This window comes from Poecile atricapillus, chromosome 2 (assembly GCF_030490865.1).
Source record: "Poecile atricapillus isolate bPoeAtr1 chromosome 2, bPoeAtr1.hap1, whole genome shotgun sequence".
In the NCBI taxonomy this organism is placed as follows: domain Eukaryota; kingdom Metazoa; phylum Chordata; class Aves; order Passeriformes; family Paridae; genus Poecile; species Poecile atricapillus.
In genome coordinates, this window is record NC_081250.1 from 73213844 (window position 1) to 73358022 (window position 144179).

A 144179-nucleotide genomic window follows, 5' to 3' on the forward strand; every position below is an offset into this window, starting at 1 on the left:
TCTGAGTTGATTCTCAACTTCTGATGGAAGTGAGGAGAAAGAGGGTGGAACCCTTCACTAAAGGATGATCAGCAAAAAATTCCTTTCCCCATGTTCTGGAGACCAAACCGGTTTATCAGGTACAAGAGATGCTTCCCCTACTCCAAGTCTCCCTGACATGTTGTCCGAAAGAATTAATGTCACCATCATGTTTGTCTTAACACTTTATTGATATTGAATAATGGGAAAGAGTGAGAAGGGTTAGGGTAATTACTAACGTCTGTACTCCATCAGTAGGAGAACTCCAGAAAAGGAGAATTGGGCTAAGCATAGGAGCCCACCTGGCCTAGGTACATGCACCCATGTAACTGGATCTCCATATCTTGCTGTCCCATTAGAGCAGTCATTAAAAAGGTGAGTTATATCCTCCTCTATCACATTCATTCCCAATGATAGCGACTACTTGGCAAAAATTATAACTAATAACTACTAGAAATATTGTTAATATTTCTGCATTCCCCAACATGGAAAATACTACCTATTACTTAAATGAAAGTCAACTATTATTCATATATTAGACACTGAACCAAACTCTAATAGAATAACACAGCAATACCTAGATGTCTCTGGATACACTGGTTTAAGTGGGTGGTTCTTACCCTGCAAGTTCTGCAAACTTCTCAGGAGCCTGTTTCTAAGAAAACTGCACAAAAAATCTGTAGTCCAATTACAAACTGTTTGAAATTTGTCATACAGAATTGCACTTTCCTCATGGAAAACATTTATAGTATCTGGAATCTGTAATAATTGTAAAAAGGAAAAATTTAGAACCATATGTGTCTACTGCATTTTCAACAGATTAGAGGTTTATAAAAAAATGATATGTGGCCTAGTAACCTTGTTTTGGTGAGACCATAGACTGCAAAAAAAGGGAGAGAGTATAAAAGAACAGGGAGTGGAGAATTTTTTATTCATACTTTGTTGGGATATTGATATCACTAAGAAATCCAAAGGACAAGAGGATAATCAGGAAGGCACAGACGTTGTAGTTTTAAAAGGCATTTGAACCTTTCTGGTTTTATTATTAATCTACTAACAAGTTCAAAACCTTGCATGGATATGATCTTGCGTTTTTTAAGTTCAAGTTTTGCCTTTGACTCCGTCTTTGATAAGAGTAACCAAATAATTTTATTTTTGAATTTGAAGTCCTGTTAATTTACAGGTGCAATGTACAACATACAGGGAGAATGTAAACAGTCATATCTTATTGCTCAGAAAAAAATATGCACTGGCTTGAACAACACATTTTTTGATTGAGCTCAGACTAAATACTGAATGTAAATCTTGAAGCAAGAAATACTAGAACATGAGAAAATTATAAAAATAATTATGAGGACATAACATTCATTGCAACAGTATAGTTATTTCTCATGGATCTGAAACAATACAGTTGGTTTATTAGAGACCAGACAAATTAGTATTCCTGTGGCGCCCCTCAGAAATTGCCAATTACCAGTCAGTAATTACAACAAAGTATTTCAAAGTGTTCTATGACAGCAATCAAGTATAAGCTTCAGGTAAACAACAGAAGTGCACACAGTTCTGATGGAAAGCTCATCATGGTCTAGCTGAATATTCCCATGGACACCAGTAACATTTAGATCCAATCTTTATAAAGAGAGGAAATATTGTCACAGTCATTAAAAGGCCAAGCAGAGGACTTGCGAGCTGCAAAGGGATAGAAAGGGCAGAATGCACTGCACATCTGAGCACCAACTTGTTCAGAATGCCTGAGGTTCCTGACCCTCACCAGGCTCCACAAGCTGGGCAATACTCATAGGATGGAAATGGTCAACTGTTGCACAATCAGGACTAATGCTAAGCTATTAAAATTTTTTTCTTTCCAGTCTCTTCACATCCTTCCCCCTGCACAGTGATTGGTGTGTGCACAGATTCCACATTATTTGTATAGTGTCCATGTTCTAAAATGTGAATTGATAGATAACAGTAAATGACAAAGCCAATTAGAATATATTATGTGAACAAAACTATTTGGATCTATTTTTTTTTTTTTAATGTACTCTCTTTTGCGCAGAAGTAATCGGTATTCAAGCAAACAAGTGGAATCAAATCCGTGTTACTTTCAAGGTAAATGTCAGACAAAACAGTATTGCAAAATGCCAACAGATAGTGATTTCTGATACAGCAGAGGATAATGTTAGATGAAAATACAGTTAGTATAAAGAGATTTCTTTCTCCATAGGCTGGGAGGGAAAGGGAAATTATCTTGTTCAGCTACCAAAATCAGATTGAAATATAATTTTACTATAACTTAAAAGGAGATCAGTATAATATTGTGAACATGGTGGTTATAGAAGTAGTAAATTCCTTTATTAAAATAGAATAATAGATTGAAAAAATTGCTATACATGAGTACCACATAACAAGAACAATAGACAAACACAAATTAGACACAGGGCTAAAATTCTTGGTTTAAACATTCAAAATCAAATGTATACATTAGTAATGTGTTGAAGAAGCCATGACTTTAGAAGGTATTAGAATGTATATATTACTGAAAAAAATTCATTAAAAGATAGACTGAGGCAAAGTGGAAAAACTATAGAAATGCAACAGAAACCTAACTGCAAGCCACTGTAGTTGGCAGAATGCTTTTACTGACTTATCTTGGAAAAAAGTTCTGAAATGTCCTGCAAATACTAAATGAGAGAAAAATATGAACAATATTATGGCACGTGGGTAAAGCAAATGCAGTACACGTAGGTAAGAGAGAAAACCATAACACCCTTACAAAGATTAATTGGTTATTGAAATAATGTCCTGTGTAAGTGATGAAGCAACAAAGAATGGAAATAAAGAACATTTGACCACACTTAAACCTTTAAATGCGTACCAAAATAGAGACATACTGAAATAAATATGTTCAAAAATACCGAATTGTCTTTAAGAAAGAGAATGTAAAATTATAATTTTATACATCATAGAAAAATCACTATAAATTGGGAATTCCAATTATCAAGTCACTACCTCAATTCTTATTAAGACCACTTTTAGTGAAGGTGTAGATAAAACCTGCAATAGAATCAGATAATAGTTAAGTAATCTCAGTTCATTGTATGACAGAGGCCTTGTATAATTAAAACAAGAAAATAAGTGGAAAGTATGAATGTTATTGACTTGGTTATGAAATATTAAAAGTAGGTCTGATGATACATAAAAGAACTTCGTTGAACATAATTGGAGTAAACATTAACATATTTTCAAATGCCAACAGGGAAAACAAAAAGTAAAAATATGTCTAGAGTTAGCACTTTTATTTTAATTACACTTGCACTGATCACATCCAAATGAGGAAAATTTCACACAAAATATATTTTTCAATGTATTTTCTTTTATAACTTCAGCACATGCAAGCTGGTTTTAACAAAAGTATTTTCATATGTATTCAAGACAAAAAGGGAAGACATGAATTTCAAGACATGAAATATGTTTAACCTCAAATTCATGATTTCTTTTATGATGACTTAATGGCAGCTAATAATATATATTTTTTATGGTATGAAATTAGCTGCTCTGCAAGATTACTGACTTTCATTATGATACAAGTGGGAGGGGGGTTCAACATGGAAATTAAGATGAAGTATTTAAATTCGTATTAGCTACAATGTATTCAATAATTGAAGTGATTTTATTATTTCATACTAATTACTAAAACATTTCATGTCACAATAGACATGAAAAAGCGGAAAGCTGTTTTCATATTGTGAAGCAATATAGTAAAAGCTCATAAAGTTTCAATAGTAGAACTGAAAAGATTGACTGAGATTTTAAAATATACCAACTAAAGAATTTTCCTTTCATAGGAAATTTGAAAAAAATACTGGTAATGAGAGTAAATTATGGTGAACACTCCTCAACAAATAATAACTTGATAAAGATGAATAAATTCTCATTTTTGTAAGTTTTGAGTTCATGTATGTTGCTGGAGCAAATTACCTGGAGGTCAAGTCACAAGCTATTGCATCAAGGTGCATCATAGGCTGGATTGACTTTTTGTCATAAGAAGATATGAGATAAGTAGAAACTGTCTAATGAATTTCAGAATGGAGAAGAAACTGCCTAGATGATTTGTTCAGCTAAGCTATTTTTAGGTGGAATGTTTATTCCATCATGCGTTATCTAGTCATTTGCTTTTCTTGAGAAAATCTGCAGTCCTACTTGTCTGCTTTGCAGTGAAGTCACTTTTAGAGCTTATCATAACCTCAATAACATAGAAGTTTTCCAAAAACTTACCTATATATTTTATTGCAGGAGAAATTGTTAAGTGACATCAGATACCCCTGTGGTAAATACAAATTTGTGTGAATGATGCTTATTCCCAGACAAATGCTATCTTTAAAGTTTCACAGAAAGTAGCAGAGGCTCTTAAAATACATGGAGAAAGTAGTGATATTATAAATATTTCCAGTAAGAGAAATCCTGTAATAAATGAAACAATAGATCCAGTGTAAAACAGACTGTTTTCAGAATTGCAGAGCATCTATAAAACTAGTTTAGTTTGTGGACCTGCTGATAGTTTGCAGCTCTGAAAGCATCTGATCCATGTTTCTTGAGCTGGGTAACTGGAAAGTGTTTCTAACAGACAGCCACGCTTCATCTGGCAAATAGATACTATGAATGTAATGTTTAACTTCATATACTTCTCTGAAGAACACTTATTCTCCTATCCTGCACCTCTGTTGTTCTCAAGTGTTTGTATCCTCTCTTTTTTCCTCATCTTCTCAGTGCTTTCCTTATCTTCTCGCTTGCTCTTTCCCTTCCCAGTACTCGCCTTCCTCTTTTCTTATTTATTCAGCATTCATTTCACAAAAGACTATAAACCAACCAACCAACCAACAGAAAAGGAACTAAGGGACATAGTGGTTTAAATTACATAACATATTATTCTATGGTGTTTAATTTTACTTAGGAAAAAGGAGAAAAATAGTAGAAAAAAATCACATTCCATACAAGGGGTAACATATTTTTGTATATGTGCTTTCAACCACAGAATTTGTACTTGGACTTCCATCTCCTGAATTTTAACCTGACATGTCTTTTCTCATGGAAAATCGAACTTACACTTTAGTTAAAAAATATTACAAAGGGATGAAACAACTATCAGTACTTCTCTGATGCTGAGAATACCAAAAGTCTTTCCTCACAAAGGATTACAAGGCTGTGCTGGAATTCCAGTGCGGCACGTGGAACTTATGAAAAGAAAATACTGTAAAGAAATTGTGAAAATAAAACACATTATTGATCACTCTGTGCTTTTCCATTCTACTCTTTCAGATATATTCTTGTCCACTGACCTTTCAGATATGAAGGCAATCTAGTCCATGTTTTCCAAAATATCAGCAATGCCTTTATAAGTGCTGTGTTCCTCTAAGCACGTGTTTACTAAGTGGAAGTCTCATCAGTTATTAAAAGTGGTGTTTTGCATTAGTCTCAGTTTTTACAGAGACATGCAATCAAAGTATGTTTAGAAAATACCTTAGGCACATTAATTTTATATTTATATATATTTTCCATTTCAAAAGAAGTGAATTAAATAAAAAGACACTACACTCTTTTCTCAAAATTGATAAAAGTGCATGTAGGTGAAATTAAGAGCAAGAAAACTTTTTCCAACTATTTTTTTTCATGACAGGATATTTGCTAAAGCGTATTTGTCTTTAGTGTAACCATTTCATTCTGATCCGATAAGATAATGTGTATTATCTAGTTCTGGGTTATACTTACTAATAGTAAACAAACAAACAAAAGAAACCTCAGAACAAGCATAATCCTCAAGAAAAAGGAATAAAGGAATTTATGCAGCTTCACTGTCTCAAAAAGTGCAAAGGTATAGTATAATGTTATGGCTCCCTCTTTTGGATAACAGATATCTAGTATTCAGTATTAAGAAAACTCATCATGTCCTTAACATCAAAAAATCTCCACAGAGCACTATTTTTCCTCCAGATCTTGCTTAGAAATGATTAATGAAGTCAATAAAAACAAGCTTTTATAAGCTTATTGCAAAATGCAAATATATGGTGGATGTCCATTTTATAAAATATACATGCATTTCCAAGATAACACTGCAGTTAGAATATTTTTGAAAGGTGTTAAACATTAGTCTATCAAGTACCTAAAAAACTGGATCATGAAACTCTGATGGATTGCTCCTTATTTTAGCAATGTTGTTAATACAAAATAGAGAACAATAAAGAAATGATTGATGAAAGCACTTTATCTAACTTGCCCTCTGAAAAAGTGAGCAGAAAGGAACAAATTTTACTCTTACACTATTATTACTTAATTTATAACTGTGAGTAAAAAATGAAATGAATGGTCACTTGGGTTCTTCTTTTAGAATTTCCATTATAAATGCAACCTAGTTAAAAATCCACAGATTTATATGCATTGGTTTTGGGATATTTTTGAACATACCATTGAAGAAGAAAAAGAAATGTAACATGATTGGAATTAAAAAAAAATCTTGCAAAATATTTTTTATAAAGTGGGAAGGGTAGGAAAGAGTAAAACTTGAAATGCATCAAATACAAAATAGTGATTCCTGACAGAAGTTAAATTTCTGTGGTTTAAGATCTTTCTCTAATGTAAGATTAGTAATCCTTGTTGGCTTTATAGATATTGTTGTATTTAATTCTGGATTTGGATTTTGTTTTCTCAAGTACTGGAAGTATACCACAGTTCGTCTACATTAGTATTTAGTCATAATTCCATAACAGGTTTAATTGTCTTCATGTTTCCTTGTAGACTGCTCTGAGACAACTGGAAATAAGTTTTTTGAAAAAAATGCCTTTGCAAAATTCAGTAGCACTATTCAATAACTTCAGCAGAGCCAGCTAGAAGGCAGTTTATTTCACTCAAAGCCCCTTCCTCTTGCTTTCTTATTGCCTTTATAAAAAATATTGATGTTAGGCAGGCACATATAAATGAATGGATTCACAGGTTTTGTTTAGCACTTTCTATCACTACAAATAGCCATTCCTTAACATTCATTAAGATGTTGAGCTATAAAATTATAAAATTAGCTGGATTTATATCAGCGACTGACTTAGAATTATTATGTCTTGATGTTCATTTTTATTATACCATTGCAGTGTGTTTTCTTTTCTCAGCACCCAGAACTGCAATAGGACAATTGCATTTGATATGCTGGGTCATTATTATTCATTCTATTTATTAGTAACAGTTACTATAAAATGTTTATTTTATAACCAACACTGCAGTAATGAGATTTAGATGAAGGTACATCTTTCCCACGAAGAACTGCCTGTGGATAGTGCATATAATGGCAGTGTTTCAGAGTTAGGAAAAACAAGGCAATTTAACAGGCCTTATTGAAAGTAGAAATTAGGCTGTTACACTAAGTGATGCTGCATACTCCCAGACATACTACTAAAACAAGACAGCAAAATTTGGCTGTAATAAAGACTGAAGAACCAAAAAGGTAAAAAGAAGGAAGAAGTTCACCTGCACCAGGCATAAGTTTGTTTCACGTGAAATATCTATTCCTATTTAAACCAAGAAAAGATTAAAACCAGAGCATGACACATCCTTATGTATAGATTACCTATGCACCTTTTCTCTTGTTATATGCTTGAGTTAATTTGTTTTCTATGAAGTCACATATTTGTGACTTGTCTTAGCCACATGAAGCTCAAAGAAAGATATATCTCCTCATATATCCTTTTCCCTCGATTTTTAGGAATGCGAGAAGGAAGGGAGACAATCACAGGCATTTCAGCATATGAAAAAATGTTTTAAAGCCAGACTATGCACTGCCATTTAAAAGTTAGATCAAAAGTACTATACCAGAAGCCATAAAGCAAATTCTTTGCTGTATCAACTTTTTTCAATCATATTTCTACTCTTTTTTCAGTCTGAAACTGGAACCATATACGTGGTTTCATGCAGTTAGAATATAGCTTTTTACTCACTTTAAGCCTAAAGGACAAGGAAAATACAGGAGGCAATTCTGAAATGCTGTCTGAGAAGTACTCTGTGTGTTTTGAATTAATACAAATAAATCACATGAAAACCTGAATATTCTGGGAATTCTTGCTGAGATATAGATTATTAAGCTCTCAATTCTGGTTCAGGCATTACTAAAGAAAATATGTCACATGCCATTTTAAAGCTGACTTGTATTGTTAGAGACAAACTATTTCCTTCTCTGGTAGCTAGAAACAAAAGAACAAAATAGCAAAACAGTTCTTAAAATAGTGGGTATAAGCAGTAACAACTACATTGTCATCAGAGTACAATTAAATTATTAAAGACATAGCAGGTGACATATTTCTCTACATTTAGATGGAGTTTCAGGTGGGTTTGAAATTTCCTGCCATGGGACTAAGAAATAAATATGCTTATAAACACATAAAAACTTCACTAATTATATAAAATTGAGCAAGGCAAATTCAGGAAATATTACAGGAGATCTTAAAGCCTCATTGGGGAAAACTATAATCAAATTTTCATTATGAAATTGGACATTAAAACCAAACTCTGAGCTACTACTCATTGTTCATAGTGGGCTTCTCTGCAGGACTTTCAAACACCAGAGGGCCCCATCCAAGCTGTTAGCCCTTGGGAGAGAGTATAAATATTAAACCCTTAGGGAGCAAGTTGCAGAACAGGGCTACACTAAAAAAACATATATACCTAATGGTTAGAGCTATGGATCAGTGTGATATCCTTTCTGTCATTTCATCAGAGAATGCGGAAACATTTAAAGAAACTGCTATGACCAAAAACTTCTTTGGGAAGTTCCATGCAACACTTCACCATCAGTGCTGTGCTTGTGGCTACACAGTGCTCTGTGATTCATTTGTCACAGTTTCCAGGAAAAAAAGAGAAGGAGTTATAAACCCTAAAGGAATCAATGCCACAACAGGTTATTTATTTGTTTATTTATTTATTTATTTGACCAGGGACTCAGCAGAGGATCTCATTTCAGTACAGTGGGATTTCAAGCCACTTCACATATACTACTAAGAACCCTAAATATCTCAGTGCTGAAACAGCTGAAATATTCATTATTTTCTCTAACTTTTCAATTGAATTTCCTTGTTGCTTGAGGGTTTCAAGGTATCAAAAGCAATGCTAAGTTTTAAAAAACTGTTCCTGCAACTTGTTCCTGGTAAAACTGAAACCAAAACTGAAACCCAAACTGAAACTGAGGCACAAATGAGTGAAACTGTTAACAGTACTTATACAGAGCACAATAGTTAGACACATGGGGTACTGGGGAAAAGTCAGGGTAGCTCTTCAATAGGGAAGTGCTGCCACACAGACCTATTCAAGTTCTCTGAAAGCAGTTTTGATCTCTTTGATATTTTATAGTTCTGCTTCTAGAAGGCTTTTGACAGGGCAACTCACCATATGATCTTAAGCACCCATGAGCTAGACCTGAAGGTCCCTGAATATATCAGTAATTGATATATAATTATATCAATTACATATATATATATATCATGATATGATATATCAGTAATTTTTATAAAATATAACTATAATTTTAATTAAAGTTATTTAAATTTAACAAATAATAGAATAATAATAAAATAAAGAATTAATTTAATTGATTAAATGACAGAAACTGTCAGGGAGAAGTAAATAATGAGTTTTGATATTGAAGTGTCTTTTTCAGTGTTCCACAGGGATCTGTACTAGAGCCAGTACTGCACATACCCATAAATAAATTGAAAACAGGTTTGAATATAAAGGTGAAAAACGTTGCAAGTGACATTCAGCATGTGCTGGGATAAAGTTAATTTTCTTCATAGTGGCTAGTATGTGGCTGTGTTTTGGATTTGTGGTGGAAACAGCATTGATAATGCAGAAATGTTTTCATTACTGCTGAGCAGGGCTTATACAGGGCCAAGGCCTTTTCTGTTTCTCACAGCACCCCACCAGTGAGCAGGCTGGAGGTGTGCAAGAAGCTGGGAAGGGTCACAGCAGGAACAGCTGACCTCAACTGATCCAAGGGATATTTGAGATCATATGGCATCATGCTCAGGATACAAACCTGGGCAGAGAAAAAGAAAAAAAAGGATCTTCAGTGTAAGGTAGTTTGTCTTCCCAAGTAACCATTAAATGTGATGAGATGGAGATTGTTCTCCTAGAGATGGCTGAGCACCTGCCTGCCCATGGGAAACAGCAAATGGATTCCTTGTTTTTCTTTGATTTTATGTGTAGTTTTGTTTTACCTATTCAACTGTTTTTATCTCAACCCGTGAGTTTTCCCACTTTTGCACTTCTGGATCCCTCCCCTATGCTCTATCATACGGTGAGGGAGTGGCTGTGTGAGGCTTGGTTTCCTCCTGGGGATAAACCACCACGACACAGAATAATAAAGCCAAGTGGGTGCGCAGAGGAATCTTATGACTATGGTCATACTAACACACTTCAACTCTGACAATTTGTGATGTACTTCGCCCATAACTTTTCACTGTAATTACAGACCCTAACATCATTTTAGCTTGTACCAACTGTAACACTCCCAGATAATTCCCATCAGGAAATCTCATAAATAGTATGGACATGGTAGACCCACTTTGGACTGAGGCAGGTGAGAGAAGAAAGTTTAGCCTTAGGGATTTGAGCCTTGCTGTGCCAACCAGTCTCTACTTTGTGGTGGTCTAATAGCTACAGTAGTTTGCCATACCGACATTTGAAGTCTATGCGATACAGTGAGTGGACAGCCAAATGATATATGATGAAATTCTTATCAAACTATGTGAAATCATGCACATGAAAAAACCCAGACTATACACTTAAAATAAATTCTTCCTACTGCTGTTGGGGAATAACACCATAATGTGACAAGAGATTATACAGGAAAACTTTAGCCCGGGGCTGTGCGGTCAATAAAAATATGCTACGCCATATATCATGAGGAAATTAAGCAGAGAAAGCAATTAAGCCGCTGTTTAGAAATGCATGAAGCAACAAATTATGATTGCCAAACTCAAAAGATATATCAAAAAAAAAAGTAAATAGAAGAGATTCAGAGGAGGGCTACAGGTGCAATCAAAAGTCTGGCACAGCTTCCATACAAGAAATGTTTAAGCAGGCAGTCCCAGAGCTTTCCATCTTAAGCTGAGGGAGAAATTGATTTAAGTCCATACATTCATCAGTGGCAAAAAGAGTGGAGAGGGAATAACTGTTTTTCGTGACTTCCAATGTCTGTTCTTATTGTCTAATGAAGATGGCGCTTACAATGTTCAAAAACAAAAAAAAGGATTTGCTCTTTTCACAAAATTGGTAAATATGAGTCCTCTTGCAGAATACTGTTTCTCTGAGACACATGCTTTCAAAGAAAATTTTGAGAAAGTCATGGCAAAGAGAATCTATGGGGGACTGCTGCCTTATATAGAATAAGAAAACATACAGAAGAAAAACTATTATATGCTTTTCCACACTTAAAGGTTATCATGCCTGTCTTCTTGTTGAAGATACCATTATTTGTTCTGTCAGGTTACTGACAAAAACAAGCACTACTTTATTTTGAATTTATTCATGTTTCATTTTGAAATTATTCATGTTTGTCTTTCATTAAAATGACATTAGGGTGAAACATTTCTTGGTTCTTTGTTGGGGGAATGTTTTTAATTTTTAAAAAGAGATTTAGACCTAGAAATAAGAAAAAGAAAAATTTATATTTCTGAGATCTATCTTATTCTTTCAAGTGAGAGAATTATAATTTTTAGGTATTTTAAAGCATTTATTATGGAAATATAGGATGAAACTTCTGCTGCATCCTGAGATAAATTAGTAGCAAAAAAATTATGTTAAGGTTATACATTATTTCTGTTTACAAATTCCTATGCTTTCAAGACTCCTGCTCAACTCTGAGAATAAAAGTTTTCTAGATTTTGTGATCCCATTGGAGACAGCAGAAGGACATAAAGGAGGTTGATCTCTAATGAATGACAGCATTCAGCAGCTGTTCAATTCCATGAGGAAGGAAGCAGCGACAATGGGCTACAATTGCGTTCTGAATTTGCTAACCACCTTTAATTGGTCAGCAACTCAGTTTTTCCAGTCCAGAGAAGCAAATGTATAATCCCTTGTAGGCAGTAATTAAGTACTTCTCTGCAGGAACAAGATTTCTTATGAGTCAGATGTACATGAGCAAAAAAAAAAAGGATGGCAGAGATTTAAGTTTTTAAAAAGACCTTGAGATACTAGCTTGAAGATGTCTTTATTCTGAGAGATTCTGGCTTGTAACAATCTCTTTGGCCATTACACAAGCTGTAGAGTCAGAAAGTTTAGCAAGCTCTCATTGTGGTATATGGCATGCTCAGGAGACATGCAGAGATGGGCGGCACCAGATGTGGAATCTCAGAACGCTTTGTTAGAAGCTTGATGTGTGACCAGAGTAGACTGATACATAATGAAGCAGCAAGAAAAAGAAATTTAGAGAAAGTGTATAGTCCCAGTTATCAGGAGAACTGGTAATTCTGTCATTAACAGTGCTGCCATAGGTGAATCTCATCTGTTTCTTGCAGAGAGAATAATGAAAATCAATATGTCTGGAAAATAGGGGCCTATAACTCCAGATGTGGTTTGGGTTTGTATCTGGCAGATAGAAAGCTATGCTGCTTATGAAAAAAAACCAAAACAACATACAAACAAGCAAACCAAAAAAAACCCCAGCCCCTAAAAACCCAACAAAAATAAGTGCCTTAATTTTGGTACTTGCAGGGTATCAATGCCAAAATACAGATGATCAGGCTATGAGTGACAAAACAATCTTAAAGGGGAGGAAAAGAGAAAAATTGTACTTTGATGATAGCACTTATTTTTCCTCATGTTTCTAAAGGCTATTCTTTAAAACCATGAATGTGATGAATGTGCTGCAATTGTAAATAAGGTGTGGCATAAAAACTTATAATGCAGCTTCATTATATGATAAGAGTGAAATGTGTTCCCTGTGGAGAAAAATCAGTACTAAAGATCAAAGAAATATCTTCAAAGGTCCCGGCTTTAGGGGTTTACAAGTGCTGTATTTCCTTGTATCCCTCATGTTCATGAAAAGGAGATCCTGTAAAAATATTCATTATTGGAGAAAAAAGTTGTGTGTGTTTTTTGTTTTTTTTTTCTCTCTCCCAATGAGAAAATGCACATTTCACGTGTGTAATCCAGTGACCTGCTGTCTCAGAAGCAGATATTTTAAAAGTCTCTTTTAACTTAATTTTATACCATTGCTAAGAATTGAAAGACCCTTTTACATGATGGTTTGGGAGTGCTGCAGGCTTCATTCACTAGCTGATAGAATGATGGTTGGAGGACAAACAGTCTAGAAACTGTTTCATCTGCTCTTCAGAAGATACTTGCTCCAGAGAAGGGAAGATGGTATTTTCACTGCTTTAAACTACAGCTCTACCTCTGCACAATTCTGCCAGTGGGGACTGTCCAAATATGAATCAACACATTCTCTTGCCAGATCCACCCACCCAACGGTTTGAGTTGCTTACTGTGAGTGCTATTGAGAGGGTGACTCAGGCTGTGATGAGGTGAATTTGGACCTATATCTCCAATGTAGATACCCAAGAGTCTGGAAAAACTCTAAAATAAATGCTAACTCTCTCTTGTCACAGCAAGAGAAATGTTTTTCCTAATGCACCTACAAACCATATATTTGTTTGCCTAAAGACATTAACTCAACAGACATTCCAATATACATGACTATTAGTTCAAATTCCCTATTATTTTTATTAGTATGACTCCTGGAGTTATGTAACTAAGGGAACCTGCACTGGTGTCCCAGAAATAAAGAATTGCCTTCAGCTGTTTCCTGGCAAAAATTTTCAAATGAGCTTATCTTCACTGTATGCAGTGCTGAATAGATAAGCAACCCAATAGGCAAAAACCAATTCTGAATATCTATTCTGAAAGGTTTGCAGTGGGAGCTGCTGAGTGGGAAAGTGTTTCTTTAGTGTGGTCCATGTTTCTGTGCCTGAAGAAGTTCTGAGTACTTGGACTCGAAGAATGGGTGTTCATCAGTCAAAAAACCTGTCCCTTAAGCTTTGAGGATCCCTCAAAAATTTCTTGAGCTCTCCTAGAAATAATTTCTCCTAGAAATAATTTGATTACCCCAAGTTTTGTCCATATACATATTGGTTGTTTACTTCTAATATTTTCATCCTTAGCCCAAACCCCATGAGTAGGGAAGAGGGAAATAAAAAAAAAGCTTTCGGGCAGAAGAATACTAAAAATGAATGCTGTTTTTAGGAAGTTGTACATCCAGAGACTTTATTCATGTCTGCAGTATGACTGCACTCAGAGAATATTTGAGTGCTTCAGCCAGAGGGAAGCATGCGTATGCATCCTGGGATACCTTTAATTAGTTGGGGAAGTGATAAAACTGAACCTACAGTGGCGCAGATCCAGCCTCTTCCTAAATCTTGGTATTATGGGTGGCAGTGGGCTGTTTATAGCACAGCCTTTTGTTGCTACAGCTTCACCATTCTTAGTGCTCAGTCTAGGTAGATTAAAGTTGCATTCAGATATTTTGTTCTCAAAAAAAGGCTGACAAAGCCAATGAGACTGATTCCATGCATGCAGGCTACACAAGATTTATATTTGCTATATCCTGTTAAAATACATACTTAGTTATACAGATTGTTTGGATCATCCTGAACATTAGTTACACCTTTCTTATTTAGAGATCAGAGTGTAATATGAAGCACTGTTCCTGCAGTTAACTGCTATTTTTATCTATTTAGCACCAGATCTTCTTTTAGAACACAAATTTTGCCTCACTGTTAACAAATGAAACAGACTAATGTGGTGTACATTATCAAGTTGCCGAAGGTTAGCTTTTCTTCATGTCATGCTTATGAGTGACTGTGCTGCACTAATTAAAAACATTGCCATGGCAATTGCTATAGAAACATTTAAATTGGCATCATCAGTAACAAATCCGTGCTATTGATCCCAGCAAGGCTTATTTCACACTACACCTGAAGAATCTAAATAGAATATTTTGCATTCAAAAGGACTTCAAGAGATAAATTTTTTCCAGTTGTTACTGTGCTCGAGAGAATAATGTTTTTCATACAGAGATTATTCATTTACCTGCAACTGTTGTAGGATTCTGATATCAAATTCCTTACTGCAAGAAGAGACTGCAGTGGTTCTACGCTACCACCACATATCCCTCAAACCATACAAATAAAAAAATACTTATTACCTCCACTCAGATCCACTGATTTGAAAAATGGAGAAAAAAAAGCAGGTTCTCAGAAGTGTTTGGCATTAATATGTTTAACACATGAATTCCCCATCTTAAGAGAAGCTTCCAAGATAACTAGAAAGAAAACCATTTTCTATTGTTTGACAAGAACAAGAAGTTGGCATTTTACTGATTAAATTATGGGAGCAGAAATGGAGTGAAAAGAGATTGCATATAGAATATTTATCGGTTGCCTGGAAAAAATAAATTATTCTCTAAAGATCTTTGCTCCTCTTAGAAGAAAAATCAAATGAGATGTTTGTCATAATGTTCAGCAGACACACTGACCCAGAATAATAAGTCTTTCTTTACACTTAAAAGTTCCAGTTATCGTAAAAATAAAAAGCAGGAAAAAATGAGCTGTAGCTTCATTTTTTGTTTTTTCTTTTTGCTTCATTCTTCTTGACATTAAGGATGCTACCTTTTGACTAGGTAGTAAAGTCTTACTAATTATCAAGAAAATCAGTAGAGGGCAGCGCTGCACAGAAAACCACATGCTTAAAGCAATCTTAGTTTAACTTCTGCCCTGGCTGGGACAAGATGTGGGAAACTAGATTCCTTTGAGAAAAAGACTTCTATGAAAAATTGGTGTTTGCAGAGAGATAATTTCTTCTAGCAGGATCAGAACATTTGTGCACAGTGCACTGAGGTCCTTTGAATCAGAAAAGCTGGTCTTACTTTTCCAGATCATACCAGAATCCTTTGTTTCAGTATTAAACTCCGCCTTCTGAGTCTACAGACTGCAGCTCCTAACCTGCTTGAACAACTGGCTATGAGACAAGATTAATAAGTCAATGACCACCTTGAAGTATTTCTCCGAATACGAAGAAAGAATAGTATGAACCTCTTCTGCATTTAAACTGTTATGGCAAATAGTGTTTGGACAGAAAGGAATGAGGGCAATTTCAAGAAATTAAAAAGGTGCAGTTTGAAATAGTAAAAATTAAGCACTTTTAAAAGAAATTTTATTTGCATTTTAAATCATCACCAAACTGAACATTCAATCATATATCTCTAAAAGGTCAAAAGAAAATATATTGATGTCACCCACTCTTATCTCTCAAAAAAAAGAGTAAAGTCAAAGCAGAATACATCATCTGACTGTTAGATTTGTCTAGGTTTTGAAATAAGGACATTTTGAAGTGAAAATTTTAACTAGTTGGCATTTTTTAATAACTTCTTTTTCACAGCAGTCTTTCAAGGCCTAGAGGTTTTAGATATTAGAGAAGAAATACTTTAAGGATCTTTAGCAGTTTTATAGATTCACTATGCATTAAAATTTTGCCAAATATGCATGTTATTTTTAGGAGTTTTCACTTTGTTTATGGTTTGTTATGTTTTACTGCAGAAAAGACAGTAGGGTCCAAGAAATTAGAGAAATAAATGAGTCACGACTTTAAATATATAAATAAATATATAAAACCACAATATTTTTTAGAATAGTTACATAAAAACACATAATTCATATTAGGCAAAAATAATCAAATCCAAAACTTGATTAATACAAACATTTGAATATTATCATTCAGAGTGTACAGAAGAGAATTCTTAAACTACAGTCCCAATGCAGCCATGATAGAGCACTATTTGAGGACACATCATGCAAGAATATCTCCAGAAGAGATAAGAGACTTGATAAGAGTCACTGAACAAAGTTGATTGTCTGACTTTTCAGTACAGTATTTCTAAAGGTTCCTGTTCCTGCCTACTTTCATTCTGTAATACTTTAAGCAGGATCTAATTTACAAAGCATGAAGAAGCCCTTCAATCTGCCTCAGATGATGCAGTGGAATGGAATTGAAATACAAACACTAATATCTTATGCTCTACATTAATAAATAGCTTTATTCAGTGATAAAACCAAGCAGGTTATTTCAGTCTAATATTATACAAGGAATTCAACTCATCAGACTTAAACATGGATAGAAGTTTGGCTGACTTTAGTTTTTGGGTTTTTTTCTTTTGATCTGCATCCAGTAAATTTCAATCACAAGGCACGATCATCATGTACTAAACATGTTCTCCAGTTAATGTCAAAATTTGCTGATATTAAATTAACCACAGGAGAGTTGCACTTTGCCCCTGTGCCTGCAACATGAACATACTGAGCATTACAACAGAGAAAAACAGAATTCAAAGAAAACAAATTCATGAATGTATGCTAAGATTTATGTACGTTCATGATTTTATGCAAATTAAGTTAATTTACTTAGTGCTTTGATTCTTGAATTAAAATAAAAAGCAAAAGAAAACAAGTTTTCCTGCATGATATACATGATCTTCCACATAAATATGACACCTAATAAGTTGTTTTCTTTGTGTTTTTCAACATGATCTTAGAAAGTGATAAATATTCCAAGCCTTCACTTCTTGCTCAGCTAAAACTCTTTTTGAAGTTACTAAAATGGTTAGACTTTGATCCTCCTTCAGGATTTCTAGTTAAGACATTGAGTCCATACAGAATATCATCATTTTAAGACAATTTCACACAAGGGCACATTTCCGGTAATTTAATCATTAAGGCCTTTAGAGTACAATTTACTAAATGTTTTCCATTAAACAGTCTTGGTTTTCAACTGACTAATAATTTTCACAAAAAACAATCTTATTTCCAAAATGAACTTTTGTGCAGAAAAGACTCCCTTCCCGTCTTCTATAAAAATCCCAAACAAATAAACAACAGAGTGAAAATATCTTTTGGTAATGTCGGGTTGCAGAAGAAAGGGGGATAATTTTGTATGGGTTTTTTTAATTTCAAAATATCTGAGTGTTCTGGCCTCACAGTACTATCACTGCTAATGGATCAGGATAGTAAAAGAAAATGTACTTTTGCTGCTGAATTGTTTTCCTATTATTTTTGTAATATAAAATGACAGCTCAGCTAAAGATATCCTAAAGCAAAAACAGACTTAAAGTGGAAAAGTTTATGGAAAGACCTGTGACATCAGGCACTTCAGTTGTACTGCCAGATAAAGAGTATGAGATTGATTTGGTTTGAATAAGTATCGCTTACAAACTTCCACAGAAAACATCAGAATAATCTTCAGAAAAATGTTAATTACAGTAACATTCTATATCATGAAAATTCCAATTCATTCAGCCATGATTCAGGGAAAAATGAAATACATTCCAGATGGAGAATTCTTTTCCAAACACAGAGTTTTGTTAACCCCAGCAGGATTCTTATGAACCCACAGTTGTCTAACAAGTACTTTTTGTTCTTGTTTAAAGAATCTGTAGAAGGCATCAATAATACTCTACAAATTTCATTTTATTACTTCCTTTCTGCAGAAATAGAAGAAGATCCTCTGGACAATTGGGGGCTAGTAATGGGGAAGAAGGGGATGCATTAATCACAAAGTAAAAGAAAATTCAGATTTGCAGACAGTTCTGAACAGATGCTAAGGGAGGATAGCATCAGGCTGAGCTGGAAGATATTAGGTTGGAAGATTTCTTATTTGGGCTCTCTCCTTGTGTCAGGATGCTGCTGGTAGCTAAAGCTTTCAGAGAGAGTATTTTACTCAGCTTGTGTTTTAAATTAACATCTATATGCCATGTGAGTGAACTAGTATAAGATGAAAAAAGACATTAAAGAACTTGACTTAAAACTCTCTGAGTAATTTTCATGGTTATTTGTCATTCCCATGGCTTATTGTTGTGATCACTTGACGGTGTTCCTGTTTCCTTAGGGAAAAAAAGTTATTTCAACTTACACACTTTTCTCTGTCCCCTAGGTTTTTCTTACAAGAGGAATATAACATTTGAAAAATTTGTTCTGGTGAATTATTAGAGGAGTGGAGGCTAACAGCATCTCTGGAAATGATGAGGACTCACTCCTTTCTGACAGTTTTGCTTTGGAGCTCTGTGTTTTATGTGGTTCATATGACGCCGTCCCAAAAAAGGACTAACAAGCACTCACACAGTGAAAGGATAACAGGATTGTCAGAGAGTGATGGAAAAACACTGCACCGCACCAAGCGTGGTTGGATGTGGAATCAATTTTTCTTGCTGGAGGAGTACACAGGTCCAGATACTCAATACGTGGGCAAGGTAAGCTTTGTGTTTAAAGGATTCTTTAAAGGTGATGCATCTAACACCCTTGGTATTTCCACTCCTTCTCCACAGCTGTTGTGCTTTTTGTACAGCAGTGGTCTCAATTTCTCGTTATGTCAAAGCACACCACAGGCCACCTGTGGTTCCATGTTTGTTCAAAGGTGCGAGAGAAACGAAGTTCAGTGAAAAAAAAAAGAAACTGTTCAGACTAAAATGTTCCAATTTCCTATTACATATGCCCATGCAAGTTTTATCATTTTTTCAACTGTTAAACATAAATATTAGATAAGAGAATAGAAAAGTTATTATTTCATTCATCTACCTTGTGGCATTTGCTGATGTGCTGGGCTGTATACTTTCTGACGTGAAATATGTAATTCTATTAACAATAAAATTACTGTCTCTCCATGATTCCAAGTAGGGCTATAGTGTTTGAGGGGGAAAAGAAACCTGGTTTTTCTGATTTCTGAAATAAACTGAAAATTTTACTTAATTACTTGAAGGGCTTTACATTCTTGGTGATCTATCTACACCAGATGTTGTCAAAAATAGAACCTCTGAATTCCAGTTGTCTCCAGTCCTACCTTTTCTGATAACATGAAACTCAAAAATTTCTGGATATTTAGCCCTCTCTTGTCTCACCATCCACAGATCTGACTTAGTATAACCAAGATATCTTTATTAAGATCTAGAATAACAGAGATCTAGAATACACCCAGAGTGACTTACAATTAAGTAAATGTTAATCTTAATGGCTTAAATTAATAAATGTCCAATTCAGTTTCTATCATTCATCCACAATGCTGTCACTAGCTCTTATTCAAGTAATTCTCTCATTTACAGGTGCCTAGCTACTAAACTGATTTGGATATTTGTAGATTAAAGCTCCAAAATATTTTTGAACATTAGCTAATATCTCTGGTCACATGATCATATGGAAAACATGCAAGTCATCTTCCGATATTAAAAAACAAATGTCAAAGAAGTCAACCCTGATAACTATGAGCTTGATTCTTACCTTGTTCATACCAATACCTGTACAATTCTGTTTTCCACAAAATAAATTCTGACATGAAGAAGCATAAATAAGACAAAGGCAAATAATATTGCTAAGTCTTTTTATCAGTGTGTAAAATAGGAAGGTTTGTTGTAGGCAAAAGAGTTTTCAATAAAGGATGAACTAATTGCATAGAAATATTTCTAAAGACAACAATGTGTTTGCAAGTATTATTTAATATTGAGTACACTTTTCAAGAGAACATACAAAAAGGTTCACAATAATTCAAACTCTATAGCTGTAGAGTTAGCTCTAAACTGACAGAAATACTTATTTTTTTTAATAGAAATCTGTCATAGAGGAGAAGTAAATGTCAAACTTTAGAGCTGTTTCCAATTTCAATCCCACTGAATATAGATGAATGGCTTAAAACCACTTTAACACTCAAATAAATTAAGCTTATGTCAAGACCATCACCACCATCCCTGTTTCACACAAGGAATGCTTACATGTTATATTGCAACAGATGCAAACTTACCAGAGTAAGATAAGATTACCTCTTACTTGTTCCAAACTAATTAAAAACTATTAGACCTTATTACCATAGACTTAAGTCCAGGAAGAAAAACCAGACAGCTGTAGAGTAGTTGGGTCTGAGATGTTTCACTTCCTATAACGCAAATAACATGTTGAGATTTTTACACTTTGCTGCAAAATATTACAGCAAGACCCCTGAGAGAGGTCAGCATTTCTGATTCTCTAAACAGATAGAAATCACCTCAATTATCCTGTGTTCCAAAGAGGAGTTGCATTGAAATGATGAACTCCATGTGTTTTCACTAATTTTATACAGTTTATACCATGATGAAATTATCACAGTTCTGTCCTCAGTGGTATAAAACCATGGTAAATACATTTTGAATTAGTTTAAATTGACTCAGGTACATGTGACATGCAGCACCCAGAGGGAGCTGCTACAATAAGTCAAAGAAGGAATTTTTTTAAAGAAAGAAAAAGCACCCCAACAACTTAATCGAACAACATGATTCTGAGAATGGCTTAAATCTCAGGTTTAGTATTCTCCTCTTCAAAGTGACGGTAATTAGCAAACTAGCATGTGTGAAGTAAGAGCACTTTTATTCTAACCCATGGGAACTAGTTCATAGCAAGCATTCTTATCTATCCCCTCTTTAACATGGATATGCACAGGCAGATGGGCTACTGGGGTAGAATAACAAATGTACTACTAAAATTTAAATAAATTGAATTAAGAAACTTTACCAGAAAATAAACTTCTAGGGGATCATAGCTATAATAGTAAAAAATTAGCTTTCCCACCCTGTTTCTATTCTCATACAATTTTTATCTGCCTGGTCATTATGTTTTGTTACTAATGTTACTTTATTGATGTTTTATTTTGTTATGAGTTCATTCAGTTATTGGCAGTGGGGAAGGATCACTCAGTACAACATAATGAGATAAAAACGGTTTACTAAGAAGGATGAGTTTGCAGGATGGAGAGCAATTCTGTGACATCCCCACACCTCTCATTCTTGCTACTCAGACCCCAGCCCTTTTCGGACCAGCAGAGGACAACTGGACACTTCGACCACTGGACTGCCCAAATCCTGGCTGGCAGTCTGGCCCCTATGAGAGGACTCCTTGTGTTCAGGCTTCACTAAGTTGCACAGGTCCCTGGAGTGGAGTTTCTCCCTCATATCTGAAATGATATTTTAAATAGTAATTTTTATAGTTGGATAGTTGGCAGCCACCCTGTAAGGATGGGGGATATATGCAGTGCTATTATAACTTTGTCCCCATCCCCTCTGTTACCACTGTCCACCCTGCAGTGGGCAGGGAGGCTGGGGAGGTAGTTTTAGCTTGCCAGACAAGGCCCTAAAAATGAGGCTCTTTCCCTTTGCTGAGATGGCAGTTGCAGCTTTATTTCTTGGGATCTTTTGGGGTGAGATGGCAGGAGGGAAAGAGGAAGAGGTATCGATAAGCAGCCCTTTTTCAGGACAGGGGAAGGGGCTGTGGGAGATTTACACAACCAATAAGGGAACCTGGGGAGAACAAGATAAGGGAAAGAACTTACAAGTCTACATTTTCGGGGATACATTCTTTGGGTCATACCATTTTTCCTAACTGCATTACAACAATACAGAACAATTGTCTTGTGACTGTGATGGGAGTCAATGTAAATTCAGACAACTTACAACATGTCTACCTCACATCTTTCTTTCCTTCTGCAAACTCAGAAGATTCATGTCTCAAATACAGGTGAATGCATTAAAGATAAGTGGATAGGAAGTCCTTAAATTTGTTGGGTTTTAGTACTCATACATGTTGTGCTTATGGTATCCTTTGATTTCTTTTCCTTTTAAATTATATTCAGGAAATACTTAGGCCAACCAGTGGATGCATCTTGCTACATGTTGTTTCTAAAATGCATAGGGAGATAAACATTGCTCAGGAGAGTTTACAAATTAAATATTCAGTCAGACATATGTAAGGTAAGCAGTAACAGTCCTGTTTAAAAAATTAGAAAAGAAGAAAAAATAAATTCTAAAAGATAAAAATGGCTACATTCTTTCAAAATGCCTGTTGCCTAGTGAGATGTATATCTCAATCAGATTATCAATGTGAGGACTTTTTAGAGGATGTAGTGAAAAGAACTCTAAAACCTGATTCTGCCTACTAAGAATTTACAGAAAAAGTAGATTACAATATAGCATTAATAGTTAAATTTATGAGATTAAATTCTTCTTAAAGGAAGAAGAACAACCTTTATGAAATAAGAAGGTGTTGAGAAAATAAATGCCTGTGTGTCATATCTGGGATCTCTTTTTCTTTTGCAAGGGAGGGGCCATAGATTCAGCCTCTTTGCTGCTATTAACTTTAATAGCCTTGCAGAACCTGAGAAATTAAAGTTAAAACACTGACCTTCTGTGAGAAAAGTATACCAAATATACTTCCTAACAAACAATCCAAAGAGATAATAATCTAAAAAAAAAAAAAAAATGGACAAGCGATTCAGGAAGTATTAAAACGCTGATGAGGATGATGCTTATTAGTCACAGAAAAAACTTGTAAGAAGGCTCTAAGCAAATAGCCCTCAAGGAAAAAGTAGCTTTGTTTTCCAAAGATAATATTGATTTTATGTGTTTCCATTTCTAAATGACATAACTGATACCCACTGAATACACATCACTTGTGTAAAATGCAAAGTATCTTTAACTACAGCCCTTATGAAACATCCCTAGACAAGAAGAAACAGACCAGATGAAAATCATTAGCCATTTTGGAAAACATGGTCCTTTATGTTTTGCAGCAGTATATTGAAGTGATTTCAAGAGATGAGATTTTCCCTTCTTTGAGTCACTCAATTGCATATTTTACATAGAAGCTCTCCTCTCCCTATACCAAAGAGGCACTTTGATAATAAAAAGCTGCTAATCTTGATGGGCAGATAATGGGTGTAGTACCATGCAGTATATGTCAGACCCTATTATGAACATTACAACAAAACACCTGCCATATCCCAGAATTTTAAAAAGAAGAAACAAACGAGAATAAAACCATTTTTTTCACGCTGCCACAAACTTTCTCATAATAAGGGGGGAAATACAAAATTAAAAAAATAAAAAAAATAAATGTCACTGCTCAAAATTAGGAGTTCATGAATAACCTCATGTTTAATAACGTCCATAAAAATAAATTAACTAGGTTCTGCATGTCATAAGCAGCATTTAAATTGGATGCAAACTGAAGACATATCTCTCTTCTACCACCAGTTAACCAGGAAATTTGTTTCATGACATTTGTTTGTGTGTCTTAACAAGAAGTATAAAGTGAAAAGAAAAATAGCAAGAGGGTTTTTTTTGGAGGGGTGGGGGAAGTGTTTGGTTTGGTTTTTGGAAGGGTGGGGTAAAATATATATTATATATATTTAAAATATATTTTTATATAAATATATATTTAAAAGCAGATATTTTTTTCTTGTAATCTGCATTTATAAATATTCAGACATCTACAAATAAGGTTGTATGCTCCCGCAGTCTGTCATAAGACTTAATTCAACTTCATAAATAATTATTAGCTTAATAACTATTTAACTTAAAAACAATAAAAGAAGTATCACTGAATTGCCAGCCTCACCAGATCTGGTTATTTAAAAAGAATTCACTCAAATGCACCTTTGAACTGAATGGTTTTGAGGTATTTTTTATTATTATTCAATGGATTTGGATAATATTTTCTTGTAAATGTAGACTGTAATGTACTAATGGCTGAAAATATTATTTCACATTACTTGGCTGTCTACCTTTGCCACACCTACCAGTCCAGAGTAGGCTCCCTCTTAATACAAAAAGCAGCAGAGAAGATGGAAACCTGTGAGCACAAAAGCAATTTTTTTATTAGTCATATCCTCATTCATTCATGTCCTCAGAACATGTTTCTGAGGCCCTGGCTATACTCGGTCTCCCCTCTGAGCAGCTTGGGAGAAAGTTTATGGCCCACAGGGATGACCCAAACCAGCTGGCTGTTGGCAACACTGCAGTGCCCAAACCAGCAGTAACCTTAGTTGCTCCATCCTGGAGCATAATGTTCTCTTCCACAGTAGTTTTTATTAATTCCCTAATATTTTCTTTGTGGACTGAATTTTTATCTTGCATTTGTAGCATGAGAGAGAACTTACTTTTTTATGTGTGACCTGAAGCAATTTATGCAATTTTTCCATAGAGATTTCTTTACAGTGTTTGCTATTTTCCCTCTACATTCAGTTTAAGAGAGACCTATAAGGATGAGAGACTATGCAGGTGCACTATCCTTTCAGAGTTTCAAACGTGTCCTCTACCTTGTTATAGCTACATTCCATTTGTACCCCCTGTAAAATTGTTGCAATCATGAGAGCAACTAAATGAGGCTAGAAACAGAATGGTTTTTGATATCTTTTAACTTAGAACTATGGTAAATTGAAAAAAAATAAAACCCAAAAAACAAAACCCAACAGAAGCATAAACAAATCATATGCTTCTATCATTTAAAAATATAATTCAACTGGGGGAAGATTTCATCACATTCTTAATATATTCCATCTAGTATGCACTGTATCCCAAAGCCATCTCATAAATCACAGCTTTTGAAGAAGATCTAATAATATATTTTCATTAGAATCACTGTTCCTAAAGTAAAACCAATATTTTAAATTTAAATAAAAGATGAAAAATTAGTAGGGTCTCCTTTTGTCTTTACTTTCTCAGACCTCAAATTTTTCCTTGTATTTGAATAAATACAAGGAAATAATGGTGCATCAAAACAGAAAGAGGAAAAAAAAATAATGACAGTAAATATAAAAAAATAAGAAAAACAGTCTGACCAAGAAAACACAAAAGAGAAGACTTCTTTGATTCGTAAATTAATAAATCATCTCCACTTACCCTGCATTCTTCAGTTAGCACATTTTTTCCAATTCATATTTGATCTACTTTCAAACAGCCATATCCTATGCAGATGAATCACCAAAATAAAGCTAAAATTGAAACAGACAGAGGGGAAAAAAAAATTTAAAAATGCCACAAGTCCCTGTCTTAGACACATTCATAACTTAATTACAAATACCAATAAGGAGCCATAGCTTTACTTGTTTAAAAATAATTTATTTTCTTAAGTCTTCCAACATAAAACTTATTGAAAAATTGGTGGGAGTAAAATTTATTTTTTGTCAAAAAATAATAAAAAAAACCCCAAAGCCTTCAATACATTTTGTTATTTTAAAAAGAAGGCTGGAGGGCCAAGGAAGAAAATGATGAAAGACAAATGTTACATCCTCCAAAAACAACGGGACTCTTTTTTTTCTAGAAAGGGAAAAAAGTAACTTCTAAGAACATAAATACATTTTTGATTGAAGTTTCAAAAATAGTGGTGAGATCTAATCACATCATGGATAACCCAAGTATAAACAGTTTAAACATGAAATATCTCTAATGTTACATTGCAATAATGGGCCTGAGCTAGAATTTTGCTGTCAAATTTGAACATCACATTTCATATAAAATAAAGAATTATTTTTGAAAACAACTGCAATGATCAGAGACTTCAAAGACATGAATAGCACGAGTGAGTTGGCATTGTTTGGTACAGACAGAGCAGCTGTCACGAGATCTGACAGCTTCTGTTTCTTCAGCTACATAAAAGGCTGTTAAAAAAACAATCTGAAGTTCTTGTCATGTTCAGGGCAAGAAGTTGGGTTCATATTGCCATAAGGTTGATTTACAGTCATCATCAGGAAAAAAGTTTTTAATGGTAAATACAGTCAATACAGTTAAATACTTGGTAAAGAACTCTCAGTGAGACAGGATTGTATTGATACTGGATGTTTCCATGACAAACCACAGAAAACCACATGCCAGAACGGTGACAGTGATCCTACCTGGAGGCTCTAGGTATATCTCTTTAGGGCCCTGTCTGTTCTGTTCTCAAGGATTCTGTGTGCTTTTCATGTTCAGCTGCTAAATCAGCTAAACTTGTTTTGAGGGGAAAAAATTAAATAAAACAAACAAAAAAACTGAACCAAAATAAACCCAGAAACATAAATGAGGAAATCCTCAAACCTTTTATTGCAAATTTCCTCTTTACCCTTTCCCTTGTTTTTTACCATTTCCTTGTCCCTTCCCTCTTCTCTCAGGGGACAGAACATCCATGCAATGATTTTCAATTAAAAAAGAATAAAACCGGAAACTACCAAACATGTGCTTTTATAGATACTTACTGGAAAAATGGGAATTTTCAATGAAATTTTTGAAAATTTAGCAACACTAACTGAAAACTTCATCCATAGCAAAAATTCAGGCATCTAAAAAATTATTAAGCTATTTTTAAAGCCAAAGTCAATACAAGACAATTCGATACAGGCAAAAGCAGCAATATTTCTCCAATTCTTTTCCCTTTTCCCTCTCTCCCTCCATGCTTCTCTCAGGTGTGGAAAAAGTTATGCTCACCCAATACACAGCCTAGCAGCAATGGCATGGAGTTCATCTCAATGCTTGCTCTTGGCTTAGTTACAGCTACCTTCCCTGGGGATGTCCTGGGTGTGCTCAGAGCACCAAGGGGATGGGTGCAAACAGCAGGAATAGAGCCTGCACAGTGGAGGCCTCCCCTGTGGAGTTCACTGGGATTGAGCAATTGTTGACCAGCTAATAAAAAAAATAGGACTTGAAGTAAAACTACCTGTTTTAAAGACACATAAGCCATGGACGATGGAGTCCTCTTCTGTCTGCAGTGATAATTGCCAGCTGCCAGTTAAAACATAATTTTCATTTTAATAAAAATGGCTTTTCTGAGCTTAAACGTCTCTTGTTCTTATCAAGCTCCATATGTGGAAAGGCCTAAGAAGGTCTGGCTTGAAGATCTGTCTGGCTCAGGAACTTGGCACAGTAGGTAATTGTTATTCGTAGAATAGCTTTATCTTATTAAAACTTCCTTGGCTAGTATTTCTAAACCTTGCAGCATTAAGCCTGGAAAAAGAAGATTAGGCTAGTGGCAAGCTGCAGACCTATCATTATCTATTATCAGGCAATCATTTATTGTGCATGAAAAGGTGGGAGGTTGAGGGAAACGCATTTCACGAGATATTTGTCATTATGTTGTTTATTTATTTCCTTGATTACATTATGGGAATGATTCTGGAGAGGGTAAGTGCTTTGGCTATATTGTGGTTGATTGGTACCTGCCAGCCCAGTGATAGAGTGCAAAAGCCATCAGAGCAAAAGAATATGTGACTACCTAAAAAGGTCGGTTTGACAGCATCAGAGGATGGTGTTTTGCAATGTCTGGTCTGTCAGGGAGAGGGTTATGAATAGTCATCTCAAGAACAAATAGCAAAGCTGTCAACAAGCAACTGCCTAGAACAGCCAGTGTTTTCTTCCTATATGTGCCTGATATATCAAATCTTGTGTATTGCAGGAGTCATCACACATTTCAGACTTCTGGAAGCTGAAAAAAAATGTTAGTCTAGTCCATGTAATTGGCCAATTTAACACTATGCTGTGTATCAACCAAAAGAGGAACCTGGGTACTCTTATCACTTTTGGAAATACATAACCGCGGTCTGACCATTGCCATATGTACTGCTGTAGCAGCACAAACACATGGGCAAACTTCTGCTCACTCTTACACGGCCAAGAAACCCTGATGAAATCCCTCTTTTCCGTTTTTACACAGCAGAATATAGTAAAATTAATAAGAAAGAATTACAGCCTCCATGAACATTTCAGAAGTCACAAATTCCTCTGGTTTTCTTCACATTTCAGACACAAGTATGCCCATTTCAGATGGACACCACTAAAACAGTTTTTTTCCAAATTTTGAGTGCAAGGAAATGACAGCCTTGGTGATGATATTGAGTTATTTAACTGAAGAGAAATTTTTGTTTCTAATTCTTCATTTCCATAGGAGAAACCTAAGGAGAAATGGCACCACTTCTCCCTTTAGTTGTAAAACTTTTTCCAGAATCTCACAGTTCTTTAGAATGGTTGATTCAGCTACCAGAAGGAATTTTTAGCCCACATCCTGCCATAAAAATAATTATTAATGCTGGAAATAATTATTAATAATATTTGACTAAATTTTTTGTTTTATATAAATTTTACTTTATTTTTTCCATCTGTAATTGCCAATGTTTCTCTAATGAAGCTTTTCCTCAGAACATATCTGTGTATTACTTGTTCCCATACAATATTACAAAAAAAGCTCTGGAATTTAACAACAATAGCCATGAAGTATTGAGCTGAATGGTATACCAGGGTACACTATGAAATGGAGAAATATACAGAACCAGATATTTACTATCTACCTATTTGGAGAACAATGCCTGAATGCTTGAATTTGTGATATAACCAATTGCTTTAACTTTTTCTGATGCATAACAATGACCAAGACAGAGATAGTAAATGGGATATTGTTATATTTCTACTCAAGCATTCATAAAATTAATCTACTTAACTTCAAATTGGTACTTGTCACCACCATTTAGCTATTTTTGCCATTTGAACTTTTAACTACTAATACATATTTCTGATTAAGAGCTGAATTAAACTAGATTTCCAAATATTGAGAATAAATTTGGTTCTTATAAAAAAGTTCTGGTTTACAACTTCTATGCAGTTAAACTGGAATTAAACACTAATATATCACACTGATAAAAATGTTACAAGTACTGATGCAACCTTTAAAAATGGTGCTCTTCTGATAGTTCAGTCTTACAGGGATTGTGAAAGTAAACATATTTTTCTTTTTAATAAGCATTTCTGATGAATAAACCCTGTCAAATACCAGGAGGTAACAGAGCATTAAATGTTCATATACAACAGGTAGCTGACTGATAAGAACAAATTAAGAAATGAAAAATAAAATATTGAAAGTATTTCCTTTCACTTTCTCTCTACCATTAAAATGTTTGCATTTAAAAAGGTGATATTAAAATTCCTTTAAAATTTGTGTGTGTGTTTCTTCTAATTTAATTCATAATTTGAAAAAAAAAAGACTGTATTATATATAAAGTGACTAAAAGAAATAAACATTTGCCATTTAATGTTAAACATATACTAATTAGATATAAACAAGTGGTGTGGACAATAAATTTAATTTAAAGAGGAATTTGGCATAGGAACAAATATTTCTGTATCCATTGTCACCGAAGTAAATGGAAGAAGGATTGTTGCAAGAAAGGAAAATAAATCACTTAAGTGTTTTGGGGTTTTTTTAACTCTAAATTTCACAGAATATGCAAATACATTAATCTATAAAGTCTAGTAATTATGAAATGGAAGAGGTCGCGGTTTGATTCCCACACACTCCATATGAAAAATTTAGAATCACATATTGAAAGGCATGAAGTGAAGGGAAAAATATGAATCTATAGCAGAAGAAATTCTTCACTCCCTTAAAATATAGAGGGAAACAGGAATCACCCTGTGATTCTGATTTCTGATTTCATCTTACTAGATACTGCAATTAATTTTCTTTGTACTTCAGGTCAGTAAATCTGGTCTAAATTCAAATTGTGTAAAATAAAAAACTAATCAGCAACCCTTCCCCCCTATAATTTAAAATCCTTTTATTATCCTAAAAATTCTGAAAATATGTTTGTGTATATCCATGTAAAACACTGGTTTATCTTCAGGATAAAGAAAGGATTTACACTGATCGTTTTGATGAGAATAAAAGAGAAAAGGATAAGTCAAATGTTAAAACCATGATTCTGGGATTAATAATTTCCACTTCCATAAGTATCGTTAAGTGAAATATCAAAGTGTTTTATATGCAAAGAACATTGCCTATGGTGAGACAGGCACTGGCAAAACATCTCTTCTTCTGGGGAGAAAACTACAACAAAGTTGCTGAAACAGTGATTTAAGGTCACAGAACAAGTCAATGACAACATTTTGATGCAGAATGGAATAGCTACTGGATAGGGACAAATTCACATAATGGCAAGGCTTATCTATTTAGAGAGGTCAAGACAGGAATGACAACACTCATCAAGAATGGAAACAATTTGGAAAAAGAAAGCACTCCTGTTCCTCCTGTATTTTAAATAAGAATAAAATCTCAAGTTCTATTTTAAAATCTATTTTCAAATGATTAACAAGATCATGGTCAACATTTGACTCCAGCTGAAGCTGTAGGATAATTAGCAAAACAACCAGTTTTATTATGTATGCTGTGTCTTTCTCCAAAGTACAGAGAACTTTTTTAGACAAGAATGGATTCCAGAAAAGAATGGAGACAGTCATAATTGATTTCTCCAGTTCTCCCCCCACCAATTTTTTTTCATAAAGTTATTAGAAAATTAACATCAATGCATTTAGAATTTTATCTGCCTTAACCATATTCAAATGCTTTGACTATCCTTGTTGTTGAACTAATAATAGTTTAAGTATTTCCTTTATGCACCTCCCGCAGCTTATTTTTTCATTAATATTTGCATTAAGAATATTTTTTTAAAGTCCTTTCTAAATAACTCCTGCACTGTCTCCTTAATCTCACTTCATCTGGCCAGCTTGCAGATTCAGCTATTAAATTAAACATGAAGCAACACTGTTGGTCTGCAGGGCTTTATGCTTTGTTTGGGCCTTATGCTTTGATTTCTCTAGGCACTACTTCTCTTTCATGGAGTTTTCTCATCTGAGGCCCCAGAGAGCCTTGTCCTGGCTCCCTTCGAAGCCACAATCTTCATGCTAATCAGACAGGTACAATCAGCCTGTGGTTTATGCAGAGCCCAAAATCCATCTCAGGCACCCTAGAAATGGAGTTACATTTACCAGTTTCTGTTGCACCATGGAAGTCATTAAGAAGTCTTGATATCTATTCCAGCCCATGTCTTGTCTTTGCCCTCATTACAGCTGTGACCTTCCAAGGACGGTATTTGGAAACAAGATTTAAAAGAACTGTATCAGTAAGTAATGCAAATTTCAAAGAATACAAAATAAGTGACAAATAAGAAAAAGAAAAAAATACACTAAACTACTTTTTTTTCCTAACTACTGGTTTTCATTACACTCTTCTTGAAAAATTAGCTTCCCTTAGGAAGTTACCATATCATAACACAGATTCGAGGCTTGGTGCTTATTATGTCCTGTCCTGATTAAAACCTTTTCTTTGATATACCTACTTTGAGAATCGTCTTCCCAGATTTTACCAGGAGTTGGGCACATGCCTGTCTTGGAGCAGACATGGAGGAGGGGAACTCCACTCACACTGACGAAAAATTACATGGAAAACTCTACAGAATACTTTCACTGACACAGAGAGATAGTATGATACTTAAAATTAACTTCAGTCTGTGATTTTCTTTTTCTTTCTATTTTTTTGCCTTGGTCAACATTGTCAATAAATAAGCAGTAACAAGGACCTTAGTGATAATTTAAACAATTATCTTACCTTCTTTCCACTACTGTTTATTTGAAAATTTGGTTTTAGATAAACATTTAAGGTATTTAAAGTGCTACCACATAACAGTGGAATTCTGAAATTAGTATTCAGAAATGAATTAATTTCTTGTGAGGTGTGTTCAGTGTCATTTACCAGTTTGCAAAGCAAGATCTTAGGAAAAATACATAATTTAAAGATGAATCTTTGTGGTAGAGATCATTGTGAATCAATAAGCACGAAATTCAGCATAATAACTTTTTAGGTTTGAAATGCATTCTTGTAAAAACAAGTATGTTTTAAGGAGAGTAAATAACCGATTTTGAATATTTCTGGAAAATACATATCCAGCAGCTTAAAAAAATTTCAGTCAGCAAGCCTATAGTCTGTTTTTTTTTGCTTGGGGCTGAAAACCTGGAAGTCTGTTTACATATTTAAGGCCTAAAAAGACTGATCTTATTGGCTTACATATCAATATCTTACTATTCCATTATACCGTATGACTTCCTAAAAACCATGCAGTCTTGATCAGTGCACAACTGTCTATAAGTATACATATACATATATATGCATGAAATTATGATCAGAAGTGAAAAAAATACTCAAATATTTCTGTTACTGATATATTTTTGAGGTGGGTGAATGGGGATGACCCATTCCTGGAAACACTTAAACATTCAGTGTATTCAGTCAATACAGTCCTTGTCCAAAGTTAGGGCAATGGATAACCAGACAACTTCAAGGACATCAGATTCATAAAAGAAAATAGAAAAGAACGTATCACAAAACCAAATACAGATCTGTTATAATCTAAAAGTTCTAAATTCTGGGGCCAGGGAGGCAGGGATGCTAAGCTAATCAAAAAGTACAGTGGTCAGAATGAACTCTCTCAAACCAGCACCTCCTGTTTCCTCTGAGATAAAGTACTTGGCTAAAAAAACCATTGGTCTCCCCTATTAGAGTATTTTTTATAAGCTTATTAGTAAAGAGCTCAGCTCAGAACAATTAGTTCTGCAGAGGGTAGGGAATAATATATCCATATGACAAACTCATGTTGCTTCCAGGCCATAGCTTTTATTCCTGCCTGTCTCTATGCACATCTTTTGGAACCAAAGGACATTTTGAGTGCCTCTAAAATAACAAGAAAAGTCATGCACAGAGACACATTTCACTCAGGAGTTTCTGGGGAAAGAAGAATCCATGAGAAAGGAATCCTCTGTTATTGTGAAGCCTTTAAAATAATGATGGATTTAACACCTGTTCCAGGGACTGATTAAAGTGACAGTGCTAGGTGTTATGATGCCATAATTTCTGACCTGTGCACACAATTAATGACTGGAGTCAATTCCCATAAATCTGTATCTCATGTTATGGAACAGAAAAATGACTGTGTATGGCAAACCATAAATAATAATAAAAAAAGTTGGCTCTTTTCATCAGACTGAAAACCTATAACTAAGCTGTTGATTTGGAGAATAGAGAGAAAGACCTTTGAATTACACACATCAATAAAAAACACTATTCCAGACAAAATTAACAAATTATATGCTCTGAAGCCCAGTTCTTTGTGCAGAAGTAAGTATGCAACTGATTTTGCAGGTTTAACTACAACTTATCATAAAGGGCACAGGAGCTATAGAAGGTAAGAAGGGTAAGGAGGCACATGAGAATACAGCTCTGGTTTCCAAGACCCCTTCCTACATATGCGGAAGATATATGTGGAATTTCCCCATGTTGTGTTTGTATGATTTGAACCAAAAGACTGCTAAGAATTCTGCTGAATTCTTCCTGAATGGAAACAAGATTTACCCTTAAGTACTAAGTAAAAATCAACACCTGCAGCTGATGTCAGCAGTGTTTTTCACAGTATCCTTCTCCAGAGAATTTCTAACAATAGGCAGCTGAGCACAGGAACCAGATGCTGGAAAGCAGAAGATAAGGAAAGTAAATGTCATTTGCCTTGTTTAAAATACAGTCACTTAGGTTACCATAACACATAGAGTCTGGTTGTTTAATTAAGAAATTTGTGCTGATGTCACATATTCAAGTCAGGTAAATACATTGCCATTTAGCACATACATAAAACTTTTGATTAAACACACATAAATAGAAAATTAAAGCTATGCATATACTGCTACTTCAACCCACACTGAAGAATTACAGCAGCTATTAAGATGTCTTTAGAGTTTTTAATTACTTAAAATGCTAATGAAGGAGAATATTGTCTGAGCTGCTGTTGATGCTGTATCCTAACTGCTGTGGATCTCACAAAGGTCTGAAATCATACAGAAGGGGCACTAGTTGATATCCTGCCTGTCACTAGCACTCAATGCATTGTGTGTGAGATTTTATGTTTGGCTGAGATGATACCAGCCCTTATTTCAAGCACACCACTTTCATTTTTTGATTAGAATTAAATTATTTTGTTTCAGGTAATACTTTTCTTCTTTCACAAATACTGTCTTCTTTCCCACCTATGTATAAACAACCTTCTTTAACTGGAGCAACCTAAGAATGATAATTACAGTCAAATTCCCAGTCTCAAATCAATTTATGCTTTGATATATACCGGGATAACTTGGAAAGCTCTTTCTTTCTGTTTCACAGTTTAGAAATAAAGAGCATCATATAATCACCATATATGAATAGAAATTTGATGTAAATAGACATATGGCTTTGTAAAGAAACATGCACGCATTTTCCTTTACCTAGCATGTTTCTTCCCTCAAGCCAGGAGCTTTAGCTAAAAACTGTGATTAAAAGATATTTGAAGAATCTTACAAATAAACTTTATTTTCCTCTAGTTTCAGAAAGGGTCACTTTAGAGACACCTAAATAGCTTATGCTTCCTATTCATGGGAACCTTATGTCCATACCTGGTGTCCCTTCCCACTGCTTACTATAATACTTAACAATTTAAAATTTAAATAGCTATAAGGATATTTCAAAGAACCATACTAAATCTGACAATCATGACATTTTTCAGGTTGATAGTCCACACCATGCACAGTCTATTAGTCTTTCTCTGTACATTTTCTAGAGCCAGGAGGTCTGAGTACATTACAACCAAACCTCAACACTTTCTATCTATAGAGCTAACAATATAATGCTTCATTATTCTAATTTTATGAGAAATATTTTCAATTTGAAGTTACACATGGCTTAAGTCTTTCACTGTAAGCAATAAAGAAAGCAACGCTATGAAAGGTAAACTCAAGAAAAAGACTGTGTGAAAGGTGAATTACGACTTGCATGTGGAAGATGTCCCTGCCTATGCCAGGTGGGATGAAACTATATGATCTTTAAGGTCTCTTTCAATACAAAATATTCTGTGATTCTATGTGGAAACATCATAGCTGTACCAGGGACTAAGAGACTGGATTTACAGTGGTTTGGTAGGGAAGAAGAAAAATTTTGCATCTGAAGAATAAATTACAAAATATATAATTAAAAAAAAAAAGAGAGATATATTCATACTGCTGCATCATGGCTCATCAAAACTTTAAATAGAAATGCATTTGGTATAATAACATAAATAAGTTTTCATTTTTACAGGGCTAAAAATCTTTGTCTTTTATAGTTTTCAGTTTTCTCCTTCTGAGTCATGATAATCTCAAACAGAAATAACTAGCACCCTTTATTCTTCATATTTTATTCTTATACCTCCATCAACAGGAAGAAAAAAAACCCAGGTATTAAACCCTAAGAAACCCTTATAGAAAGACCTTTGAATTACACACATAAAAATAAAACAATAGTCCAGACAAAATTAACAAACAACATGCAGTAGGCTACTCTGAACATCTGAAATACATATACAGGTATTCAAAAACTTACCATTAACATTTTCAATGATTTGTATAAATACAAATACAATGTAACTTTACTGGGGGAAGTGGAAGTGGAAAGAAATCACAGAAAAGACTGCTGTAGACCAAATTTCTTATGAGTTCCATCACAGAAATATAATGCAAAAGGGGGATAAAGCCTTTAAGATTATCATAGCAAAATCACAGAAATTATGAAAATACCTTTAGAAATCCACAGGATGGACCTAATAAATATTGTGAGGACTTTAATATTGTCTAAGGTAATTTTTAAGACTTTTATTGAAATGACTTTTTAATTCTACTTCTACACAACACTAAATAGCAAATAAAGATGAACACCAAACACAATATTTCACAATACACGATATACAAGGCAATGTGCTTGACAGTAAATGCAGGAAGAAAGATAAAACAACATAGCTGTATCTACCCTGTTGTACCCAGAACTGCTTCCCCATGCCAAGAAAAGACTCATTTTTGTGTCTTCCTCCCTGTCATGGTTTGAGGAGAGGAAGTAAAAATAGCCGAGACAAATAGGAACTTCTGCTCAATCCCTTGTTACCAGGATGTTAGGAGTTTCAGGTATTTGGGTCTGGGGCTAGACATTACCACAGATTAATTTGTCCTTCAGATCAGATCCCAAGCACCTACCTGCTTACCTACCTACTCACCTGATAATTGTATGAAATATCTGAACACTTCCTCCCCCCTTTACAATATTTCTGACTTTAAAACTCTGCATTTGTGCCTTTTTTGCTCTCACATGTGCATCTGTATTCTACCTTGAACTGCTGTTCCATGCAATCCTGATTCATCAACATACCTTTTAAAAGGTTCACTTGTGTTCTGGTCATAGTTTCTACTACCAGAAATTAACCAGAATTATTCCAGAAATAATGTGGAAATTAGCCTGGCCTTCATCTCCCACTAACATATGCAGATATACCAATTTAGTGTCACTAAAGAATTCCTTTGACCAAAAAACCCCTCAATGTATTTTCTTCACTTTAAAGGTAAGGAAAGAAAATTGCTCTCACCTACTTAAAAGTATTTACAGGCAAATAGACCACAAGACATAAAGATTTGTCTGCCAGAGACGGCTGTATGTGTGGAGGCAGTGGAGGTAAGAGATTTATAGTAATAGACCTTTTTCTATACCAAGATACAGAGGCACATTGTAAACCTCCTAATTTATAAGCATTAGCAGGTAGCTTACTACAACATAAACATGGGTATCTCCTCTCCCAGTGTGTCTTTGTCTTTAATTTCTGCTCTCCCCTCTCCACAAAGTGGATTATACCACTTTTCTGAATTTAGACCACCAAATAAATGTTTTCACTGTATTTATTCATAATCATCACTAGTAATAAGTAGCTCTTATTGCTCTTTTTTCTCCTTTTCTTCTGCAACAATAGTTGTATGGAAGTAAACTGAAAATAAAATGAAATCTAAATGAGGTCTGTAAATTTCTTGTTTCTAAATGCAGAAAATGTATTCATATCACTATATAATTTGTTAACTGTGTTCACTGATTCCCTCCTCTTCCATTGATTATATGTCTGGCTAACTTGAAAAGAGTTACTGTCTATTAGAAAGAGTTAAGAATGAATTACCTGCAATTTACTGGAAATTTAGTAAATTAAAACTGAATTAATAAGAAACATGGACCTTTAAGGAACTCTTTTCTAACGTAATATTGTTTTTTTACTCTATATTTTGTTTGACATTCCATACCAATTCCTGAACTTAATAATCTGAGGTGTATTTTCACTTCAAAGAATACTGATATCTTGTCTACTGAGCATAATAACAGCACTTCTGAGAGAAGTCATGAGTTAGACGTACTAAGAATGCCTAGTCAAACAAAATACTGCCTGAAACCAAGAAGTTATGTGCCATATACACCTTTTATGATAAATTTTCAGTACTAAATAAAGGTGAAGGGTAAACTAGAGGAGAAAGGTACTTCATTTATGGAAAGTAGAATTATACTGCAGAACTCTGAGATAATCACTGCTTGCTTATTCATTTATTTATTGAAAAATAGAGTAACAGTGATCCACGTAAATTTATATAAAGATTTTTGAGAACATCAAGATTTCAATTATCACATCATATAAAAATTGAGTTCACAAAACTGGATAGACAGGCTGATTTGAGAAGTACACTTCATCTATAAAAAAAGGAAAAAAAAGGATTATGAGAGAATTTATAAGTATGCCCATATTTATAAGACATACATTGTTAAAAAAATAGGTGATTATCATTCCCTTAATCATTACAAATATCTTTGTCCACAGGAAAATTTGTGTTGAGAACTGTTTAGCCAATCCCACAGAAGACTACAAAGAGACTTGTGTGCAAAGGAGTATTAAGAAATCCAGATACTCAGCAGTTCATCTGGGTTATGTCTTCAACATGTTTCAAACAAATTAATGGGGATGACATTTGTTTTCAGTGGTTACTATGTATTATATGTATATATTGAGAAATCTAATGTAATGTACTTTTGTTTGTGGTTTCTGGGGGGATTTGTTTGGATTTTTCTTTGTAGGTTTGATTTGGGGGGGTGTCTGTTGTAGGGTTTTTTTTTTTCCATTTATCAAATTGTGTCATGGTTATCTGACTTGCAGAATGAACAATTTGTGATATGAAAATGGAAATGTTTGAAAAGTTCGTTTTCTACCCATGTGAAGTTTTTGCTTTCTAATCTACTCCAATCCACTTAGAGAAAGGTCATCTAGAATAAACAACAGGAATGACATTTTGCTTTCTGTAAATGGTGGGCATTCCCAGACCTGCTGAGTCTGTAAAAGGTAGAGGGAAATGAGAGCAGTCAAGGATTACTTCAGATCACATGCATTAATATTATTTCTCCAGTTTGAAAATCTGAGCCTCTTTCACACACCTAAACAGTTTACTAATGATAAAAATTCCAAAAAGTATTTTGTATGTAAAATTATTTACTGTAACTGGAAACATGAATTAGAAAATGATTATGTTCTTGCTCTTTGGTTTTAGTCAATTAAAGGGCATGATTATTATAACACACCACATTTTTGCATGTGATTTACAGCAAGGCAATTTTCTGTAGACTTTATGTAGAATAATTAACATTTGAAAAGCTGGAATTGTATTTTATATTATAAATTCAAAATATTTAAGCAGTTCACAGAAGATTACTAGTCATCAAGAAACACAGTATAGATTGGTCAAAATTACATTGCAGTGTCTCTTTACAAGTATATGTATCAGTATACTAATTTTGCATAAACCTTCACAATATTATTTGAAGTTACTCTGTCTCATAAGTTGAAAGTGTATTTTGTAGTTATATAATTCTAAATAGTAAGAAGCTTTTCACAAGCTGTGATTTTGCAAAATTGCTTCACAGATAAATGGAAGTCCCTCTAATGTGAAGAGCAAAACAAAACATACATGGGAATTAGAAATTCTCATATTTAGGATAAGTGAGAGCTTGCAAACGTCCTTTTAGTACTTCCTAGTAGTAAATTGGCAATAGGTGTTGGAACTCTTCATTGCTAAGAAATCACATTCTAGTCACAATTTTATCATGCTTGAAAATTCTGTTTATCATTGGTTAGAAACATGAGACAAGTAGGAAGCTCAAAATACCTATCAAAATTTGAGTTACCTGACATCTTTGTAGATAGTTTGAACTATGTAGATAGTTAGATGGATAAAATAAATTAACTTTATCTCTGGAGGTTCTGTATATTGTTAGGAAGATGGGTAAAGAAATGACAATAGACAGAATATGATTTTTTATCAGAACCACTTGTTAGCATAGAAAAGATCACTGCTCCCACTACTTGCTTATTGTTGTCCCCTTCAAAAGGTTGTGTACCCTGGATTAACAGCAAAGTTGCTCATACGAGCAGACAAAATGAGATTGGCAAGCTCGTATTTATATTACAGCCTGCTATTCATCTGCACCTTTTAGTGTATAGAACCTCTTTTTAGCAGATGACCATGCAATCCTTAATAATTCTCACAGGTATCTATCACAGATGGACACTGAACACAGTAGGCACTAGAACTTACAATGAGATGACCTACCTTGGATGGTATTATCCCATTCAATCTCATCTCTGAAGACCAAAAGAGTAAGCAGCTAGTAAAAGGTAAAAAGTGTAAATAGTAGATAATACTACTATAATAGCTATAGATAGATAGATAATAGATAGTAAATAGTAAAAAGATAAAAAGTGTTATGCTACAGTGTTAAAATAGAGGAAAAATTAAAGTGAGTAATTCCGTAAAAATCTATTGCAATCATCCTTCATACAGGTAAAATAATAAAAAATTGCAATATGTCACCTATGAAACATGGAGGTAAGCACTGACAGGAATATAGGAACAAGGCAAAACATGTCAAAAAAACCCTTATTTTAGTGACTCTCTAAAATAATACCATTATTGATACTGTACAAGATTTTCTCAGGTTGTTGATATACTATAATTTTCTACTCAGAGAAGTAAGAAATATGCTAAGATAAGATTCTCTCTGTCCATGCTTGAGAAGCACTCAAGTCACCAGTTGTGGTCAGATGTGACTGTAAGGATTTGTATAAGGAAAATATACTGCAGAAGCTCATAAGAATGAACTATAAGGCCATGTAAATGAAATAAGAGGAATAGATTCCTGAAGAAGTGCATTATATAAGAATTTCTGGTGCCTTAGTCAGCTTCAATGGCTTAATTTGATTTCGGTTTTAGACACTTTTTCATAAGGGTGTTGTATAGCAAATTAACCAGTGCCTGTAAGTTCACAGGGACAGAGTTTTGAACTCTTAAGAAGAGGTCAAGTAGGAAAAGGATTGTTAAAGCCCTCTCAATGCTTTGAACATTTACCTCCTAGTGTTCTTGAAAATTATTTCTTCTGTGTGGAGAGGACTAGAAAGAAGGAATTAATCAACGGAGGTAAGATGTGCCTTGGAAAAAGAAAAAAAATAAGAGAACAATACAACAAGAAATATAAATTACTAAAATCAGAACATTTATAGGTGATTTGGGGAAGTTCACAATCTCTAATCCTAAAAACCCATTTGTTCCATTATGTTTCAAGGTAACTGGTTGACTTCTCAACAACCAGTAAACACAAGGCAAGAGTTATTTTACAAATAGAAATTTGGGAGTTTTACAGTCCCTTTCATCTTCCGATCGGAGAATTCTGGTAATTTCTGGACAGACTGTTCAAAGAAAGAAATTTTTTTGTTAGAAATTTGTTATTTTAAGTACTATTTCAATATCCTCTATATCCTTCTCTGTCCTTATGAGTTTGTTTGCAGTTATTTTTTGTGTATGACTGAGTCTAAAATTTTCAATTTTTCCAGCAGGCTGACAGAAGATAACCACTACTCACCCCAATTACAGTCAAGATTGTACAGACTTATTCATATATGCTGAATTATTTGGTCTGTAATAACAATATATATATTTATAAAATTCTTCTTTTCTACCTCTCTGAAGCTACACACTGACCAAGATAAAGGAGATGGAAATTTAAAATACATATTAACGGGAGATGGGGCTGGCAGTCTGTTCATTATAGATGAAAATACAGGAGATATTCATGCTGCAAAGAAATTGGACAGAGAAGAAAAGTCCCTGTATGTGCTACGTGCCAAGGCTATAGACAGAAAAACTGGAAGACAAGTGGAGCCAGAGTCTGAATTTATCATTAAAATCCATGATATCAATGACAATGAACCAAAATTCACCAAGGACATGTACACGGCCAGTATTCCGGAGATGTCTAGAGTTGGTAGGTAAAAATTCCTTATGTAAAATCAAAAAAGGTTTGAGCTGGTTGGGAACTTATAAGAAATTTATTTGAGACACTTGCTACTAGCTGCTCTGAATATCCATGGAACAATTTCTGTTGCAGGCAATGGACCATAAATACTTTGTTTATGCTTTTATTCATTGGTTTCCTCTTTATCCACTTTTTAATCCTTTATCCATGCCATAAACTACTCTTTACTCTTTCAAACCCACCGGAACCATCAAGAAATGCAGTATGTATGGCTGTCTCATCAGTTACCACACAATTTTGTCACTCTATCACTTGCATAAAGAGTATCTTTGTATTTTAAAATCTAATTTACCAAAATTTTTTGTACCTTTAGACAGAAACAACTTTAAGTGTGTAAGTATGTAAATCAATTAATACATCAAAATGATTCAAAATATGTTTTTACAAATGTTTTTTGGGTTTTTTTTTCTTTCTGTTATCAATATACATAGTTCTTGTTGGTGGGCTGTTTGTTTGTTTGTTTTAATCTGGATTTATTTATTTAATTGTGATTTTTTTCATACCAAATGTATGAACACTGTTTCTAAATAATTAACTAGTTTTGTTTCAAAAATACTTGCCTTTATGGGTAAAAACTTACAACTATAACTGCTGCAATGAAAGGCAAAAATGTGAAGTTATGGTAGATGTGAGAAATACAGCATAACAGGAAAATGATTCTCTGTGCTTTGTTCAAATATATAAAGTCATAGATAATATTCACATTCGTCAGAAGTTATGATTACCTAAATGTGCTACTTTTTTACAGCAGACACAATTTCTCTCATAAGATAAGTAAGCCTAAAATCCATATGCTGTGGGACACAACTAACAAAAATTCTCAAGAGTTATTTACATCTCACTTGCAAAATGAACCCTGGATGATGACATTGTTAAGAGAGACAATAAAATACACATTGAATCTTGTGATTAATGTACATCTTCACAAAATAATTCCCAGAAGCTAATATTTCTGAGAGCAGTAGAAGAAATATAACAGTGTAAGAGTTTACTTTATAAAGATGATGATATACACATTACTTTACTTATTTTATAAAATATTTTATAATGTACTTATAAAATATTTTAGAATAATAAAATAATATTTAATAAGCATGAGAAAAGAACAAGTATACTACCATGTGTAACGTGAGATGCCCAAGCATGCTTCCTGTAAAGATATATGAAAACTAGAGAAATCCTCCTCATTCAGAATTTACTTTGCTGATAATCACTGAAAGAAAAATGTTGGCAGTGCACCTGTCATATTTAATTTGAAATATACTTGTAAGGAAGGAACTCTATTGGAACAGATAGGAAAAAATATGATGTCTGTGTTTAACATTATCACTTAGTCCAACTTCATTACAGTCAATGGAGAGGCATGAATAAAAGAGAAGTGAATATGATCCAGTGCTTTGACACTGCCTGAGAAATACTAAGTCTATGAAATGTTTATATTTGATGAGGAGGATGACAGCATAAGTACCATAATGTACTTTAAGCTACGGAACCCTCCATAAAAGACACAAGTAAAGCTGAGTGTTACTTTGAAGAAGAGTTTGTGTACTTTTCCTGGAGAAAAAGGATATAAACAGAAAAAAAATGTCTTTTGGGTTCTAATATGAAGACAAAAGAAAGGATTTGAGTTACACTTTCCTCTGTTTAGTTGACATCTACTTGGCATTTAGGAATATAAAAACTACTGGAATAAGAATTTCTAGCATTTGCATTAGAATGAATAAAAGTAGTTTTGTAATTTTTTAAAGTGGAATAGAACAAGAATCCAAATCCAGGCAGTCCTTTCTAGAAAGACATATTCTCTACATCCAAAATCAGTCATAAGAATTCTAATTCAAGAGTTAAGATGTACATACAGATGTAAATAAGATTATGTACAGATATATATATATATTCTTGGAGTCCTTTTGTACCATTCCTCCAGATAAGGAATTGGATCCCCTAACTGGAAAAAAACCAACTTAAATAGATGCTCAAAAGTTAAAGCTATTAAAGCAGTAGGCTAAAAACTTCTAACTGGTTCTGTCCTGTAAAATTTAAAAGGTAATTTGAGGTTAGAGTGCTGTGTAAAACAAGTCATAGAACCACAGAATCATAAACTGAACTGGGAGATAAGCATCATTGAAGTTCAACTCCTGGCCCTGAACAGGACACCCCAAGAACACTGTATGCCTAAAAGCATTTTCCAAATTCTTCTTGAACTCTGTCAGGCTTGGTGCTGTGACAGCTTCCCTGGTGACCCAGATCCAGTGCCCAAACTCCCTCTGGGTGAAGAACCTTTTACTAATATCCAACCTAAACCTCCCCTGACACAACATCACACCATTCCCTCGAGTCACCAGTCACAACAGAGAAGACATCAGCATCTTCCCCTCCTCTTCTTCTCATGAGGAAGTTGTAACTGCAGTGGGATCTGCCCTAAGTCTCACCTTGTCCAGGCTGAATAGAAAAAGTGGCTTCAGCCATTCCTCAGGCAGCTTTCCTTCAAGCCCTTTTCCATCTTTGTTGCCCTCCTCAATTATTTTCCTTCCTTCCTTCCTTCCTTCCTTCCTTCCTTCCTTCCTTCCTTCCTTCCTTCCTTCCTTCCTTCCTTCCTTCCTTCCTTCCTTCCTTCCTTCCTTCCTTCCTTCCTTCCTTCCTTCCTTCCTTCCTTCCTTCCTTCCTTCCTTCCTTCCTTCCTTCCTTCCTTCCTTCCTTCCCTCCTTCCCTCCTTCCCTCCTTCCCTCCTTCCCTCCTTCCCTCCTTCCCTCCTTCCCTCCTTCCCTCCTTCCCTCCTTCCTTCCTTCCTTCCTTCCTTCCTTCCTTCCTTCCTTCCTTCCTTCCTTCCTTCCTTCCTTCCTTCCTTCCTTCCTTCCTTCCTTCCTTCCTTCCTTCCTTCCTTCCTTCCTTCCTTCCTTCCTTCCTTCCTTCCTTCCTCCTTCCTCCCTCCCTCCCTCCCTCCCTCCCTCCCTCCCTCCCTGCCATGTCATATAATAAGAACAAAAAGAAAAAAATTACAATAGAGCAATACATATTAGGACTATTGCTGTTATGAAAGTAATGCATCTCAAAAAAGTGAGAATAAATTAAGTGGGGAGGGAGGGAGGGAGGGAGGAAGGCAGGAAGGAAGGAAGGAAGGCAGGAAGGCAGGAAGGCAGGAAGGCAGGAAGGAAGGAAGGAAGGAAGGAAGGAAGGAAGGAAGGAAGGAAGGAAGGAAGGAAGGAAGGAAGGAAGGAAGGAAGGAAGGAAGGAAGGAAGGAAGGAAGGAAGGAAGGAAGGAAGGAAGGAAGGAAGGAAGGAAGGAAGGAAGGAAGGAAGGAAGGAAGGAAGGAAGGAAGGAAGGAAGGAAGGAAGGAAGGAAGGAAATAGTATTTCAAAAAGACAGAAGACTCCAGAATAAAAAATTAGGTGCTTATTAATTCTATATTTTTTTCTATAACACTGGATAAAAATAAGAATAATATAATGAAATCAGGAATCTGTGGAAGAGATTGATCATCTTTATTAAGACTACCTGAAATGAAAAAGTCAAATTATTCCTGTATTACCTACATAAACACTTGAGATTATGAGGGATATTTTCTGACTGTATATAGAGATTCCTGCATCCCTAGTCAAAGAAGTTATCTGACTAGAAATCACAGCATGGTTACACTATACACATTATAAGAAATAGATACACTTATTAAAAGCAGGTAAAAAATCTGAAGGAAAATCCCAGTTTCTTTCAATTTTTTATCTCTTCCCAAATTCCTGTCTCAAACCAATTTTTTTTTTCTTAAATAATATATTTATGATGTTTGCCAAGTCCAGCAAATATGAGAGCATATTTTTATGAAAGCCCAGGAAAATGTCACTAAGATTGAAAATTGAAGAGGAATCATCACTAGCAATGTTTCCAGCTGTGTGTATACCTGTTATTCAAATTGCAATCACACTATGTACTTCTCAGTGTGTTACTGACTGTTTCTTGGAATAACTGTGTCTAGAGCACACAAGGGAAAATAGTAAGTCAACACCTCTGACAGAATGTGTGATTTTCAGTACCAATAAGCAAACCTACGTCGTGTTTAACTAGTTTGATAGTAAGAAGAGTGAAAGCATAACGTGGATTTTCAGCACAACCTATCCAAGCCCGGGGGAAATAGGAATGCTTATTTGTGCAGTTGTTTGTGCAGCCATCAAGTTATATATAAATTAGCTCTGCTATGCCTAAATAGGATCCAATCCAACAGTGTTATGGGTAAACCTAAAATGCTGTGTAGCAAAGTTAGTACTGGGAGTAATCAAAACCACTGAAGTGAGCTGACTGCAAAGTCATTTCAGATAAATTTTATGGAAATGATCATGTTAAACTGATATTGACTTAAAAAGTTGAATGTTTAATTTAAAACAATCTGAAACTCAATAACCTGGAATTTCTCATTAAAATCACCTGCTGTACTGAACTGCTAAAATATAATAACTGCTGTAGCAATATTTTTGAACAATACTACAGCTGACAGGAAGAATCCTGTCAATCATGCCATATTTCGTAAATTGATTAAATAAAATATAATTTTAAAAAATGAGAAAAAGAGGCTAGGAAGACCCATAAGTTTAATCAAAACATAATAAAAGAAGCAAATTTACAAAAGATGTTTTAAACTGATGGAATGCCAAAGTTCTAAGGTACAGTCTTTGTCTCAATGAAGAATTGGTGGATTTCAAGCATGTCCTAGTCTGAACTACTTATCCAAACCCCCCAAAACTTCAGAGAAGTTAAATACATATTATGCATCATGAATATTTTTTTGATTTCTTCTTCATGTAGAATGAAAACCACAACCTTAACCATACTTAAAATCTACTCATTTCATCTTTAAGTTTATATGACTATAAGGTCAGTGCAAGTATTCTTTTGAAGTGAAACATTCCTAAAAAAAAAAAACTAAATTAAATCAAATCAAAGCTATCACCGCACCTCACTGAGTAAACTACTTTTCTCAGGCTATAAATAAAGTTATTAAGAACTTTTTGGAAAAGGAAGTTAGCAATGAGATGTCCTGTGTAGTTAATCCCTTTTGGCACCCAGGTCAATATTATTACATCCCTCTCTACCTGCTTTGCTAATTTTAATGAGTAAGGCTTACCAGTTTTATCCCATTAAGCTTCTTCAGAATGCAGCTGATGAGCATTACACCACAAATTTTTAATCTTTGCATTGATTCTATTAAGAAAAGGGATGATGCCTAATTTGGTTTACCAGTCATTTCCTCAAACTGCTACTTTCTAAATTTACAGATCTAACCAAAGACACCTAACGTATTTCGGGGTTTCTACACAGCAGGATTCATCTAAATATAGAGGATCATATTTTAAATTGTTATATTTAGAACACACAATTTTCTATTGTATCACTTTTATTGAAAATAATCAGAATAAAAGTTTTTCTTTAGCTGATCAGTGGAATTTGATAGAAGAATGTTATATATGAAATATAAATATGAACATTTTCAACTGAGAGGTAGAGGATTATATCAAGACTAAACATGTATTGAACAGCTATTCTAAATATAAGATATAAATAAAATATATATATAAAAGACATACACATGATTGTGTAAAAAAAGTATGATGAGATTGCAGTAAAACACACTGAGTAACGTACATTAACATTACCATTTTTATTACTGTGCTGTTGTCTTTGAGTGCAATAGTATATCCTGAAACACTAATTATACAATGAATTCTCTTAGAAATTCCATTATCATTGTTCAATATTTTTATGGTATCTCTTGGGAATCTATAATCATCATTACTATGACTTCATTTAAGTAAGATTGCACTCCATTCTGATAGTATTTTTAGTTACACCATGTTTTCAACATCACATAATCCCAAGTACATTTTGCAAGAATAGTTCGTTATTTTGTATAGGAAGCTCAAGTAGGCCTTATGGCTGGGAAAAAAAAGGAAAGAAGAAAACGAACCAAATGCAGTAACCATCACATTTTCTATTTTTGAATCTGCTTATGTCAGTAACCATTAATCTACAGATGTGTATAAACAACTAAAGGGAGGCAGCTCTCATCTTTCATGTTTCAGCAGGAAATATTTATATTTTCTCCTTTGCATATTTTCCCTGGTTTCAGATGTTTATAAAAAGAAGCTATGAATGACTGTCTTGACTTTGACATGAGCTTAAGAAAACTAGTTTGCTAACTTGCAAAACTTCAGAATTCTAATTGTTAATGTGCACTCTATTTTAAAATGAATTATTGAACTAGCTTTAAGAGAAAGATACATTTCAAATAAATATTTTATCCACAAGTTCATATTTTACAAGAGAGAATTAGAATTCCTTTTAGTCAAACTAAGCATGATGGCAGAAATTCTGTAACTAGAGTACTTTCAATATTTCTTTTTGCATTTGCCATGATAACTAAAGAATTTCAAAACCTTCTTTAATGTCAGAATCTTTTTTAAATGAATTTTTAAATGAATATTTAAAAGAATATTTGTCCTAATTTCTTTCTTATTTTCATGCAAGTCTGTTACAAGAAAATAAAAATATATAAAATAAGAATTCAATGCCTGGTAACATTTTCTTAAGCCATCAAGTTAAAAAATTCAAAACCTTCTTTTTATTAAGTAGTCAAAATAATAAATCTTTCCAGCATATTTTCAAAGAATTTTGGAATATTTCGTTTTTTTCTTTCACTTTTGGGCATGAAGTCTGTTAAGGACATGTATAGTATTTTCATTAGGAAAATATAGAAGTATTTATAAGTATTTTGTATTTGGCATGAGGCAGAACTCTTGAAGAGTAGGATAAATGGATGCTTTAAAATGTCATATTTCTAATGTTTAAAAAAAAACTACTAGAACACCAAAAGGACCTTATTTAAATCATGATTATTTTTACCTTAAATTATTCTATGATTTGTCTACATATTTATCTATGTATATAATATGGACAGCATTTTCCTAGCAAAAAGTATGTCTGCAAGGAACTTACTCAGCTCTGGTACCATAAGCAGGTTATTTTGAGTTGTACAGCTCTGCTGATTTCAAGCTGGATGTTACAGAAGTGTTAGGATCTTCCTGCATTCCTGTGTTCATTCCACAATGAATGTGTATAATTTCTGTAAAATTTAAATATCCGTTCAAAACTACTATTGCCCTTTGTTACAGATTGAAGATAAAATATGCACCTAAAATATAAGTAATCACTTCTAAAATTAATTTTTTTGTATTGTGTATATCATGGAATCATGGAGCAGGTTGTAAGGTTGGAAGAGACCTTACAGATATCTAGGTCCCTGCCGTGGGCAGGAACACTTTCCACCAGATCAAGTTGCTCAAACCTTCATCTGACTCAGCTTTGAATGCTCCCAAGAACAGGGTAACCTCTCTGGTTCTATGATTCACTTCCTGTTCTATGTTTCAGTTTCTCACCACCTTCAAACTAAAGAATTTCTTCCTAACATGTAATCTAAACCTACCCTTTTTCAGATTAAAATGATTCCCCCTCCTCCTGTCACTACAGGCCCTGGTGAATAGTCTCTCTCCCTCTTTGTAATTGGGTCCTTCCGGGTACTGGAAGGTTGCAATCAGGTAGCCCTGAAGCCTTCTCTTCTCCAGGCTGAAAAATTCCAATTCTCTCAGCCTTCCCCCACAGGAGATGTGCTCCCTCCTTCTAATTTTCATGTTCTGCTCTGGACTTGCTCCAACTGGTCAATGTTGTTCCTGTTCTGGGGACCCTAGAGCTGGACGCATCTTTCTAGGCCGTCTCTCACCCTGCTGGCCAAGATGCTTTTGATGCAGACCAGAACACATTTGGTTTTCTGGGCTCTCTGTGAGTGCACATGACTGGGTCATGTCCAGTGTCTCATCCACCAGCACTCTCCTGTCCATCTCAGCAGGGCTGCTCTCAATCTGTTCATGCCTCAGCCTGTGTTGCTATGAGGCATTGCCCCAGTCCAGGTGCAGGACCTTGCACTTTGTCTCATTAATCCTTATGAGATTCCCATGGGTCCAGTTCTCAAGCCTGTCCAGATCCCTCTGGATGGCTTCCTGTCTTTCAGATGTATCAAACACATTATTCACTTGGGGTCATCTACAAGTTTGTTGAAGCTACACTTGATCCCTTTGTCTTTGTCATTAATTACAATATTAAATGACACTGGTCCCAGTACAAGCTCCAGAGGGACACCACTTGTCTTTAGATGTTCACTGGAACACTGAGGCACTGACAATTACACACTGGATGCGACTGTCCAACCCATTCATTATGCACCTAACAGTCCACCTATCAAATCCCTCTCTCTCCAATTTAGAGAAAGAATGTTGTGGGGGACCATGTCAAAGGCTTTAGAGAAGGCCAGATAGAAAACATCTGTGACATCTTTATGAAGATTTCAAATCATTCACAAATTCAAATTTTACAGAACATTTTAATATTGCTAATAAGATCTCAAGCTACAGAAAAAGGAGTGGCATTCTTTCTCCTTTCGGTCTCTCTGTTCCCTCCCAGGTGTGTTCTCTTATGTTTTTCCCACTGTCCTTTGAACACAGAAGAAGAAAGTTTAAGGAGCTAAATCATTATAAAGATGGATTGTTCAAGGTCAATATTCCTTTACTACTTCTTCTGTTCCCTGGTTCAGATCACATGAGTTTAGATGCCAGAGCTAGTGTTAGGGAAGTGGCAGGGATATCCAAAATGTAACCGGTAAAAGTAGGTGAGCCTCTTTCATACAGCAGCGTCTAACCTTAGCTAAAGAATCACTTGACATATCCGTTTTTCTTCAGCTACAAAATCCTTCTAACCTAGACAGGATTCTCCACTTTCTTATATTTTCCTTTCTTTTGAGATGGGGACAAGTTTGGTTTCTTATTAAGACGCCACAAGTCTGAGGCAGCACAATGGGAAAACCAGAACCATTTAGTCACCCGCTAGGAGCAACAGCTGACTCCTGGTGTTACAAGAAATTGGGGTTTTGTAGACTTTACTTTGCTGTCAGCAAGTAAAAGTAACTAGTGTTTGCTGCTAGCATAGGAAGGTATAATTTTTTCTATTCCTGTCCTGTGAGAACTGAACCACTGTCAACTCACTGTCAGTCCGTGACCTCCTCCGAGTTCCCTTAGACCTCCACCTGCTGACCTTTCACAGTGTTTTGGTTTAAAATATTTTTCACAGGAAGAAATAAGGTGCCAGAAGCTCAAATACAGCAATTAGTAAGCAGGATAAGTGACTTGCATAGCAATATATGGGACTTTAGGATTTGTCAACTAGTTGGTCTAAACTTTGGACATGCAGTTTTAATATGACTACAAACTTATTTAAACTCAGTTTCCTACTACTTCATGGAAGCCTAGAACAGTTCTACTCCATAGCTATGTCATAATAAGTTCAGCTACTGCAACAATGGACATTGAAATGATAGCCTTGGAATGACAGTCATCTTGTCAAATGGAATGTTCAGACCTGGGTTGTTCTAAATGTGTCTCATCCCCTTCTATCTCTTTGAAATGACTCATTGCAAATCTGTTTGCCTGGCTGCATTATTCCAACCATTTTATTATTTCCCATTATCTGTATACATTGAAAATAAAACAATATGAAAAAAAGGACAAAAACCTCCAAAACACTAAACAGCCCCCTTCCCCAAAACAGAGATCTGTGCATCTCTAAATTAGAGATTGAAACTAGCACTAAATGTTCCTCTCTCATACCTACACTAAATATTTTTTGATGCATTAATTTTCCTAACTTTTATTTCATTAGATTTTCAGCTCTAACATCACAGTCTGTGAACAGAAACAATGCTCCCAGATTCTCTACATCAGTACTTTTGCTTACACTGCAGGGAAATACAGTGGGATACGGTCTGCCTGATTAAGTATGCTGTCCCTCTGACCAGATGTTAAATCCTTTCATCTTTCATGGCTTCACATCTGAAAACCAAAAACATCACTTACATTCTGAAACAGAATGTTGCTTCACCCAGTGTGTAAAACTCTTGATATGAACATACAGCCTTCTATACATCCTTTGATATAAACTTGTTGTTATTCACAGCCATGTGCAACCTATTTCCAGAGCCACAGTAAATAGAATTCCTAGTGTGGTACCAGTTTATAGGCACCTGATTTATTCCCTTATGACCCTTTGAAGCTACCAACCACCAAATAATTTTCCTTCTTTTAAGACATGCTACAGAATAAGACTTGCAGTGAAACCCTTCTCACATTTATGGGACCATAATGAAGCCTGCAGCAATTGAACTGCATCTAAGGACTAGAGTAGCTGGCACTAATTAACAGTACTAATATTGGGAACCCCTGTGTCTTTTTCAGAAGGATCACATCAAACAGAGGCATATGTTTGTTACAGACTTCATTACAACTAAAATATGCCAGACATTAAGTTAAACAGCTTAGTATTAGAGAGATTGTCTAAGGACAGATTACGCATTAAAAGTGCTAACATTAGTGTCACTGTTTATATCAACCTAATGCACAGAGTTCTTTTATGAAACCATGTAATTATGCTCCTTGTGCACTTTTAGGTGTCTGAAAAAAACCTTTTCTTAATTTCAAAGATTTTTGAGAATGGGATTTCTAAAGTGTTGTTTCTGTAGTTGGTTGGGAATTCTGGCTACACAGATCTAAGTCAGGAATTGCAATTAACTAGATAAAAGGTAAATCTGTCTGAGATTTTTTTTTTTTTTTTTTTTTATGTAGCCATAAAAGAGATTTTTCAAATTACATTGAGAAGTATAATTTTTTTTTAATTATTTTCATTGTTATTTGTTAAATTAAAGCCCATCTGGGATTCTTCTTTAGTCTAATCTATTGAATGCAGAATATTTTCAGTTCTTTATTAAATAAAGACAGCTTTCTGAATGCCTGACACCTTAGTTGCTAATATTATGCAGCTGAGTGTAAAGTTGAGGACTTTTTTTTATAATTGTGCTAACACCTGCATGCATCTATTTTGAAACTAAAACCCAAAGACAGGATTGTTTCAGTTGGTTTGGTTTGCTTTGTTTGATTTTCCCTACCAGATTTCTGCATAACTTCTAAGAATCTCTAAAATATCTAAAAATACAACAGATCATATTTGGGTTCATGATAAAACACATACTTTTCAATATAATATAAATTAACTAATCATCACCCAGAGAGAATACACATAAAGATGCTTTGACATAATTTTCAGTCTTCAAAAGTGATATAGTGCTCATCAAATCTCTCACAAAATCAATCTCTCACAAAACAAAGGTCTAGATTACAAAACCTTCATTCATCTTGTACACCTCTTTTTGTGAATTATCTCACTCCACCCTAATCCTCAATTTTATTAGGGTTACTATGAAGTTAAAGCTTTATCTCATGTAAATCTGAATGATTAGAACCACATCCATTAAAAATTATTTAGCTGCAGAATTCCAGCAGCCTAAGAGTAGAAAACACAGGAAAAGAACACTACCCACCCCCAAGAAGTCCATTATTCAACTTAATAGATATGATACAATATCTGTCCATAATGGATATTGTTAAATAAGAACATTTTAAAAAAGAAAATTTCTCACTTAAAATGTACCTATATATAGATATTTACATATACACATATGAGACACATATGTTTTTATGCATTACATAATTATGATGGGTTTTTCAATTAAATCAATGATAATTGACTACAAGTTTTTAGCAACATAGAAGATGAATTTTAGGAATGGCAGTTACATGTGTGGTTTTCTTTGTTCAATTAATACCTCAGCTTGAATTCTATTATAAAACAGCATTTTTCCTTCTTGTCAGTCATATAGACATTTTGGAAATTTTCTCTACCATACACAGCCTTCAGAGATCTGGAAAAATGAAGGGAAGGAAAGCCTTACCCTGGGCTCTCTTGTATTACTTCTGCTTATTTGAAAAGTGCCTGGTATTATTCCTTCTGTTACTCATCTTTTAGTAAGCACGAGAACAAATAGGTTAGAGCATTTCTCGTGCATTTTTCTCAATATCTTGCAAAATGTACATACATCTGCAAGTTTCCCCAGTGACAGCAATCCGGATGCTCACATTTACTTAATATTGTGTTATCTTGCCAGATGCCTCAGAACACTTTCCAGAATAGCTTTTTCCTACAACTTCACAGATGTGTGACACTGTAAGATTAAGATCAAGCAGGATTAAGATTTGTACAAGCATCAGTTTTATTCCTTATAAAAGTTGTTTGTATCTTCATAATCAAAATGCATTGCTCACACCTAATTGGAGATTAAAAACAAGCCCCTCCCCAAAAGCCAAACAATACAATGTCACTTAATGTCCCCTGAAGTATGTACATGTGTGAATGTCTTGCATTTAACTGCCAATAAACCCCAAATTTCCATTAAAGCTTCCTGCCAGAAAGCCAGCTCCATAACAGTTAGTTCATTCTACTCCAAGACAAATGATAAATAGCCTGTGATAAATAAGGCTATGTACACAGTATAAAAAAATGAAAGCTTTATTTCCTCATAAAGTCAAAATATGTGACAGTCGTGAAAAAAATTACCGCACACCCAAAGGGTAGCCACCTCTTTAGTTCATAGAGGTGGTTTAAGAGAGAGGAAGGTTAAAAATTAATCTTGTATTTCATGGTCCAGAAGACTGATATTTACTGACTTCATGACTACAATTTGAAAAGACACCTTGGCTATCAGGAAGGTGTGTCTACCTGAGGAAAATAAACAAACTGTTTAAATGAATATGCCAAATTAATTTTCACTGAGTCGTAATGAGCACAGTGTCTAAGCATTTTCAAATTGACTCAGGCATTTTTAAGAGTATTGCCCAAGCAAGTAATTTGTAGTCAACATCTTTACATTTTTTCATCCAGAAACATGCCCATCTGTGAGATATGTGCAAATGAGATCATCCCCATTATCATTTACTCTGAGCAGAGTCTTGCACTAAATAGCCAATGAACTTCCAGTTGATTTGCAGACATAGTGAAAATTCAACAGTCTTTAGCAGAACACTTTTGCCTTTGAATCATTTGACACATTATACTTAAGGCATTTGAACACTTTTGAAGATAAATGAAATGCCTAGAAACAATAATAGAAAAGCCTCTTGATCTACCCTACTTAATATTCTAGACATGTACCTACACCAATACACCCACACATATATTTATACTTACATCTGTATTTACTTATGTATAGACATGCATGCTCTAGAAATGTTCTGCTTTTGTGTGAAAATGGTACTCTAATTAATGTAACTTTAAAAAGGCAAATAATTGAGATAATCTTGGAATTTTATTAGTACACTTTGGTTTAGACTCCATTTATCCTCAAAATTTTAGTTCTTTATTGTTATTTTGCCAGATGACATCCAGAGTAACTAAACATGACAGAAGGAAGATATTTTCATGAGTCACGTATTATAAACTCACTAGTTAAATTTGGGGCTAGTTATAAATTTGGGGCTGCCATAATTACTTCATTGACTACATTTTTATGGTAATTGCTGTTTTCCACAGCTGTATTAATGTTTAAATAAACAAACTTTATCACTACCAAAAAGGAGTTCCAACAGATGATGAAAATGATCCCAAGTAACATAAAGATGAGGCCAACCTGTCATTGTAAATATTATGCATTTTCTCATGTTCATAGTAGAGATTCACATGTGGCTTTAAAATGCAACTGTTTGCAGAAATGACAAAAAAAAAAAAAGAATCTCTGTAAACGTTTCCATTAATTTTTATTATAGACTAATTTTGAAGATGCAGATGAGAGTGGGATTCTAGTTCTCCTTCATAGACAGAAATTCAAAGACTCATAAAGGATACATAAACTGAGCTCAAAAAAAGGAGCAAATGAAAAATAAGTGCAGAAAGTTGTTCCTTCTCAATATAAATCATAACTTTTGGTGTTGCATTTCGAAATACACAACAGTACAGGCATGTACATCAGAACTAAAACTTTAAAAAACCAAAACTTTGAAAACTGTTTATTTTAAGCTTGCTTTTTTTCTTTTAAGTGAGAACTTTAGAAATTGTTTGGAGGACCATGACTGCTTTTAAGAAAAGGGCAAAACAGAAACTATTTTAGAACTGTACTAAATGAAGGAGGCTAAGAGTAGCAAATAAATAATATTTTTATGATTAAGTCATTATTCTATAAATTAACATAAGTATAAATAAAACCAAATACTTCTTTGAAACTGTTGTCTAGGAGCAGAGATTTTTAACCAAGAGATAAGCATGCTGCAGCCTTTATGAACTACTCTTTCTCCTATCAGGGTCAACAGGGTAAACTCTTCCTGTGTTTAATCATAAGAGCAGCTGAACGATGTTTCTCTCTTTTGGAGTATTCCAGAAATTAAGATGGGGCATAGGGTGAAAATTGCTGCTCTCATCTTTAAAAAGGAAACAAGTGGTCGAGTTGTTGTGATTGACCTGTCATGGAGGGCAGCTGCCAGTTCATACAAATGGCTTATTTCCACATCCTCTGTGGGCAGATTAGGAGGAACCACGGTAATTTATGGCCATATTGCAGCATTACTTGTGGCTCCTTCAACATGTCATATTAGCAATTATTTCTAGTTGAATCAACTCTCTGTACATACAACAGCTTCAGACCCAGAAACATACGACTGGTGAATTTCACCATTATTTTGAATTGAAATTTTGAGGATAATTCTGTGATTAAGTATTTTAATTGGAATTTAGTGAATTTTTAAATGTAGACATTTGTTCTGCCTTATAAAAAAGTGTTTTCTAGTTGTAAAAATGTACAGCATATTGAACAAAATCAAGACTTTAAAGCTGCAGTTCATTTATTAAGGATGGCAGATCATTTTATATCTCTTTAGTTATTAGAAAATAAAATGTGAAAGCTAATCTACACTAACACCTGAAAGAGTCTGACTGCTCTTTCCTATTTTTCATCTCTGCCATTTGACTGCACCAGTACTACTGTTTCAGAAGTGACTTTATGGTGAGAAGGGGAAAAAGGAGCTTCACTGAAAAGAATAAACTTGCACAGTTATTCACTCACCAGTCCTTCAAATTATTCCTCATTCTTTTTGCTGTTTCCCACTTGTTATTGCATCCATAATGCTTTTGAAATTCTCATGCAGGGCATCTGATGCACTTCAGTTACAATTACTACCAAAGGAAAACTAAAGTTACTGTATCAAGGTACTGAACAGCTGGAGGGTGAGGGCTGCAGGCTTTGTTCAGCTTTAGCCATTCTTTCCTAGTTCAGTTTCTGACATTATGTTACAACAGTGTGTGTATTGTATTCACTGGCAAATGCAGGCAGGTTATAGACAAAACAGTTTAGTCGCATTACATCTCTCAGTGTGGTGAGACAATCATTAGGGTTTCTTCTTGTTGTGGTTTTGAACCAGTAATTAACAAAAAGGGGAAAAAATAATTATTTATTTCTTGCTGTGAGATATGGATTAAAACAAGAGCAAACCAGGCATAACACTTAAAAGGAATAAAGAAAGTTTATTGACAAACTACAAGAATAAGAACACCAGAATAAACTTTTAGAAAAAACCTTTTCATTTCTCACTGCTCACCATTCTTTTGTTCACATGACAACAGAGACAAGAACTTTAGAATTTTTGATGGTTTAAACAATTCTTAATTCCTTCTATAGTCTTTTATCAGTCTCTGTAGAGAAACAGAAGTTCCTTTCTGTTAATTTATGGAGTTTCTCACAAGAAAACTATTTTTGTTATAGTTTCCTGTTTCTCTGATATCAGCTGCTCAGAGCTGCTGTTATCAGAGCCCACCCCTCCTATTCCACATCATTCTGAAATGTGTTATAGGTCATTAGTTTGGGGATAGCATTTTAATGATAAGTTATTCAAAGGCAAAAAGTATTCTTCATCTGTTTTTGTGAGCTTCACTAGAAAACAGTTTTCTCATTGCCTCTCAAGGCTTCAAATCTCCCAGCACTTCACTATACCATAATTACCCTGCTTTTTCTCAAATTTACACTTTGAACTCTCTATTCCTCCCCATACTCTATCATGAATTAAAGGAGTTCTTTTCAGGACTTCATTGTCCATCCCCATAGTTTTAACAGAAAGATATTTCAGCTTAATTAAAGCATCTTCTTAATTCTCTACCTTTCTTGAAGTTTGTTTTCTTTCTTGCCACTAGTAGTTTATAAAGTCTCTTTTCATGTTGATCACTCTCCTTTTCTCTCTCTGGATAAGAAGATTAATCCGCAAGTTTCATCTGGATAAGAAAGAGTTAAAATCTTGCCCAAGCTTTTGTAGATGGTTCGGTGATCTCTGCTGAACAGGAGCTGGAGCTGTCTGCGATGAAAAGTTCCTCATAGCTGCTCTGGAGAGCATGGTCACCGTCTCTGCTTGCTGCAGGCTTAGAGCTCTTCTCCTTCTTTACTCGACAGTTTTCTGGTAAATTCCATCACGGCAAAACCTGCAGCTAAGCCAGGAACCGGCCCGGCCCGGCTTGGCTCGGAGCAAGCTCCCGCAGGCCCCATCTCCCGGCCGGGAGACGGGAGACGCGGCAGGCCCAGCCCGACCCCTGCCTGGCCACATGGCCGGGCAGAGCGAGAGGCCGAAGCTCTGCTACCTTTCACAGCCAGAAAACAAAGAGAACCACAGAGTTCTGGTTTTTTACTTTAAGGTGGGGTTCACAAGTTGATTCCACTTTTCAATGGCTAAAACTGCTGTCAATTCTCAGCAATGACCGATAATTGGTCAGGAGAAAAAACTCCCGGCAGTCCCCAGCAACTTTAACTTTCTTAAAGGTAAAGTAACCCCATGACACTTCTCTAATGCAAGTTCTCATAACACAATCTAAAATGGGGTTTCTTTTTTCATAGGAAAGGATGCAGTAAACAAAACCCCAAATCACCCAAATGCAACACACACAAGAAATTATGAGCATTGTTTCCTCATTTTGTTTACAAAATATAAGAAACAAAGTATTGTTTCTGAAGTAAAGTTGTGCAAAAATAGCATCTCATATTTGTGAAATGAGTGTCTTGGTCCATCTGTTTTTACTGATATGGAGAAGAAAATGTAGCTCTGGGGAAAGTAAGGCTACAGTAGGCAGAAGAGCTAAGTTTTCTTAAGTTTCTCACAAATTACTTTTAGTCACATTAGCAGGGATTGCAGTGACCCTTTACCTATACCACAGTGGTGCAAAGTTTGTGATTCCTGGGTTGAAGGTCAGTGGATATCAAAACCAAGGGCATAGTAACTATGTACAGTAGCTGGTACGTCAGCTGATTTCTCAATCAAAAATTCTGTGAGACAAGATATACAAAAATAAGACACTAGGTTTTCAAGTGAAATTAAGCTTCACCTCATAACCGTGCAATAGATTATTACAATTGTTTAACTTGGTAAAACATCATTCATGAATTATTTCTTTTGTCTTTTTTGAAATTTCTTCTCAATATATATGGTTGAACTACATTTTAAAGTCCTTTTCACTTTTTCATTTTAATGCTATTGCATTAGACTTTTGAGTCTAGTTCCTCATGTTGCTTGCTTGTTCTAAGTTGGCTTTATTTTTTATTTTTTTTTCCTTGGTCATAGCCATTTACTCCTCTTCTGCCTTGGATCATGTATCTATCTGTTGAAACTTACTCATTTTCTGCTTTTATTTGTCTTTTTCTTTTGTTCTACAAAATCTTTCATGCTATCAGCCTTCTGGCCCTTTCTAATAAAAGGAAGATCAGTCTAGTGAAAGCCCCACTAAATTGTGGTCATGTACAAAAGAGCACGGTTCACTTTGCAGTTCACTATTATTTCAGCTTCCTGGGAAGATTTGTCTTCCAATCAAAATATAAGAGTTGTATCTCAACCTTATTTAGTCCTGTCCTTTACATACAAAGTAGTCAGAAGTGATGTCATCCAGCTGATGTGGTAATGAGATTCTTGGTGGTGAGCCCAATTCCTCCCTAACGTTTTAGGCTTGGGTAGTGCCACATAGCTCCTAAGTCACCATTCTTCCAGTTCATTGCTCAAGCACAGACTACTATCCAGAGACAACAACCTGCTCTCAAAAACAAAAGTGTCTCTTAAACCCCTCAAAATTTCTGTAGCTCACTTAAAATTTCACTCATGTTTTCAGCAGAGGCATCTCCAGGCTACATCCACATAATCTTTGGAATTATGCTGTCTGACCGAACTACGTGTCCATTCATTTTCTTTAGGCTTCCAGACATACAAAATTTCCAGTTTTGCTTCCAGAGGTTTTCCAGAGCTTACCCAAATCTTTCTCGCTTGCAAAAGTAACACTCTTCTAAAATCTTCCCTCTGTAAATAAACTTGACGAACAGCAGATTGGCATTGTGCTTGAAAACAGGAAGCAAGCATAAGAGCTTCTCCTTTGCAGAGATAAAGTCCTTCTTGCCTCTCCACTTACCCCAGCTGGTCTTCTATTTCTGAAAATGAAACAGACTTTCTGCACATACACAGACAAAACTCCTCTGTAAAAGTCATAACTTTTCAATAATTGCCAATTTTGACAGAAGTAATTTGAAAAAAAAAAAAAAATACAAATGAAACTGTCTCATAATGTAAATAACATCCTGTTTCAGCATTTCCAAACTACTTTTCAAATACTTTATGCTGGCCAGCCAAAGCCTAAGCCTTCTTTTTTTTTTTTTTCTTGAAATCAGAAGTTTGAATTGTTCTAAAATACTAGTTTTATAAAAATGTCAGAATCAAAATGCATTTTGAAGTTACAGATTTCCCTTTCAAAAAAAAAAAAAAAAAGACATGGTTCTGAATGATATTTAAATCACTGTCATTTTCTTATCCAACATTCATGTTAGAATCTTGAAGCACACATTGCTAACAACATAATCTGCTCATTTTCTTCTCCCAAGATGGAGAACACTGTTTAGAATGAAGGTTACAGAACAAGTTCTCAGTAAAACTAAAATCTTCCAGTAGATGCAGATATATCCTCCTGACTGGCAGAAGCTGTTGTAATTCATGTCAGCCAAAAGAGCCAAGTAGAAGCAAGCATTGCATGCTGAACAGCATGACTTCACATTAAAAGGTAGTAAAATATGTGCCTGTCTCATCTAGTGGAAGACCTCTTTTGCACTGCAAAAATCCTCTTGAAGCTATTTACTTCAGTTTTGCAGTGGACTCTGGTATCATGCTGGGAGACCTAATTATACCAGAGGGACTCTTTCAAAGACTAAATAGCACAAATGAACAGAAAGCATTTTAAACACAACTCATAAAAGCATTCTAATTTCAAATGTTGTGGGATTTTTTTCAAATTTATGTCGCGCTCTCCATGAGTTTTAGTAATCTGTGTTAGTGACACTTAATTCTGGCACTTCCTAGATATGAAGTGATGCTCTCTCTAATAGTTTTCCTTTTTTGAGTTCTACATTTTTACATGAATTTTTATGCACATACAAACACACACAGCAGCACTACTTAACACAGATTAAGTATAGATTTGTCTTCTCTCAGGTTCCTTTAAAAATTTAACTTCTGCATTTTGCTGACCATATATTAGGACCCCAGACATCATACAATAGATATGCTATCGGAGTGCTTAAGTTTCCATACTCAGGAAAAAGAAAAAGAAAAACAAAACAAAAAAACAAAACAAAAAAAATAATGGAAAGGAATAAAGGAAAAAAGAAAAAAGGAAAAAAGGAAATAAAGAAAAAATATAAAAGGAAAAGACATACCTCTTGACAACTCCGATTTTGTTATCATCCTGAAATGGATTAGACTTGCTGGGTTGGATTGGGTTGAAGCGGACTTGGATTTGCAGGAGAGTGATGTTATCACTACTTAGACTGCTATTGTAGTTATTCTCACATTTTATGTGTCATCCTTCACACCAATTTGCTCTGTGGCATGTTTGATCATGGCTGGCTGCCAGAATCCCACCCAACTGTTCTCTCGCTCCCCCTCCTCAACAAAACTGGGAGAGAAAAGAAAATGGAAAGGCTCATGCTTTTGATGATGAGTGATTTTGATGATTGAGTGATTACTTATGAATTACCATAAGGGTGAAAACAGACTTCACATGAAAAAATAATTTAATTTATTGTACATTAAAAACAGAGTCGAATGGTGATAAACAAAGGTAAACACTGTCTTCCACCAACCCCAGTTCTTCCCAGACTGTACTTCCTTCCTTCCTTCACTACTGCTGTATTCATCCAGACAGCCCATTTGTACTTTAAATCAAGCTGATTTCCTCTGACAACTGTAGTAAGAGGCTGCTTGTGAGGTAATCTAGACTATAAATAAACAAATAAATAAACAGATCATACTGTGGCTACCATTCAAGTGGGGCAAAGATAAATAATCACTACGTTGCTGTGATTAAAATATTTTGCCTCTTTACCAATTACTCCATAATTAATATTGAGTTCCTTTATTTCATTGCCTTTATTTCACTGCCTTTATTTCACTGCCATTTCTGACCCAAAAGGTAAGAGGTTTCTTATCTCATGAAAGAAAGTTGCACAAGTACTGTCTATCATTTCTGAGCATCCTTCTTTATGACACAGCAGACTGCTGACAAAGAAAGTGAACTGCTTGCTGACATTGAATTTTTGAGGCTATACTGTGGTTAATAGTTTTTCACAGTTGTACTATTAGTTTAACAAAAAGAAGATTTGTAATACTATCTTTTCACCACATGAAAAGTTTCTGTAGGGTTATATCTTCTGTACTCTGCTCAGCAACTATAATTATATGGCACTTGAGCCTCAGGAAACAAAGAACAGACATTCCAATGAGACAAACACAGAAGTCTCCCAAATACTGCCTTAAGCGCTGTAATAACTGTCTTAAAAAAAAAAAAAAAAAAAAAAGACAAACTCAAAACAAATTCAGCATTTTTCTTTTCAGCAAAAGAGAACACTAGGAAAAGAAAGGAAGAACATTAATTTGCATTAAGTTGCTATAACACTACTCAAACTTTTGTGTCAGCCCCATGACAATGTCTAGATTAGGAAGCCACAGTAAAAACCTTTTCTTATTAAAGTATTTTGGGCTGGGTTTTTTGGGATGGGCTAAATTGCTCTCGATTCTTAACTTCTAGATGCTACAATGTCACACAGTATATGATTCTACTGATTATGGTTTTTATAGGCTAGCAAGGTATATTGACTCTTCTTTCCCCATTTGTCTTGAGGAGGCAGGGGATTTAACTTGCTTTTCTGAAAGCAGATGGGACTGCTTGACTAATAGACTAATGGAACTTTACCATTGTCAAAGAACTGTCTTAATTTTTTTTATCCAGATGAGCAATTCTGCTGGGTATTGTTAGTGATTAAAATGTCCTTAAATATTTGCTTCTTTGGGATCATCTTTACAGCTCAGATGACCTCTAGCTGTTTAATCAGGCAAAAAATAATCCATATACCTGATGGCAAAAATCTTCTTAAGAGTTTGATGATTTGTGACAAAGCATTTTCACAAATTTTTGCTGATGGTTTGATGCAGAGAAAGATGTATTTTCCCTCTCTTGACATGCTCTTTGGATAACGTGAAATATTGGGAATTGTGTAGGTAAAACAATTATTTGCAAAGCTGTAATATGTACTATGAAAAAAATAGTTGCAACTAACATATCTCACAAATCTGTTTTGATTACTCTGTATTTTTACTTTTCCCAACCCTGGAATATGCTAAAAAGCAGCAATAGAAGTGACTCACTTCAACGCCATTAGTCACAGGTAAATGAGTGTCTTCTAAACTTATAGTCAAGACAGACACTTGCCAGCAAGTTATCTGGGGGAACTTCAACCTAGAGAGAGTGAGGTATAAAAAAGATAAACAGGGAACGATATCAATTAAGTGGACAGTGCTTACCAGAAAGTTTTCTTTCAAAGAAGGTGAGATACAAAAAAAACCCCAAAACAACTTGGACAAAAATAGGGTAAAGAACTTCTTTTCAGTCAGCTTTCTTCCCCTGGTAAGAAGTCAAGCATCTTTACACCTCTAGCTATTGGACTGCCTGAATCATTTGTCAGCTCTAGATTGTGCGAGCAAAATGCATCCTGACATCTTGAAAAGTGCTAAGAAAAAAAACAAGCTTGTGAAGGACACCTTTGTGCTTTTATATCTTATAAGAAAGGCTTTATGGACGTTTTCATTCACTTCTAACCCATAAACTGCACCAAAAGTATTGGCTCACAGTACTCATAATCCTGTATAAGTTATATTGTCTTCTTTATGATCACAGGACAAGGATAAAATATTGTCACGCAAAATAAGTAAATCCTGAAAAAAATATCAGTAGCATATTTGCCAAATGGGTAAATAACTTTGATCAAGAGAAAAAAAACAAACAAAAACCCCACAAATAGAATTTCTTATTGCAGAAACAATCTATTTTTAAACTGAGCCTCAAAAATCAGTTTAGGATGAGACAAAGTGTTTTATTGAGCCAGAATTCAGACACTTGGAATTTGTCATCTAAGCAGAAAATGAGTATGGGGAAGTTCGCTTTAAGTTTATTTATTAATTAAGCCAAACTTTTCAGTGAACAGCTTCAGCTGAGCTCGTGTTATTGCCAGGGAACAATCTTCAAAGTTGTTTGATCACCAAAAAACCTTATGCTGTGTTGAGTTTCAAAGATGTGTCAGTTCCTGTTAATCTTGTTAAACTAATACATGAATCTTAAGTGATAATGATTTTAGGTCCAGTCACTGGGAAGATGGGATTTTATTTTACTGTCTCTTGGATAGATCCAGGTCTCTGGATTGGTCCAGTGGATGTTGCTTGATTTCTTACTGAATTCAATACTGCAACAACTGTATGTGGTCTACAAGCAGATGTCTTCCTAAAACCTGCTAATTCTTTTCTTGGTACCCATTTAGGTACATCTGTTATTCAGGTGACAGCCACAGATGCTGATGATGCCAACTATGGGAACAGTGCCAAAGTGGTGTACAGCATCCTCCAGGGACAGCCATATTTCTCAGTGGATCCAGAAACAGGTTAGCAGTCCATTCAGTCTCACTTTTTGCAGTAACAGAGACAGGATGCAGGGGTCAAGACACATTTCATTTCCATTTCAATGCTGGAACAGACATGACTTGACACAAAGCTGATACTCTTTCATTGAATGAAAAGCAGAATCAAAATAAAAGTATGCTTTTTCTGTTAAAATAATATTATTGTAGAAAAATTGTTTTACTTGGTATAACTAAGATTTCCAAAAGATGATTGTTAACTGTAAAGATAAAAAGTAAAAAAAAAGAAAGGTGGAAAATACTGTAAAGGGTCCAAAGAATCATCAAAATTAGTCACAAGCCTATTTCATACCAGTTTCTGGGAATTTCATCTATTTGCCTTTAAAAAACATAAATGAGAGTTGGACATTTTCATACTATAAGGTAAAAATATCTCACAGGTCAAAAAGTTTGGAATAGATTCCTGACGACTGAAAATTTTTAACTTTTTTTTTTAAAGCTTCATTATGTTTCCAAGAGTTATGAGAACTGAAGCAAGTATCATGAATGCTTTCCAGTGGAAAATAATGAATTGAAGCCTTTTTCACAGTTATGCAAGAAACTGGATAACAAACACAATTAAAAAAAAAAAAAAAAAGAAGAAAGGGTAACTTTTGAATATATATAACCCAAAATTAGGGTTCAGAAAAGAAAGACACAACCAGAAACTCCCCTCTTCCAGATATCTGATCCTAAGACACTCAAGACTCATTAGGCATTGCATTACCTTTTCTTGCATGCTATCAAAATTATTCTGGTTTGCTAATTGAGAATTTAAGTCCAACTCTGCCCAGAATCCCTGAAGTTCTTAATCCATTGAGAGTGCTCAGATGATGGCTTTTGTTTGAAACAATTTGCTTTTTTCTAAACACAGCAAAAGGAATAATATGCAAAAGATCATTAATCAAAAAGTAATAATTTTAAAAGTGATAATAACAATTTTGCCTTGGATAAAAGTGTTTGGTTTTCCCCCTCTTTTCAATCTCTCTCTTTTTTTCTCTTTTCTCCAGTGCCCTAGTCAAACATCATTACCAGGCATGAGCAGGGAAACAGGACGAGTACCACATGGGCAATAAATGATGGCAGCAGGTGTTTAGGCAGGCAGATAGTAAGGGAAAGACCTGGGCTCTCATCTTTGGTTCAGGGATTATTTTTCTATTTAATCCAATTTGTTGTTTCATGTTACATGTATTAACAAGCCTAGGTATGATAATCAGAACCTGGTAATCCTGGATCAGACATAAATGTCATAACCACTAAGCTGTAAAGGTTTTTTTCTTTATTTCACTCACTTGCTAGAAGTATATATTTTCCAGAAATGCTTTTTTTTCTGTCTAATATCAAACCAAGCATATAATGAGAGCCTTCTGAGAAAGAAAGGGCAGGGGTGTGAATTCTCCCAGCAGAAAAGGAAACTATGCTTAAATTTTCCCACTTCACAAGAGAAAGCTCTCATCACTCCATGTTTGAAAAGCCACAACCCATCTAAATAAAATAAAAAAAAATAAAAAAAAATAAATAAATAAAAATAATAAAAATAATAAAAAAGCTATGCTTGATTTTCTAAAAGAAAATTTAATGAAAAGTGGCATAAAGAATCACTTTTGGTTTTCTCACCTGAGACATCTATTATTTTTGTGTACTGCAAAAGTGTCTAAGACATTTAAATTGCAGTTATGAAATTCTTCAAATTAGACACCTCAAATAAGATTTTTTAAAACTAATTTTAGAGTCTTGTCCAATTATCTTACAAGCTGTAGCCCCGGCTGATTTACAGTGGACATCACTGAGCATCATAATCAATGATCTATTACAGCCCAAAATAACGAATCCTGGGCATGTTAGAGTTCAGCCTTGTGCTATAATATCAAAATGTGACCAGGGCTGGAGATTACACAATTCAGTAATAACTGGGGATAGAAACTGAAAAATGTCATTAATTCAATGAACGTATTGATATTTTTGTCATTAAAAGAATAATAAAATTGATTTGGCAGAACAAAAACAATGAATAATGTGTCTGTTACATTTTTTAATCTTTTTTCTTAAAATCACATTGAAGCATCCATAGATTGAAAGGTTTATTGCAGTATACCTTGTTGTGATTGCTATGGATTATCATCTGCACAGTGTATCTGACATAAATCCATCTAAGAGCTCTGAGACTATACTGGATGGTGCTTCTCCTTCACCACTCTGTCTCTCCATTTTTTTTTTTATTCCTTCAAGGCATAATCAAGACTGCTTTACCAGATATGAGCAGAGAAAACAGGGAGCAATACCAAGTGGTCATCCAGGCTAAAGACATGGGAGGCCAGATGGGTGGATTATCAGGGACCACCACCGTGAACATCACACTGACTGACGTCAACGACAATCCACCTCGCTTTCCCCAGAGTATGGAGCACCTCATAGTTCTGTTTTCCAAAGATCCGCCCAAAAATCAGCTGGTTTGCTTTGGCCATCTGGATGTTTCTTTTTTATCACTGCTTTTGTAGTACTTACCCACTGCTGTGTATGTTTATTTTGCAGCATTATTAAGGCAAATGGGAATATATTTTTAATATCAAATTATTTGTTGGAATGATAAACTTCTCATTCTTACTCTGCTTACAGAAATATAAACTGTAACAATAATTTAGGCCAATTGCAGGGATTTTAGAGGAATTCAACTACAAAATATGAGGATCTGTTCTTGAAAACACTTAGTTCCATGTGCCAAGGCAAGCAAATACGTCGCAGGTTTTTTAATGTTCTGACTTGCGCAGACAGAGTTGATCAGGTCATATGTTCTGCTAGCAGTCTAAGCATTTGGTTTAGGTACCTGCAATCTACGTTCAATTCTTGAATTATCTTGATAATCTAGGCCAGTTTGACACAATAAAATAAGATTTTTAACAGTACCTTTGTAGAAGAAAAAAAATGGCAAATAGCAGAAAGCTACACAGCACAGAAAGCTTCAGAGTAACACACTACAGATCTTTTTATCCTAGGCCAGTGTTTAAATCCAATCTCACATTGTTACAGTCAGTGTCTGATAACTGTTTGATAGGCTGCAGAGAGGAGAAATTTACAGCCTCAGTTCAGTGCCTGCCAGAAAAGTGTCCACATAATAAAATTTGAATTGCTTGTTCACACTGATGAGAGACCTGGCTCTCTTTACAGATCCACTAAGGACTGAACAAAGAGAGCTGATTTATAAAATGCTTTCCTGGACTTGAAAAGCACTTCAGTACCATGGCAATAAGTACACCCAGAATAGTACAAACTGTTCAACCTAATGCAGATTAAAAAAAAAAAAAAATGGGAAAACTGAGAGCATGGAAGAATGGATCCTTGGAATTATAAATTGCTGTTTTAATCTCAATCTGTGATAACACACTGCTTTGAAAGAAGAGAGGGGAGGGGAAGTACTGCAACCTTCATAAAGAAAAGATAATTTTGGTTCACTTTCAGAGTTCACTTGATGAGAGTCACCTTTGTGCAGTAAATTCAAGCAGCAATTTTTAACTGAACTTCCTGTTCCACTTAATGAGGGGATACTTTTCAAACATGTATAGCACAATGCAACCTATTATATTTTGGCAAATAGGAAATCTGGAACCGAAACTCTAATTTATGGTGGCACACTGCATGGTAAGCCTCACTGTTGAATAAAATAAAGAAAAAAAGATAAAATTAAGGATGAAGAATGTATAGAACTGCAAATAATTTAAGGTTTCCAGTCCCCTTAGCCTGTGTTACTCATAATGTTCTTTCAAAATTAACTGAAGCCTCAAGTCTATGGAAGTTTTTCTGATTATTTCAATAAACTTTGGGATGGGTACTTTTTAGAGAAATTTACACAGTTTGATGCCTCATACAATATTCTCTGTAGTGTTCTACTTTGAACATTACTGAAACACATTGTGTGGCCTACAGAAGGCCTGCTGTGGGATCTTCCAGTGCTGCAATTTCAGTTTTGCTGAGGGAAGGTCACCCTTCCCTCTAATTTTCCTTCTCTTCAGCAGGCTGGTTTTAATACTTTCTAGGAAATCAAAGAAAGAGAAATATCAGATAGATTTAATTTCTTCTTAAGTAGTTATTAAGAGGGGCACACCTTAAAAAAACTATCTATTCTGGAAGTATGCTTTTTACAAACACATTTGTTTTCTATTTTTCTTATGTGAGGCAACAATAAGTAATATTGTTGCCCAAAGTAGAGGGTGAATAGCAGTTGCAAGCAATGCCAGTTAATATCAAGGTATTTAAGAGCCAAAAATTAATTTCTTAGAGGGACTGGAGAAAGTAAAAATATCACTGTGAAGTAGTAGTTGTTCAGACTGCATCAAGAAGAAGCATTTTCTGTTTTTTGTTTCCTGAAAGTAGTCATGGAAAATTAGAAGACATAGGCCTAAATGGAATTTAAATGGTACTACAATAAAAGCCTTACACATTTTCAATTCTATTGTACTCTAAAACCAAATACCCATCTCACATGCTGAAAATGTGTAGCATTCACACAACACCACAAAAATTGGAATGCTTTCAAACAGAAAAGCACTGAAGGGAGGTATTTACCTGGAAGGAGTAATAAGTACCATGATTGAATCTGTTCTTATGGCAGGTCTGGCTCAGCTGCCAAGCCCTTGAATTTGTCAAGGGTTCAAGGCTTGAAACTCATGGTTTAGCTGCCAGGAATCCTACCTTTCATCCATTTGCAGGCTGGTTTGAGGCAACAATATGCATTTTAGTCTATGTGGATCACAGTCAAACAGGCTACTGCTGAGTTTTCACTTACAACCTTGAATTTATAACAGCAATCATAATTTAGCATCAAACATTAGCTTCCATTTTGCTACACATCTATATAAATATAGAGTATTTGTTTCAGTAACATTCTCTTGTACTTTGTCTTTACAACTGGGGTCCAAAACTCATTCTGAACTCTGAAGTTTGATATATACCTTGTACTAAATGGAACATTCATGATCCTTTAGGTGTCTTAAAAGGCAAAGGACGTGTAAATATAGGAAATAGGGTTGTTGTGACAAAGAGAGTTGAATGTACTTTATTACAAATCAATACAATTTATATGTGTTCTTACTGGATCCTTTGAATAAGGGTTGTACATTTTATTAGGTGCTAATTTTGTCAGATTCTTAAGGTATTTCTCCAATGCTACAGCTTCACTCAGTAAAGTAATATGAATTTACATGAAAAACAGATCAAAAAAACCATCAGATTCTGGCATGTTGCATGCAAACTATGAACCCATCAGATTTTTTTTTTTTTACATTTTCTTTGTAGTAAATAACAGAAAATACTGAATTAGATTTTTTTTTTGTTTTGTTTTGTCTTACTAGTAATGAAACATCTTCAGTGTCTGCTTCTTACTGGTCAAGAAATCATCTGATCAATAGCTTTTTCTGCTACAACATGTCTTTAAAATTAGATTTCTTTTATTACAAATGTCAGAAAAAACATATGAATTTGCTTTTCATACACACAAACAATAGTGTCTGCATAATCAGATTGCTTTCTAGAAGACTCTGATTTTAAAAACAACAAAGCAATAAACATGAATATGCATCTAAATGCTCTTTACCATGACACTTTAGTATGTAATATCAAAAACAGATTAATTTTTTTCAAACACAACACTTATTTGAATTTATTTCAAAATAATTTTAAAAAAAGCTATTCGATTTTAGTCTTTTTCTAAAATCCTCACTGATTTCTACAATTCTTGTACTTTCAGAGAACAAAACAAAATACATTCCGATTTACAAATATATCTAGGAATATTTCTTGAGAAAAAAACATATATATAGTGCTAATAATTGGGGTAAGAACTACTATCCTATTGTTTATCACGTATGTCCCTTAAAACTGAAGAAAAAAACAAGAAGAAAAGGCACAATATTAGATGAATTTGAAGAATAACTTGAATATTTGTGACAGTTTGTCAATCAGTTTTGAATCCTATTTTAAAGTTTAGTGTGATACTAGCAGTATTTTTCTTACAGTGTTTTGAACTTCAAGCTACCTAAAAAATCTACGTGAAATTAAAGGTGACTTTTATTCAGAATTAAAAAAAAATATTAAAAAATTCTTAGAACAATAAATGCTTGATTTTGCTCTTCCAGGCTCTTACCAGTTCAGCTCTCCTGAATCTGCTCCCCCTGGGACTCCGCTTGGCAGAATTAAAGCCAATGACCCCGATGTGGGAGAAAATGCAGAGATTGAATATAGCATCTCCAATGGGGATGGATCAGACATGTTTGATATCATCACTGACAAGGACACACAGGAAGGGATTATAACTGTCAAAAAGGTTTATTTTTTTTCTCTCTCTCTTTTATATGTACTTAGCTTTTCAGGTGTTACGGTTATTTTTCTTTTTCCAGGGGAAGGGAGGGTAGATCTCACAAGGGGTCAGGCTGCCAAGGAGCTGTTGTATTAGTTTTGTTCTTCTCTTTCTTCAGCAGGTATCTGTTATTTTCTAGTCTCAAGGGAAATTTACTGGCATGTCACTTCACATAAAGCAATATTTCAGTGGCTGCTGTCTGTTCACTATAGAGTCTCACACACAATACTTTCAAATTAGGGTTGTGAAAACTTGGAGGGGCTCAGTTCACAGTGGGGTTTATCAGCTGATTGCTGTGGTAAGACTAACAAGAGTGGGAGGCTTACCTGGAGTTTGATGAATTTGCACGTCCAAGGCTAAACTCTCCCTCTCTAATCTATTCAGCATCCAGTTATCTCCAGTACTTAAAATCTTTCTTGGTTTAAGTCCAGTCTTCGTGATACTTCAGTTGTTACATATGATGTCAGCAAAACTCCAAAGAGCAAAGACATTTGCAGAAATTTAATTCAAAATACCATGTCTGACAGATTTATTGGTTGCTTCTCAGAATTCAGCCTGTTAAACTATGAACACTCTTTTTGATTCTAATGTTATTAAATATATCAGTAACATTAATTGATAACTACCTATAAATAAAATACAGACCTCTGAACATATTTGGAAACACATATGCTTGTTTATGTATATGTATGTATGAACGTTCACCTACATAGGCATATATGGATATGCATGATGTAAATGTCACACAGACTGAAAATCAAGCTTCACAGATTTTCTTTTTACTGAGGAGCACGGACAGGAGACCAGGGACAAGTCTGCATTGCTCCTAGTGCAAAAAAGGAAAGATGGTAATGGGTAAAAGATAGAAAAAAAAAGATAAATAGGACAGAAAGCATTTAAGAACTGGAATAATTGCTCTTTTTACTGCCAGTGAGATGAGACAAATAAGACTTTACACAACTCCTTGCTGTGGACTGAGTATAACTTCCCTGTTTCTTTCTTTCTTTCTATTTTTATATAGGCCAAAGCCTCCTGGTTTTTTGGTTTTTTTTTCAGGATCTTGAACAATTTGTAGATAGAGGGATCATAACTGCCTTGCTATCCCGTAATAATCCTTTAATCCTTGTTTTTTTAATGCCCAGAATAAGACCTAATATATTCCATCTTGTCCAATATGGATTAAAACTTAGAGCTTTTGCTCCTAAAGAGGTTTCACCTTCTGACCTAGCATTGTAAAACTTGCATTTTTTTGTAAAGTGATGTGATTTTCTTTATTATTTGCTCCTCAGCATCTGGATTTTGAAAACAAGGTGTTATACACCCTAAGAGTAGAAGCAACCAACGCTCATCCTGATCCTCGTTTTCTTCAGCTGGGGCCATTCAAAGACACAGCTTTAGTCAAAATTTCTGTTGAAGACATTGATGAACCTCCAGTGTTCAGCAGACCCTGGTATTTAATAGACGTTGATGAAGATGCCAAGGAAGGAAGCATTATTGGGCAGGTTGTTGCCCAAGATCCAGATGTAGCAAAGAATGCAATAAAGTAAGCCATTGCAAAATATAAAATTCTTTAGATGTGGGTCAAGTCTCATGCACAGAAAGTGACAAGAGTGCAAGGTATTTAGAAGCTGTTTGGGTAATTAAGCACATGGGGGCTGTTGAAAATTGTCAAAAGAGAAATTGTGAGCTTGTGAAGTCAAATACAATTAACACAATGAGCGATGCAGACAATGCTTGTGAAGAACAGTCTATAGGCACCAGGTAAAAAGAAAGATGTCAGCATTTAATTGTCAGCATGCTCTAGTAGTTCCACCAAGCTGTTCAAAAATTATTCTTTTACACTATGTAAAACACTCAAAATGGTGTATTTCTGTGCTCCCTGATGCTTGATAACAGTCAGAGTTCCGTACATAACGTCCACGTTCCATAGCCTAACTATTTAATGATCACAGTGTATTGAATAAGAAATGATTGCAAGAAAGTCATAACAATTAGAAGTAAGAGTTCAGCGCTGTGAAATTGCTGTAATTGTTACCAATCTGCTATTATTATCTGCAGTGACAAACACAGCAGTTAAATTTGTGTATTTACCATGCAAGTGATTATGAAAATTGATCTCTGCATTTCTAAACAAGCCTTCTATGTCCTGCAGCAGTATGCTTTGAGGTAGGAGGTGTGAGAGGAGGAAGAAAATAAAATCTTTTTAAGTAAAATATGTATAAAATCTCAATTTAAGCTGATAATGACTGCCAACTACTAGGCTGATTAAAAAACAGCTGTAAAATAAGTTTTTTCCTTGTTGCATAAGAACAACCCAAAAGCAATTATCATTAAACAAGATTTTAGGACATTCATCTTAAAGAACAATTAATTGAAAGATTTTTCTGTTGAGTTTTGTGGTTTGTGTGACACCTCAAAAATAAATTTTAAAAATTGATACTTCCTTGTGTCTGCAATATGTGTCTTTTGGTGACACAGTTCTCTAAGAAACAATTTGCAAAAATCTTACCTAAAAAATTTCACTTTTATGTAGTGTTCTAGAATTCACTTTATGAGCTGAAATGAAATTTTAATTATCAATCTAAAAACCGCCCACATAATAATTTGCTCTTCATCCTCCTCACAGTCTTAAAATTGTTTCCAAGTATTAGTAGCATGCAGGTAGGCAGCTATGGGAAAGCTTAAGTTAATCATAAAGAAAACATTATTGATTAAGTACAGTTAAAATTAGAAAATTTTTAGAGGTGGCTGTGAGCTGGAGGCTGCAACACGAGATAGTGATGCTCAGTTTTACTGTATCTTGACAGATACTCTGTAGATCGACACACTGACCTTGACAGAATATTCAACATCTATTCAGGAAATGGATCCTTATTCCTCTCAAAGCCACTTGACCGAGAAGAAACTCCCTGGCACAACATCACTGTCATAGCAACTGAAATCAGTAAGTTGAAGATAAGACTTATCTCAAAAGAATATTTGAACTAAGAAAAGAATTAAATTCTTCAGTTTCTATGACTTATCTTGTCTCATAAGTTTTGCCCTTATCCATATATTATAGATAGACATCTTTAAACACACATATAAAAGTCCAATTTATTATTTTAAGATACATTTTGCCTATTTTTAAAAGATATTTAGGAACTCTCAGGTTCATCAAAACCATGTACAGTATACATTAGACAAGTTAAATAATTCCCTGAGAATTCACATCAGATAATTTGGTGCAGTTGTGATTCATTGGCTCTATCCCAAGATAAGTCTTCAGGAATATCCTTGGGGAAAATGGAAAAAAAAGTCCCTGACATACAAATACGTTGTCACAATAACCTCTATAATTGGGAACAAATTACTCTTTACCTCAACTGATTTAACCTATTTCAGATAATGGCTTTGTTTAAAGCCAAGGCTAGGGAAATTCTTTGCCCTCCATGTCTGAAGTAAACCCTGTCCCTAAATCTTTCACCTGGATTCTTTATTATTCTGTTAGATACTTTTAGGTATGGGTGTCTCTTTGTTCTGAGGTGACAGTCATCAAAGGGGGAAACAGACACTAATTTTAGTGAAAAACTTTTCTCCCTTCCTTTATTCTCCTATAGATCCCCCTGGAGCCAATGTGCTTAAGAATCTGGGAGTCGGGTAGTATGGAGAGATGAATCATACACCCATTTTCAGAAAGATTTATATCTTTTATCTTTTCCTCTTAAATGCTTTTCGTTTTTTGGTTAAACTTGTTCTACATTTTTAATATGCATAGTGTAAGAATTCTCTCTGGCACTACCTTGCATTCGGAGGTTTGTGAAGGGTAGTTGATGATCACATCCTGCATATGTCATTTTATTGTTTTGTTTTTTACAGTTGGGGGAGAAAGAACAACTTTTGGTTTGGGTTTTTTGTGGGTTTGTGTTTGTATGTGGTTTTGGTGGCGGTGTTTTTGACTGACACTGTTTTACTGCTTTATTGATTTAAAAAGATAAATGTTCTTAACAGCTCCAGCTCATGGAACATGTTTTGCAATGAATCCTCTGCAGAACTGATACATAGAATACAGCACCATAACAACCCAGTGATCTCTTTTTAATGCAAATCAATTTAAGCATACTTTATATTATTTATACATATATATCTATATAAAATACAAAAATTGTTTCAATTATAAATAGGAATTTTATGTATATGTAATGTATACAATCAGATAATTAAATATAATTATTAATTGTTAGTGTAATTAAGAAAATTGAACATTTCTAATCTATCAGAAAGAATGTACTGGGTTATCTTCATATATATATCACTTTGTCTTGTAATATAAATATATTTCTTTTTCAGATAATCCTAAACAAAGTAGCCAGATACCTGTCTTCATACGGATTTTAGACATAAATGATCATGCACCAGAGTTTGCCAACTACTATGAAACATTTGTTTGTGAAAATGCAAAAGCAGGACAGGTAAACCAATACTTATATTGCCAAAGAACTTGTAAGGAAACTATCCTGCAGCGCCACCATGAAGACTTGACAATATCTTAGTTTGAACAGCAGCAGACTAACCTATTCTCTTAATCTCTTATCTTCTACAGAAAATACAAGTTTATTCAAAAAAAGACATAAAAGATGAAGGATAATATCCTAGTACTATAATGTAGTATATAATAAAAAATGATACTTTAAGGTGTTTTTCCATTTCTAATATCAGAAAATATTTTTCAGAAAGAGTTTTGCATAATGTTACAAAATGCTTTACACTGTTCATTAATTCCATTTATTTCTGGATTTTTATCATTGGCTTGGTTAATGTAGCCACACCTTCAAGTACATGAACCAGGAAAATCTTTACTATGTTTCAGTAAAGAAGATGTAAAAACCAAACATTTTTCAAAAATAAAGGGCAATGCAACCATTTCCATTGTAGGTTAAAACTCAGTTTGGTATTGCGTTGAGTCTGGTTAAAGGTCATGTATATCTCTTTCTAAACTACCTCAGCAATTCTGTAAAAATCAAAAAGAAGAGAAAGAAAAATTGAAGATAAAACAAAGTGATAATCTGGATTTGAGTAAGTAGATGAACCAACAGAGCTCAGAGCCAGCCTATTACAGAAATGTCTTAATATTGCTGCCATTATATATCATCTATTTATTATTCATGTATTTATGCTAGCAATCCCAGTCAGTCACTCAGTTTTAAATCCTGTGAAAAAAGATTTTTAATTCTGAAAGTATTTACAAAAGAACTGGATTTAGTAGAAGATAGGGTACTTAAAGAATATCTCTCCAAAATAGACCTGAGACCATGCATGAGCCTCTTCTCTAGATTGATTCATTTTTGACTGGAAGAAAAATCTTGAGATCATTATTTTCACTAGCAAAACCATGAGCGGGTTCCTAGTCTAGGAGAGAGAAGCCAGGATGAAGTCCTAAGAACAGCTTAATCTATCCTCATGTCCCACTAGCTTTAGGCTGTCATCATCCAGCCAAAGCTGGCTGTCTTCACCAGATCAGAATGTATAATATTTTGTTTTTCTTTGGAGCACGGTGACCATGTGATATTCAAAGATGGTCATATGGGTCATATGGATATGTATCAGGAACCATGCTCATATTTTACTTGATTTTCTGCCCAGTGTTTATTTAAATCGCAGAGGCTTCACCGAATGTAGCGTAGATGGCACCTGAGATGAGTTTAGGTTTTCAGGTACATCAGAACTCTATGCAGAGCAAGAACATGTAGTATATTAGTTGCAATTCAAGTAATGTTTTATGAATTGTTTAACAGCAAAAGAAAAAAAAAAGGGAGAAAAAGAGGATACAATAGATTGTTGAGAGACTGAATTAAATTCTATTTTTCATTCATTACACATAATATCAGAATTCAAACAAAATGGGTTAGAATGGCAGAGGATACTTTGATTAAAAAAAAAGCACTTCCCTTTGAAGCGTTATTTGACAATTTTTTCATTATTTTTTAAGGAAAGTTTTACTATTTTAATGTACATTATATAAATAGATGAATATGCATATCAAAGGCACTGATGAATTAAATTAAAACAGTGGAAGGAATTATCATATCAGAAAAATGAAAAAAAGTGCTTTTCACAACAACTAAGGTTTATGTTCGCATCATCCAGTGACATAAATTGCCACTTAAGAATACAGCTCAAGCCTTACAGAAGGAGCAAAAATTCTCCAAGCTTTTGGCTATTAGACCCATATAGTTTTAGTTTATGACTTATAACCTGCTTTTTTCATATTGAATTAATTCAGATCATTCTAGCCATTAAGTTCAAACACCTGCCATAGGACCTAAATTCTGTTAATGTAACAATGGCTCATGGTACAAGACAAAATTGAGGTAAATAAATCTTAAAATCTCAGTGTGATGACTGGCAGAAAAGTATGTAATGTATTTTAATTACATAACACAAACAAAGATTCCAAAGCTTGGAAATGAAGTTCTAATTGCAATTAATCTTATGCAATTTTGCCAACAAGAAAACACAGGATTTCTCATGTATTTGAAGAAGTTCAATCCAGGCATGCTGGCTGTCAATTTCCTTAATCCAATTTCCATCTAGTCTAGAATACTTGATGAAATATCAATGGATGTCTGAAATTTCACTTACCTTTCTCATAAATTCTGTGATTACCTAACAACAGATATGACAGAGACCCATTAGATAGATAGATAGGCATGCTGTTTTTCAGACCTCCCATATATCTAATTTACCAATGTAATTTCAGGAATTATTTTCCCTCATTGGAACAACCCACAAAAATACTAGAAGGACAATGTGCACCAAGTGTAGCTACAGAAAAAATGAGAGATTAATTTTGGTTTTCTATTTGTTAACAGTTGGGGTCCTCAAGAGAGGCACCTGAATTAATATCTGGACATTTACACATAATTTACTTAGTATTTCAGAAGATAATTGACTACCTTCAACACAGAAGGGTGCTTAAAAATAGCAGTTAATATAGAAATATGAACTTGAATGTTTTGGCCAAGGATGCTAAGTTCCAGAGAACCTGTATTGCTCATGTCTAGAAGTCCCTGTATAATATAAGAAAAACAGAAACATGTTTAGAGATCACCTAAACCTAAGCTTTTTTATTATAGCCATTATTGCTTCTTGACACATCACACCAGTGATTCTACATCTGGTACCATAACAAAATAATCAGAATGAGAAGATAAATATATCTAGTTAATTTATTTATTTTTTTTTTAACCAGGACCAGTTGTTAGTCACATTGTTTTCTAAGTCTCAGATGAATTAGAAAGCATCAGAATGATCAAATATTGTTCTCTGCCACCAAGCAACATTACTCATTCTCAGCATCAACAGATATTAGAGGCTTCACTCATTGTGTTTTTCAGATAGCCATAGGAGAGTCAGAGGAAAGAAAATCCTACAGAGTTTCTCCTACTCTATTGTCTCCAAACAATGGTATGACTGGAGAGAAACCTTATCATAAAAAAGTTAATAAAAATCTGCGTTCATTAGGCTGAAACACATTTGTCACCCTATGAATCTCATTCCATTAGATAGTACACAGGCTAAAGAAAAGTAGGAAGCAGCCTTCCCCTCGTGCAATTTAGAAACCCCTAATCCCAATGCCCCAGGGACTGTTGTGGGGAAGGATTTGGTATAAATTCTCTCATGGCCTTGTCACAGGAATTAACTGGGTCTTTTTAGCTGGATTAGAGGATGAGTATTCTCCATGGAAACCAGGAGGATATACTTGGGGAGGAGACTGATTTAACTGAAAATTTGTTGGTAAAAATTTAGCTCCATAGTTTATTGCATAGCTTACTGCTGGCAACAATTTAGCTAATTTCAACACCCATCAAGAAAACAACCTCAGTCACTATTTTTCCCCTCTGATGCTATATTCTTTCCTGCCATTCACAGACTTTCAGATATCAGAATGCATAAAGTTTGTTTCCTCCTTCAGATACCTGGCTGATTTTTCTTTTCATTACTCTCCTTATCCTCCCTCACTTTTTAAAATAGAGCAGAGAGACATCAGTTTTTCTCAAGTGTGCATTGCTAATTATCAGTCATGACTTTTTATGCATTGTAACTGCTTCACTAGGTAGACACCTTTTGGCCTATTTTAGTGAGACACCCATGGTAACAGTCTGTTTTTTTAAGTAAGAATGGAACTGACAGTTTTCCAACTTTTGATAAACATTCAGTCCTGCTTAAAAGTGCCAACACATTTGTGGAACAGAGCCAAGGTCTGCAAACCAAACTGCTTTGCATTTCTGAAGTTTCATTAAGTGGCAGGCATCTATTCAAGCTTGCAGACGTGTGATGGAGGCTGCTTTCTGCAGCTAGCACCTTACAGGTGTATAGCCTAGAACTGTGTCTGTACAAGTGTGATCTTGTGATTCAAGCCGCACAATGACAAGATGGACATCCACTGAGAGCTGGATTGATTTTGAAACACTCCTCTGGGCCATATCATCGCATCTTTTCCATAATCTTTGCCCCACAAATACTTACACTCACTCTTAGTAATACATTCAGGGTTAGCTAGTGATTGACCCTACCAGATCACACAGGGAGGAAAAGGGCAAGAGGAAGAAAGGATAGGAGAAACAAAGCTGTTCTTCCACCATTTCCCCATAACATTTGCTGTTATAACTGTCCTCATGATTGCCAAATATAGTTTCTGTCACAGGATTTTTTTCCTCATAGTTTATTGCAGACAAAGTGGTGAGATCTTTCCAGATTCCTAGAGAAACATTTGCTGCGCCAAACAAGTTCAAAACTTTCAAGAAAGCCAGTGCTTTGAGATCCAGACTTTGTTCTGTTCTATTCAATATCTCTTCTAAAAAATGTTAGGCAAAAATGCTAACATTTCCCAGACATCCCTTTCTCAAATGCTTAGTGATATTTTTAAAATCTATTTTTCTGCTGTACAATAACCAGGTTTAACTGGTTATTACGAGCATGATATAACAAAAATGAAAACCCAAATGATTCAAGTGGATTAAAGGCCTGTTCTTCTCTTCTGTTACACACAGAAACAACAAAATTCAGAAGTTATTACTGTATCTCTACCTTAACAATATCTTTCTCCAGTGGTCTTTGTGACTGGAAGAATAATTTTTATGCTGTATGATAATCGAGTTGTATTAAAACTTCAGAAAGGTAATATACAGCACTGGCCATCTTTAAATTTTGGTGAAAGTGACATTATTTTTCACCATTTATAGTGAATTTTGAAAGAAGGAATTTTGAAAAAGGAAAATGTTTAAAAATAAAATAACAACCACCAATATATTACTGTTTTGAAAAGAACTAGCAGCAGAATTCTTTGCAAACGTTCTATTTGTCTCTTTGAAATATTTAGCTTGAAAATATACTGTATGTGCCTACCCGTGGACCTCATCTTGTCCATGTTTCTCCAAGGAACATTTCGAAGCATGTGGCTGTAATTTTTAAAGAGTATAACCTGGAGCCAAGGTGCAACAGCCATTTCTTTGCATGACATGCCAAGCCAGCACACACTTAGCCCATCTTAAAAGTGTCCAGATGGTGCTGACCTCTGTGCTGATAAAGCTTAGCATTTGCTTTAATGGTTCCTATATTTCTATTAAAGGCAGTCCCAAGGCTGAGCCTACAACCAAAGCCTTCTATTTGTTCATCTCTCTGTGCATACAAATGCAACCTCAGGAACACTAACAGCATGCTCTGAAGTACACAGAGACCCTTCCTATTTCAGAATTCCCCCTCCTAGCTTCTACTTGCTTGCTGTCTTTAAAACAACTTGAATAGCAGCCTTTGCCTAAGGATGTATGAGATACATATAAGGAATCTGTTCCTAAGCAGTCTGCTCACCCCCAACCACTTTTTCAGACATGAGTACAAATAACTATAAAATAGCCTGAACATAAACTACAATCATAGTTTTGACTGGTGCAAGTCATGGCTCTAAAATCTGATGCTGTCATCCGGGACAAAAAAAACCAAACATCATGAAACAGGATTATAATTGAACTGGTTTTACACTTGAAAAAAAAATATTTCAGTGGGAAATAGGGCCAAACCCTTTAGCAGAATCTCTGTCTTCATCATGAAAGAAGTAAATAGAATCATGAAATCATACAATGATTTGGATTGAAAAGGAGCTTAAAGACCATCTAGTTCCAAACCCCTGTCCTCAAGTCTCACCTGGCTATGGCCAGGACTGGGATCCACTAGACTGGTTGGGTTTCTCAGGGCTCCATCCATCCTGGCTAGGAATACTTTCAGCGATGGATCATTTACAGTGTCTTTGGTTAACTTGTTTCAGTGCCTCACTGTCTTTTGAGTGAAGAAATCCTTTCTAACATCTAATCTAAATCTTCCCTCTTTTAGTTAAAAACCATTCCAGCTTGTCCTATTCTGCATCGGCCTGTGTAAGAAGTCAATCTTCCTCTCTTTTATAAGCCCTCTTAAAGTACTGGAGGATGACAGTAAGATCTCTCTAGAGCCTCTCTTCTCCATGCTGGACAGCTCCAACTCTCTCAGCCTATCTTTATAGGACAGGTGCTCCATACCACTAACCATCTTGGTTCCCCTACTCTGGACTCAGTCCAATAGGCCCACATCTCTATTATGCAGATCTGAATGCAGTACTCCAGGTGGGATCTCACAAAAGAAGATCAGAGAGGTAGAATCACTTCCTTTGACCTGCTGGCCACTCCACTTGTGATACAGCCAGGATATGGTTGTCATTCTGGGCTCTAAGTGCACATTGTAGGCTCATGTCCTACATGAGTGGATGTTCTACATCTGGTGGATGTTTTCATCCACCAGAACCCTCAAGTTCTTCTCTGCAAGGCTGCTCTCAATGACATCCTCTCCAATTTCATGCTCTTGTCTAGGATTGCCCTGGCCCAGGTGCAGCACCTTGGACTCGTTGGACTTTGTGAGATTCTCACAGGTCTACTTCTCAAGATTTCCCAGGTTTCTCTGGACAGGATCCCTTCCTTCTGTTGTTAACTACACACTCAGACTCGTGTCATCTGCAAACTTGCTGAGAGTGCACTTGATTTTGCTGCCTACGTCATTTATGAAGATATTAAAGAACATCTGTCCCAAGACACCCAGTCATTGTCAGAGCACTGGTAAACAGCATGGCTGAAGAGCACTAGTCCCAAGATCATTAAGAAATGTTTCCATTGGGAACAATTCTTCTTGCTACTCATTTAACATTGTCAAACTGCTACAAGCACCTTGTCCTGATTATACAGGAGAAAACTTCATGTCAGTGTTTATGTTTAAATTTTCATAACCCTCAAAGGAAAATGACCCTCAAAAACTTCAGTTAACCTATTAAGATCCACTCTAGAGTATGACACTGTTTTTTAAAATACACACAAGTGCTTAGGCACATGCATTTGCAGCCCTCAAAATAATGACAATACTGCTGTATTTTCTAAATTCTGCTCATTCACGTGGGGAAGTATGAAAGAAAGAAAATAATTAGATTGGTTTTATCTTCTCTAAGCTTGATATGTTTGAAATGTATTTGAGTAAAAGTAATCTTCTTGAAAACTCTTCCATCATAATCTTACAGCATCAGAGATATTGTTCTGAAGTCCTGATGAAGACCATAACTCAATGTCCATAAGTGCATCAAAATGGATGATTATATTTCCAAAATGAAATCACAAAATGTACACAAAGGAGTGCTAACTCTTTTTCATATAAATAAATATTTAAAAATAGCCAGATGACTTTCATTTCTGTGCTGATTATCACTGATATCATTGTATTTTATTTACAGCTGTATAACTGAAAAAAAAATTCCTTAATTAGATAAAATTTCTAATTTCCTTTCACTTGTTCATCCTTTGGAACAATTCACCTGCAATCATGGTTTTTCCTTGCTCTTTTAATCTCCCATTTTTTTAGTAGGCAAACAGCTGGTTCTCAATTTATGTTGCCAGTAGTTAGATCAGGTAATAAGGCTGGGTTTCTTTCTTCTTCAGCCTTACCCTCAACAATAATTATTTGTTGCAATTAGGTTCCTCTGTGCCTGGTACAATTGTACTTCTCCGTGTGATTTGCACATGAAGTGAATCAAATCTTACAAACACCCACTGATTACATCTCAGAAAAGACCCAAGATACTCAACTACAATTTCTGACAGTTATTACAGCAGGATATTTTTTTTCCTTGAGTTTTTCAACAAGTAATTGTAAACTGCACAAATATTGTCACATTAATTCTCTCTTCTCCCAGGTACTTTTCTATTTCTTCTGTCTTTTCAAACTTGTGCTAGTGTGATAGGCAAATTTTCTCTTTTAAATTTGGTATCTTACCCCACTCAAAATGTTTTGGGTTTTTAAGCAATATTTTTAAACTGTGGAAAACTAAAATTAAATCAAAACCCAGTCTTGCTTTCTGTACTAACACTCCCAGAGGCAGCTAACAGGAAAGAGAAAAGAACTGAACATTGGAAAGTTATTGACATAAACTGTGATTTAGAAACACACTAATACTACACAGGATACTTCACCATAAACAAGGATTTGACTAATCTTGTGAAACAGCTAAAAATTAAAAAAAAAAAATTAAAAATTGTAAGATCAATGATCATTAAATGCTTAAAAAGTTAAGAGATTTTTATATGTCATTATTATTCTAATTGCACTTAGAAAAACTGCATAATCCTGCTCTGAAGATAGTCACATTGCTTTGTGCAAGGCTGCACAAATTACCTTTCAAGTACCTTTCAAGTTCCTCAACGTACCTCAAAAATAAAAAGAAATTATAAAAAATATTTTGTGCTTGTTTTAGAAGGAGCTGCTGGAAAGTGAATGAGCTAAACTCAGACCCTTCAACTGAATCTGTGTTGTGTTTTAAGTCTGGTTTTTTGGTGGTTTTTTTGGGTTGTTTGGGGTTTTTAAAATGGATAAATTCCATTCTTTTAAAAAATGCAATATTTTTTTTTATTTTAAATTCCATTTTTAAAAAAATTCAATATTATTAACTGTAATTAAATTATCCTGAAGTTCACTAGAAAAAATGGATCAAATATTCACATTGCAGTACAGTAGTAGTAGCAGCATCTTTCTGAACAATACAACAAAAAGCACTTTTGTGTATTTTGCAGCCCTGTAATTTTGTTTGCCTAATACAGTGATCCATTTTGTGAGAATACCTTCCAAAATTTAACTGTGTCCTCAAGTCTCACCCAAGCCAATGTTCAGAGACAGAATATAAGAAAAAGGAATTCTTTATTTGATTGGCACAAAGCATACAGATCATATTAGTGCTACTTGTCAATTAATGTATTTTTGGAAGAAATCAGGCCACACCTTGTCTTGAAATAAGAGAAAAACAGTCTTTTATAACAAGTAGCTTTGATATCTGTGGAATTTCAAGACAGGCTGAGCACTGGAAACACCTGAAAACTCAAAACATTCATTGACTCCTTCCTGGCTTTGAAAGAAAAATGTCTGACAGCTGAACACATTCTGGCTTTAAGTTTAGGAGCCAGAGAAATTCACCCGTACTGACTTATACCATCTTCCACCTGATGTAATATCATCCTGAGTTATAGCAAGTTGAGATGTACTCCAACTCTTATGCCACCAGTTTTGTCACTTTGTGATCGAGTGCAAACCTGTCCTTGTAAGCCAAGGTGGACTGTGGTTTGCTCTCTAGTGTGACATCCACCAGGAAGGGCAAAGGACAGAACAGCCATTCACAGAGCTTTCTGGAGTTACTATGATTCATGCAGTGTGGCATGGTGTTAAATATTGCATGTCAATTCATAAATCACAGATGTTCCCAGGTAACTTTTGCTTCCTTTGTTCTGCAGTTGTTTTGTAACTGCTCTCTCTCAGTCTAGCGGCAGATAGATACAAAAAGAGTCAATTTGTTAGCATTTATGTGTGTCTACATAAACATGGGTACACACATTTGCACATTTTGATGCAACAGGAAAGCTTGTGGAATCCAGAGGTACTGCTGAAGCCTCTCTTTTTTCAGTCCACTCTCCTCTGATGCTATTCTGGCACTATTATCACTCCTTCCCAGCTGGGCTCGAGTGGCCTTGTTAGGGTAGCTATTAAGCTCTACAGTCAGAGGTTTCAATTTAGGAGGGAGCAGAGCTTCTCTTTTTATTACCCCAGGAGAATCGAGAATCCTGCCAGTGCAGTACTCCGATTTATCGCCAGGAGCAGATGAGGTGGACTGAGAATTAGACCCACTTAACAATTGGTTTACACAGTACTCTCCATCACTGCTACATGGAGCCACAGGAGGTTTATGGCTTATTCAGAAGGGCAAATGTTTCTGCATCACTGCAAGATACTGAGTACAAATCAAAGCACATGACTGTTCTACAGTGAGGACTGGACCCTTTTTCATCCTTTGTTATGTGTTTAAACCATAAACCAAGTTGTTTACTGTAACCTCTACTGTGTTTATGTGGGAAACATTTGGCTTAGGACATCAGTTTTTGTCATCAGATAGAGATTCATTGGGTTTTTACTGGACATGAGAAGCAGAGAATTGAAACATAAGATTTCTAAAAGAGCATGAAATACTCTTTTCTTTATAGCTCATACAGACTGTGAGTGCAATTGACAAAGATCAGCCTCCTCGAGGACACAAATTTTTCTTTGAGTTGGTGCCAGAATTTGCTGTTCATCCAAACTTCTCTGTTGTAGACAACAAAGGTAACTGCTGACCCTAACATCCCCCTCCCCAATATCTCATAAAAATTCAGAGACATTTATTGATTCTGTGTTCCCATCCTAGATAACACTGCAGGAATTATGACTAGAAGAAATGGATACAGCCGTAGTAAGACGAGTACCTATCTCCTGCCAATCATAATATTTGACAACGACTACCCGATCCAGAGCAGCACGGGCACGCTGACCATCCGGGTGTGTGCCTGTGACAGCCGGGGGAACATGCAGTCCTGCAGCGCCGAGGCCTTGCTCCTCCCTGCCGGCCTCAGCACGGGGGCACTGGTGGCCATTCTCCTCTGCATCATTATCCTGCTAGGTAAGTACCTCTGATGAGATGTTTACTTTACCAAGCAAAGATCAAGTCACTTTGAGAGCCCTGATAATCTTAAAACCATTATTCACATGACCCTGCAGAAAAATATCATCATTACTCTTTAGACAATTGTGTGAGAAGAGTGAGACTGTGCTACTTAGTTTAAATACAATTGAAAATACAGGGTCAGTTTTAGTTACCATGCTCATTTGAATAATGTTCATGCTATAATCAGATTTTAATTTAGATCAAGAACTTCAAAATCATGTTTCTGGAGCTGAGTGCAAAGTTTTACAATGATGAAATGTTATGAATTATATTAACTATTTAATGATGAAAGATTTGTTTTTTTCTGTTCAGAAAATACTTCAAAAGCATAGAATAGAATATTCAATTTCTTGCAAGTGATAGTGAGAACAGCTGATTAAATAAGTGTGAGCACTGAAGTCAGATGAGCATTTGGAAGATAGAAGCATTAGAAAGATGTGGTGACATACGAAAGAAGTAGAATAAATGCTAGCTCATTATCTGGTGTTAAGAACAAAAAAATTTTAACTTGCATGTTTTACAAGACAAGTGCCACCACCATTACTTTCCAATAAAACTCTGCAGAAAACCTCTTTCCTCTCCCACCTGTCCTAGCAAACACAGTTTGCCAAGGGGTCAGTAAGAAGTTACAGGTATCAGTTTATATAATTATAAGGGGATTTTTTTTTTTTTTTTTTTGCAATTTTTACTCTGTATTCATGATAACTCTGTGAATCTTTCTTGTGGGTATTGGAAGAAACCAGTATCTACAAAGTATATCTGTACTGGATTTAAGGGAGAGAGAATACTTGAGCTCTGACAAACTGATAGATAAACTGATTATGTTCAAGCAATTGTTGCTGGCCTGGTTTGAGCATCAACACCCCTGGGTTCCCCAGGATATTGCCCAGGCATAGTCTGAGAGGCAGAACTGGAAAGGCACCACTTTCAGGAGAAAATTATGGTTCAGACACTGCCAGACCTAGCTCTTCACCCTACATAGTTCTTAACACTGTGCCAACAAGCTCTGCATCTTTAAAGCCACCCTGCACACCCCAACACAGAGCATGAAAAAATGGAGCATGAAGCATATGCCCTTACTTGTTCACAATGAAAACATTGCTCTGACTGGCTGCAGTGCTTCAGTACAGATTGAACAAGTCTGTACTAAACTTTGAGCTTATCAAAACTCAAAATGTGCCTTACAGCAATAGCACATGAGACTCAGAGGAGGATCAGGGACCATTGCTGTGCAGAACAAGTATGACCACTGTGTCAGCCCCAAGGTAGGCCCTGCTCTGCTTAGCACTACTGACATGCATGAAGTCAAAGAAACAGGTGGCTGTGAAGACTCTAAACAGAATTTTAGTCTACAGCTAGTGTGATACTCAGCATGTTATTTAATTTTTCAACAAGGTATAGTGTGTTATAATAGTAGACTGGTGTCAACCTGCCCAGCATAGGTGAGACATATTAAGTACCAGGCTGCGAAAGATTTCATAATAACCTTTCAGTGATATGCCCTTTTCTCCTACGTGGAGTTCTTAAACTTACTTAAGTGTGTAGTTTCTCATCTAGCATTATGAAAAGAAGGGCCTCTGTACAGGTACAAGGAAGAAAACCCAAATAAAACAGAATGGAATACCCTTTATATACACAAGATAAAATCATGGCATGTGGAAGATCTCTGTTCCCCTCTCCCTACCTGCAGCGTGTCCGATCTTATCTTTTATTCATCAGTACTTAGGTGATTCAGAGTAAAATCTTAGCTCCTAAGACTCAAAAGAACTATTCAGCACTGTTGTAATTTATGGTTCAGTAACCACTGTTATGTCTCATTGACAGATGGCTTCTCTTATTTACTGCAGCTACTGGAGAGAGAGTCAGATTTTTAAATGCACTTAAGCATTGAATTGCTATTGAAATTAATAGCATTTAGACACCAGAATGTATTTACAAATCCTAACTTCATTCTTTTATCTCCCCTTATAGAGCTTCATTTTTGTACCAGTCCTTACCTCTTCAGAAGAGTTATTCAACTAGCACTTCATAAACTAAAGCAGGTCATGTTTTTTTCAAAAACAGCATTTAGTAACAAAGACTGTATTTCAATTCTCGTAGTCATTGAAGCAAAAGTAGTTTTGTCAATAATATTGATAGCTTAAGGTCCTCAGGTTCTTCTTTTCAGAGGGACCTGTAGATCCCATATTCAGAAGTGAATTAGACACTTGTGAATACCTAAATCACTAGCTTTCAAGAGTGTGAATAACTTTTGCCAAGGAGATTCAACTACATTTGATGAAAGGACCCTTTGCAACTGCCAGAAAGGTGGTACTTACAAAATTAAAACCAAAGTCAAAACTTAGTAGGATAATATTTTATGATATTGTTTCCTTTTCAACTTCAGCTTAGTTGCAAATTCCTTTAAAATGTAAAATATTCTGATCAATTCTCCCATAGGTTTAAAAAAAGAGTAAGTTTTTGACTGCTGTCAAATCATTAATACTTTCCCTTATTAAGGGATCAAGCTGGATATAGATTTTATCACTATATCCCTACTAAAAATCCCATTCCAGCCTTAAAACATTTCCAGGTCAAAAGATGAGGTAAAATTTTGGCTCATTTATTTACTTTTTAACTATCCATTTCTTAATTATTTTTTTATTTCTTTTTAGTATTAGTTGTTTTGTTTACGGCTCTCAAGAGACAGAGGAAGAAGGAACCCTTGATCATCTCAAAGGATGATGTTCGGGACAATATTGTGACCTACAATGATGAAGGAGGTGGGGAGGAAGACACCCAGGCCTTTGACATTGGTACACTGAGAAATCCAGAAGCAAGGGAGGAAAGTAAGATGAGAAGAGATGTTATCCCAGAAACAATATTTCAGATAAGGCGGACTGCACCTCTTTGGGAAAACATTGATGTCCAAGATTTTATTCATAGAAGGTTAAAGGAAAATGACTTAGACCCAGCTGCCCCTCCTTATGATTCATTAGCAACATATGCCTACGAAGGAAATGATTCCATAGCAAATTCACTCAGCTCCCTGGAATCACTTACCACAGAAGGCAACCAAGACTATGATTACCTCAGTGACTGGGGACCTCGGTTTAAAAAACTAGCAGATATGTATGGTGGAGAGGACAGTGATCGAGACTGAGAAAGTAATCTGTGACCTGGTCCGTGTTAGTGAAATTCATGTCTATGTTCCTAGATAAATAAAGTGGCCTACTCTCTTACTTGGGAATAAAAAATTTACAAAAAATAGGTGTTGTCTTAGTAAGGATTTGCTTAATCAATAAGTCAACGTGAATGAACATGAACGATTGAGATTTAAAAACAAACTCACCCTCTCTGCCTAGAAACCTCCAATGAAATGGTTTTATAGGGAATAAAAAGAAAATAAAAGGCTTTTTGCGCCTTTAATAATGACATGGAAACTTCATATTTTTAAATTGCTTTGCTTTATCTTTCCTACTATGTTGGATAGTGTGCATCTGCATTGTAACTTAATCTCAAAAATATACTTTAAAAAGATTAATATTACTGCCATATTTATTGAGTTAAAGAATGTCTGTGTGTTGATTCATCCTGATATTTTTATATATGTATATTTATATTTTTGTATTTTTATTAAATAAATTAGAGTTTATAAAAACACTACCTACTCACGTACTTTGTTAATCATAAAGAACTGCCCAATCTTTCTGAACAAAGGAAACTTCGTATTGGGCAATATTTCATTTTTGAATGCATCTTCCTATATTGGATTAGTGGTTTCAATGTACTGCACAAGAACAATATGGAGATAGAGTTCTGTAATGGGAATGCAGTGTAGAAAACAGAAGAAACTATTTTGACAAGGTGATTATAAATAAATGCACTCAGGTTTGCAATGTGTATTGCTATATGGCATAATAATACAGTTTCACGACGAAACTCAGTCACACATACCTTCTTAAGTGAACAGATGACCACTGAGAGGACTTAACAGATAGTTGCCTCGGGATCTAAGGAACTATTAAAGTTAATTGTGGTAAATGTGAAAACAATTTGTAATATACCTTCAAAGAAATTGAATAATTAAGCTAACATCAATAAAGAAAGGAAGGTTATTACATACTAATCTTGTTTTGGAGCTTTGAGACAATTAGAAAAATTAGGCATATTACTAATAGTTTGTTTTAAATTAAAGGGAGCCAAGAAATAAAAACAAGGTCTAAATAGTATTGTATTAAAGATGTTAATGTTCAAGTCCTTCAAAGAAGTGTGTACATTTGCATATTTTCTAAAGCCTTAATGACATTTATCAAATATATATTTTTGTTTAAAATATATTTGCTGCATATGCCTTTATGCAGTGCACAATTTTTTAACAACACGGAATGAAAGGAATATAAGTAGATCACATGATCTTACAGAGTTAAAGGATTTATCCTCATTTTTTTAAAAAAAGAAAAATATAAAACCTCAAATTTATGGAAAAGAAGATACGTTTTTACACTATAGGAAGTACATTATCCATAGCACTTCCATTTTTAATATTGAGTTTAAGGAAAACCAACACTTACAGACGTCCAAAATGTTTCAAGGTTTTCTCTATATTAATTAACCATTTTTCAGATCGTTCCATTAAGAAACTTAAGATACACATTGACAATATTATGTGTACTATTGAGGCACTCATCTCTTACCATAAAAATAGTAATGAGGCTGCTGCCTCAGAGACCCTTCAGTCAGGTATTAGAACACACTCCTGCCTACTAATTATCTTCATACTATGCTGACTTTCAGATGTTTATCAAAAATATATCTTTATTGTTCTTTATTTAGTCCTTCTACAATACTCTTCTGCCAGCCCCAAGGATGTATCCCAAGTTTCCTTGCACTCCTTTTTTTGGGGGGGAAGGAATGTCTGTGTGATTTGGTTCCAAACAAGCACATGAATAGCTTGCTGTGAGATGCACGTCAGATCTGTGACACTATGTTGCAAACAAAACAACTTTAGGGTCACAAAAAATGTTAAAATAACCTGCAAATATGTGGCAGCTATTTGCATGGATGTGATGCAGTTACAGGGCATGAGTGTATAACTTGACGGCATAAGAATGCATATTTCTGTTTTGTGTCTTTTGGAGGTGAAAACAAAAAACTTATGAAGTGTATGTTCTCAACATGTTGCTGGCAAAGTGAAAGTACACAGGAATCCATTAATCTTCGAATTCAATTTCCATAACTTTAAGGCATTGCCTCAAGACGGGATTTAAGAAAAAGTAAAGGGACAATAAAAACGCATGTGCCTGAAGAGAAATGACTGGGGGAGAGGGGATGAGTGAAACCCAAAGAAAACTGAAATAGAAAGAAAATATAGGATAAACTTCTCTGACTTACAGAAGTTGTACACCAAACTTCATCTTACACAGAAGAGATGAATTTTTTTTCTTCAGTGACAGAAAGCAGAAAGAAGTATAACAGAAATCACCTCACAGAATGCTCTGGTAGAAAGACATGTGCTCAGTATAATCATGTCATGGTACCTCTGTGGTAATTTGGGAAGAGCAGAAAGTCCAGAAAACTGACTATAAAAAGGGTACTTCCCCTCTCTCACCCTAGGTTTTCTCATACCCTGAGTCACAGACACTAAAGAGAAAGAGCCTTTTTTTTCAGGAAGAGAATGAGACTTTCCCATGCTTTCCTGTTAGTTCACTAATAGCCAAGAACCCTATAATTCATAAAGCAATATGCGCTTAAAAAATTACTTACATGGATTTACAAATCACAGAAATTCATGTAGTTGACACAGTAAAACAAGTAATTTCACAAAATTACAGGGAATTTCAAGCATTCTTATAATGATTAAAAGTAGTTAAAAAAGTTGATTCCCAAAGACAGAGAAGAAAAACAAGATTATGAGAGGCCTATTAGAGTTTGATGGCTATTGATGGTTTTACAGGTCCACATTTGGAAAACCTGGATGCAGCATGAATATTCCTACCCTAGTGTGGTGGAAGGGGCAACTAGCACAGAAAATGCCTTTGAGTTGTCCCATACAAAATGATGCTGATTAAATTGTTAGCTTCCTTTGACATTTCAAGATGAGTGACAATGATGCATACAATTTACAGAATGACCAACAAAAATAGACCACTAGGGACCAGAATTCAGCTGGACAGGCAAATAATATAGGTACAATAATGGGCAGAAGTGCTGACTGACAGTGGGACATGCCATACTGTTTAAGCATCAAACTGCAAAGAGAGAGATGAGAGGTCAGAATTCCTTCCAGTGTTGCTTCTGCAGGTTTTCCTCCCTCTGTAAGAGAACTGAGGCATTAAAGCGCTGGGTATTTCATATTTATGCATATCTTCAACCTCTGTGAAGTCAACTGGGCTTGTTGACCGAAGCTCTGTATCCATGGGACTGACTAATATATCAGACATCTCTCACTGGGGAGTTCAAAGCCTTGGGACCATAGAAGAGGCTCAAGAGAAAGGAGAAGAGTAATTTTTATGGTGTTAATCTCACCAAGGATCTCTTCTCTGCCACTCAGAACCACTCAGTTGTGGTTCACTGCAAAGAAGAAGAAGCATTTGGGAAAACTTAAAATTTACAAGCCTAACTCAATCTCTAGCAGAAAACCTACTTGTGATTGCTAAGGACCAAGATAAAATTAGTAACTCCCAAGGAAATACTGTTAGATTTAGTGATCATTCTGAACAGACTTAAATCGATTTTGAATGGGCTCTCTCCAGGGTTAAGAACAAATAAGCTGAGAAAAAGGAGCAAAAATGAACACAGAAAAATGTCAAGTGAATGTTCCAAGGGGAAAAAAAGAAGACAAACATAAAACCATTCCAGCTTGATGGAGGTCTTGTTTTGTAATATCCATGTATTTTCTACTTATTTTCACTTAAGCTGACTTTTGTGCTATTCTCATAGACTTAAAAGCGCACTTTGATAAGTAGTCTTAGTACAAAATGATGCTGGAGATGATCTCTCGCAGAAGGTTACATTTTTCAGTGAAATGCCAAAACAGGCTCCTCATTATGCCAGGTTAAGCAGCCTAAATGAAACCACCATCATACATGAAGATGCCTAAAATTTTTGTCCTTTCATTAAATAACTGTTTTTAGAACAGAATAGTCACACACAGAACAATAAAATGGTATGTGAAACATCTTAAGCATTGATGACAGGAGACATTAACACCTTTGGTTCTACCAAAGGCATTTCAACTGATAGTGGTCTAATTTATAGTGAAAGTAATATTTTAAAATTACATTTACATTTTATATTTTACATTTCACATTTCATTTCTCACTTGTGCTAAGCATTTCTCACTTGTGCTGAGCAGGCAGACAGTGCCTATAAGTGTCTGGGTCATTGCATATTGGAGTATTGTTACATATTATGTTTTACAATTGATTTTGTAGACAAACGAGAAGTTTCAGAAACAAAATTAAAAAACCAGAATGGCGATATCACATTCATGGGAAGATGAATGGGGAAGTGAAGAATTCTAGAAGAATTTTGCAGGAACATGCATGGATATTATTTCATAGGCATCTGATTTATTTTGTTCTATATGCCTGCATGAGTGTATATGTGTGCATATATTAAAAAAAAAAATAAAAAAATCCCCACTTTGTTATCTAAAAGGTTTACCAATAACAACCTTTAGTTACCACACCTCATCAAACAGAGATGCTCACTTAAAAGGAAAATATCTATGGTAGAACACAAGATGCATTCAACTAAGTGCAAACCAGAGAATATAAAATACTCTGATTTCACAGATTGTTTTATTCTGTCTTAGCATCCTTTTGTTAGAAAGTATATATTTTACACTTTGGTTCAGTTTCAGTTCATGAATCATAATTCAAATGAGGAGAGATCTGGCCTGAACTCTACTTAAAAATCACTTCCAAATTTGGGATTTTTCATCTTCATTAAAATCTCACAGGAGCTAAATGCAGAAAAGAATGTTGTGAAGATCAACGTTCTTGTGTTCCAAAGAAATCATGTTGACGTTATTTCTACAGGGGAAGTGAATGTCTCCGCTTGGAATCAGCCCACTGGCTGTCACAGGGCACCCTGCAACACAGGAAATCCAGGAACATGTACTTCTTTCCTTTTGCTTCCCACCCCACCTCATCTCCATTCAATGCAAAGCACCTTTCTCCCACTCCAGCAAAATTCATTAGAACACTTTTTAGAAAAATTTCAGATCACCAGTAAGAGCCGAAAAAGTGACAGTGTCTTGTCACAACTCCAATGTCTTTTTCTTCTGCACTGTTTTAGCAGGAAATACATTTTCATAACAGTCCTGTAACTTAAAATACTAGCACATTCCTGATTTGTTCATTTTTTCATGGAATTTGACACATCTCCTGTCATAACACATATTAATATACCTTTATCAAGCTTGGAATGAACTCTATAATTTTAAAAGCATTTGGTTTTAGAGTCAGCATGGCAAGCATTTCTTCCATCACTTCTCACAGGAGAATGACAGGCTGTATAGAGTATGCCTGCACAAACACAGATCTTGATTTTGGTGGGAGTAAAATGATAACATTGTTCACTGCTTATAGTTCTGTCCTTCATTTTACTTTTCAAGTTACAGGTAGACACTTAGCCCAGATTACAAACAGTTTATGATCTGTTCGAGTAGTGCAAGGATATCTCTGGAGGAACACAGTATCCCAAAACCTGTCCAGGATCATTACAGCCTTCCCTTTCCTCCAGCAGCTGGAGGCAGAATGACCACCCCAGCTTCTTAATCATGTAAGTAGATTTCTGGCGCATAGTAGTGGAAGAAGGGACAAAAGAGTTTCATGAGTAAAAACAGTGAGAAGAAATTTAGGGCTGGGATTTTTGTCACTTGAGACTTGCTCTTTCAGCTGTCAGGAAGCATGCAGCTAGTTGCTAGGGGCAACGATAATAATACTTACTCCTTATATAATGCTTTTATCCCTAGTTTTTAAAGCTTTCTTAAAAAGAAGGTCAGTGTCATTATCACTGTTTCACAGGTGGGAAAAGCTCTTATTTGTGCACCAGTTCCCCCAAAACACCCAGCAGGACAATATTGAAGACAGAAGCAATACCTGCTCTAGTCTCGACAGGCCATACTTCCTTGAGGAGAGCTAACGATTTAGGAGACATTAATTTATGTACTGTACTTTCACTGATAAAAATAAGCAGCATTTTTTTTTTTTTTTTTTTGTAATTAGATTCACTGCTCCACAAATTTCAGACATCTTAAAAGAAGAAAACCTTCCATGGGACTGTGAATCAAAGATTATTCTCAGACTAAGTTGTTCTTTGGACAAGTATGTGTTTTGGATACAAACCTAAGACAGTTTCAAGAGGACAAGTTCAGTTGCTTTCCTGGGCTTGCCTTGTGCAGGTAAGTGAATGAAAGAGGTTTTTAATTTCAGGTACAAAGGAAAAATTATAGATAAAGGAATGTGCTGTAATCCCTAAAGACTGCAGGAATATGCTCAGATTTGAAAAGGAAGTAGCTCTATTCTTAATTTCTCACTTCAAGCAGATTACAGATAGGTAATCAGAAGTACAGTGGTACAGCAGGCGGGAACAGTGGAAGAATATGGGTTTGTAGTACTCAACAACAGCTGGTCTCCACTCCTTCAGAACTGATTGGGCTTTATTCCTAAGGACTCCTTCCATGCCTTTTCATTTGATTTCTTGATGAGACATTATTTTTGATTGCTGAAAAAAAAATAATTTTTCTCCAGCAATTCCAGATTTGTAATTTAATGACAAATCTTTAGGAACAAGCCTGAACAGCACTCGGCAGGGATGCAGAGAGAAACAAGACATGAAGAGGCTTTTCAACCCTATCCACTGTGTAAATGAAGGGCTTTGTTTCAACTAATGCTCAAATTAGGATACAGAATGGGCACCAGGCAACACAGCAACATCCAAAGGGAACCAGAGTGAGAGCCAAAGAGAGTAAACAGCTTCCCCACCTGCTAACACATATGCTGCCATCTGCAACTTACTGACCAAAGGGGAAGTTTGATCTTTTCCAAAGCAATGCCAGTGTGTTTTCTTCTGTGCCATGGATGAGTGCCTTCAGCCATCCTGCACAGTAGTGCCAGAATATTTGTTGTCACTGATGTTCAGCCAACCCTGCACTATTTTACAGCCAGCTTTTGCACAGCAATAGCAGTAAGGGCCAGATTTCACCCACTGCATTTTTCTTCCTGAGTCAGTGGCATGCTGCTGTACTTACTAACACTAAACTCATTACAAAGTATTTGGCACACTGTAATTTTTTAGAGGTGAAAAAACCCCAGCTGTTAAAGGTCTTTCTCTTGATTTTATGAAAAGCCCTTCAAAATAAAATGAAAAAGAGATTTGCATTACATCATTGATACATACATGTTCCTAATAGTGATGCAATCCGATTTAATTCGTACATTTATACTTTTGCAATAGAGTGAACGCCTGAGGAAAGAGGTAGTATCTTTTGTCTAACTATATTAGCTGCCTTAATAAAACCAGACATGTTTTCAGACTTATGAATCCCTTCTCATAGGGGCATATTTCTGCAGTCTTTAGGGCTTACTGCACATTTTTTGTCAATCTTTTTTCCTGGAATCTATTTTTTTTTTAACTTTCATACAATAATCATGCTTGGAGAAGGACCAGGACAAAGAACAACTAGTAATATACAAGTTTTTTACTAATTGCTGTGGATTACAGATTTCAACTTAAAACTTGGGAAACAATCAGTATATGTCATAAAAGAGAGACATGTATCAAAATGATAGCATGAAAAAGGATAGATGTGTGGGAATATGAAAGATATAGGAAATTTGGGAACAAAAATCAAAATCAAACATTTTGAGCATATTTTAAAAACAAGAGCTACAGAATGCAAACAGACTGATCAAGGGACCAAGAGTGGACTGCCAGAAACATGACCCGTGGCAAAGAATACAAATTGGCTAACCAGAAATCTGTTTAAGTGTCAGTATTAGGCTCTTGGTTTTAGTAATAGGGAGAACCACAAAACTAGAAAAGGCTAAATTTGTGCATTAGTATCATTTATCATTGCATCGACAGTGGTTGCTTCCAAACATTTCAACCATAAAAAAAAAAGGATTATTTTTATTCAAAAGATGAATAATTCCCTAAAAAGACTTAATTTTTAAACTAGCTTGGGATTTTCCTAAGGATTTTGTGTAGTAATAACTTCAAGTACAATTTCTCCTTCTAAGAGAGTATTTTATATTTTGTGATTACTACCCAGCAATATAGTTCTAGCCTAGCAAACAGTTCACCAAAAATGGGGATTCCAAATTTATTAACCCACAGTGTGTCCAAGATCATATTTACTCAGTATTCTAGTTGAAATATTGTTTTCATTCTCAGTCGTGCCTCAAATGCAACACAGAAGTCAAGCTGTGCTCTTTTTGCTCATGCATCACCCATAGTTCTGCAATTAAAACTTCCGGAGTGAAAAGTGAAACAGAAGGAAGGAGAAGATCTTGGGGTATAAAAAAAATTGTCAAAAGGTTTCTTCTGATATCACATATCATTAAGAAATAACTTGGCCTGCTTATAAAATACAGGATGATTAAAATAATTTAAACAAGTGAAACCAGAAGTGTCCTTACGCCTCAGCAATTTTCCATGGTAGAATTGTACAATTAAAATTTGAGAAGAGCAGAGGGAAAAATGTCTAAATACCAGACGTGGTCTACAAGACACTTCAGAAACACAGGATATTCAGTATTATGGATAGGGATATAAGATGGACTATATCGAAATTCAGTATTAAAGCACTATAGAGTATTTCTTACCCTATAGTATTATCTCCCCCCCAAAAATATAGATGTTCATTCCCTCCTCACAATTTAAATTTACTATGAAAAGGGCAAATAGTAGTTCAGTAGAGAATCATTGTGCTAGGACATAAGAATGGACACAGACTGAAGGAGTAAGAAAATATTACCCTTTTAAAGAGTATCATCTGCAGTATTAAATAATTGTACATGGATTCTTTTTATTTTTTATTGCATAGTATTGAGATGCAAATCTTCCTGAAGAGCTTCTCCACTGACAAACTCTTCTATACATCCAAATTAAATTGTCTTTACTGGTCAACATTATCTTTTTTAAAAGAAAAAAGAAAGAAAAGGGTCTCCATTTCTGAGCACTGGTACATAAGCATAAAGCCTCTGGAGCATGGGAATGTCAAACTTACAACCCTGCTGCGATGTTTATGCGTATGTTTTCAAAAAGAAATGTCTATGCTAATACAGCAATATGCTTGAATCAGCCCAGTATGTGTCATTTATAGGTTCTCTTGCACTCCTAAGGAATATTAAAAAAATATGATGCTTCATTTTCTTTAATTTCAGCATTATACAGAAGAAACCACAAGAAAATATTAAATATTTTGATTATGTTTGAAAAACATTAAACATGACATTCAATGTATCAGCTGTTAACAGCATACATTTCTCGTGCTGCTTCTCGGGATGTAATCAAAGAAAAACAAATCACCAATATGTCAGATATGGAAATTTAAATCTCAGTAGCATAAACACATTTTATACACAACATTCATATATAAATATTATTATTCCCATGTGGACTTTTCCTTTATTCTTTCCCATTTTTTGTATAATAAAGCACTGAAATTATTTGCTGTACTGCCATTATCATACTGAGATATATAGAGAACAAAAGCATGAAATAAAAAAAAAAAAAGAGCGTTTCATTGTTTTCTGTAGGAAAAACCTAGTGGGCATAGGCTTCTTCTGTTTCTATGCCACTTCTGCCACCCAGAAGACTACCAAAAATACCACTCACAGACAAAACTGTTAACCCTAATAACGAGAAGGAATGGGCTTCTGTATTCAGAGAAATAGACCCAGGGCTCACTGCCCTGAATCACAGTCTGTGCCTCTGGGGAGGATGGTGAAAGAGTGAAAATAAAGCAGAACCTGAAAAACACACTTAGGAACATGGATTAGTTCTTCGTGGAGCTTCCTATACTGAATGCTGGAAGAAAAATTTCACAATTTTGTTGCTGTTGGCTTATGTCGACAAGAAAATGTTTGCGGTCAAATCCTTGATTTTGAAGCCTATTTTGTGAGGGATGTTGTAACCCACTCTGTAAGGTGAAGGTATCTCAAGTTCTTGCTAATTCACTTCTTAGGGCAGGTTAGAGTGAAATGACACTGAATGATCAGTGTTGATAAATATACATATATATATGCTTATATCAGAAGAATTTGTTTGCATTGCAAAGGAGGTATGCAGCAATTTTACTACTATCTAAATATGGATATTTAGATAGATAAATAAAGATCTTACTTAAGAAAATATATATGGAAGAGACAACTGATAATAGTGGAAAGATCTGACCACCCATGGATCCAAGAAGAAGAGATGATCGTTGTAATTGCAATGTTTTTTGGTCAAAATCATGGTCACAGTCTTGATTCACTGAGGGAAAAAAACTCTAGAAAAATTATCTGCCACAGAACATCACTGAATAAGAATTTGAATTCCAGAAAAACTTGTGTTTAAGGAAAAGCAAGTGCTCAGAAACTTGACATTGTCAATTCCATCAATTGACCTACTATATGACATCATGCTCAGCATACAAAGCTGGGTGAAGAAGAGGTAAGAGGGAGACACTTGGATTGATGGTGTTTGTCTTCCCAAGCAACTGTTACACATGATGGGATCCTGATCTCCTGGGAATGGCTGATCACCTGCCTGCCCATGGGAAGCAATGAATTCATTCCTTGTTTTGCTTTGTTAGTGTACACAGCTTTGGCCTTCTCTGTTAAATTGTCTTCTTCTCAACCCATGAGTTTTCTACCTTTTACCATTCCTATCCTCTCCCCCATCCAGAGCAAGAGGTGATGTAGAGAGTGACTTGTGTGTCATTTGACACCTGGGGTTAAATCACAATGCAAAAGAAAAAACACAAGCAAGGCCTCATACACCAACTTTGAGCTAAATTTGATGTATTTAGGCTATTTCAATATGTTTCTCTCTTTTAATCTAGTCTCTAGTCAAGACTCCTGCTTTCTCCTACCCTTCTGCATTATTTCTGTATCTTTTTTTTGACACAGACTTCTTACCAGAATCCATACTCAGATCTGTGATATTGTATCCCAATACAGCTTTCCAGTTGAATGAATATTTAGATAGGCAGACAACTTCAGAAATACACTGCAGAACCCACTGCGCCTGCTGAGCTCCTCAGAGACATTTGGCAGGGTATGAAATTCCACTCTGCCAGTTCCCCAGCTCCATGGAAAAGGATGTAGTTGCCCTTGGCAGGGCTGTTCTGCCCACCTGGAGCAGCTTGTCTGAAAATGAGGATACTAGCCAAAGAGTCTGCTACATAGCACCATGCAGCTTAGGCAAAAGGAACACGTTTAGATTCAGAGTGTGATTACATCATGGTCAGAAATCAGAACTCTCAGATTCCAAACAGTTCTTCCGCAGTCAGTCTTTACGCCTTCTCTAGACACATCTCTTTCTGTAGAAAAGGGGTGTTGTTTTGTTTATTTGCTATATAAATTTTATATATGAAACTTATATTTTATATATATAATTTCTGTTTTTATATTTTTTATATGAAACTCTTTTCCACAGGTGGTCAGGACAGATTTTGTTAGCTTCAGTCTCATAGTTGGACTTAATGATGAGAGAGGGAATCCAATATTAGGAGACATGTATTAATGGAATGAAATACATATGATATAAATAATATAATATAAAAAACATAGTTGGGATTTTGTTAAATTGTGCTACATAACTCTTCTGACATTTAAAAAATGAAACAAAACAAAAATAAATTATTAAATCTGCTTTTGTTAAGTGAAGTTACTAGATTTTTCTGTAAAATATGTCTGCATTCTCCTTAGAAATCAGGCATGTCCATCTGCATACGCACCATGTGGACAACACCCTTCAAATCTTTATGTAATATAGGTTTTGACAAACTTTCCTAATAAAGAAATTTAAATTTAATTCTCCACTTAGAAAGATAACATCTCCCAGTACACCAGGAAAGGACTGTAAATTCGAGGATGAAACAATAAAACTCTTTGTCCTTATTGGTTCAGCAAGAATTCCTCCAGAGTCCTGGTGATTTTGTAATACTGATAGGATTTTATGAGTCAACCACAGAAACTGTTAAACCTATGCTATAATAAATGTTACTGCCAGAACATTTATTCTAGAAGTCCATATGACCACTAATTATAACCTATCACAGCAACTCAGTGCACCTAGACAAAAATAAAAAGCAGTGTCTTGGTTTACAATAATTGTATAAATACAGCTATGATAAAATCATAGGGATTTTTTCAAGTTTTTGAAAAATTAAGTAACCACTTTTTATAAAGCTCTTTTTCATTATTTGCATATTCTCTCACAAATATGCCAAACTTTTTGTGATCTCATGTCTTAGCAATAATTCTAATGCCAACAGTTAAACTTGTAACATGGTACTCCTGTCCATAAAACACTCAGAATTTCTTACTGTAAAACAATAATGGGAACCTACTTAAGTGTAGACAAGGAAATAGGAGGATGTCTGTATAGTTGGAATGTACAGTGGAAGATCATAAGTCTAACTTTGTTATGTTATAACCAGGTTTTCAATACAAAGAAGTAGGACAAAAATGGTTTAGATTGGTAGGATAACTAGGATTGATATGGATATAATTAAGGAAGATGTGATTATCAACAATGCCAAATACTGAAATCAGGTTGAGGGCTCTTCATTAGCAAAGAATAGAGGACATTAACTACTTCAGGGAAAGTGGTTTCTGTAGAAGCCGCAGCAGAACGCTCATTGAATTTGGACAAATAATTTGCCCCTGGGTAAGAAAACACATCTAAGAGCTGTGATGAACAATAAAAGATTTCACATCCTAAAATACCCAGAAGTTCAACAAGAGAGAATTTCATGTTACTATTACACACACAACACCATGAGAAAGAATGAGAGAGGATAATAAAGAAGTTTCTCCCATGTTGCTTTGCTTTCTTCTTGACCTTTCTTGTCATGTCCAGAATCAAGAGTATAAGCAAGACATTGTTAACAGATGAATTAAGAAAAAAAAAAAAGAGGTAAGAAAAAAAGAGGTAAGAAAGAAAGGGGCTGGAGAGAAAAATGGTGCAAGCTCTTTGTATTTTTCAGGGAGATGTAGCTATGGAAGAAAGGTGGGTCAGAAATAAGTCATAGGAAGACAGGCTATTTAATTTGTCTTTTTGAGAGACTTGTAAATTAGATTTTGGAGTTTACAGGATATACCGGTGGGAGATTCTGGGAAAAAAATCTCGCATTACTCTCCGAAGCCAGATATTTTATGTCAATATGAAGAACTTAAGGTCACAAAAGCCATATACTATAAAATTGAAGTTAAATATGTTAACTGTTTATTATCCATTTATGAACCACAATTGAAAACATAACAGGCAGGAAACATAACATAAGGAAAACAATTGCGACCTGATCTTATAATTACAGTGAACTTACAGATATTTTCGGTATAGTTTTATATTTACTTTTAAAGGGCTGGGAAAGTTTAGAACTGATGTGTCAAAAAATGCCTTTGGTCTCACCCTCAAGCATGTTCTTTCATGCACTAAGTGAGAGGGTAGCATACAGGAAATTCTGGTTTATTGGTAAAGCACCATGGGAATGTTCTCAGATACTGTGAAAACTTCAATTACTTCTTACAGCTGAGGGGTACAGTCTTCATTTACTGACATCAATCACAACACTAAGAGTTTTTTAACTATCATTAATATTATTATTGCTAGAAGAAAAAAAAATTGTAAGAAAGATGAAAGAAAACCTGCTACACTTCTGAAACCATGGATAAAAGACTTACTATGTTGCTGCTTCTGCTGTTAAGTAGCACATTAAAAATGACTAACATAAATATACACAGCAAAATAGGATCTAATTTTCTGGGCTAGTTATGTGGCAGCAACTTTACTGATATTTTGATACAATTATGACCAGTATTGCTGACAGCTGTATAACTAGATAATGACATCAATGTTACACTTTATTTTTAGGTGTTTTTCTTGGCTTAAGATGTTTTGCTCTAACCATAAAGAAAAAAATGAAAATAGAAACCCACTTTTGTTTAAATTTTCAAATTTCTGTTAAGACATATTTTACCATTGTGCTGAATGGCATCAGTAAGTTCAGGTTTCACAAAACCTGAAATCCAAGTTTTTAGAAACATATAGATATCTGGGAGCATTTTTGTCATAATAAATACACAGTTTTGAATGCCCCTGTGTATATTAAATTCTCCTATGTTTTATCCAAAAGTATTAATCTGGCATAAATGTGTTGCTCGTGTTTACTAAATTAATGATTTTGTAAACAAGAGTCATGAGTACCGTATTTCTGAGAAAGTAATGTCCTCTCTCCCATTGTGTCTACAACTGGCAAATGCAGAATTTTTTTTCTTTTAATAAAATAATTTAAAATTTATTGTTAAAGGTACTCTAAAGAAAAAAAAGAATATCAAAATATCTGTACTAGCCTTGTAGATTGCACACTAAAAATAAAAAATAAAAATAATAGCAGCACAATTTTTACTGCAACTGCTCCTAATAGGAATCCAACAGAGATCACTATTATTTTCTTGGGAACAGTTTCTTCTACCTTCTTTAATAAAATGTAGGCAAATTAATTAATGTAAAAAAGAAAAGTATTTCAGATTTCTCTATAAGATTTATATATTTACTGTGAGGGTGATGAGGCATTGGAACAGGTTGCCCAGAGAAGTTGTGGGTGCCCCATCTCTGACAGTGTTCAAGGCCAGGTTGAATGGTGCTCTGAGAAGCCTGGTTCAGTGGAAGGTCTTCCATCCCATGGCAGGGGGATTGAAACAAGATGATCTTAAAAGTTCCTTTCAATCAAAATCATTTTGTGATGACAAAAATTGCATATTGGTCTGGAAGAAAGTCAGACACATGCCACTAAGAATGCCTGTAGAAATTATATTTTATCCTCTAGTGTATATTCATCACAATACAGTGATTTAATAGTTATTTATATAGTATTTTCCCAAAAGACCCTGTCTACCTTCCCATTTCATATACACCATAACTAGCTTCATAAAAGAAAAGCTTTTTTCATATTTTCTTATACTGTTATTACTTAGTATTTTCCACATAAATTATCTGCTGCTTACTCTGCAGATAAAGCACTGAGCACAGAATTTTAAATTTTCTCACTCTTGATTCTCTGAGATGGATCTGACATATCAGATACTTTTATTCAATAATTCTTACAGGGTAAGAACCAATTCTTTAGGTTACCATTGACAAATGATATACAGTGCATATTGTGCACTTCTCTATCTATAGCATAGTAATTGCAGTATACCTCAGCTGTAGGAATCATCTTTCCAAGAAGGTTTGCATAAGCACTAAAAAATAGAAGAAAAGAAGTCACATTACTGCAGGATTCTGCTGTGAATTAATATGATGTGACATGAAGTTACTAAATATTCTGTTTTAATCATTTGGGGGTATAAAATCAAGGGCATTGCAAAAAATAAAAATCCTTAATCTGAGGATTTTTTGTGACTTACTTGAAACAGTATCTAAAAAAATATAGAAATTGTTCTGAGAGAAGAATCTGAGCTTGTTTTTTTTTAAACAGATGCTCTAAAAAAATAGGCTTGTTAAACTGTACTCCCTTCAAATAACCCTCTCCATCTCATGGAACTTAGTTTTGGTTTGTTTTTTGTTGGTTCTCTTTTGACTAGTACTGATAGAATTTCAAATATATGAATGAAACATTTCCATTTAATTTACTCTGTCCAACCTATCTCACGTCCCCTCCCACTTTGCAAATATTTTTTTGGTTATAACAAGAGATAGAAGCTATAGATACGCCAATTCTCAGCATGTGGAAACATGACCTGGACTTGGAGCCTGGAAAATTCCCTATTAGATCTTGTTTATTTATTTATATATATATAAAGTTATATGTGTGTGTGCGTATGTATGTATGTATTTATATGCACAGACATATATAAAAGCTGCCATTACCTATCTTTTAGAAGAGAACTAAGATCTCAATTCAGTTCTGTAAAAGAGCATTTAACAGATGGCTACCTTCCCAATAGAGGTGGAGGAAGCTGAGACCGCCCAAAAATATATTTCCTGTAACTCTGCACCCCAATGCTGTGAAAGGCTTCACACTGCATTTGTCTGGTTCAAAGCTGAAGCCTCCATACGTGCACTGCACAGTTAATCAATACACACACCTGGTTGGACAGAAGTTTAGAACACAACTGAAAAGTTTATAGGAATAGAAGTGTCAGATCCAACCTACTTCCTCTTCACACTCTTCCCCTACTCCCCTCCTACAAGAGACTGTCCTCTGTGAACTTCTCCAATGTGAGTCCTTCCCATGGGCTGCAGCTCTTCACAAACTGCTCCAGTGTGGGCTCCTCACCCAAGGCGGTGTCCTGCAGGATTAGATTTCTTCAACATTATTCCCCACAGGCTCACAAGTCTTGCCAGCAAACCTGCTCCAGCATGGGGTCCTCTCTTTCCAAAAGTCCTGCCAGAAGCTTGTTCCAGTGTGGAGTTCTCAAGGGGTCATAACCTCCTTTGGACATCAACCTAAATGTGAGACCCTCCAGAAGCTGTAGGTGGTTGTCTGCTCGTTTGTAGATACCCATGTGCTACAGGAGAAAGTCTGGTTCACCATGGCTGAGGTTCTCCTGCTCACTGTGGGCTGAGCAGGAGAACCTCTACCCCAGCATCTGGAACACCTCCTCCCCCTCTTTCTTCCCTGACCTCCATGACTGCAGAGTAGTTTCTTTCATGTATTTTCACAGCTCCCTTTCTCTGGCTGAAGTCTCTCCTGAGCAGTAACTTCTCCCCTTTCTTAAATCTGTTTCTGCAGAGGCATTACCACCAGCACTTATGGCCTTGGCCATAGCCAAGGGTGTGTCCATCTTGGAGCTGGCTGGCATTGTCCTATCAGACAGGGTGAAACTTCCAGCAGTGTTGCCTTTTAAGCAAGGCAGACACCCTGGTTCAAGAGCAGCATGGCAGCTATGCCCAGGCCACTCGGTCCATTTGCACATCAATGGGATGGATGGCAAAATGGCATTTATTGCTGGAGAATTTGACATTTTATAACCTAGGTCCACTGTGTTACTCCCATCTGCTTTCATCACAGCTAGGTGCTATTGGCTAATTGCAGGGGTCATTACCATACACTGTAGAGGAGGGGCGGTTACTATCTTTCCGTTACATCCCGATATCTTCTGAGCCGCCAGGCCCTGCTTCTACATATTCCCCCCTCTTTATCCCTAATCAAATTTGCTAGAATATAAGGTGTATTAGTCTTAAAAAGTTCTAACGTTATTTTCCATATATCTATCTCTAAACATTTTGTCTAACTTATCTATATTATAAAAAATTTTAAAAGTTTTATAATATCTATTATAAAATATAATATATTATAAAATTATAAAATTAATATAATTATAATATATATATTATTTTATATATATAAATATGTATAATAAATAATATATATTAATATATATAATAATAAATATGTATATATATTATATATTAAATTATAAATATAATATAAAATTATAAAATATATATATTATAAAAGTTTTATAATATCTAATAAACTTGAGTAAAATATAGGGTACACTATACTCAACTAAAAGGCTAAAAACTTATAAAATAGACACTGCAATTTTTCATTAACAAACATAAGGCACATGCGGTGACTAAATATATTTTTAGAGTATCTGTTGCTTTTCTATAAACAGGATGTTAACCTTTTCTAGTCGGCTCTTAACAAAAGACACAAGCTTATTTAAAACACACGGTTTTTCAATTATCTGCATGTCTTCATCAATTGTCATTTGTAGCTGAGACAGTCTCTGTTGTTGGGTCACGATGGCAGAGACACCTGTGGCAGCACCAGTTGCTTCCAGGCTAAGCAGCATCGCTATGGTTACACCTGTCACCAGTTTTTTTTTCCGAAGTCGAGTGAGTCTCTTTGCTTGCAGGCTCAGCTCCTCATCCGGGTGCTACAGGACCCTGGGAACAATCACAACTTGCTCACAAAAATCGTTAGAAACACTGAAGTTATAAACCGATAGGCACAGGGTAATCATTGTCCCGTCTGAGCTTATCAGCTGTTGCAGGCTGGAGCCTTGCAGTTTAGGGTTTATTGGTGAGTGGATCCTCTGTCTCCCCTCTGACACCTGGACTGGGAACACTAGTGCATCTGGGGGGACCCAGGTGGCATACGCAGCTTTTATCTGTCCCCAGTCTGTGCAAGGGGTATCCTCTCTCAGTTATTTTTTAATGTGGAGGGGGATATTCTTGTTTATCTTTATTGTTTCCTCTTCTAAGGACTCAGTCTCTGACCGTTCGTCTTCACTAGTATCTCCGTTGAGTCGGAACTCGACTGGCTGACTACTTCCTGTTTACCGTGCCTTTTTGTTGGGCTCCTGCCCTGCCTACCACCCCTGTGGGCGGGCTGTTCCCTCCCTCCTGGCTCTCCCCGCCCTTCAGTCCACCCTCCACTCCACCTTTCACCCCACATTTCACTCCGCCCTTCACTCCTTTCACTCCGCCCTTCACTCCACCCTCTGTTCCTCCCTCTGCTCCACCCTCCTCTCCTTTCCCCTCTCTCACATTCCTTTCCCTCTCTCCCTGACCACCTCTCCTGCATCCTATCTCTTTCACTTCAGTTTCTCTTTCTTCCTCACATTCCTTATCTTTCTCATCCCCCTGACTATGTCCATCTCTCAATGCCAATGCTTGTTCTTTGTTCTCACTAAGGACATTCCTTTCCTGCTCTATGTCTTTTTGCTCAGTGCCATTTTTAGGCACCTGAGGGGATGGTTCCCACCGGGCTTTTGTGCAGCACCCCTGGCCTCTTCTGTTAACTTTCTCCAAAAATCTTCTGCTCTCTGTTGTCTCTCTGAGAGCAGATAAGGATTCAGGGATTGAGGGGACGTGTCGCCCTCTTGGGTCCCCTTCGGCTCATCTGAGCCGCTCTCGTCTGGGGGCTGTGAAGTCTGAGTAGCAGCAGCAACCCCCAGTTTCAGGGTGGCCAACAGACAGTTTCTTGCCGCCCTCCAGGTCTCTTGCTCTTGTCTAGCTTTTTGCAAAGCCTTGACGACCTTACCCCATGACTTAAGATGTTTCCCACTTCCCGAATCCATGGTTTCATTAGCGAGGGCTCTGGTACATTTCTCCCACACTTCAGGGTGGAGAATGTCCACTGGTTGCTCTATGACCCCAATATGCAAAACCCTTGCAATAGCAAGTGTAAAATCCTTAGATCTACAATCTATTCCCCACTGTTTATGTAAATCAGATACAACCTTTATCAGGGCTTCCATCTTCCTTCTGGTCTCAGGGATGTCTCCCTCACCAGGACTAGTCCAGCTGTCCTGACCGCTGTTCCCGTTTTCCAGGTAATCCTTGCTTTCTGGGTTTGAATCCCGCTTTTCGAATTTGGCTTCCCGGGTTTTCAGCACCACAGCAGCTTCTTGCAGAAACCATCCCTGTAGCCCCCACTGCTACCAAAACCTGGTCATCCAAACCTAATTACCCAAATCAATCAGTGGCGTATACACACTAGCTAACGCTACATAACTCTGATAAATGTCATACAATTTTTGTGCTAATGGAGTTAAAATATTCTCCATTACCTTTCACTTTGTATATGCAGTAAAAGGCTATTACAGGAATTTGTCTTGATGAGAAAGGAGCAAAAGGCATGAACAAAAGGCAAGGGCTCCTTACTGTTCCTGAACACTAAACCACCTTTCACTGAACTATAATTTGTTATTCTGGCTGTTATGTTTGAGAAAGCTGCTAAACAGTTGTATCTCAGAGCAAGTTGATAGAGAAAAAAAAAAACCAAAGCAACAAAAACAAGAGCCATTTGGGTTGTCTTCTTGCTACAATAGAGTTGTGAACTTTTAGATTTGCAGTATGTCAAGAGGCAAAAGTTTGAGCAGCTATTCAACACTTAGGAGTGATTGTAATGATGTTTAATTCTCTCTTGCATAATGTTGTTGCTATGGCAACTAACAATTCTGATCTGGTGAAGCCAAAACTACTTTAAAATTTCAAAATATTTCAATAGTATGTTTGCCTCTTTGTTTTTTAAATAATGTGTTTAGACTTCACATGTTTCAAAATGTACGAATAATAAGAACACAACATTGCATGGACATAGTAAACAGGCAAATGATAACTTGAGACAGAAATATTGCAAGAGCCTCTGATAAGGGCTTTTGTTGGTAATTAGGAAGTGTAGCAAAAAAAAAGCATATGCCTAATCCAAACACAAGTAAGCACATTGAGTCTGTCATCTTTGTCAGGGTGTTCAGGCTAAGGAATTAAAGCCATACTTTGACACAGGCGGTGTATTATTTTGTTTCCTTTTTTTTGCCTATTTTTTTTAAAAAAATGCTACTTTTTCTTTTTTTTTTTTCTCCAGAAATCATCATCCAATAATTTGGTTATGGGGCATTTAATGAGGAAGTGAATTGGCTTGCTGCATATGCAGAGAAGTGTTACTTTATTGTTCACAGTACACCCTCTTCTGTAATGATATTGCTTAGAGACTCAAAACTTCATTGTAACTTTTAAAGGCAAAATTAAGTATTCCCTCAGCATCCCCTGGCTTGGTCTATAACAAGAAATATTCACTTTGAGTAGGACTCTGCATTCCTTGTAAAAGTAACTTGCTTGATGGCTTCAGTGGGAGTCTTACTTGCAGAAAGAATTCAAGATAGACCTTATAAATATGATGTTCAGCACTTCTGTATTCCTCATAGGGCAGCCAGAAATATGGAACTGTATATGCACATACCTATTTTCACAGGCTACTTAATAGGTTTACATTGAGTTTTAATAGATCCAAACTATGCCATTTTCAAAGTATTTTTGAATCACTCTCAAGGAAAAATACCATAGTTTTTTGTAAGGTAATATTAAACAGAAGGAGAGAGGAAATGAAAGAGGAAATGAGAGAAGAAATAAATGGCATCATAAAGCAATACTCTTTTCTTTGAAAATCTCAGTAGATCATGAAAACCTCATGAGCATCTTAAGTATATAAAGCATCTAAACACTTTTACGAAGCTGTTACTCATCTCAATGCTCTGATAATATTAAAACCACAAAATATGGCTCTTACAGGTTAAACAATTTTGATATTTTGATATATATCTAGCTTGGATAGTTATTGTCTCTCACACAGCTCAAAAAGCTTCTTAGACTCTTCTTGGGTCCCCATTGCAAAGCACCAAAGCAGCTACCACAGAAAAATGAGAGGATCTTTCGTACACAGTGCAGTGTATGGTAAGAGCTATTACATGACTTCAGGTGCAGAAAGTGATGGAAGAGGCACCCCACTGATGTGTAGGTTTTGCAGGAAGACTCCTGACCTGACAAGACAAAATCCAGTAAGCAGGTACAGAAGATTTTAGAGTGGCAACATGGAGAACGTAAAAAAAAGTCTGGTTTTTTTTAGCAGAACAGAATAGCAGCAATTGGTACTGATTGTGAGTGTTTGGGATAAATTGAATTCTGAGCCACCAAAATTCATTCCCTCTCTGGGCAAGATAATTTGGAGACAAAACAATTGTGACCTATCTGAGCAGAACCTGTAAATAGTTTTGGAAAAACCCATAACAAGCAACAAACAGAAAGTGAAAGAGTACACAGAAATAAGTTACCATGGGAAATTCACTGCTATTTTTTGGGAAGGTTATTTGCATCCACCTGCATAATGAAGATTAAGTATTTAGATCTCTTTTTTTAACAAATATTTTTAATCTCTTTTCAACCCTTAACCAACAATGTAATATTTCAGTTACAAACACACAAGAACTTTAAATATAACTGTAAGGTTATTGCTTTGTTTCCCATCGAGTAGAATGGGGGCTGTTGTGTTGTGTTGACCCTGGCTGGATGCCAGGCACCCACCGAAGCCTCTTTGTCAGTTCCCTCTGCAATTGGACAGGGGAGAAGGATATAACGAAGAATTCCTGAGTTGAGATAAGGACAGGGAGAGATCACTCACCAAATGCCATCATGAACAAAACAGGGTTGATTTAGAGATTGTTTGAATTTATTGCTAATAAAATCTAATAAAAGAGCAAGATAATGAGAAGTAAAATAATACTTTAAAAACACCTTTTCCACAACCTTCCCTCCTTCCTAGCTCTATCTCCTTTCCCCAGTGGCAAAGGGAGACAAGGAATGAGGGTTATGGTCAGTTCATCACTTTGTTTCTGCCACTGCTCAGGGAGAGGAGTCCTTCCCCTGCTCCAGCATAGAGATTCCCCCATGGGAAATAGTTCTCCTTAATAAATGTGTTTCCTTCCCACAGACAAAAGTTTTCCACAAACTGCTACAATGTGGATCACTTTCCATGGGTTACAACCCTTCAGTCTGCTACAGCATAAGCTCCTCTCTCCATGGGTCTACAGGTCTGCTCGGACCATGCTCCAGCATGGGCCTCCCACAGGTTCACATCTTCCTCTTAGGCACCCATCTGCTCAAGCATGGCTCTCTTCCACAGGCTGCAGATAGATCTCTCCATCCCTGTGGTCCTCCAAGGGCTGCACAGCTGTGTGATCATGGCCTGCACCATGGGCTGCAGGGGAATCTCAGCACCAGGAACCTCCAGCCTTCCTTTTGCACTGACCTTAGTGTGTGCAGAATGCCCATCTCACATATTCTCACTTCATTCTTCTTTGGATGCAATTACAACTGCACCATAACTTTTCTTTTTCTTCTCCCTAAATCCATTATCACAGAGGTTTTACCATAATTTCTATTTGTCCCAGCCTTGACCAGCAGCAAATCTGTCCTTTGCACTGCCATGCATTGGCTCTGCCAGATATGGAGGAAGTTTCTGACAGATATTCAGACCTACAGTCCCTCTGCTACTAAAGTTTGGCCATGCAAACCCAATACATGGCACGTCTTTGGTTTGCTTTTGTGGTTTCTTTGTTTTATATTTTTAAGGAAAATTTCATACACGTAAAACTTGATCTAAATTTAACTTGACATCACCCTGTTAAATTAAGGTGAAAAAAAAGAAGGAAGACAGAAAAAGGGAGAGAAAGATGCATGCTGAATAAATAGCTCCTTAAATACCCTGAAAGACATTGTAATTGCTTAGGAGGGAGTGCACTGAAATCTCAAGTTTGGCAGTACACTCACCATAGTAAAACCAAAGGAACTCTTTGAACTGTCAAGTGCCGCTGTGTTGTGAGCCTGTTGCAAATACTCCGTGGAACACTCACAAAGGGACCTTTAGAAAACACCTAAATTTCACATATGGTTTTAGCCTAAAGGCAATCAATGGGTGTTCTGTTGTTGCTTTTAATGACACACTGTATCATATGCAAGTTATAGGTACACATCAACATCTTGCATTGTATAATCCTACCATACTTCACTGAAATGTTAAGCTTTCAGCACTCTCGCCCACAATATGATAATTACAGCCATTCAAGCACTAAAACTGGCACATTTCTTTTCCACAGAATATCATGGGTTGTTCAGACATTTCACACTCCACCTCCTTCTACAATTTTCTAAGTAGCACTAAGATAGATATAAAAAGAGAAGATGGCAAACAGTGTGTGCCAGATAAGACTGTGAAAAGCAGACCTTTATCCTCAGTTCTGTTCTTCACCTGCGACACCAAACTTCAGAAACTCGTTCTCCCTTCTCCCTCCCTTCTCCTCCCCTATCATATATTTTAAGATACTCCTCTTTAATCTTTCCAAACATATTTCAAGCTCTTTTGATGACTGTGCATATGTAGTTTTTATAAATCCTTTAAATTTTTTATAGTTTTAAAGGCCTCCTGAAGTATAAAAAGCTTTTAAAATTTAATGTTCACACACCCCATTCTTTTGTGTCTACGTTCAAGAATGCTGTGAAAAGCATGCTGAGCGCCCTTGCTCTTTGTGATACACTCCTGGAATTTCATGGCTCCCTGCATGCACAGTAATACAAATTTAGTTAGGAAGGAACACCTTGAATATTTTCTGCTAGGAGGTATGCCTCTGTAATAGATAGTCACTCTGATCTTAGAAAGCTTCAGGAAAGGAGTGTGTTACTTCCATTTTTATTATAGCAGCTACATGGGTTTACCAAAATATTTTTCTCCTTTCTTAAAAAAAAAAGAAAAAAACCCCAAAAAACCAAAACACACACACACACACAAAAAAAAAAAAAAAAAAAAAAAAAAAAAAAGCCGAGAAACCTCACATCACTTTCATAAAAGTGTTCATGAGTAGCTGGAATTGAGAAAATTCCTGGAAGTTCTAAAGGCTTAGAGAAAATATTTAGAATGTATAATTGTATTAATCCTGCTATTAGTTTAGCTATTCATTTGAGTTTGAATTAATACTTAAGTGTTTTAAATTACACAAAACAATTTAGTTAGGAAGAGATTCATAGGGTCAGTTAGGTTGGAAAAAAACCATTAAGTATCAATGAGTCCAAATGGTGTCCCACTAAAATAGACCACCTTAAAATGTAAAAACATCTGTGATGAAATTTAGATGTCGTATGCAAGGCAGAAGAACTGGGGTTAGGGAAATAGTGAACTGAAATTTTCTGTCTTTCAGAATTTGTGAAGATTTGTTAGCAAAATATTGTCACAAAATCTGAAAAAAAAAGTATCAGATGTGAGTATGAAGGAACAATTCTTTGCAGCTTGACATCCACAACCCACATAGGAACACAATGATGATACTCCTCTGCTTTTTGATTAAATGGACAGATGCAAGTCAAAGTTACAATGATGACAATAGAGATGATTTTTTAATATTTTTTTTTGTTAGAAATATTGTTGTCTTTTACAATGTCTGTTCAGTAAATTGACTGAGATATAAATAATTACATGTATGAAATTGAAAGTAATTCACTGGTCTTGTAAAGAAGTGGAGGACTGAACCAATGAAGGCTTTAATGAATCATACACAGTGTTTTTTTATATTTCACTGTTTTTACTATGACAATTAACAGATAATTTATTAGAAAATTAGAGCCTATGCAATGAAGAAAATCAAAGCTGTTAGAGAAGTCTGGTGTGTTGATTTCCTATTTCTCCTAACAATATACTATTAGAATAATTTTGCTATTTTGTAGAAATATTCCAAATGTTTACAAAAACTCAACATGAAAGAAATTTGTTCCTGAAAAACATCTCCTTTATGTAAAAACTGAAATTTCATAGAGGAAAAGGAACTCAAATAGTGAAATATAGAGAGCACTATGCACTCAAACTTGTGAAGAAAATTATGAATTTTAAAGAAATAAATAAAAAAATCTGCTTATATTAATGTAATTTAATATTCAAAACCAGAACAGGAAAAAGTGCTTGGATATTCCTTTCTAGTTTCAAATGGAACTGCTTTCAAGAGTGAACATAAATAATTAGTAGAGGAGAGACTGGGGTGAGACAGCACTCTGTCATTTGAAGTCACCATTTTCAGGGTATGCTTCTTCCTCCAAAAAGGATTTAAGTCATATACAGATTATTAAATTCAATGGTATCCCATTACATATTATATATATATATATATATATATATATATACACATATATATGTGTGTGTGTATATATATATATAGATTAACTTGATACCAACATTCTCTTTTTCTATTATATGATATATGACACTAGATCTACACAACAGCTTATTTCAGCTGTCAAAATGAATAAATAACCACACCCCAAACAAGAAAGCCAAGTTTGCAGGAATGTGCTACGATAAATTTTGTAAACTGTCCTCACATTTGCTATCAAAGTCAGGGGTGATCTGTTGCTATCCTAATCATCTGCTGTGAGCCTGCTCACTACTTTACTCCTTGTTCTCTCCATGCTCAGCAAAGGGAACCAACTGGCCCTTTACCAGTGGCTTCTTCCCACTCCTACTCTGCCAGCAGTTTTGGGAGTCCAAATATTCAGGAACTGTCTTTGCTTTGCCATGCTGCCTGCTAGCCAAAATTACTAGTAGTACATATCCCATGCTGATTTAATGTGTAACAGACCAAGAAAATAACAACTTTGCTTCAATCCAGCAAGTATTTGAGATTTGATATTTTGATATTTGATATTTTTTTCATTTTCTACTACTTATAAAAAAATCCCCATATTCCTCGTTTGTTTGAGAAACTCCTTCATATCGAACTATCAAATCAGATGCTGTTACAACAAGGCAATGGTAATTTACCACAAGGCAATAGAAATTTATTTCCACAGGATTTGTCTGAAGTATTTCATATCGCAATGATTATTTTTACTTTGCTGTTAGGGATTGCTGTCTTTCTTTGCAAGCTGAATCCTGATTTTTTCACCTCTGTACACTGAGATTTTCAATGTGTCCATTGCTTCATTACCTACAAGGGATACAGACACCAGCAATAAGGGAAGTGGTGGTGGAAGGATTTTCCTTTTCAAGCTTGGCAGCACCAGAATTACAAGTATAAGCTCTGTATATTGAAAGAGCTCCTTTCTTTTGTGCTGAGAAGCCAGCCAACATTTGTCACTAGAGTAACACAGAGATGGGAGCTGCTTCTTTGTTGCTGAACACTCAAAGGTGTCTATTTTCTTTCAATAGGTCCAGCTACTCCCACTAAAAATCAACGAGGCTTAAGCAGAGCCCCAGAATTTCTTTCAAAGAACAGTACCATTTCTTAACTTGCCCACAGAACAATTGGTTTCTCTTGTGTTGATTTCTTTCAAAAATTCTTAGTAAATCCTTTGATTTGATCATTTGACCTTGATCAAAAATGCTGAATTTGCAAATTAATTTGTGTAAATGAATATACTTTGAAAATACAGGAACTAGCTATTTACAGTATTAATTTTCATATCAATGATGTCTCTATTATACATATATTATACAGTATAAAAAATACTAGCATATATTAAAAACAAAAATTGCTTTTAAAAAAAAACAAACCTGAAGCCACTCTGTGAAAGAAAAATAAATTTATTTGAATCTTTGAAGAATTACCTTTCTCCATTTAGTTTAGAAACATTCATTTGAAGAACCATCATGAAGTGAAATGAGAATCAGCAATACACCACAAAGACCATTACAAGGGATCAGGCACATAAGTATTTTTGTCACTGAGAGACCTCCTATATTTTACCTGTTATTAGTCCAGATGTCCTGTTTAGGTCTGAAGATGAAAAACAGGTGACAGAAATGCGAGTTAACGTCTATTAGTTTCAAAGGAGTTTTATACATCTTTAATTTGGTTTATTATTTCTTTAGCCAAATTCTTGCATTAACTTTAATTCACCTGTCCTAATTTCCAATGAGAATTGAATGTATTTGAGACTGTTTATATATCTCTGCCTTATCAAAGATAGAATATAACAAGGCAGAGAAGAGCCCTCTGCACAGGGAAAAATAAAAATACATAAGAGAGAAAAGAATTTAGAGAAAAAAATAAAAATTAATTCTGAACATACTGTTGGATAAAATATGAAGAATTTCAGGCAATGATTTGTAGAAAATAGTGAAAAACAGGAAATATTCTCTTATGGCAAGAAAATTATCTTTTTCATGTGTATATTCCTTAAAGGTAATATTTCAATGCTTTGAGAATCATGCAGAACACCTTTCTGATCTGTTCTCAAAGTCCATGAAAATATTTGGCACATCTGGGAGAAATTGTTAGTAAGGCTTCAGCTGAATCAAAAAAAATCAGGTTTGTTCAAATCTTATTGGATTTAAGATTTCCAGCAAAAAAAAAACCCCAAACATTTCCAATAAAATCTGTAATTTTTTTTGCCTAAAAAACCCCCATGATGCATTTTATGAATGGTAAGTAATATTACCAGTTTACACAAGATCATTGGTCAGACTGTACAATAAATGCAACCTTGATTTTCAAAAAATGACTGGAAAAAATTAAGAAGTATTGGATGTAAGTGGAGCTTACAAAAAATTCATTTTTTGGGAAAGACTGAGGCTGGGAATGGAAAATTTTCGAAGTAAAGACCATAAAAAAAAAGAACTCTAAAGGAAAGAAAAGATCCCAAATCTATAACAAAAAACGATCTAGAGTGGAAATATTTCACAGAAATGACAAAAAAGATATTTATTCATCTGATCAAACTTGTTTATCCACATGCATCCACCTACTTCCTTAGTCTTCCTTTCAATTGCTTTAGCATTAAGTCTTCATCCCCAGAGACAAGGAAGAACATTGCTGCCAGAGATAATTATGCCATAGCTTATTGGAAGCATGGACTTGTCTCTGAACATGCTGAAGAGGTTTAGAATTTGGAAACAGCTAGTTGACAAAATTAATAGCTGCTTGCCTTTTTCTCACAGGGAAAGGGAAGGTTTGTCTTCCAATCACATCTAAAATCTGGTTACAATATAGTAATCAAAAATTACTGGTAGATAAAATATGAGCAGATAAGCTTAGAGCCATAGGAAATCAAATTTAAGACTCTATGGGGAACAAAACAAAAACAGATAGTATGCAGAGACCTGAAATTGTACAGTGCAGCTGAAGTGATCACCTTGACATTCATATGGTATTAACATGTAAAATGCTTCAGAGATAATCAGTGCCATTTATGTCTTGTTGAAACCTAGAAATAGATGCTTTTTAAAGGTACCCGGAGAAGGAAGAAAAGAAAAATAAGAAAAAAAATCCATGGGAAGGTAGTGGAACGTCAATGAAATTACTTTGGGAAAATGGGGAGTACGTAATGCTGTACGGCATCTTTACAACTTCCTTTTTTTTTTCCCTATATGTTCCTCAAAATTTCTATCTTATGCTTGTGCTGGATGCCCATCTTCAAATAATTAGATTGTTTTTATGTTACATCTTTCCAACATGTCTCTATTCCATTTGACAGACAGACAACCCAAGGCAGCATGATTTGAATCTATATAAGATTCTTGTGTCTTGCAGACCACAAAAAGAACTGCATAATTCAGTTTCGGCTTTGTGCTGTAACAGGTTGATCAAAATATTTTCCATATATCTACTAAATATTTTTAAGAATAAGTAAGTAAATAAAAATGTAACAGGATGCTACATCAATACAACAGAACAACAACAAAAAAACCCCAAAAAACAAAAGAGAATAGATAAATAGATTTTTCTATGTCAGGAACAGTTTCCAAAAGGATCTTATCCCCTTCCAAAGTAAGGGAGGTGTTTTACCTTCAGCTTGGACTTCTCACCTTCCTTTCAGTAGTAACTGGAATAATTAGCCTGTCCCTCCACAGTAAAACAAACACCACTTGAAAAATCCAATCCCACTCCCTCTTGATCCCAAGAGACAACAGTCCCAAACAGGAAAAAACAAAAAGAAAAAGCAGCCATAAAACTGCCTTTCATAATCCACTCAACATCCTGTTCCCTAGTACAATTAGTGCATCTCCTTTTGCAGCCAGCAGAAAATCTGTGACATACTAACACATGCTATGTACAAGAGTTTTCTGGGAAATCTTGGGCTTCTCTTTGGTGTCCTAGCAGTTACAGATATCCAAGTTGGTCTTGCCTTGGCAGAGTAGACAGCTGCTCTTGATCAGTTGCTTCAGCATAACAGAAAAGGTGTCTCACTGGGGCCAAACATGGTGGGAGAACAGAAATATCAAGTTCCTTTGTGAAAGAGAGGCTATATTAACCAAACTAAGCAAGCAAATTTTAAAGTATGGAGAAAACACTGCTCTTCAAGAAAGAATGTATCTTGTGAATTAACAAAACTAATGCCACTGCTTATTAGACCTGCTCCAAAAATTAAATTTTCATATCTCAAAAAGACTAGGCTTTTGTTCTACTTTTACTTGTCTTGAATCATAACTAAGAATTGTTGCTGAATAATTTCTCATGGAATAGAAATTCCAAAGCATTTCATTCACAGCCATCAAAATATATTGATGCAGCACTGTCGGAGTGGGATCATAACAGAGCCTAAATAGAAATACTTACTTTAAATAAAACACTACCACTTCCTCTATTGATAGAGGCATTTCCAGAAAAACCAGCACATATGCAACTAATTACAATCCTGACTATTGCAAAACCTGAGCTGCAGTACCTTCTGAGTGAATCTACATGGCAGTGTGCAAGCCACCTTGAGGCCAAGATTTATGTTGTTCCATAATATTTACCCTCAGAAACACAAGGGTAAGACCTAATGTGAATTAGATTGTGTGCACAAAGGGAAAACCCAGGGTACACCCTGTCTTTAAAAAGGCATGCTGTTACCTGGCACATAGGTAAGGTTCTGGAATGTATGGTCATGTACTCCTGTGCAACATTTTAACACCTTCATGTGGTCAATATCAAGCTAAAAACACAGTCTGGCATGCTTCATGTAAAGGCATAACTGCATTTGCTGTAAGGAGTGGAATTTCAATCTTCTTGCAAGAGCACTACTCATAGCTGGAGCTGTGTCTTGGGAGTACAACGGGACTTTCTAGCCCAGAGACCAGAAATAGTGTATTTGTAAGCAAACAGTCATTTATGTTCAGTAGCAGTATTTTTTTTTTTACAAATACTAATTGAAATGTACTTAGCCACTCTTTCTGGAACAGCCGTATTTGAAACAATGAGGTTTAGGGCAAAGCAAAAAAGAAACACATGCTGCATTGAAATGACCTTTCCAAACAATGTTTCACTGTGCAAACAGAACTCATGGTGCAATTCACCTGTAACTAATGACTTTACCATAAAATACATGTTACATTTAATCCTAGTTTATAAAATAGATGCTTTCCTCAAGTGTGTCATAGTCTGAACACAAACATGAGTGTGCAGGAAAAAGAAGAGAGAGAGAGAAAGAGAGGTGGGAAAGGGAGGGAGGCAGGCAGGCAGGCAGGCAGGCAGGCAGGAAGGAAGGCAGGAAGGCAGGAAGGCAGGAAGGCAGGAAGGCAGGAAGGCAGGCAGGCAGGCAGGCAGGCAGGCAGGCAGGCAGGAAGGAAGGAAGGAAGGAAGGAAGGAAGGAAGGAAGGAAGGAAGGAAGGAAGGAAGGAAGGAAGGAAGGAAGGAAGGAAGGAAGGAAGGAAGGAAGGAAGGAAGGAAGGAAGGAAGGAAGGAAGGAAGGAAGGAAGGAAGGAAGGAAGGAAGGATACCATGATTCTGCACAACTGACATAAAAGTTTTGATAAGGCTTTGGAAGAAAAAAGAGAACTGTATATTTCATCCTCAGCCTATGGACAACCTCAGCAACTGCTGCCATTGACATTGGCAAAAATATTCAGCTTTCATCTTACTTTTAGAAGTGAATCTTCAAGTACATTATTAGAGTTCAAATCAATGCTGCACAGCTGGTAATTCTTCATAAAACTTAGTTTAACTGGAGCAAGAAAAGAGAGCATCTCTAACAAGACTGAAAAGGAATTGCAGTTGTTTTTAACAGTATCCTTTGAACAGAATACTTTTGCAGCTGCTTCTTGAAGATGAACTGTCAGCTTGTTTCACAAGGTCTGAGTATAAATCAAGTGAGCAGAAAGAGGAGTAGCAGATGTGTCGCAGACTTACACACCCCACCCACTGAGAGCCACAGGCCACCCAACCACAGGAGCAGCTTCGGGGAGGAAACTGGAGGACCATGAAGTGTGACCTCAGATTACACAAATCAGTGGACACAAACTCACAGCAATCGCTGATGGTGCATAAACTGTGGTTTCAGTTACAGAATGGCTGCATATATGTCTGACTGAAGTGGGTGAACAGGATCATGAATAAATGAAATGGTTCAGTTTTCTGTGCTAAGTGAAAAATATCTTGCAAGAGCTTCCAATTCCTCCAAGTTATATGAAGGACAATGGCTAAATTATGACTAAATAAAATCACAGAAATTTGACTCTGAAAAATATATTCACAACTTGGCATCTTTTTCTCTTCCCTTGTAAAATAGACATGGGGAGAAAAAAACCCAAAAAAAAACCCCACAAAAACCAACCCCACACAGGCACAGTTTTAAAGATATTTTGGAGTTATGGATCTGGGCATTTGGGTTTTGGGGGGGAGGGAGTTGTGGGATTTTGATTGTTTCTTTGTTCGGTTCTTTTTTTGTGTATGTGGGGGGTTATCAGATAAAATGGAAAGTCAAAATGAAAAATAAAAATTAAAAAAAACCCAAAACCCCAACAACAACAAAACAACTAAAAAAACAAAAAAAAAAAACAAAAAAAAAAAAAAGAGAGAGAGAGAGAGGAAATTTTACTTCCACCTCATACTTCCACACCAAAAAAACCCTGAATATATTATGGTATACGACTTAGTCCCCATGACATTGGCCTGTCATGATAGCAAGTGAATTTTTCCACATCCTTTCTGACAATATCTTTAGTGTGAATGACATTACCACAGATGGTGATTTTCTGTTTGTGATCATATTTAGCTAGTAAACAGATAATATTAGAATTAAAAGGCAAATGTTTGGCACAGAGCCAAAAATTTAACTAAAATAGAAGTTTCAGGGCATCTGACACTTGCTAAAGTCTATTGAAAGGAGAAAGAGTGATGTCTCTTAACAGACTAAGACAATGACTTTGATTTCCACAATACAATTTATTATTCTTACTCTCAATTATTCATACTCAGAACACCATCACTACTTTTTTTCTCTTCTTCTAAACTTTTGTAATGTTATTGAAATTGCAAGTAAGAAAAATAAATATGCTTTTTCTTTACATCTATCATTGGCCTCAAGTGAGGAGAGCAGAAAGGAGCTAGGGAGGGGGAGAGATGGGAGGAAACTCTTCTATGCAGTAACAATTATTTTCAAACAATGTTTCATTTAACTGCAGCAAACACCTCTCATTCTTTAACATTGAAGTGCATTGTGTATTATCGTGACTGATTTAATATGCATTGTATACTTGTTGCATACTTGACAGCAGCTGAGTGCCACCCAATTACAATATCAACAATTCTAATAATTATACTGTATGTATTAAAGTATTTAGGCTTCTTCTTGAAAACAGCTTACTGAAACAAACTGTTTATATGAGAAGCTCATTTAAAACCACACCATGTGCCCAGTCTTTATGTTTTCAGAGAAAAGCTTCAAAATATGTTTAAAATCTATTCAAAAACTTCAAAATTAGTAAAAATAACTATCAAATCCCAATACTAAAAATATTTTCTTTAAATCTACCTTGATATTTTTTCATACCCTGATTACTTTCAAGTCACTTGATATGTAGATTATTCTTCAAATTTAGTGCAAGAGAAACAGTCATTACAAATTATTAATCCAGATGTTTTGTTTCAACCATTTTGTTGGATTTTTTTTTTTTTTTTTTTTTTTGGTAGGGACTTTTCCATTTGTCATATAGTTTTTCTCCTAAAAATGCAGAAGTAAACAATATCAAGGATGCTTGTGGCAATTTCATTGAAGTGAGGGGCCAGTAGCAGGAAAGACCCTCAAAGCCTCATTAATCAGCCATTTAGAAATGGAGGTATAATGGGTGGGTGTGGAAATCGATTAAATAACAAGCATTGCTAGTGTTTCACAGATTCAGACGTTGTTTATGATAGGGGAAAATCACCAATACCATGGCCTGTCTCTAATAATGGAACTCTGCTGTGAAAAATGGAGGAAAATGTGCCAGTTACTTCAATTTCAAAATCAAAAGGCACTGGCTTTTTAAATGCAGGCAAGTTGCATTGTGTAAGAAAACACAGTGAACACTGTAGTAATGTGGTCGATCCCCTCCTTATTAGGGATAGAAACTGGAATTCTGTAGAAACAAAGGGGAATTAAGACACATGAAATCTTACATAATCACAGTCTCAAACTACAGATGATTTTACCAGCAGAGGACTGCCAGGGCCTCTAAACTTAGAGAGTGTCAGAATTTCATTGCTAGGTCAGCTTTCTTGACTCATTGTCTTAATCAGGATAAAATGCACGATGTCATTTTGAATGACAAGCTTCTTAGCTACTGGGATTTATTGTGAAAGCAGCATAATGAATTGAACAATTCTGAAGTCAGTTGTAAGCACGAAGGCTAGTAATTAGTGCTTCAAACTTCTGACTCTAAGAAATTTACATAGTCATTGAGCTGGCATTCAGGATTTCATGGCTGAATTAAAATTAAACATTTACAATGCAGTTATTTGTATGTAAGGCAAAAATTATAGTCCCCTATAACATCTATTTACTTGCAAAGTGAAAAAATCATAACACAATTTGTTATAGATTTTTGAATTTTTCATCAGCCATATACAATTGGTTGCTCTCCCCAGAAAAAGAAACCCTACAGTTAGAAGCTTCCAGAAAAATAGAGCAATGCCTTAACATCCTTAGCAAAACTAGTATGTAAAATGTAGTATACTGGTTTATTGAAAAAACAGGCTTTTCATATTATATAAACACATTTTTGCAGTTATTACAATAACTATTTAGAATTATCATAATAAGAATGAACATTAACACACTTCTTGACATCATCTCTGACACCAAATGTTTAGACCAAATTTTTTCAATATTATTCTCTCTTGATACCAAAATAAATGAAAAGAAAAAAAAGAAATTCACTAAGTCACTCAGCTAGCAAAGTATATTGACTCATGCAAGGCTTCATTTTGATTACTATTCAGACGATCTCTTTGTAAGTGTGACACATTAAGATTTTCTATATAACCAAGAAAAAAACTGTCCTTTGGACAAAAGTGCTGTAAAAAAAATATTTACAAAATACAGAGGCATACAAGAAGTATGAACATGATAGAAGAAAAGAGCAGAATTCATAATTCTCTGTTTTTATGTACAGTTGTTCGACAGAAGAGCTCAAGAACTACAGCCTTTGACAACAGCAAGAGAGGAGACAATAGCCATCTTAAGAGATGGATTTCAGAACAAAAGGAGAGTAGCTAAACATTTCCATGACAGACATGTTTTTCCTTGGCCTTCTGGCCTGTATTCTACTAGAGTAAAAAAAAAAATAAAAAAAAAAAAAAAAAAAAATTTCAAAAGGGACTCAATACTTGTTTTACAAGTGAAAAGCTGTCGGCAACAAGACGACTGAGATGGCTTTCACCCAATCCCAAGTACTGCCAACTGCTTGTGAAAACTCCTCACTAGTACTCCTTTTATGACATCTGCCTTTAATATGCAACCGTCACCTAGCTGAGTTAAAATCCAGAGGTATGTGGCTCACTAGATGCAGCTGTTCATGATACTCAGCAAAATGAATCACTTCTGTTTCTATCCTCAAAGGTGGATTAAGTGAAGAACACTTCAATACAGAAGTATCAAGATGCATTGAAGAAAGAAGCTTCATGTAGGAGTGCATGAAATTTATTTCATCAATCATTCTTTGATTGTTCCCAGTCCTTTCTTTCATGCCACCCATCTTCGAGCCCTTGAGCTCCTCTTGCATTTTTCTCCTCACCCTTCCAAATTCAAGATGTTTCATTTTTTTTTATTTAACAGTTATTAAGACATAATTTCCCATAAATGACAACATATGAACATACACTTTATCCAAGGCAAGTCAATTATCTACTTTATGTCACATTATTAATTCTTAAACACATAAGACACTTTATATGTGTCTTACGTCATAGGCACCTCCTGAAGATAAATATCATGTTAATCATGTTACACTATACCAAACTTGCTATATTAGGAAGACATTAATTGAAGTGTGTTATCTATCTTTCCAGACAAGAGTAATTCCGATATAAAATAAATTATGCTGAATAGGATGAACTCTAATGAAGTAAGTTAGGACTTTTTTTTTTTTGTATAGTCAGCTCCTCAAGGAATCACTTAAAATTTCTCCTAATATAAAAGACTTGGAGGATTCTTATGGGTTTAATGACATTATTGGCAAGCAACATCATTGGCATAACATTAGAATATCTCAGTACATGTCCCACAGGTCATATGATATTGTTTTATTTCAGATTCATATAACCTGATGTCAGCCTTTGGTGATCTTTCTTTTTTATCAGCCTGTACACAAGCTCACACATGCATCTCTCAATATTGTTAACTTTTCCAGAAGAAAATAATCATGCACTTTCATCTCAATTATTTTCAAATTAAAAAAAACCCAAAAGCCGTAAAAGAGAAATGAAATTCCATTGAGAGGGGGAAAGATCCATTTTCCTTATCTTTTAAATTTATTTTTGAACCACCATTACTATAATAACTAAATACCTCACAGATTTTATCATGATTGTCTTCACATCACCACTCTAAATTAAAGCTGTGATATTGTTTCTGTTTTACAGCTGTGGAACTAGGGTATAGAAGCTCTACATAACCGTGGTATAGCAATACCACTGGGTTAAATTAAGAGACTATTGAAGGATGTCAAGCAAACTGGTTATCCACCTTACTAACAGGCAACTGAGTAGGCTGAATCATAGAGCAAAGATCACGCTAACAAACAAGAAATTAAACTCCACACATACAATAACTAGCTTTCCGAAGAAGTGTTTTGTCTGTGTGGCTCTGCAACTCTTGCCAAAGAATCCACAAACATAATAAATAAACCAAGGAACAAACTTCCACTTTACCCAGCATCTTTTTCTCTTGTACATCTGCCTTCTTTTTCTTAGTTTTCAATATATAAATGGAACATATGGGGAAGACTGGGAAGCCTGCAGTTTTTAAATATGTCAAGACCAAAGGCAGCCAATTCTGTATCTGGGTATCAATCACCAACCCCCGCAAATGACACATGAAACACTCTGTATACATAGGGCCCTAAAAGCCTGCTAAATGACACTGAAAAAAAATATTTTAACTTTTTTTTTCTTGTAGTCTGCAGGAATAAAAAAGAATTAGAAAATGGCATCAGTTAAGGGAGGGTTCGTGCTGTTTGTCAGAGCAAATAATCTGTGATCTTTTCTTTTTTACTTTTTTTACTGCAATACTGTATTGAATCAGCAATATATCTTCCACCTGCATGAGGCTAGGGGATCCATGATATGCTTGCTGTAATACTTTTCAAGAATGAGAACAGAACTGGAAAACCTGGAAGAGATTCCAATGCAACACCTCATTTGTCTTCCTATGTAATCTAGGGTGATTTGTATATCCTGACCATGACATTATGAATGTTAACCTGCCCCTTCATTGAGTGTCAAACAGAATTTAGAATTTTACCCACAATTTGCACTCTTGCAACTGCTAAAACTTCCCCGAGTAATCCCTTCATGTTAAGACACATACTCAAAGGTATTGCTCTGTTTAGCTCTTCTGTCAGTCATTGTGACAGAATGAATGCATCTGAAGAGTAAAAAAACTAAACTCTTTCTCACCCAGAAAATTATTTTGCAAACACCTTAAGAGCTTTCCAAGAAAACAAACATTTCCTACTAAAAACAAATCAGTAGAAAATCCAGATTTCTCCTGAAAATAAAAAAAACATGATTGAAAATTTTGTTATTATCCAAGCTACTTTATATGAATGTTTTAATATGTTATAGTTCTCAGCCTTAAAGTTTAGGAATGCTTCTAGATTTTGAAAATTATATCTGTGATATCCACCCTAGAAAATGGTTGATAATGTCATATATCTTTCTGCCCAGCATGACTGATGTCACATAACAAGCAGCATAAAAAGACAGAGAAGGCTTTCTCCTCTCTGATATTGGGGCACTTTGCTTTAGAAAGGGATAAGGAGTAGATAAAATAAAAAGTTTGAAAGTGAGCTAAAAAAAAAGAAAAAATACTAGTGAGGAGCTATATAGGAGCTATACAGGAGCTATACCTGGGCTCCTGGAGAAGGGCCCTCACCCAGCTGGGTCTGTACACAAGCAACAAAGGCCCTAGCTTCTGCCTCCACCTTGATAATACCCCAAATGGAACTTGTATGAGCAGTATTTGAAAAGGTTAGCACATGGAAGGCTAGCCCTTGTGCAAGACACTTGAAAATGAAACAAATTTCTTGTGTTTGCTTTCTTTCTTACCTCCCAAGAACCTACAGAGAGCAGAATCACCATCTGCTGCTCCTTTGGGAGGAAGTGTAAAAGTCAACTTCAAACTTCAATGGCAAGCACCTGCTGTGTGTTTGCTCTGAAACACTTATCACATAAAACCAGTTTCAGTGGATTGAGGTTTAAGGTCTAAGCACACTGAGTGGAAACAGATTGCTCACAGCTATGTTTATTTCTGTATAAATGTCTTTTGATTACTTTTGCTTAATACAAAATTAGAGACTGCATTGCTCTTTATGACAGCACTCTGAGGACCTGCTCTTTTGCTCTTACGGTATTAGTCCAATTTCTTCTTTCAAGCAATTAAAAGCCTAACCTTTCCATTTGTGCCAAATTAGTAGGAAGATGAATCTTCTTTTTCCCATAATTGGGAAGCATTTTCTTTGCTCCTCAATCTAAAAAGTCTTAAACTCCAACACAGATGTTTCATTACATGACACCTGTGTAATTGTCCCCGTGTTGCTATGGAAAACTCAGCTTTTTATACCTTTGAAATAATAGGAATCAAGCAATAAGTGTTGCTTATCATAAGTCCTGGCTAGATAATGTTTGTTAAATAATTTAATGAATTATGCCATAATAATCTTCTTCATGAGTTTAAGGTTGCTGGATTTTCTATTTGTTGAAATATGACAACCAATTCAGAATGGTACAACAGACAATCATGACAGTGTGAGATATATATTTGTATGATATATTTATTGGGTTTAAGATTACTCAATGGAAATAAACGTTTGCTATAAAAGAATATTCAAGTGAATGATGCTGAAAAAAGAAATCAATGGCTCGGATTTTCAAAAGATCTACTAGATTTAGTCCATTCCAAAGGTAAGTCAGGGTAATATGTGCTTAGTTTCTTTATTTTGCCTTTGAGAGCACCACCTGTATCTCAAAAACAAAATCAAGAGCTTCACTGGCATCCAGTCATGAGTGTCAGCAGTGGGCATTGCTGTGATTTGTCTTCTCATACATTATCAAGTCCTGATTACACACTCTTTGAATTTTTGTGGATTTTTTGTCATTAGTGAATATTTGTTTCAATAATCACTATTGAACTTTGATCAACACAGATTCTATGAAGATGATCATCCCTCTCTTTGGTTGCATAAACTGTACTTTGTGTCAATGCAGCAAGCTACCTCTCCACAAATTAAACCAGCACTATTCATGTAGGAACAAGCTGTGTTCAGCTGCCTAAATTAGATCTCAGGATACCAGGAAAATGCTGTCATCTGGATCTCATCTGGGTTCCAAATCCAGGTACAAGTTCAGTCTCTGAGTTTTTTCCTGATTTCTCCTGTGCAACCAAGGAAGCAGTTTGATTCTGTCTGTTCAACAACTCTTCATCAGCAAAAGGGAAGAATAATCTCCACCTTTTATGAGCACAGCAATTACCACATAAACTGGTTGATACACAGCAAAGATTACAAGGCTATTTATGGCATTACTGTCATTATTAGAATAATTTTATTGGAGGACAAAATTGTTTAGAACTTCCAGTCAAGAATTTCTCAACATTAAATCCATGTTAAAAAAAAAAGAAAGAAATCTAAACAAAGCAGGAATGCTGGCTTTGTTCCTGTCTGAAGGAAACATGAATCTAGACTCTTTTCTTTTATTAGGACTACTGAAAGTAGCACATATTTTTATCATCAGCCGTGACAAAAAGATTTTCAGAGAAAATCCCAGTATTTGTAGTCTTGTTTTGAATTGAGATTGCCTTTTTATGAAAAACTGATGTTGGAAATACTTCAAATGTTAAAAGATTTCAAGAGATAAAAGCCTCAGTTTATCTGCTACTCTAATAATGGATGTATTATTAAGTACTTAAATGGACTTTATGGTAATGTTGAAGTCCAGTATAGATGACAAATTTAAGTAGAGGAAAAAAGATAGAAATAAACTTAAAAGATCTATGGAGGAATATAAAATTCAGGAATGTTTATGTAATTAATACCATAAAAGACAAAATCACCAAGATCCCCACAACATTAATGAACCTGTTTTATTGATACAAAGTACAAAGAGAAAAATTTCTGACGCTTCCCAGTTCTTAAGTTTTTACACATAATATTCATTGACATATAAATATTATTTTATCAATTACCACAAGATTAGAAAACTTAAAAAATTCCATATACAAAAAACCTCAATCCAGCCAAACTAATTAAAAAAAAACGCAAAAAAAACCAAAAAAAAAAAACAATAAAAAACTGAAAAGCAACCCAAACAAACAAAAACATAAAAGAAGTCAATAGAGACTGGAAGTCTGAGCATCAAGATAAATTAGAGAAGTAAAAGGAAAAATTTAGTCTCAATTTAATTTATGAATGTTTACACTGAATCATTGAAGGCACATGTTTTAAGAGTTGTAGACAAACTTCCAAGCTGAATTTCAGGTTTGTTCTATTAGTCTTTTGTGTCCATTGTAGTTTTCGTATTTCTCTGTGAAATTTTCATGTTGTTTTTTTTAGTTGTATTGAGTGGGTACCAAGCTCTTCTCAGATAAATGAACATACACTTGAAGACCTAGACTGATCTAGTTACTAATTTCACTTTATTTCACTTATATAAATAATTTCACTTTATATATTTATTCACTTATATAAATAACAAACAAGATTGTGGAGTAAAAAGTTATTTAATTTTTCTTTATTCATATATGGTTCTCATAGATTTAATTATACCACTTCAATTTCACTGTCAGATTTTTTCCTTACACAATAAAACCAGATCAATACAGTTAATTTTAAAAATGAAAAATTTAGAAAAAAATCAATTACAGACCAATGAGAAATAAACTTAATCAGCTTAAAATGATTTATGCTAAAAATAACAGAGAAAATAAAAAGTACTGTATCAGTTTTCCCAAACAGTGGAGAGCTATTTTGATTGGAGGAACTGAAAAAAAAAAAAATCCTCTGTTCAAAGTCAATGTTAATAGTATCTAAAAACTTTTGCCTGCTTTTAATCTTCCACTTTATTTCAAATTTGGTTTCATGCTTTGTCTCATAGATGCATACTAGTGAGATTGGGAGATTGGGTTCGGGTTTTTCTGGGATTAAAGCATCTTTTTATACTGAAATATAGATATACTAGGTATTGATTTATAATTGCATATGATTTTTTTTTCTTAATTTATGTTTGTATTTTCATTCATTGATTGTTTCTAAAGCAACAAATATCTAACTATCCCTTTAAAAAAATTAAACAAAAAAAATTAATTTATATACATATCTATATGCAGAAACAGATATAGATATATATAGTTATCCTTATACTGAAAGAATAATTTTGCGTCCTTTTTTCTCTGTGTGTGTTGTTTGCATCATGCACAGACAGTGTGATGGAGCTCTCTTTTGCTTTTAGTTTGTTTTTATAGCTAGCTGAATTGGAGAAGTTCCCCAGATTGTGGCTTTTCTCTTTCTTTGGAATGTTTAAACTTGCTCTGGACTGAAAACCCAGACAAACACCAGGAGATCACCCCGGTGGCCCACCAGGCCTGGGACACGGCATTTTCCAGCACAGGAGGGACTGAGCGAGCTGAGCTACACCCCAGGACAAGGACTTTCAGAATTTACCATCTCTTTGAATAGTGAGAGGTTCCATTGTTTAATATTATTAATTTTTCCGTATTTTGCTTGTTAAATAAACAGGTTTTTTCCACTTTTCTCAAAGGAGATTTATTTCCTGAACCAGTTGGGGGAGGGTCCGCTTGAATTTGCTTTCTAGAAAAGACCACTTCAGAAGTTTCCTCCCAAAATTTGCCCTAAACCAGGACAAGGAATTACATTGTTGAAACTATGAAACATCAAAACCTTGAGTATGCTAAACCTACCTTCAAAACATTTAACTGGAAAATGTATGGTTTCCTACTTGAAAATTTTTACTTTTTTATGAGAAAGAAAGACATCATTAAACAATTAGATTGGGAAATACTACTTAGAAATATCTTGTGATCTCTTGTAGGAAGTGAAACTAGTCTCTCCTGACTTCATACTTCATAAAACATTCCTAATCACATTTTAATTTCCCATAATGAATCCGGGTCTTGTCTTTGGAAACAAATCACAAAAATCACAGAACATTTTGAGTTGGAAGGAACACAGAAGGGTTGTCAAGTTCAACTCTTAAGTGAATGGTCTATACAGGGATCAAACCCATGATCCTGCCATTATTAGCACCATGCTCTAGAAAGGAAAACAGCAGATATTTTTCAAAAATATTTTCCTTGAACATTCAAAAAGAGAGGCTCAAAAAAACACTAAAATACCCATCAGAGGTGTACTTTTTGAAAGTCAATTGTACATAGTTATCTCTCCTCTAGTCCAAGACTTGATACTGAATCTCCTCTTTCAGAGCTAGTTGGAGATAGAAATTACAATCTAGATGTGAAGAATTAAGATTATTCTTAGAAAAAAATCTAGTTTTCAAAATAGGCCTAACTGGACATCTGAATTGTATATCCTGACTTAGAGTGATAAACATTCCATCCGTTTTGAAAGATTAAAAGGAGAGCCTTTTCTGTTCCAAAATATTTGAAAATATTCTAAGTTAGGGCTTTGTAGGATTCAGACAGAGAATGGATTTAAAAGATGTCTTCTACAAGCCAAGTTACCAAAATACTTGACTAATATATAAAGGCTAAAAATTGGTCTAGTGCCAATGAAGTCTAGACTCCTTATTTCCACTGGCTTTCCTTCTACTGAAAGGGACTGAACCAAAATGCCTAAGCCTTGTTTCACATAAAGTGAAACCCACTGTCAGTGTGAAGTTGGGACACTTCCTTGCCAGATTCTTCTTCTCAGCCCAGAAATTTGCAGAAAACTGACATTGATCCCATAATCCTAGTGAGAGGCACCAGAACTGAGAGTGGTTTTTTAGCTGTTCAGAAACTGTCAAAGTGTAATTTTTACAGCTTGCTGCTGCTTTGTCTCCAAGCTCACTTGATTTTGTTCTGTGCTAGCCTATAGCATGTCAAACGTGGCTTAACCTGTTACAACTCAGCATTTTTCCTGTATCTGCTGTTCCTTCTCCCTCTCTTTCGGCCCTGTCATGTTGCAGTGTCAGATCTCTCACACAGTTCAATCTACGTGCTGTGGACACAATATGTTTTATGTGCAGTGGTAAACATCAGTGCTATGCCAGCTCTAGGATCACACAAAAGAGCATTAGAGTATTATTTTATCTTCACAGGTTTCAGATGATTGTTTCAAAAGGGAAAACCTACGAGGAAAATAGTATTCTCCTCTAAGAAGAGATTCCAAACCAAAAGGATCTGCAACACTGATTTGAGACAAAATGTTAATTATGCTTTTGTTTTTTGAAATAAAGGATGAGTACAGACCTAGTAAGCTCATCCCATCTGTTTTGTTCTTTCTTCTGTGTCCCTGGTGAATGGAATTTCATGTCCCACTACTGTCTGACATCCTTAGGGTTCAGAGCTCTTGTTTTTCCTTCGTGTTCATCATCATTTTAGATGTTAATTCTATACAACTTTTCAATAAAAGCCTCTGTGTTCCCTAGTAAACATAGCTGCTCAATACTGAATGTGCAAGTTCAAAGAAATGAGTTGAATACCTTCACTTTTCTTCTTGTCTTCAAAGAGATGCCTATTAAACTGGCAGTGATAGAATGATGGCACATCACTTGCACACATTTATTCAGTGAAAAGTTCTGGCACACCATTTGGTGAGAAAGTAATTACAATCTATGTTAACACAATATGCATGGTATGTCACTGATTGAACATTGAGTTATGTTTGGTGTCAGTCATTTCTGGATTTTTTTCTCCCTTCGTCGACTGCATATATTATAAAAGCACTGAAAAAAAAATAAACAAAAGATGACAGGAGTTCTATTTTGTTACATATTGTAGCAATTTTGTGGGTTTTTTCCTTCAGACTACCCATTTGAAGGGAGGGAGAAAAAGTATTGTTAACAGTGATAATAAGTTATATTTAATGACTTTTTCTTCAAAGGATTTAAACAACAAATGTAACCCCAAAACACTATCCCAAGGAACGAGGCACCTTACTGTGGGGCACTCTAACACTTTTGTTCCCCAACTACCATATGTGGAATTCTTTGCAGTAATTCTCCGCATCCTGGGAACAATGTTGGAATGGTACCATTTCTAGGACTTCAGAATGCAACATGAGAATTTCTCAGAACTGCTGATTTCATGCTTAGTCCTTAAAAATATTTATTAAATGTCTCTTTACTGATAGGCCCACTGTTAGAAGTGCCTGTATATTTTATGAAGAAAACTCTATCTATTTATCTGGTTATGATAAGAAAAAATCATACCCACTATTTTGACATTGAATAAAGCTTGCAAAATCTGCAAAGTAACAATTCCAAATGATAGAGAAAAAATCACCAAAAATGAATGCATGTGTTAGTTTTTTTTCAATTGAGACCTGTTTCATTCTTGTTCATAACTGTTGGGATGGAAAGTACTGTGTATCTTTTCAATTTTCATACTGTTTAGACTAACAATCTCTTCAGAGACTTCAAGGTTATAGCTGCTTTCTAAATTATTATCAATACCTTTGTGGCCAGCTGATTCTCTGAGGATATGTGGTGAGCTGAGATGTACTGAAAGCTAATGACTTTTTTATCATTTAAATGGTGTGGTGGTGTCCTGGTCTAACCACGTGCAGCCACCCACTGGTGAGGTGGTGAAGAGAATCACTAAAAAACAACAAACTTGTGGGTCAAGAGAAGAAGAGCTTAATAATTGAAACAAAGTAAAAAAGACTAACCAAACAAAAAAACAAAAAAATTGCAACAGCTACCACTAGTAATTAAAAAAATAAATGGAAACAAAAACCAACCAACCAAGCAAACAAAAGATGCACACTTAAAATTGCTCACCACCTGCTGACCAATACTCAGCCATCCCCAGGCCACTGCTGACTTTTCCATTCCAACTACCGCAGTTCACATACTGGGTATGACATTCTATAGTATGGAATATCCCTTTGACCAGTTCAGGCCAGCTGTTCCACTTATGCTTCCCCCACCTTCTTGTGCAGTGGCAGACCATGGTGAACTGAAAAGTCCTTTACTTAGCGCTACTTAGCCACAACCAAAACGTCAGTGTTATCAACACTTATCTCATACTAAATGCAAGACAAGGAAGAAAACAAGGAAGAAAATTAACTCTTTGCCAGTGGAAATTAGAAAAGGTGGGTTAACCCTGTCTTATGCCAGGTGCCCACCAAAGTCACTCTATCACTCCCCTCTTCAGGGGAGAGAAAATGTAACCAAATGTTCATGGGTCATGATAAGGACAGGGAGAGATCATTCCTGATTATTGTCATGGCCAAAACAGATTTGAGTTAGGGTAATCTGTTTAATTTATTACAAGTCAAAGCAAGGTAGGAGAATGAGAGCTAAAACCAAATCTTAAAACTTCCCTTCTTCTCTAGATAACCTTAGTCCCAAATTCTCTGTCTCTTCCCCTCAGTGTTGCAGGGGCCAAGGAACAAAAAGTGTGGTCATTTTATCATATGTTGTATCTGGTGTTCCTTCCTCCTGAAGGAGATGATTCTTCACTTTTTTTTTTCCTATGGCTGCAATTTCTCCTCTTCCTATTTATGTTATTCCAGAGGCACTAACAGAGGCACTATTGCTGATGGGCTCAGCTTTGGCCAGCAGGTCTGTCATTGGCCCTATCAGACATGATGGAAATTTCTAGAAGCTTGTCACAGAAGCCAACCCTGTAACCCTGTAACCTCACCACCACCAAAATCCTGCAACACAAACCAAATAAAATTATGGTATTGTTTATGCTAACATTCAGTATAATATCTTTGAAATATGATAAAATGGTATTATTTTTTTTTGTTGTCCCTACATATATTTTTTCTTCTTCTAGAAGAAAAAAAGCTGGATTTTATTAGAAGATCATGCTTTGGTAACTATGAAAATGTCTGATTCTCAGTACAAAATCCTTAATTCTTTAGGTACTCCAAATAACTTCAATTTTATGCAACCAGACCCAAATTTCTACCACTTGAAAAGTCCTTCAAGAGTCCTTGGCCACTTTGCATTGCTACTTTTCCCATATAATGAGATTTCTTGTACATCACTAAACTCCATATCCCTTAAGAAAGTCTTAAGGGATTGTCTTTTTCCTGTAACTGGGCTTTTTTTCCAAATATCTAACAGAATGGGTTCTCAGACCTTCTGGAAAACAACCACTGAACATATTTTCCTAATAGTCCTAAGCATGTGTAGAACATGTAGTTAAACTGACTGTACTTTCTTAATTTTCACATAACATATAGTTTATCAATCATGTAATAAGAAGTCCCAATACTGTGCCCAGGACAATCAGAATTCTTAAGCTAAATTTGCTTGGTTTTCAACAATTATGAATCATAACATGATTCATCCTGGTACTAAAAATACACCATGGCAAATTCAATTGAGAATGGACATATCTCTGCAAACTCAGTACCTCTAGGATTCTCATTAAGTTTATTTAACTCTGGTGTCTAAATATATATACATTGGAGTTTGAAATCAGACTTAAAGTATATGGAACATTAATTTGTGTTATCTTTTGAGTTCTTGTGCATTAGAACCTCAGTGTTCTTTGATTGACTGCCAATTGACCTTATCATCAACATTACTCTTCAAAATCCCAGCGCCTCCGATCTTGCCATTTATTAAAATTCTCTACATTTATTTGAAAGGTGGGTAGAGAAGGCTATCAAATTTGACTATTTGAGCATAACCAGCACCTTACCCTGACACACTGCATTAGTGTTGTTTTCTGGACAGTTCATTTCCTTTCACCTACTGCATTTCTTGCTCATACACTCCTACTATGGTGTATCCCATCAGAGTAACATCTTTTGTCTTTCAAAACAGAACGCATGTCAGAAAGGTGTATCAGAACACCACAAATTCCAAGAGCTAGGCCATTTTGGACCAAACACGTTGTATTTACATCTCTAATGCAATTGTACCTGCCTCCCTTATTCTGGGATCAGTAAGACATGTTGCAGTTTTTCTCAGACTTACATTTTCCTTCGAAATATTTTTCCTAGTGTTTATCTATCTCTGTCCAATGCATAATTCAACCTGACACCTTGAAAATGCTTGATGTTAAACTCTGAATGTTCAGTTTCTGGATGTTATTTGTTTCAGGGGATAATTACAAGACACCTAGCAAGAAACTAAATACTTTATCTGAATGATCACTATCTGAAGCTTCACAAATATTTTCTCCGCCATAGATACTGTAGATTTTCATTATGTTTAGAAATATTACTAAATGAGAAATTGTTTGTCCTGCCTCCTGGGACATTAATACGCATCTGTAGCAGTCAGGAACTATTAAGATTTTGTTGCTTTGGCACAGCATGATACCAAACTGGAACAAAGTTTAAAAAAGGAAAAAATATATATTTATTTCACTCCCAAGGTGCATACTAGAAGCAGTGGAAGAGTCCGTAACTCTTCCAAAGAAAGTGGTGTAGTGCTAGAAATTACTTATGCTTTAGGTAAATGCAAAATCTTATGTTTCATACTTTCATTGATTATCACAGCAGTAGTATGCAAATAGGAGTTTGCAAGTTTTAGCAAAAATTATGCCACTAGTCTTTATTTTTAGAGCAAAGCTTGGGTTCACATACTTTAATATAATTTCTTATAGCTTAGTGGTTTTAATAGTTACAACTTTTTTTCATACTTGTGTCTTGATTCCTTAGCAAAACATTCAAATTTTATCCTCAGCAAGGATATTCTGAAACATCAGAATTTCCATAGGGAATAGAGCCTCATATCAACAAGGTTTACTTTATCAATTATGATAAAAAGACTCAGTTTCAAGGCAGTTTCCAAGAAGCCAAAGGTGTCTGTGACACTTAATAAATTTGAACCTTCATCTATTTAAACACAACAAAAAGTAGAATTCACAGAGATGCTAAGCCACTACATTTTATCTTCATTAAAGTCTAGATGAAAGCCTCAGATTATTCATCAGCCCCAGATCATTGTTCATGAATGATACAGACACATTTCTATGTGCAGCAAAACTTAAACTGTGAACAGTGAGATTCGACCCATATTCTTTTCATGGTTTCCAGATATCTAAAATGTGGATAGAAAGGGCAAAATGTGGAAAGGAGGTTAAAAAAAAAAAAAAAAAAAGACAATTCATAATTGAATAGAAACTACTGCTACAAAATAGAATATTTGGGTCATCAACAGTTACTGACAATGTGGGAGAGAATATTTGAAAAGAAAGAAACTTATAATGGACAGAGATTTTTATTGTAACAAATTTCAATTTCTTTTAACTTCAGGAGCTGGTCCCTAACACTCCCAAGGGGCTTCTTTTACATGCGGTGATTGTGGAGTTTGTTGCCCACCACTGCTCCTAGCCTCACCTACCTCTTGTGAGCCACTATCGCATGATCCACTGGCTCCTGATGAATCTCTCCTCTCAACTGAGGTTCCTCTGGTTCAGGAAGTCCCCCTGTGCACCGTGTTACATCACCCCACTGCAGATCATGCCGGCATGGGTGCTGCTCACCTCATCACTTTGGTCTTTACAGTTGTTTAGCTGTGTGTACATTCTTGCACAATGCATCGAAGTGACTTAGGGAGGCCTAGATAAACTTTTTAAAGTAGATGGTAAACATAACAACTTAATGAAGTTACAACTTCTGGGTATTCAGACAGCCACACTTGCTTCCTTTAATTATGTACATACACATGTTTCTAAGATATATGCATACACACAAGTCCCTGTACAATACAAATTATAATCAACACCTTGAAATTGAGGAGAGCAATTTGTCAGCTCTTCTGCACAGTGCACAAGTATAGTGTTAATCCCCTATCCTGGCAAATTTTTGCTTTATTTCTGATGTTTTCTATTTCCAGTAAAGATTTTCTTAATATGTATTTAAAATGTTTTTAGTGTTTTCAAAACTCCCTTATTAATTTCAGTATAGCGGTACAGAACACAACCCCAATTATATGCACATAATAAAGGTAGAATAGAGCACTTTCATAGGGTTTATAGTAATGAAACTAGCCTTCACAAATACTTAGCTAGATGTTTTACAGTCTTGAAAATAAAGAAACATACCATTGGGGGCAGACAGACAGGACATGGTATGTCAGCCAGGGTTGTAGGGCAGCAGTTTCCATAGGAGTTCCCCTGGAAGAGTATACACAAAGGGTGCTGAAGCCCTGCCAGCTCAACCGAAGAGCCACAGCCAGTCTGAGTCTACAACTCCACAGCAGATGCAGATTTGCAGACAGCTCCCATGGGAGCATGCAGGGCGCATCCCAGTTCCAGCTGCAGGGTGAGCCCGGCTCTTACACCAGGAATCACACCCTACCTTCCCTGGGAAAGGCCTCGCAAGTAGACAGGATGCTTAGAATCATTAAGCCTGGAAAAATACCACTGGCACAAATCCTATGAGAAGCAATTGAGAGAGCTGATGCTGCTAAGCCTGGAGAAAAGGAGACTTGGGGGTTCTTATTGCTGGGTACTACTACCTGAGAAGAGGCTGTAGTTAGGTGGGAGTCAGTCCCTTTTTCCTGCATAAAAAAACAATAGGGCAAGGAAAAATGGCCTTAAGTTGCACCAGGGGAGGTTTAGGTTGGACATTAGAAAAAAATTCTTCACCAAAATAGATGTCAAGCCTTGAAACTGGGTCCCCAGAGAAGTGATAGAATGACCATCCCTGGGGTTATTTAAAAGGATTGCAGACATGGCACTTAAAGATGTGATTTAGTAGTGAGTTTGGCAGTGAGCTAACAGCTGGACTTGATCCCAAAGAACTTTTTCCAGCCTGTATGATTCTATGACTCCAGCTTTGTCTAAAATGTGTGCAGGGCACGACATGGCAAAGCAGGTACACGTGTAAACAACAGAACAATTTTGGCCCTTTTCTGTTTTAAGCAGTATAAGTATGTCAATACAGTTTGAACAGTAGGTTAGTGATTCAGACTGTTCATTTAGAATTTAAAATAAAGAACAAAATCAAAAGTGGCTAAAATCAAAGGGTTTTGCCTTATCTTTATTTGTACAATTGTCAGGCTGAGAGTGTTGATATCTTCACAAGCTACAGAACAACTAAATAATTCTCTCATGTTTTCCTTGTCATTCAAAAATAAAGTAAGGGGGGTAAGATGGGTGTTATATTTTAGGTATTATTTTTGATATACAGATATTATCTTACCAATCCTGTCAAAAGTTTGATTGTCTCAGATAATACTCAGCTAATTTAACCACAGTGCTAAAACTGTCACTGGTACCCTTTGTGCAATAATTGAATAGTGCTAAGGAGCTTCATGACCTTTGAAAATGCCAGCTCCCAACCAGGACCTGATGTAAAGTCCTTGCAAGCACACACATCCTTCCACAAGATGTAACTGCTGCAGCTGTCACATTCAATTTTTTTAATGTCAAATTCAGTTTGTCCTGTGTTTGGCAATTGGAATTCTATGCATACAGGTAGATGACAGGTCTTTTTATTTATATCATTTAATGGTTTTTAGAGACTTAATCAAAACCATAGTTTTGGAAAGCTTTTGTCTAAAGGGTGAAGGATAATGTCTTGTTTCTGACTGTTTGCTGAGGTTTATGTATTAGTGGTCATGACCTGAAATGCATGACAGTTTCCATTTTCTGTTAGAGTAGTATTTCATGTGAAGAATTTCAGCATTTATTTTAGAACAACATATAATGGAATAGGTTATCTGGATCCTAAAATTGTTTATATTCCCATTATAATGATGTTCAAGAGGGCCTTCTAGACTAAGAAGCTTAACAGTGTAAAAGATCTATTCATGGTCCTATTTTATTAGTAACATACGCATATGTTTCTCCACATTACTGTATAATAAACCAATATTTCCACACAAAGAGTGAAATGCAAAATTACAAAAGAATATGAATTATGGATAAAAGGAGGTGATATTTCACACATCAGATTCTGAGCTCAGCAAGAGGTGGTTTAGGTAGATCTCAGAAACACTGAAGGAGTCAATGCCTATTTTTATACATCGATACCTCTGGCAAAGATTATGAATTGCCATTAAGAAAGAATACAAATGTATTTAACAGCAAAATGCATTATACAGAGAAATCTTCTGGCAGCATGTGAAAGAGACTGCAATAGAAAACAGAAAAAAATGTACAAAAGTAAACAGACCTAAAGTAATTATTTTGCAAAGTTATTATTCAAAATAGATTTTTTTTTTTTTTGCATTTAGAAATAGGCAAAATATACTGAACATAGACACATTTAATTTAACTATTCTAGTTACTTGTTTGCTTGTCTTTATCCCAACTCATAAGTTTTCTAATTTTATTCTTAGGATTCTTTTCCCCATTTCACCAGATGGGAGTGAGAAAGTGGCTGTGTGATGCTTAGTGACCAAGCTGAGGTTAAACCATAACATTCCCAAGTGGAAATCAGTGGAGAATTAGAAAAGTACAAGGAAAATTTTCATTTTTATCTCTCCACACAACGCATTCTCTAGGCAAATAGCTAAAGTACTTTATTCATGGGATGTTACGTGTTCCTAAGACTGAGTAGGATCTCAGGTTTTGTTATGACCACTACTTAGAATGCCAACAGCATTTCACAAGCCCTCAGAATATCTTAAAATTTAGGGAAAAAATCTTCATTTTTCCCCACCCCACCCAGCTCTTTTCAATTTTTTCTTGGAAACTATAGAATATTTGCTGTGTACTATTACTACTGTATGACCTTTTGTCTATACAAAATATCGATACATTTGCTCATTAAAATAAACCAGATTAATATTCACTTTTCTTCCTTACTTGCAGTTGTCTTTGAATTAGCCTATCAATAACCTAACCACCATGTTGATTCAGATTTTATTGACAGCAGTACTATTTTTGAAAAGTATTTACACTCTCTGTTGGGCTGTTCTGCAGACTCTCTTCAGTCATGAAATCATGAAGTCTTTTTCAGTTTGAAGAAAAAAAACAACAAAGACTGAAAAGGATTTAGAGAAACACTTTCAAGTTAGGAAACTATGTGACCTTTTTCTAAGTAGTCCACACCATTCTCTAGCAGTAAAAAACTCTTTAGACAAGCAGCTCTTTGGCTGAGTTTTCTCAGTTGTATTGTCCTCAGCTGGTTTAGAAACTCCTGTTTAAAGTCTCCTTTAGGCAACCACTTGCATATCTTCTGCCTTCTACATTTATTTTCCTACATTACATGCAAATATGTTTATTTCTTCAGGTTGTAGCTAAAAGACACATTTATTATTATAATTTTTGCCAGATTGCCTGTATATATTCCTAGCATATTATCTGATTTCTGGTATGAAAAATGTGTCATGCTGTGAACAAAGAAGGGAGGCCTAAGCTAAACTCTGGAACCGTGAACTGTACAACAATGTCATTCAGCCTCTGCTGTGAATGGAAACCTAGTACTTACTGCAAGAAAGACAAAAGGAAGGGACCTCGATTTGGACTCTTATTAAATTTTCTGGCAAAACCCCCACATATATGTTGCATACATAAGTTTTGGTCTGTGCCAACTTCAGAGATGTAGTAGATGCACTAAAATTATGTGCTGCTTGTGACGGTGTGTATCCAAACTTTTGGCCAGACACCATGTCCCAAATATTGTGCTACTATCTTCTCTATAGCAATCAAGGTTAGAGAGCTAATAGGAGCATAAATCTCCAACACAAAACTTGATCACTAAACCACCTTTTTTTCATTTAGCCTGACCTACTATGGGCCAAATAACCTTTTCAATGTCAATAATAAGAACATAAATGTATCTCAAATCCAAGGTTCATAATGATGCAAGTTATTTATTTATTATGATTTATTTATTTAATTATTCTATTATTATGTTCTACTAGGAATTTTTTTCAAGTTTTTATTTGGCTTAATCTATATAAAAATGTAAAAGGAAATATTTAGCTGTTTTTTATACAGAGACACATAAACATCTGCTAGAACTAAAAATATAAAACAGTGTAATAAAATCATCAGTCTTGAGCAAATTGCAGTTTGTTATAGCACCTCGTTTCTGTGCATTAACAACACTACTGTCTGAACTAATATGGAAGCAAAACTTATTTATGCCTCAAACAGTACAAGCCTGATCTAAAAACTCAATGAAGTTAATCAAAAGGCACGCATTGATTTAAGTGTGTCTTGGGTCAGTCCCTTTGTTTATATAACAGTCCCATAGCTTTGTTCTGAGTCTTTGAAAGGTAGTTTGTACCTTTTGCTTATCAGAAAGGCCAATGTATTAAAATTACTTGTTATCTAACACAGGAATTCAGTTTGTAAGATTTTATGAACAGCAAAATGTTGCATCACAGCGACTTCCTCATAAATGTGACACAATTTTCCTGCAATAAAATGCAAATTATACTTTTTTGCATCTGTATGTTTTCATGGTGACATCTGGGAATTTAGTAAACTGTAGAATGGGATTTTGTTTCTGTTTTTTTACCAAGAGGCTGTTGTTTTGATATTTACCACTGCAGCAATTGAATTTTGGTGTGCTGGACATCAGACAAGGAGAAAAAAGAATATTTCAGGTTATTTTAGATAGAAATTTGCATTTCTCCATATCTTCAGAGGTCATTTTCTGTAAAACACACCTGGAAATCAAGAATGTCTTCAGAACAGTCACGATGCTCTGCTAGCAGTCTGAAAGCCATAGAGCTGAGAATGGAAGTATAAATTATCTGATTAAAGGTATTCTCCCTGTGGAGCACGTAAGTAAACATCAGACCCCTGAGAATTCTTCAGAGGTGACTGCTGAGGTAAAATGCTTGCTATTGAAGATTTAGTTTCTTTGAACTTGAATTTCCTTGAAATATTGTTTCTCCCTTACAAACTTAGACTGCTACAATTTTGCTCCAATACCGACTTCAATTTCTGTTTCACAGACCTGACCTAGTTTTAAACACTAAAAAAAAAAAAAAAAAAAGTGGCCTTCTATGAGTACATCTGCAAGTAACATTAAACTGAATATATTCAAGTTATGTAACAATCTAAAGTTGCTGTGTTTGAGCCCCCAGGTGGCATTAATTGATACAAGACTACTGGCTGGTGGCAGGCTCCCTTGTTCTGCCCTTTTTTACTGAGGTTAGGAAAAAAAATTATTAAAATTTCTAAAGTTTCCAAAGCCACACCTTAAAAGGTGACAGGGAAAATCAAATATCAGGGAGAAAAGGCACATAAGATAATATCCCCATGCTGCAAACCTAAAATTTTGGAAAATAAACCCCCCAGAGTTTGAGTTATAAGGCACAGGAATTCTACATTTTAGGATTTTTTTTAAAAAAGGCACGCTTTTTCTAATTCTAAATTAGAAATCCTGTTCTTGACATAGATGTCATTCATTGTATTTTTAGTACCATTTTTCTGTAAGTAGTTTTCCAGAATAAGGTAGCTGTCTTTAATATTATAATAAGTAATTGTAACTGTAAGAGTAGACTTTCATATAAACCATTGCTGGTTTATATGAAACATTAAACTTTTGTGCAGGGCTCCTAGAGGTTTGAAATTTTTTTTGCTTGCTTTCTCAGCAAACTATTTCAAAATTAAGCCCTACATGAGTTTCTCATCTAAGATCAAAAATATTCTTTCAACTCCATCTTTAAATGGCTGGTTTCCTGAAGCTAACAGTGCTCAGCCCTGAATAAGATAAAGGCTAGTGCTAATATGAGTTTATTAATATGAAATGAAGATGCAGCAAAAACCAAAACCAACACAGTAAAACAGGCATTATAATTGTTTCAGAATACAAAAATATCACTGAGGCAAAATCTTCTGTC

At 35.3% G+C, this 144179-nt stretch overlaps 1 protein-coding gene across 2 annotated transcripts; it reads left to right on the forward strand.

The window, feature by feature from the left end:
- Positions 1 to 19120: 19120 nt before the first annotated feature.
- On the forward strand, positions 19121 to 89479 carry LOC131575807 (cadherin-9). 2 transcript variants are annotated; one of them, XM_058831778.1, is made up of 11 exons: positions 19121 to 19348; positions 41603 to 41897; positions 64787 to 64906; positions 67151 to 67318; positions 71050 to 71237; positions 72560 to 72813; positions 74078 to 74214; positions 75600 to 75721; positions 85841 to 85958; positions 86041 to 86292; positions 88992 to 89479. In XM_058831778.1, exons 1-11 carry the CDS (start codon positions 19121 to 19123, stop codon positions 89477 to 89479), a joined length of 2370 nt encoding a protein of 789 aa, XP_058687761.1. The 2 variants fall into 2 exon arrangements, with proteins under 2 accessions (XP_058687761.1, XP_058687762.1); XM_058831779.1 differs by lacking the exon at positions 64787 to 64906 and having other exon boundaries at positions 19280 to 19348; positions 67151 to 67340; positions 71066 to 71237.
- The last annotated feature ends 54700 nt before the right edge of the window (positions 89480 to 144179 follow it).

Coding starts and splice junctions, on each gene's coding strand:
- LOC131575807 (XM_058831778.1), top strand. CDS start 19,121: ATGAGGACTCACTCCTTTCTGACAGTTTTGCTTTGGAGCTCTGTGTTT. Junction 19,349..41,602: donor ATACTCAATACGTGGGCAAG/GTAAGCTTTGTG, acceptor ACCTCTCTGAAG/CTACACACTGACCAAGATAA. Junction 67,319..71,049: donor TCCACCTCGCTTTCCCCAGA/GTATGGAGCACC, acceptor TTGCTCTTCCAG/GCTCTTACCAGTTCAGCTCT.